Source organism: Grammomys surdaster, unplaced genomic scaffold (genome assembly GCF_004785775.1).
Source record: "Grammomys surdaster isolate TR1022 unplaced genomic scaffold, NIH_TR_1.0 189, whole genome shotgun sequence".
Taxonomy (NCBI): domain Eukaryota; kingdom Metazoa; phylum Chordata; class Mammalia; order Rodentia; family Muridae; genus Grammomys; species Grammomys surdaster.
In genome coordinates, this window is record NW_021604634.1 from 375,495 (window position 1) to 519,673 (window position 144,179).

At 46.0% G+C, this 144,179-nt stretch overlaps 1 protein-coding gene, 1 non-coding gene and 1 pseudogene across 3 annotated transcripts; all 3 read right to left on the reverse strand.

Moving 5' to 3' along the window:
* Positions 1-2,434: 2,434 nt before the first annotated feature.
* On the reverse strand, positions 2,435-62,194 carry Ctdp1 (CTD phosphatase subunit 1). 2 transcript variants are annotated; one of them, XM_028768930.1, is made up of 13 exons: positions 61,881-62,194; positions 52,742-52,825; positions 52,023-52,116; positions 51,481-51,609; positions 48,844-48,994; positions 44,993-45,083; positions 43,008-43,174; positions 40,893-41,936; positions 39,712-39,853; positions 38,121-38,330; positions 26,449-26,611; positions 14,109-14,296; positions 2,435-3,233 (listed from the first exon to the last, which is right to left on the reverse strand). In XM_028768930.1, exons 1-13 carry the CDS (start codon positions 62,192-62,194, stop codon positions 3,092-3,094), a joined length of 2,919 nt encoding a protein of 972 aa, XP_028624763.1. In that variant the 3' UTR covers positions 2,435-3,091. The 2 variants fall into 2 exon arrangements, with proteins under 2 accessions (XP_028624763.1, XP_028624764.1); XM_028768931.1 differs by lacking the exons at positions 2,435-3,233; positions 14,109-14,296 and adding an exon at positions 34,215-34,375 and having other exon boundaries at positions 26,513-26,611.
* Positions 62,195-131,940: 69,746 nt separating this feature from the next.
* LOC114622534 overlaps positions 131,941-144,179 on the reverse strand; it is a 20,285-nt pseudogene continuing 8,046 nt past the window's right edge.
* LOC114622565 lies at positions 133,626-133,789 on the reverse strand. Its single transcript, XR_003711627.1, has one exon. It is a non-coding gene; the product is annotated as a U1 spliceosomal RNA (small nuclear RNA).

Sequence of the window (144,179 nt, forward strand, 5' to 3'; positions counted from 1 at the left end):
GAGACAGAAAGAGTAAGCTATACAGTCATGAAGGACTCAGAAGCCATGACGGTTGGGAAGGCTTTGTAGCCAGGTCTGCATCTTACTACAAAGCAAATGTACTCAAGGGTCAGTGTGTTATGACCATCTTGAAAATTTATAATGAAAATCTCTGGATTATAAAATACACTCAAAACGCCAACACTGTTTCTCAAAAAAGATCAGAAAGTAAACTGAGCACGATGGCATGTGGCTATAATCCACTTGCAACCCTGATCATGAGTCTCTGTGACATTTGGGTTACACAAGTAAGACACTGTCTTGGAAAACAGAAGTGAGAGGAAACATTCAAGTTCAGTTACCGATTTTCAATTTTTTTATATATAAAGATTTCTTCTGGACTTTGATGAGTTCCCTTGCAACCCACACTGACCCTGTATTCACAGTAGTCCTCCTGTCTCAGCTCTGTAAGTGTACTGCATCCTATTCTTGTTAAGCTTTAGTTCATGCATCTCCTCGAAGCTACTTCAGGCAAAAAGCCTGACATCATAGAAAGGACCTCAGCCAGGCATGCCGGTGTTGTCATGACTAGTCCCAGAACCCAGGAGGCAAAGGCAGGTGCATCTCTGGAGTTAGAGGTCAGCCTGGTCTACGGTCTACACAGTGAGTGCTGTGACAGCCAGAGGTACATAGAGACCCTGTCTCTAGTCTGGAAGAAAAAAAAACAAAAACAAAACAGAGAAACAACATCCCTAAGATTTTATTTCAAATAGTGGTACAAACTATTGAGCATACTTTCTTGAATGTGTAAATGTCACTGTCTACATAGCTCTAACCAGAGAGGACCTGGTTTGGTGCCAGGCTTTCCTCGACATTTGACCACCACAGGTGTGCAGCCAGCTCTGGCTAGGTCTCCAAGACGGTTGCAGATCAGGGGACTAGTGGACAGTCAGATAAGCCTAGTTCTGACAGGTAGGAGTCAGTATGGAATCCTTAAAAATCTTTGGAAACCACTTTCCTGATTGATCCAGCCATGGCATTGATGTGCAAAGGCAGCAAAAACTGAGGTGGGCAAAGAAAGTCCATTTTAAGCAATCCCCGCCCTGTGTGTGTGTTGCCCTGGTGTTGGGCCCATCTCAAACAGGACAGTGAAGCCATGGGTCTAGCCGTACACACAGGTGGTGGTGGGCTGGGACGAGCCCTGCCCTGGCTCAGCATCTGCAGCAGGTCCATGCTCCCCGGCTTCAGACAAAGCCTGGCCACCTGCCTGCCGCAGCAGCTGTCCTACTCATTTTCCTGGGCCAGGATGGGTATGGGTCCTATTAAAGGGGGTTTTGGCCATCTGGGGCATGTGGGGAATGGAGGGAAATGCATGGTTAATATCAACATTTATGAGGGAGTATTTACTCAATGGCATATTGTGGCTGTCACATGATGAACAGACTGGACCCCATTTCCTAAAAACAAACAAACAAACAAACAAAGGTTGTAGCTCACTGACATAGTAGCTGCCGATCATACCGAAGGCCCCGAGTTTCACCTTCAGCTCTAGATCCTCGATCAATAGAACATGGTCTAGGGGAGGACCAAGACAGAAAGATACTGTGAGGAGACGCTGCTGTTGACCAACACTGGGCAGAAGGCCAGGAGAGCTGTTCGGCATGTCCCACGATGATCTTAACGGCCTGTTTTCACATCCATCCCAGTGTAGCTCTGCCAAGGAGGCTTCCTGCCCCATCTACTGTTTCCTAGGGATGCTGACTGGAAGACACAGAGATTTTGGTTCTGCTGTGGGAGTAAACAAAGGCACCCAGTGAGCGAGACAGGAGGCTCTGGTGAGAATGAGGCTCTGATTTTGGGTGTTGGCCTGCTCGATGTTCATTTCTGGGCCCACAGCAGTCTTCCCATCACTCCCTTGTCCACATCACTCAGGGCAGAGCATGACCATCTTAGCCGGGTGGGCAACGGAGAAAGCCTAGCAGAGTGGAAAGCTAAACCAGAGCAAGTTCCAATTCTTATGCCGCCTGGAGCTTGCATTCTGCTCTACAAAGACTACGAGCCTCTCACTGTTATAGTCCAGTTGCCATTCCCGCGCGGAGGGTGGGGCAGTTGTCTTGCTGGAAGTGCCGATGCTCACTCACCCTTTGCTGTTTGCTCACTTGACTGTTGGAGCAGACGGTCCACTGCCTCGACAGGTCTGGAGCATCCATGTGACCTCACAGACACAGTGTGCATTTAGACGTCTCCCAGGACCACAGGGTTGCAGAACAAGCTGTAAAGACAGCGACTATGGCTCTTCTGTTCAGACAGCTTAGGAGACAGGGGCACTGTGTAGTTCTATGAACTCTGACAAGCTCAGGCTTGGTCACCCCAGCCCAGCATGGCCCTGGGCTGCTGAGCTAGAGCCAGCGAGAGGGAATCTGAAGAGGGCTGCACACTGCTGTCAAACACCAGAGAACACGACTTACAAAAAGGACTTTATTAAACGGAAGCAGGATCTGGTGGGTGGAGTATGAAATATACAAAACCTTTACATCGGACCTCAGGGCAGTCCAGGCCACGCCTCCTCACACGGCCCACGCTGGCAGGCTGTGGCCCAGCAGCCCAGGCTGCAGACAAAGACCCAACTCAGGAACTCCCAGCCATCTGCAGATCCGCCGAGGGACTGAAGGGTGGCTGGGGCTCTCAGGCCTGCCTGTGAGTCTTGGTGTCCTGTACACACATATGTACATTGAAATTCTGATAGCATCGGCTGTGAAAAAGGCCCAGGATGCCAGCTTTGCTCTATTGCTCTCTAAGTCTTCCTGGGTCCCTGTCCTCACACTAAATATGCTGCTAGAGCATTCAAAGGCAAGCCCCCGAGGCCCTCACTACATGACCAGACATCACATAGCCACATTTGCCGTGAGAGGCCCTGTTGAGCTCTTTGGCATCACACACCAACTCCTCAGAACACTTTGTTGCTTAAAAAAGTAGACTTTCCTATAGTAAAACTTCTTACAAACACTTATTTCTGCAAAATAATGTGTTTCTGTATGTGGAGCTCTGCAAAATATACGTTTTTCTGGAGAAAAAGGACCCAAGCCAAGGGCTGGTATGGGGCGGGTCCAAGTCATATGAGGTCATTAAGCTCCGCCTCCAGAGCAGCGGCCATCTCATCTGCTTCCGAACTGCTGCCCTCTTCATCATCGTTGCTGGACTCCCCACTGGACTCACTGGCAGCATCTTCCTCATTCAGTTTTCTCTTGTGGCCTCTGAAGAGAAAAGAGAAGCAGGACCACTGTGAGATACTGGCAAGCATGCGGCCCCTTAGCCATCCCACCACAAAACCAACGCCATGGTCACTGCCTCAGGAGGATATGTTATGAGGGCACACTGTGCACTTGGCTACATCTAGATGGGTAGGTGAAAACCATCTCCAGCCTCAGGTGTATGCTAAGGAGGCATGAAGCTACGACAAGGGGAATTCTGTAGGTGCTGGCAACAGACGTGTAACAGCAGAGGCCACAACAAGGAGAACAGGCCAGAACACAGGCGGCAGGAGACCTACGTACCTCTCTGGAGCTGGTTCTAACCCAACAAGGCGTAAAGGGATGCCTTCCATGTAATAAGTGGAAAGAGCAGGATGCTTATGAGCGTGGACAACAGGAATGAACACCACAGTGACACGGGATGCCACTGTGCTGCCATGCTGCGTTCTAAGACTTAGTCACAGGAACAGCCAGAGCTGTTAGTCAGGGGCCTTATGACATGAGTACTCCTTTGGTTCAGACACAGGCATAAAGACAAGGTAAGAGCCACAGAGGAACAACCAGATAAAAACTCAAAATGGGAGTCTTTTACAACAACCACTCAAGACTAAGTTACTGGAAAGGAATCCAAAGTCACTTCAGGCAACTAAGTGCAGCCTGGGTCCTTGTTTTAAAACCCATTTCCTCAGGCAGGCAGTCACTCAAACCAGTGACTTTACTACAGAAACAACCACTGGCACGTTATATAACCACCAAACAGTAGTGCATGTTTCTAAGCCCTGAACCCTGTTCCCAGGGAGTCTGCAGACCAGAACTAGTGTGCAGCTACGCTGCTCAGCATGGTCCTCTCCTAGCCCCGAGACTAGAATGACTCTGATCTCATGACCTATACATAGATCACATGTATATGTATATGTATATGTATATATAAACACATACATAGTGCCCTAACTGATCTGACCCTGACAAAGGGTAACTGGGCAACATCAGCTCACAGTTCCAACCCTGGAACAAAACAAAGAGAAAATACAATGTAATTGTGGCCACAGAACAACAGTTTCTTTGGCAAACATACACACATGTATCTAACACATCTACACTATGGCCAGTGGCAGCATATACATAGATTGTAGGTAGCGTAATGACGTGAACTCACTGATGGGGTTAGGAAAGCATTGTGGTTTCCTGTGAGGCAGGTACAGTGTGACACGGTGACTGGAAGGAAGCATTAGACAAGACAATCCCTCACTGTGGCTAAGTAAAGGCGCCCCCTCCAGGTAGCTCATGGGATCGGTGTTACAGTGACTTTAACACTAAGAACCACAACATTTCAGTCAACTGTAAACCTCCATGAGACGCCTGGCCTAGCCAAGGCCATCTGCCAGCTCAGCCGTACCCTGCACCTCTGGTCCCAGGCTATGGATAGCCCATACACATGGAGTACATGCTGACTGAGTGACAGAGAAGCAGGATACATTGGCAGGGGTGGGGTGGGGCCTGTGGAAACTACCTGTGTTCCACATGTGGGGCCCAGCCCAGGAACACTGTGTACTCAGTCCCAGGCTCAAGCCCTCAGGCTCACCCAGGGTGCTCTCAGCTTTCAGGTGGTTTCCATGCAGCAGACACAGAACACAGAGCTGCCAGGTTACACCTCCAACTCTGCACACCTATGGGAGCTGCCTGATGCTCCCCTAAGAAATCCACCAACCACTTCCCATCGTGGTCGAAGCTCTTCTTCCTGCTGACAGACAGGCCTTCTTACCCTTATGGGGCACACAGCTTTGTTTCTGGTCTTTGCGTTCTAACCAGTGTACACCAGGTCTCACTGTGGCTTCACTGTATCCAGTGACTATGGCTGCACTTTCCACCTCAGCAATCATTAGGCTGTGTACAGGTGCTCAGTGCTCAGGGCTGGGGGGAGCCCATCTTGTTGCAAGATGGGAGTCTCTCAGGTCTGCACCTCTGCACCACCCTATCTGGAGGTAGCTACCTTCTTGTTTTTTTACATTTCCTTTTACAAACAAGAGTTACCCATTGATTTATGGCCAGTATTTTCTATATTGCTGCCAAAAACTCAGTGTGTAACACACGATTACAGAGATTGTCTCCTGAGAGTTTCAATTCTCTTCAGGCCCGTGTCTACTCGAGTCAGTGTCCGCATTGGATGTGAGGTACGAGCGGGGTTGCTTTCTTTGCAGTTGCACTGCTCGCTGCTCTAGCACCATCTGTGGAAGTCAGAGGGAATAGAAGGACCCACTATTCAAAGAAACAGTTTGAATTTTGAAGCAAAAGAAGAAACCTCCCCAAAAGTGTATCTGGCTGCGGGAGAGTATCTGTTTAGCCAAACAGATCACAAAGTTGCAAACACTGGATTTACAAGACAGATGGTGTATACTTGGCCACAGTGACGCGGTGTATGAGACATTCTGAAAGTGGCAGGGCAACAACCAATCCAGAGGAGGAACGCTCTGTAAGTGAACACAGTCACCAAAATTCAAAGCAGCAGCAAGCAGCAGATGCTGGGAAATGTAAATCATGGTAACAGGGGCACAGCACACCTCACTCCCTGTGTAGGAGGGTCCTCCTAAAGCTGGGTACAGGAACTCAACGCCAGTGGGCCCAACGGCATGCTTACACACAACATGCAATTGCTTTGATCCATGTGTCCTCTGCTCTGTCCTACCTTCAGGACATCCTGTGACAGGAGCATTAGTCTAAGATGAACATTACTGCCAGAAAGCCAAGGAGGCTGCAGGAGGAGAGGATGGCTCAGTGGGTAAAGTGCAGGAAGGAGGATCTGAGTTTGGACCCCTAACACTCGTGTAAAAGTTGGTCGTGATGGTGCGTATCCATAACCCCAGCTAGGGTTGGGGAGGAGAAAAGCGGATCCTGGGGACGTGCTTGCCAGCTAGCCTAGCTGAAATGGTACATTCCAGATTCAGTGAGACTGACTCTATGTGAAAACAATGTCAAGTGCTAGAGGGAGACACCAGTGTTGATGGCTACACATGCAGACACAGGCGAATGCAGTTCCTGTGCATGTGTGCATGCGCACACACATGAAAACAAGCCGAAGAGGAGGTCACCTCAGCCTTGTGGCAAAAGAGGAGGAGGTTCAGAGCTGGCAGAAGTCAGAACAACTTTCCCCAGATTCTGAAATGCATTTTAAATGAGTTCTTGCCATCCATGCTCCAAGAGCTTTAATAACTTTTATTCATCCTCAAAAGTCCCTTCCAGACTTCCGCCCCTAGACCAAGCAGAGAGGGGCCACCCAGAACCCTTTCTGACCGGCGAGCTGAATTCTTGCTTAGGCTGCGAGGCTAAGCACTGCAAGGGAATATAAATAAAAGTTAAAAATATCTATCTGGGTTCCCTGAGGGACAAGCCTGACTGCATAGGGGTTGATGTCAAAAGTATCCCCTCTCCAGGAAAAAGACATTGGGATGGGTATGGTCCTCGTTCCTAACTGGATAACGACAGGGGGACTGGAGCCATTACAAAGTCCCCTTCAATTACTGGAGGTCAGGCCTCTATACCCGCCTTCACAAGATTAGAATCGCCACAGCCCTTCTATACTTAGAGAAGGGAGGAGATGTCAGGGGCAGCCCTGCTTATACACTGAAGGCCTAAAATCAGCCATAGGCCTAAAATCAACAATAGGCCTGTCATACATGTATGCTAACACCAAGTCTTGGGTCTCAGTGGAAAAACATTGAAACAGATGGCTATAAGGCATCGTAGACGGCAGCTTTTGTGGAAATTTACCAGCCTGAGTAGTCATAGACCTTGTAGATAGGTAGCCTTGGCAGACAATACCAACTTAGATAAGGACAAGTAAATCATAGGCAGAGTCATAGTGACCTGTCCCCTGAACCTTCACCCAGACAATACCCTGTTCTAAAAGGTATCTGCACTCCCATTGAACACCCACGCTCCAGTGTCATCCCCTTCCCCACATCCTGCCTTTTTGTGTTTATAACCCCTGTGTGAATAAGTAAAAATTACAATTTGATTTAATAAATAAGAAGGAAAGAAAGAAAGAGAGAAAGAAAGAAGATTCCGACAGAGAAGGTAGGGGCGCACACCTATTATCTCAGTAGTCAAAAGGCTTGTGAGCTTGAGGCCATCCTACACTGTGCAATAACCAGAGTCTGTAGCAAAATGAGCATATGAAAATAAAGAAATTCACATATACTCTACTAGAAAAAAAAAGTCCCTTTCATTTTCCATGCTTCTTTTTTCAACAGCATCCTCAGATGAGGTGAGCCAAGGACAGGGGCAGCCCCAAACTGTGACTGAGCAGCCAATGGATAACTAGCACAGAACAGCCAGCCTCCCCACTTTGAGGGCCCAGCTGCATCTCATCCTAGCTGCCTGGAAGTCAGTATTCTGCTAGCAGCCTTCAGATGAAGATGTAGAACTCTCAGCTCCTCCTGTACCATGCCTGCCTGGATGCTGCCATGCTCCTGCCTTGATGATAATGGACTGAACCTCTGAACCTGTAAGCCAGCCCCAACTAAATGTTGTCCTTATAAGAGTTGCCTTGGTCATGGTGTCTGTTCACAGCAGGAAAACCCTAACTAAGACAATGAGTAAGTGTGAGGGGGCAGATGCCTGGTAGGATCCAGGAAGGGCAGGAGGAATAAGCTCAGAGAAACACAGCAAAAGGCACAAGAACTGGTTCTCACAACCTCCTTTCTAAAGCCAAGCAGTGAATGCCTCATGGCAGGCCAGCATTTAGTGGTGGCCCACAGAGCACCCAGGAGAACATCCCATGGTCAATACCTTAAATACCTCAACAGTGCAACTTCAGTGAATCCTGACAGACCCAGTGGTGTCTTGACAGCAGGTATGTTCAAAAAAAACAGGAGTGGCTGGGAAGGAGTCTACAGTAAAAAGCTGATGGCCTAACCCTCAGGTGTTTTGAACCTAAGACTGAAAAGTGACTCTGAAGCCATTCCACATGCCGACACCTGCTTCCTATGAACACTGATGCTTAACCAGAACCTATTACAATATAATCATATGAAAAGATATCTTATCACCTAAAACTGAAGACAAAAACATCAAAGATGCCAGGCATGAGGCAACCATGCCTTAATTCCAGCACTTGGAAGACAGACAGGTAGATCTCTGCATTCCAGACAGTGAAGGCTACACAGTGAGACCCTGTCTCCAAAACAAAACCCCAGCCAGCCAACCAAACAAGACTACTACAAAACCCGTATCAAAGACTGACAAAATGATCTAAAGGCTAAAAATGTGGAAGGCACCTTACTCTATTTCCAATGTCACTGTCAGGTCCTGGACAACAGAGCGGGAGGACAGCAGCATCCTGTGCGCCTATGCTGGGGGGAGGAGCCTGGGGGAGGCGGCCAACACTGATGGAGGGAGGCTCTCTCCATGTGATTCGGCTGGCTACTGTCAAATGCTGATGTCACCTGTTGAGTTTTCATTTTCAAACAGCAATGCACACTTCATGACTCCTGGGCTGTCAATCTCAATCACAAAGTGTGGTTCTGGTATGGGAACTAACTCCAAGTGAGTTCAAAGGTCAGCACTGCTAGGCCTCCCTGCTTTCTCTAGTGCCAAGCCCTATTCCCCAGCCCACCCTCCAGAAGGCAAGGAACTTGGTTTAGACTTTGGAGAAATTCTCACTTCCTCCTGGGGTTTGCTGCACAGAGCTCAGCCACACAGAGCCTGGCTTTGCTATGGAGAGTTAATTCCCTCAAGCACATTTTTTCTACATACTTCTTCATGGGGAGAGGTCTTGAGACAGGACATCAAGTAGCCCTTGGCCTCCCAATCCTTTGGCTTTTGCCTCCTTAGAACTACAGCATATGCCATCACAGTAAGCTTTGACTGTTTAAAAACAGTAGGCAGAGTATAAATACCACTTTTTTCTGTTCTTCAAAAAATCCTATGAAGGTCAGTTTGTTCTTCTAAATTTTCATTGTTTTAACCGGCACTTACAATTATGCATATAAGTAAAAGGAAAGTAAAGGTGGAATACTGTTTTGGATCCAGAGCCAAATGATGAACTATTCTAAATTTCAAATAAGAAAGTACAGACATCGGAGCTGCATTTTCAAACAGGCTTCTCATTTGCAGGATACTTTGGCTTGATAGACTCTTTCCATACAGCCTCTGAGCTGCGGAGGGCAGCATAAGCTGTACTACTTACACTATTGGCTCCACAAGGGTGCAGACAGAGCAGTCACCACCCAGCTCTAGTTGGGTGCTATCTCCTTTAAGGCTCACAGGAAGCACATTGGCGGGTGCTATTCTATTTTTTTTGAATCTCAAGGAGTTGACCCTCATAGGCTCTAAACACAGGGGCAGTGTCTGACCCATGGGTAACAGATCAGAGGGACTGCATGACCTTTAGAAGGAAATGACTCTTACTGAAACTCAGGGATCAGGTGGCACACAAGGACACGTGCCTGGGCTGTGACTCCGAGGAAACCAGAGATAGGAAGACCACAGAGGACAGACAGATTGGAGCAGTAAGACCATGAGGAAAAAGGACAGAACAGCAGGTCCATTGAAGAGGGGACAGATGGTGAGCAGTCCACAGTGAGAACTGGGACAGCAGGCCTTCAGGCCTTCAGTGACGATTCCTACCATGGACAGGCAGACTAGGCCAGCCCTTCATGGCTACAACCTGCAACTGACTCAGGCAGAGCTTTAGAGAAAATGATGTACAGGCTCCACTCTTGGCTAAAACAATGTTTACAATACAGTTTAAAATACACACGAGTAAATTTAGGTAATTAAAAATTACCTCAAAAATTAGAAACAGACAGCTGTAGGCCATAGTAATAAGTGCCTACAACTGATCTGCTTCATTTCCTCTTAGTGTAACATGCAATATTTATATTTTGTTCTCACAACCAGCTGCACAACTCTACAGAGAAATATTAGCAGATTTAATTTTGGAACATCTGAAAGCCTGAGAAAAGCATATCAAATTCAATGTGGTAGAAGGATATGAATATGAATAATAGATGTAAATTTCCTCCCCAATATTTCAGCTTTCTGAATTCACTGTTGTCACAGCATACATGGACCAGTGCCAAGGTTTATTATTCAAAAAGATGCAGAACTATTTTAATAAACAGTGCTGTTTTAAACCACATTCAATCCTGTAAGAGTCATCGGCCTGCCAAGTGTGTACTGTTGACACCTTGATTGTCCCTTGTGTGGTTTCTTTGGTAGACAGAAGAGCAGAGGGCAGCAGCATTAATATGTGGGGGCATGTATTAACCTGCTTTATTCCTGTCTTCACTGAGTAGGGACAGGTCTAGGTATGCTGCACATGCAGATGCACGTGTTTCTAACTTCTAACACAAATCAAAAGATTGGTTTGTGCGGCTATGCATACACTAAGGAGTGTGACTTGGCACACAGATAAAACTACATAGAGAACAATGGATGTGGTGGTGGGGGGCGGGTGTTAATGGGAGCTGGACCTGTTCAGAATGTTGCTCTCCTGTCCAATTTCTAGGAGGCTGAGCTGGCTCTGTCAGTCATTATTAGCTATCAGAGACAGCTCGTGCATGATAGTATCAAAGGCCATGGGAACTTGCAGCTCTCCCTGAGAGACCTGCTGTGGATGACATGGGTCTTGGTGGTGAGGAACAAGCAGGGTGAGGAGTGTAATTTTTATTTACTAGCAAGCTCTCCTCCAGCCTGTGAGATATTTGTTCTTCTGCCCTTAAGTTCCAAAATAATTAGTTAAAACCACAGAATAGCAATGATAGGAACAGAGTTCTTACCCAAGGAGCTAGTGAGTGGACAGGCCTGTTCCCTTGCAATCATGTGAGCATATATCAGGCTAATCCATCTTGAATGCTGCACCACTCTGCACAGGCCAGCTACACACAAACTCTTCTTCCTAAATCAGGTGGGTTTTGCATAAATGACTCATCCTGACTCTGGCACAGCCTAGGCTTGAGACCAGGTTGATTTCTCATTAAATAATGTTAAAATGGGGATAGAGTAGATAAAATACAGGCAGGGATGTGCCCAAGAGCCCAATGAACAAGGAACAGAGCAGGGACCAGAACCTTGCCCACCCCACTCCCCCTGGACACATACGGTGGCTCCTACACCCAAGACCGAGAGTCTAGAGTCTTCCTGCATTCCCCTTCCACATGGACTTAAGACTAGAGATGCAGCCTGGATGTGACCTAACCAGAGGTGGCAGCCATGGCCCGATGGGGACAGCTCCAGTGCCTCTCTCTCTGACTGAGAGTGCAACTGAGACTATTAGCAGGATGTAGCCCTCTTACATTCAGGCTCTCAAGGGGGCCTGGGGTCTAATCCTAGGAGTAGACGAATCCTCCATGATTCTCTCCCCAAGGCTGGTCCCAAGCTTCCCTATAGACCCTACTGTCTTCCCAGACATAAAGACATAGCTACCAAAACACATGACTCATGTGCAAAGACTGTGGTTCGTCTTGATCTAGTATAGAAGCTGTACATCTCTCTTAATGTGACACGACTCTGCAGCATTTCACTGAGACCGGAAAGTACTCCTTCCTAACTGCATAATGAAAATCCTGATCCCTGCTCAGCTGTGATCCCCTCTGTCCCGAGCCTAACCGTGGGAATACAGACTATCCCTCTACAAGCAACCATCTCCATTTGCTCCTGGTGTAAGTGGACCTCAGTCACAGACGCTCTGAGTGCTGCCACTCACTAACAATGGTCAAAGGGCAGGCAGATGAGAGAGCACTTGAGCTCTACTGCTGCTATTCTCACGCGGATGCCAGGAAGTTCAGCAACTCTACACATCACAAGCCGCTGCAGAACAGCACCAGGAACTGAGTTCCAGAGGAGACTCTTAGGATGTATCTTGTTTGCATTTCTTTGTAAACAGAGGCTCTGCCAGACTGCTGAGCTGGTGATATTTCTCACAGATGAGCTGTCTAAGGTTCATAGACAAAGCGTGCTTGTGAGGTGCAAGTCAGCAGCACACTCTGAGCGTGAAGACCACAGAAAGGATAGCACTAAGGATAAGGCAAGACCCTGAGCCCTAGAGAGAGGGTATAGGGCAAGGCAGCTTGGATGAGCAAGCTCAAGGACCTACTGTACTGGAATTCTTAGACAAGGACACAGGACAGCACGATACTCTCTGCCAGAAAGTAGCTGTACTCACATGGGCTTAGTGGATTCACATCCAAAGGCTGAGTGCAGTAGGGCTTTGTCTTGTATATATTTTTAGTCTCTTTGTCCCCAGATATGGTAGCATACATTTTCACTGGGTATTTTATGGCCACAGGGCTACATCACCAAGGCTACACAGATGCAGTAAGGTCGCCATGACCTCGAGGCCACAGGAATGCCATACAGCTATGCGTGCACACACCAACACTGACAAAGACCAACACTGATAAAGCCATGTTTTTGTTTGTTCTAAAAGGGCCCCTAGCACACTACTACTGAGCTCTGCATCCTGCCCAAAGCCATGAGAGAGGACAACAGTGACGTGTGACTTTGTACTACACAGACAGGGACAAACACTAAGCAAATAAAAGTGAGAATTATCAGGTCAAGGGGACCAAAGATGATTATGAAATGACTTAGGTCACAATAAATAATGCATAGTCCCACAATTTAAACCCAAAATTACACGGCAGGACTGAGGCAAGGAAAAGGTTAAAGCATGCTCTTTTTCTTTAACAGTGAAAATGCAACTCAGGAGGCAGAAAATGGAGCCAGGGCAAGTGCAGGGCTTGGGGTGGGACCCTTGACTTGGTTATCTTTTATTCTATGTCTTGTAATGTTTTCTGAATTTTACATAAGTTCATGTCAACTTGTTAAAACAAATTTTAAAGGCAAACTAACTTGCTGAGGATATGTCCTACCACTATCCAGTAATGGCATACAAGGTTCAACAGAGCAAAAGAGAAACCCACCATATATCCAGGTACTAATTTCAAATTAGTGGGGAATAAGGGACCTCCTATTAGTAGGTCCCTTATGTGTTCACTAAAATGGGTGAACTTTTACTAAGGTTTATGTTAAAAAGACAGGGCCTAAAGCATCTGGTAGAAACATGTGTTCCTAAGACCACAAAGCCAGGAAACCTAGCTCCACAACTCTGCATGGAAGCTATTCAGCAGCCGTGCAACGGAACACTGAGGCAGAAGCAGATGACAGGTGAAAAGAAACACAGCAGAGATGAGATCATTCTGTCGACTGAAAAAGCACCAACTAGTCATTGAGGGGGTGAAAGCCATGCATGGCTCCCAAACACGTGACAAAGCACCACATGCCATTCTGATAGCAGCAGATGGAGCTGCATGAGTCTTGCTCCACCACTTGACTGCCCACTAGTGACAGGACACCCACTGCCAAGCTGGGAACTCGGCATTACAGTGACCCCCTATATTTAGGAAGAGTTCCCCATGGCAGGATCACTTCATCAGTGTTTATACTTGTACACAGGAGAAGGGACGACAAGGTAGCTTCTCCATGGCTCAAGGGTAGGCTCCTGGAACATAAGGACCATGCTTCTACAAGCAAGGGCAAAGGTGCACCTCAGGCCACTTCCTCATCCTAAGGTGGGGCAGCCAGATCTCTCAGTGCAGAACTGAGAACATACAGTCAGAACCAAGTTCCCATAAATGTCTGACAATCTGACAGTGCTGAGGATGCCCAAACAGCCAAGGTTTCTTTTCTCCCTTCCCACTGTTGTGAAAATGCAGGTGTCAATGAGAGTGACCTACAGGATGTGATGTGTAGAACCTCAAAGACAGTGTGCAGGTTTGGCACTGCCTGCTGTTTGCCCTCCCTTGAATTTCTTCCCTTGCATGGTCTCTCCACTGTCCAGACCCTTGGACACCCTTTTTCCCTGACCACCTTCCTTACCTGGGCCCACGCATGCCAGTGGCACTTCTCTCGCCAGATGAGGGCAACCCTACAGGCTGCTCTCTTCGGATCCCTGGGGCTCTAGGCTTCCTGGGCTTCGGTGCTCTCTCCTGTTCATTGTCTTGGTCTTCTGGCTTCTTCTTCTCGCTGTCGCTGTCATCACTGCCTTCTCCAAGGATGTCATCGACCTGTCAAAAGGTGGAGAGTCAGTGAGTGAGTTGTCTTGCAAGTTGGCTTTCTGTAGGAGTCACATGATCCACACCTGCCCAGGAAGGACTGCAACAGATTCCCACCATCTCCATACAAGAGCAGACTCAGTGCCACTCTGCAGGGGTCCGATATTCAGTTCTGTTTTCTACTTGAATGCTGGGGACTGAAACTAAGCTTAAACAATAGCAGAAGAACAGAGGTGTACTGAGACTCATTCAGAAATGCCCAGGGAGCTTGCCCACTGGAGTCCTGAGGAGGGAAGGTAGCTTCCATTCACGGGCTTAAGTTTTCTTTCTTTCTTTCTTTCTTTTTTTTGTTTTTTTGAGACAGGGTTTCTCTGTATAGTCCTGGCTGTCCTGGAACTCACTCTGTAGACAAGGCTGGCCTCGAACTCAGAAATCCGCCTGCCTCTGCCTCCCAAGTGCTGGGATTAAAGGCGTGCGCCACCACCGCCCAGCCCAGGCTTACGTTTTCACATATTATATTGATGTCATGGTCGGAGAACTTAGGGGGAAGGCACAACAAACAAAAGCCAGATGACAAGCAGGCATTTGGGGAACCTCACTTGGGTCCACCACTACAGTGAACCACCTTGTACCTCAGTACCAGAGAAGAGGCTGGTGTTACCCTGTTGTGCACATGGGGGCTGATGCTATGCAGAGGAGGCACAGAGCCAGCAGCTGGCTTTGGCATCCTGGCCCCAGCTCTTAGCTCTCCTGCGCTGTAGAGATGGACAAAGGAAAGCCACAGAGTAGAGAGGGGGTGCGTCCAGCTGCACGAGTGAACCATTTACTAGATTTCAGCAATGACAGTGTGTTAGAATCCTGCCCGTCAGTCCTGATGAGCAGCTCCCTCGTGGGTTTCTACCCACAGCATAGCTTTGAAAAGCCAAGGGGCAACCTGGGTGAGTTGCATGGCCACCAGTGTTTGTATGGTTGACTGCATCTATATCTTGATCAGAAAGGCATTTCAAACATCTATGCCAGCATTCCTGTGTGGCAGACAGCTAACCTGAGCATTCATTAACTCTGATGGCTGGCTGAAGACCTAGAGAAACACCTTAAAAGCCAAGCCACAACTGAGCATACACCAAGTCTGACCTCATTTCAATCAAGCTTCTATTTGGGAATGACAGGAATTTCCCAAAGGCATTCTTTTACAAATGTGTCAACAGACTTTTGAAAACTATCTGTAATAAACTTAATTTAAAATACGCAACAGGAAAGTTGTTTTAAATGTTAAGGCAAAACTTAAAAGCAAGCACATGACATGGAAAAAAAATCAACAAATAGCCAATTAAGTCCTGAGTCTTCAAAAAATGGCAACAAAGCATATCAAATGTGGTGTCTATCAACACACAGCAGCATGTGGCTCCGCCAGCCACTTTCAGGAGACAGCTCTCTGAGAATCTGTCTTTTTACAACTTGACAGCCAGACAGACAGTGACGCCTGAGCACAAGGGACAGGATCAGCAGCCAGCCCACAAGCCCAGTGGCCTGTGTGGTCCTTCTTCCTCCTCTGCAAGAGACTGACAGATAGCCTCTTCCTATCCTTGTACAGAAATCAGAGGGTGAATATGCAGGGCTTCCCAGAGAATGGCTCCATATCAGCTTTACCAAACAGAACTAGAATGACCTTAAATGTGCCACCATTCACATGACTCTCCAGAGATGACCTCCAAGGATCATGTTTCTACTATTATCAATGGATTTGGAACCCACATAAATGTATTTATTTCTTTGTTCCAAAGAACCAATATTCTGAGTAGTAGAATCTTCTGATAGAAAAACTGAATGTATTGATAGATACATTAAGTCACTCTTTTCTAGAAGTTTCCTGATGATGTTACAAAGGATAGAGGGGACTTCCCACAGTATTTCTGCTGTTGGACAAGGCCTTGTATTTTATTCACAGATGGAGTTGGAACTACTTGAGTGGTGGGCACCTGAAGGTCAGCAGGGAGTCAAGCACTCCACGGTGACAGCAGGAATCTGTAGCTCACTCCAAGGGCAAATGCCATTCCTATCATGGATATTATGACACAAGGCTGTTTTGGCCACCTAGAAGAGACTCTCCCACTGGTGTCCAGTGGCCTAGTGGTCATGCCAAGGAGAGAGTGTCAACCCATGCCCTCCTCAGGACTGCATTCCTACAACAGTGAGAATTAATCTGTACCCAGCAGGAGCAGGGAAGACACTGAGCTTGCTAGCTGATGAGAATGCTGAGGCCCTGCGGAGGGACCCCACTCCCCTGCACTTGACTCCTGACCCTGTGAGTATGCAGAGGAAGATAGAGGCTCCTTCAAGCTTCTGCATCTGCACTACTTGTTATCTACCACAGAAAACTAATACAGTGATAGAATGTATTTTAAGGGGAATGATGTCAACTGAGAAGCTATTTTTATGAACAGAAAATACTTTGAAGGCCAAAGAGAAACTTTAATGACATGTGAAAAACCCCAAACTTGGAAAACACTCAAGGTGCTCTGAAACTGCTCCAGAGAATTTAAAACTGCCACACAAATGCTGTTTGAAAGTAACAGATATGCTCTCAAAGTGACTTATGCAAATCACATTCTAAACCCCACAAAGTTCTTTTTTTTTTTTTTTTTTTTAAGGAAACTCGAGTTGCTTTATTTAGCTTCCAATTTCTGGGAGGCTCAAGAATTGTAAGTATTCTGGACAACAGAAGAAAATAAGGCTGTGCTTACAGATCTCTTTCTGCCATCATCTTTCTTTAGGATCGCTATTTTATTGTTGCCCTTTCTGTTACATGGATGTACACATTAGGTGTTAAAGGTACAATACATTCTACAACTGAGCACCACGTTCTGTAACTCAACAGGCAAAGAAATTACACTGAACGTCAGCATCTGGCAGTATTTTTTTGGGGAAAAAAAAGTGACTAAAATGGGTTTAAATTGATTAACACTATTAAATCACATCTAATATTTGATACTACATGATTCAATACAGCCATACAATACAATTATACAAAATGTGTTAATATCAAATAATACAACCAAAATTAAGATAGCAAACAAAACCTATATAACTTTTTTTTTGTACAGGAAAAATACTTTTGAAGTATGCATGTAACTGCCCATTCTTTTAAAGAAAATCTACCGCAAGCAAAGTTATCAACCTCCAGAAAAATCACACAGCATTACTAAGCATATCCCCAAAAAGTGTACAATATGCACACTCGGAAAATACAAAATTAAAAAAATTGTAAGCAACAGGTGAGCTTCATATTTATAAGAATGTGAAAAGAAGTCCCATTTTTAGCACTGTTGTATAAAGAATTGTCTTTTGATGCGAAGTTCATGAATTGTCCTCCTGTTGGGACCACACTTTACAAAAACACCTTGTTTTTGAAACGAGATTACAGAGCAAGATAGAGCATCTTAGCAATGTCATCTTATTAAAGTATTTTTAAAATTTTTACTACTTTATCAAAACATGTCCCTTAAGTGTGTAGGATTCATTTTTAAAATTCTTCCTAGAAATAATATACAAAGGAGAGGCATATTTATTCCCAATCACATTCCTGAAGAGGCTTCCTCCCCACAAAGTTCTTTACTCCAGGGTGATGGAAACAAATGACAACCTTCAAGTCTCTCACAGGCTTTCACACAACAAGGCCATCTCACTAAAACTCCAGAGACCAACATTTTCAAGAAACAGAGGGCCAAAGACACAGATCATTCTTCCAAACATTTATCACCTTAAAAGAAAAAAAATTAAAACCAAGCATAGACACCTGATGAAGATCTTTTATATCCCCATACCATCAAAGAGCGTCCTATGTAGGACAGGCTGTTACCAAGTGGCTCAACGATCTCTGCTGATGAAATAGCTTTGGTTAACTAGGAAACTGTCTAAGATCCAGTCACAAGCTGACGAGAGGGTAGAGTGACTGCTGTCATGACACTGTTCATCAGAGGTGGACACAGTACATGCTTACAACTGAGGCTCTTTTCAGAGTCTAATTCAGTGTCAATTACTACTGCTGTTGATCTTAGCCACAGGGTAATTAATTATATATATAAATCAACTATAAACATAAACAGTGGTAATTACTGTTATAATGGGAACAGGAGCAGACCTGAGCAGACGAGTGCCGACCGAGTTCAGTGGAACACACCCACTCTCACAGCATCAGGTTTTAGCTTAGGGTGCAAACACTGGTGATCAGGATGTTGTTCTTGGACTGTGGCTAAGCAACACACATGCAGCCCTCACCTAGCAAGCACCGGTCACATGTGCTTAGATTCCCTACCCTGGAGGAGCAAGTCTTGGGAGGTGGGGATTAGCCAAGGAGAACAGTGACCAATGGGAAAGACTAGAAGAGACAAGCGTGGCACTTGGCTGCAGGTGACTCTGCTCCTCTCCACAGCCACTGCAGGCACATGCCCCAGTTCCTTTGGGGTGACTGGTCATCCCCAGAATCAGGCAGGTGCAGAGATACGATAATGAATCTGTCTCTGCTTCAGTATCCCATAGCATCCCTCTATCTTCTCTTCAGGTCTTGTCTCTGCCCACTGTTTTTTAAAGTTATTATTTGTTAATAATCTGAAGATAAACAGATTGTCCACAATAGTAAAGCAGAAAAATGAAATCACTGGAGACACAGAATTCTCTAGCACTGAGAATTATAAGTCATAGTCTCGTCTCCTGGTTTCATGGCTGACCAAATACATCCTGTCCAAGAGAGTATACAACACATGTGGCTATGAGACAGAAAATGGGAGCCATTCCTGATCAAATCACAAGATATAATCACAAACCAGCAAAAAGAAGCTTGGGAGTAATACACAAACATTTTGGCCACCATGAAAACAAGCATTTAAATTTCAACAAATAACTGTGCAAACTTTTTCCTAGTATATAGGAATCCATGGGGGTCAATCAATCCTTGGGATAGTTCCCACCCTCCTCTCTCTCCACAGAACCTACATATCAGATTAAGAAGAAAGGACTACACCTGTCTAGCTAGTGATTATGCGAGAGTACCCCCCACCTCATGCACACAACAAGCCAACACACGTACCCATGATCTCTCTGATCCCAACAAAAAATATTGGGAAGGTCTGGACCTGAAGCAGACATAGTATGGATTGAACCCATCCACCTCCACACCTGGCCAGCTCAACCTGTACAGAGAGACTGCTGTCTGCCTCCTCTTCGGTTCAGATACTCTTAGTCATAATTTCTTCTAGAATTTTCTTGCTCCAGCCCACTTTCCTCAGTCATATTCACTGTTAGCACTACTCTGAGGTTCCCCTATCTCTGTCTATTGCCTTCCACGTATCTTAAGTGATCTTCAGGATGAATCACTCCTGAGACTGTGTCTGCAGAACTGTATTAACACCTCCCTGCACTGATGCCCACCCACACAACCCACCTGCATGGTGCTCACCTTCCACCCAGCCGCAGCTGTGTCTACACGCACTAGTGCCTGCCTTCCACTGCAGAAGCTTAGCATGCTCAGGGACATAGCAGAGGAACTTCCTCTGTGGGGACACAGAACACACAAGAGACTGACTATCCTAGGTATTTTAGGACCCCAGTAACTTCCAGGTGGAAGGTAGAGGATGCAGAGAGACGGCAGGGTGAAGTTAGCTTCACAGATCTTTAGGATCTTTAGTTCAAGAAACTAGACCATATTTAAAGTAGATGTTGCTGGCAAGAAAAAACAAAAAAACAAAAAACAAAACAAAACAAAAACCCACCGAAGAACTTACTGAGGGTGCAGGGGAGAGAAAGGTTTATCTTTTATTGGGATGAAAGGCTGATGATAAATTAAGACAGAATACACATCCTGGGATAGAGCTACGTCACCAGCAGAGGAAGAAGGCAAATGATTCTCATCTTTTTATGGATGACAGCTGTTGCATCTCTCCGGTCTTCTTCCCACATACTGAGAAAGACTGGGTGTTGTACTAGACCAAGCAACCTTCAATAGTTACAAGGACAGGAGGTGAGTCACAGGACAGGAGTCACTGCAGTCAATACAGAGAGGTATACTCAAGCAGCTTAAGGTTATGGAAGTGCCTGTTGCAGCTGCTCCAAGCTTGACTATCCCTACATAATGTGACAAGGGATTGTACATCTCCAGGCTTAAAAGGACACATTGGCATCTTACATGTGCAACTATTCTTTTTAAAGAAATTTGATATTGTCTGGGAAGGATTCAGCAACCACGACCTGTGATCCAAGAGACTATGATGAGCCTTCATGAGATACCTAACACAACATAGTGAGAGCCTTGCTGCACTCGCTGGAAGGCCAGAGGAGAAAAGGCACCTACGTGCTGGGTAGTAGGTCCTCCTGCTGATTGCCTGTGAGGGAGCAACTTGGGGCACAGCCCCATCATGTAGAACCTTTGGGACTCTAGGTTTCTCTGAACTACTTGGCTAGGCCTGGGATGCCCAGGCACTTGGCCTCAATTGTTAGCCATGGTCAAGGAAGGTCAGGGTTGTTGGCAGCATGCTAACAATTACACTACAGGAGTGGGACTGCCAGCACCCACTCTCAAGGGTAAGATCCTGCCCACCAGGCCAGCTACAATGGCCATGGATGGGCTCTGCTCAAATGAGGAATGTGATTTGCTTCACTGTTAGCACATGCCTCTTCTCTCAGGCATGAACTCAGGAGGCTTGAGGCCACATACTGGTGCCTAAAATGTTTTTCCTTTGTGGCTGGCAAACTGAATAAACTAAATTAGGAGTGTAAATCAGAGTGTAAATTCTGACCATGGGCCCGACTGACTGAGGTTGTCAGACTAACAGAATGCACAAAACCCATGTTCTCATAAACACTTAAGCCGTCAAACTCATGCTCTTCTAAGAGAACTGAGAAGTGCCTTTGCCATAACCGTCTTGGATAATGTAATGTACATTACCTTGGTAAAGTGGCGTGTGCTATTTAAGTTCAAGGAGAAGCTGGCTCAGACCCAAGCATGTTGTTCCAAAGTGTCCTCTACAATTTTCCATCTAAGGATTAGCTAGCCCACCTCAACTCTTGACAGGGAGGAAGAGAACAATGAACAGTTCAAGAGTCCTTGAGAACCCCTAGAAGGTGAAGCCCTTCTATCAGTGGCTAACCTTATCTATTCTAGGGTGAAGTAGTGCCTACAGTGGAAATGGGAAACAAAGGTCAGCCACAGGAAGCCCTTCCACAGAGAACAATCCAGAACTCCAGCTGACTGCTTCAACTTCACCTGCATTGCTGCTGGATGATCCAAAGTGCCTGCTTTCATGATAATCTATGTGCTGTTTGCTGCATGTTCTATCATATGAAGTCTTATACAAGGGGACCCTCTGCTCCACCTGAGACCTGGATGAGTAACTCTACCTTACTGCCTCCATGATGCTACTTTTTGTTCACTCTCTTAACTGGGTACTCTAGTCATCTCTGCTAGATGTTTAAGTACCTGGTTTGATGTTCTGTATCGACACACCATCTGCTATTTATTTTTCTACGTTTGCTTGCTGTATACTTAATAAACTCACCCATTCAAAACCAGAAGGATGGCTATCATATATCATTGTCTGGACTGTACAGAACAAATAACTATTATAGTAGTTATACAACAAACAGTGATAAGGTCTGGACAGTCAGTAAATCTGGTGACATACCCAGTGCTACTAGTGATGCAGCAGCTCATATCTTCTAAATCCACTTGTTCTGACACAGAAGAGCAGCCTGCAGGTAGCCCTGCCCCCATCCCAGGCTGGTATTCTACCTTGGGGATGACACTGGATTGCCAAGAATCTTTGGCTTCTACATGTTTCTAGACATATACATAGGATTAAAGCAGCTAAGAAAAAGCAGTGTTGGTTTTTACTAGCTTTGCATGTTTCTGCTGTACTTTTCTTGGCCCACTCCAATCTCTAAGAGTTCTGTAGTTCTTTATGGTTCTGGACAGAGAATGCCATCCTCAGACCTGTGCTTAGAAGAACACTGGCTTTCCCTGCTCATAGAGGTGGCAGTGGAGCCTCCATTAAGTATTTGGACTGGGGGCAATAAGTCGTCAAAACCTTTGTAAATAGAGTCAGGAAGGGGAGGTGACATGGTGAGGATCCTGCCCAGCATGTCAGGGAGAATGGACAGTGGGGAGAAATGGAAAGTAACACTCCCGAGGCTCCTTTCTCCGTAAGCAGGCCCTCACCACAGGTACAGTGACTCTACCACAAGCACCACGCCTCAGCTACCTCTCTATGGCTCCCTCAATCTTGTGTCTTTTATGCCTTCAAGCCAGTACCATGTGAACACTACTCAGACATTGCTAAGTGCTGCTGGAAGCACAAGATGTAGCCTGGCCTCCCTGGCAGCTTCTGTCTGCTGACACTGAGGAAACGTGTTCCTAGTGTCCCAGTGAGACCTGGAACATTTCACCTCAGTGGTGCTGAGCTCTGACAACCCCAGCCACTTCTCAGCCCCAGGCACACAAATTCACAGCAAAAACATCCACAAACAGCCCCAATCCAGTTAAGGGCAAAAATTCCGGTTCCCTTCTCAACAAGTCTCTATTGTTTGCACTACTCTTACCAACTGTATCTTCCAAGCTCCTGCCAGAAAGACCATTAAGCAATTAGCACTCACAAGCTTTTTTGGTCCAAAGTTCCAAAATCTTCCCTAATCTGCCAATAAAACAGTCCAAGGCACAAAAGGGCACCTGGTCAGGTTAACGGCAGCAACAAATCCACTTCTCTAGTAACAATTTCTGTTGCCATGACAAATACCTCCACTAAAGCAAACAAAGGGCTTACTTGGCTTCTGATTCTAGGTCAGTCCATCACTGAGGGAAAATCATGGTGGTAGGACAAAGTAGTTAGTCAAAGCCCACCCAGTAAAGGCAGAGATGACTGACTTCACCTGGGCCACCCGCCCTGCCACTATGCCAGCTGACTTTCTTTACTGTTGGACAATTTAGGGGCCAGCCCGTGAAATGATCCTGCCCACATTCAGGGTGGGTCTTCCTAACTCAATTAACAATCTAGAAAATCGCCCACACACATGCCCACAGGCAACCCAATCAAGGCAATTCCTTGCTAAGATTCACTTTCTGGGTTATGTCCAGTTGACAGGTAAAACCAACTAGCAGAGTTATGGCCATGTGACGTGTATGTTTTGTACCCTGCCATTACACATGGTGCCAGCGCACACTGTCTGAAATGCCTTGGCTCAGACTGGGGACTGAAGCATGTCATGAATTGCAGTGCTGTTGCTGTTCATTCAAGGTTGCTCTTAAAGAAACATAACTGTTTACAGAAAACAAAGAATATTTTCCTATCATTAGGAAACACAAATATGAAATTAATGTATTGCTTTCAATTATATTGTATTAAAATACTGATTTTTAAATTTCTGTTTTGAGTTGCTGACTTGACTTTCATTTAAAAAAAAAAAAAGCATTAAATGAACATTGGTTGGGGATTACCACATAATTTCCCAACAATTTTTGAAATGGCTCTAAGCATATTACTGCCATCTTATATGATTTTTATTTTTTTGTAAAATGGTATCATCAGAATTGATGATTACAAAAAGCAAAAGATCAACTAAAATGAAAAATGTTGAGGATGTTCCATGTTCTGCAGTACCAAATATTTAATCAAGATTTAATTTTTTTTAGGAGAAATTCTGAATTAAATCCCTAGAACTTACATAAAAGAGCCAGGCATAGTGGTACACACTTATAATCCTAGCTCTTTCAGCATACACACTTATAATCCTAGCTCTGTCGGCAGAGAGAGGTGGATCCATTGGGCTTACTGGCCTAGGCAGTCAGCCTTGCCTAGCAGGGGAGACCCTCCCTTTCTCAAAAACCAAGGTGAATAGTACTGTAGGAACAGTGTCCAAGGTTGTCCCCTGGCACCCACATGAATGGCAACATATCTCTTCATGAACACTCATCAAATAAGCACATTCATCTTATTACAGTACAAGTTTGCTTTGACCTTTAGTAAGTGACAAGGTTATATGTATACCAAAGACTTCTCTTAAAATAAATTTCTTCATGACTCACTACAAGTGAATGTGTGGTTTATATACCTAGTTTATAAACCAGGTTAAAATTTCTCAGGAAAAAACTCTGCTCCAGCTCACCCAAGGAAGCACTTGGGTAGCAACATAGTTGGAGGTGACTGTGTACTTCTGGTCAAGTTCCTGTGATATCCTATCAAGCAGATTGATGCCTCTTCCCCAAAACAACCAGCCTCCGTCTCTCTACCCTAAGGCCCTATTATGGTCCTTGTGTCTATGGTTTCATTGGAGATAAGGGGTTTTGTAGATCTGTTAAGCAAGATGAAGTCACCTGGATCAGGGTGGTCCTAGAGTAATGACTACTGTCTGCTGGAAGAGGGACAGACACTGATACAGAAGATAGTTAAACCTAAGTACCCATGCGGTTTATCAGTACTTAATGGATATGGCATGCAGATCCTAAGTGGCCAGAAGCACATGAAAATAGCCTGGTGCTTATATATTGTGAGCCTGCTTACCTACTTCGTCTCTAAGAAAATTAAACAATCTAAGATGATCTGGGACCCATAGAACTCAGAAAGCATCTTCCTTATGCTTAAGCATGGGCAACCCTGGCTATTGTCTGTTGGAGGACAGGGATGTTTTCTTTTAAGGTCCCAGGACACAGGAATGATCAAAGCCTGTGTAGAGATATGAAGCTTCCAGTTGTCTTCCCCCAACTTAACAAGACCCATGCCCATGAGCCAGAGTTCCAGCTCCTCCTCAGGAGTTTCTGTAGAGCTGAGGTTAGGGGGTTAAGGCTGGCTTTTATGGCTGAAAGGATAAGATTTTGAAGTAAAAGTTACTGTTTCACAGCATAATGAGGCCTTTTGATATGAAGGGAATAAAAACCAACAATAAGGCCAAGCAGCATCAAACAGAATGCAAAGGAATTCCTGTGAAGCCAGAAGGGAAAAAGCAACACAGCAGGCCCTGGGGTGAGGAGAGCCAAGTGCAGGCACTGCTTCCCAATCCAAGTCAGCTGAGCCTGAGGACAGGGAAGCAGTGGCCAAGAAAACCTTTCTCATGAAATGACAACAGTTAAAGTGCAAAAAAACACAGGAAAATGGTAGAGTTCAGCAAAGAAGCTATCATCTGAGAGAGGCCTGAGTCACTGATGAGATGTCATCCTTTTCTTGCTTTTGCTAAAAAGTCAGTAAGAAGCATGCTTTCTTCCCTGAGCGCTCTGTCTGCACGATCACTGGAAAGCAAGCTCTGTCCTCACAGCACAGCACTGCCAGGGAGGTGGGTGGGCTCCCCCACAGCTGCAGGAAGCGTGCAGAGGGCAGCTTTTGTTCACGGGGCCTGAAGGTCATCTCTTAAGAGTGGTCCTCTCAAAGCAGTCTGCAGAGCTGTGACTGCACAGACCACAACACAAAAACCCCAGGAGCAAAAGCTTCTGTCAGAGGGCTAGCCTGGGAGCCTAGAGGAAGATGCATAAGGCCAAGGGACACAGAAATACCCAGGGCTGAGCCTAGAGTACAGACAATACTGACCTATGACACAGTTCTGCTTTTAGCTCTAAGGGACAACCTGACCCCTCCACACCCCCGGTATTTAGGCTGTAATTAAAACACATCTGTAGTCAGGGTATTTAATTCTCCAAATTTAGCATCTGAAAAAACCAGCTTCACATTATGTACTTAAAACTATTTAGTGGTGTAAAAATGACAGAAGAAAACTGGTCTTAATTTGTCTGAATTCATGTATTAAAAAAAAAATCTGTTTAACTGAATGCAAACTAATTAAGCACTTCGTATCTTGAATCCTATCAAGCTTTCTGTTGGGACTGTTCCCTTAGCAGGGTATCCTGAAAAGCTGCTGTGGCTCCTGTACCTCAGAATGCCAGAAGCTCCCTCTTGTTATGACAATTTGGAACATCTGCAGACACTACTGTGAATCCCTGGGAGTGGTGGCTGTGTGTTTTTGTTGCCAAACACATGGGTACTTCATTTCACATGGTTACAAATCCTTTTAAATAGGAAAGTAGGTGCTGGCTCACAACACCTGTGCCTGTCCTGCACGGAAGCCCAGCTGAATCTGTGATGTGCTATGCACACCAGCCTCCGGAAACTGGACCTGCATTACCACATTCTCACCTCTTTGTCCATACTCTCTAAGTCCTCCTTACAGAGAGTGTACAGCGGCATTGTCTCTGACATACTGGGTTGTCGCTTTCTTCTAGCAGGGCCAGGCTGCTCTCCATCTTGAGATTCTGGCAGCTCTTCGCCAAACATCTGCTGCTGATGTGGCTGAACAGCTCTGTAAGGAATGTTATAGTCCCGCATGAGGAAAGCAGTTCCATAGCACCTTTCCAGCTCGGTAGCAGACACCTGATTCTCAGATGAGGTGATACACACAGACAACATTTGTATGGAAAGACAAGGTGCCCTGTCCAGTCTACCCACTTGCTATCCCTGCTTGTGTAGCAGACCCAGCATCTCCTCCTAGGACATGTCCTGGCCATTGAGGAGGCCCACACTCACCTCATTTACAGAGAAACTACCTTGTCTACAGGCCATCACCTGACTTGACCTGAGCACAAAACTTAAAGGAAGACAAATGGCTTGTGGTTTGCCTAAAATCATCAGGCACTGTCATTTACCCTTGAGTAAAGCCAAGACTCACTAGAAACAAAAGAAAGCAAGTGACATTTACTTTCTATTCAGAGCACAGAACAGAAGCCAAACAGGAATGGCGAGTTAAGAGGTGGATCTCAATAGAGTGGAATTAATCTGCTTACAAAGGACACAGAAGAAATATTAGGTTTTGTGTGCACAGCTTCACTGAGTACTATAGTAACCAATCAGCTGCAAGGACCAAGTTCAAGCCTCAAAGACACTTCTAACCTGGACCCTCAAGATGCTAACACTAAATTGGTATCTGCAAAATTGCAGCTCTGTTGAAAACGTTTCTGTCTGCAATGTGCATCTACATGTGCCAAACCTCACTGAAGATATTTTATGCACGTTTACGTTTATTTTAAAGTTTAAGGCACACTAGACAAAGTGGCTCCTATACACAATTCTAGGATTTGGAAGGCTGAAGCAGGAAAACTGTGAGTCTGAGGCCAGCCTGTGCTAGAGAGTAAAACAGTTGTTTCTAGAATAGGTCCTTCCTCAGGTTAATGAGTGGGACGAGAAGCTGAGCACCACTGGCCACGCGGTCCCAGGTTGGCCGTCACAGACACTAGCATAAAGTGACAAGACCTCACTATCACAAGGAGAAATGTGGGACCCGTTATGATGATGCAGCCAAGTGGCGCGCTTGAACTGGCTCCCCAGGATCCACAAGGATGCAATAGCATATGCATACCCACATGTGCACATGCATTCAAGTACACACACATACACAACAATTAAAATGTAGTAACAAAGAATAATGGGACATTAATTCTAAGTCAAAAAATTTAAAAGAAACTGTTTTAGGCTAACTGAATATTATCTATCGAGGGCAAACAACTTTCTGCCCAGAAATCTAAAAAGTGCACTCTCTGCTTTTCCAAATGTTTTCTCCATGTTCCTATCTTTAGGAAAACTCAGTCTGACCACAGTCAGATAGTTCAGCAGAAAGTATGATGAGGATGTGTGTGGCCAAGGCCCAATACTGCCTTTATGAGACAGAGGAGGGGACTCATGAACAGTAAAACACCACGATTAGTATTAAATTTGCTGCAGTAAAACTCCTGATGTTATTTTCTTGTAAATAAGTAATTTGAGGATGAAGCAAGCACACTCTTACTGGCAACTGTCAGACTCTATCCTGCTTGGTTGCTTCAAATAGTCAGTTGAACTATCTCTAGCACTGGCCATTCCTGAACACTCCATGACACTGTAAGAAAGCTACACAGCAACCTCAGCTCTTACCCCAGGGCTGTTTCAAAGCCATTGTAGCAAGTTTTTGCTATCATGAGACAAGCTTTGGTAAGCTCTAGATGACCCTAAAACAATACCAGGTAGACTCAAGGGACAACACTTCCTCTAGAGGCCTGCCAGAGACTTTACTGACTGGTACTAAAGGGCAGTGCTTTGAGTACTGTGAAACCCTGTCCTCTGGCTACAGAACAGCCTGACTAGACGGGCAAAGCTCTCCGGATGCAACATCAGGCTTCTCTTTAATATTTATTTGCTTACTTTTAGTAGAGTGGGCTAAGAGACACCAGAGGTACAGTCATGTTGGAGGCAGCAGAGTGGCAGTGACCACTCAGTAGTCTGCATAAAGTTGTCAAAGTAGCAAGGCTGTTGTTAGCTGAAGAGGAAGCTCAAGAGCTCAGAGTGGCCAGGGCAGAACAGAAGCTGAAGAACAGAAGGCTGTAGAGAGCTAGAGAAGAGAAACCATGGGCCATAGTGGCTGGAAGACTTCTAGAGTGTTGCTTAGCCCTTGGAGACTAAGCCATCCCAGGCTTGGACACTGAGAAACTAACTAGAGTCAAGAGGTAGGGAATCCTCCAACGACAACTCCTGCCAACATCTAAGGGATTCCAGATCTCCTAGGCCTGCAGGGAGCTTTTCACTTGTAGAACCTCTATAAACATTTAAGAGATGGAAGGGCCCAGACATCTGAGGCTTTCAGGAGAACTACAACATCAGAGGGTTCCACCTCCTGCCACAGTTGCTCCTGTCCAGTGCTGAGTAACAAGCCCTGGAAAGAGCCCTTCTCTCCCTCCTTTCCTCCCTCCCTCCCTGCCCCCTCCCATGCTTTCTATCCAGGTTCAGCGACAGGACCTAAAACATCTGACTGACCACATTTCCAGCTGCTCAAACCACCACCTTTGCGCCCAATACCCACAGCTCCATAGAGAACAGGGGGAAGCTCGTGTAACTTTTCCTTTTACTAAAAGTAGACACATTATGCTCCTCTTTAAGGTTGTTGTCTAATGGTTTCATCCAAACTTGAAGTGTAAGAACAAGACCTCTCTACTGGAAGCTTAGTGTTAATCTTTAAAGGTCAGCACTGCCAAGGCACGCCCAGTTCATAGCCACCCTGGTCTGACAGCACCAGTAGAGTTCTGCAAAGGGTGACGGGCTTGAGGTGCATGAAAAATGCAAACCCACCTTCTCTGACCTGTAAGGCATTACAGATCAGTCACTATCTGGAAGCTCTTCAGGTGCCTCCTGAAATACCCATGAGCTCCTGCTCTTCCAGGCTGGCCTAGTGCAAGGCTGTTACTCTAAGAAGCACTACAAAGGAGGAAGTATGGCAGAGCCATAACAGTGGAAAGCACTCCCACTACACTCCTCAATTTGAAGTAACTTTAAAATAAAACGTGTTAACAAATGAGCTGATAGATCAATGTTTAGACGATACCAATTCTACTCTAACCAAACAAACCCAGTGTTGCCTGGCTCGGGACATCTTAATGACAGCCCCAGAAACAGCACAGGGGAGAGTGAGACCTGGTACCATTTCCTAGTAATACTGCCACCCCTCCCCCACCTCAATATCAGTTGTCAGTTAAGACACAGGACCTACCAGACCCAGATTCTTAACGTGATGGGATGGCCAGACTTCAGCCAGAATTACTTGTATAAGAACGGAAAACCTCTAACTGTTGGAAAGGACAATCAACAGAGGGTTGTTAACTACAAGGTGGCCTTTTATCATACAAAGATTTTAAACCATCCACGGACTTTAACCATCAATTACAAATATATCTGGAAGAGGTGGGGGAAGCCGGGGAGAAACTCTTGGCAAAGAAGAAGATGCAAAGGACCGAGGGAAGTCTAAGGGATGAAAAGCACAATGAAAACACACACATGAAGCTGGCAGCAGCAGGTTGCCAGTACACTCGTATGTGTAAACACAACAGAAACCACCTTGTCTGCACAGAGAGAAAGCACAACTGGAGAGGAAAAGATGAAGGCAGCTTCAAGAACTCACAAGGCAACAAAAGGTCCAGACTCCTAAAAGAGGCAGAGATGAACCCAAACAGCAATGGCTGGAAATGTCCCTAACCTAGTTATAAGTTATAAACTTCTGATCTAAGAGGCTAGGCAAATCCTTTACTCCATAGCCTCAAAATCCATACAACCACACACAGTGGTGGAACTTCTAAGTAAAGACAAAAGCAAACAAAAAAGCACCAAGGAAGCAGTGTGAGGAAAGGTGCCTCCCTACTCCTGTAGGAGAAAGAAAGACAACAGTAAAGCCTGCCTGTCAAATTTAGAGACCAGGAGAGATCAGATGCTTTCAAGGTGTTGAAATGGAGCTATTAGGGAACAGAGTCCATCATGGATCTCCCTTACGGGAAGGAATGGAGTCTGAAGCACACAAAGGACAGAAGCCTGACCTAACCCTCCCCAGGAAGGACGTAGCAGGTTAAGGGCACCACAGAAGACCTTGTTCTGAGGGAGTCCCTTGAACTACACGCAACTGCTGGGATAAATATAAGAAAGCAAGCAAACAGGAGGAAGAGGATAAAGAACAGAAATCATGGAGCTTTAACAAGGATACAATCACAAGTCAATAAACTAAATTACTGGTTTTTGTTTTGTTCTGGACACAGCATCATGCTGTCTAGACTGGCCTGAGGATCATCTTGAACTTCTGGTCCTCTTGCCTCTACTTCCCAAGTATAAATAACTGGATTTTAGAAGAGATCTCCAGCAGAACTGATTTGCAAAAAAGATAGGATTCCCGCTATCAGGGCCAGTCAGAATCAGTGAAACATCCACCAGACATTCCAAAGTGTGGTACCAGCTCTCCTCAGGCTCAGTGAAGCAAGGGGAGGGGAAAGGACACTACTCAACCCATACTGTGAAGCAAGTCACATTGGGCATACAGAGGGAAATCGCAGACTCACGGCTACGGCTACTGTGCCTGCCAACATATATAAGCCAATAGAAATAGGTCCATTCCAAGACTTCAAAGATGTTTTCTGTTTTGTTTTTAAACCAACCAATGAGGCAGGGAGACACTCTGAACAAAGGAGCTAGCTGCCAAGCTTGCTGGCCTGAGCGCTGAGTTTGGACCTACACGGTGGGAGGAGAGAAATACTCCTGTAAGTTGCCCTGTGACCTTCACAGTCACTCTGTGGCATGCATCACAAGTCCACACACCTTCCCTCCAAAAAAATAAGTATATAAATGTAGTAAAATTCAAACAAGATAACTACCCATGTAGAAACAGGTTCAAGAAAAAAAAAGTTTATAAAAGTTCATAACACATACAACCACTGAAAACACAGTTAGTTACCAGTAACAAAGCTTCATATGTAAGGGAGGAAGATGGGACAATCTTCAGGGTGACAAGGAAGATGCCACAAACCCCATAAACTCTCAACAACCTATCCAAAGACAATATTTCACCTAATACTGAAAGAAAAGGTGTCACACAAGTCCTCTGATGGAACAGACAGAGCCAGGAAACAGATCCAGAAAAACGTACTTGTTTGACTTGGTAACAACTGAAATGAAGATCAAGGGCATCTGTGGAGCTTGGCGAACCTCACATCACAGTGACACACACCTGTGACCCAGCAGTGGGGACAGCAGGTTTCATGCCACACTGAGCTAAAGTAAAAGACTGTCTCACAGGGCTAACCAATCCATTCCCCCATCCACCACCTTTGTGGTGGGACACAGGGTTGAAAAAGACCTCTTATAACTGCTACAAAAAGTGACTCAGGTTCGAAAGGTGACTCGGTAAAACTGTCATGTACACATGACTACCGGAACTGAGAACCTCTATAAAAACCCTGGCATGGCCACATGTGCTCCTTTAATCCCAGTACAGCAGAGGCAAACAGACATGTCTTTACAATTCATTGGTCAGCCTGCTTACTAAATTGGTGAGCTCCAACTGTCTTAAACTGTAAGGTTAAGAACAAAAGAGGCTGCTAGGGGGGTACTAACCTCTGGCCTCCACATGCACCCCTTCCTGTGCACACACACCCATACCCCCTTCATACCACCCTCCTCCTAAAAAAACCAAACCTGACAGAAAGCAGATCTTATTTAAGTATATGTAAATCTTAAGAATACAATATGTTTAGAGAAACAGAATAATGGTTAGAAAAATCTGAATGCTAGGCTGTCAGTAATATACTCAACAATGAAAACACAATTCACAACAAAAAGCTTGTAAAGAGAACTTCACAAAACTCATGAAGTAAAAACTCCTATCAGAGGTCCAGTTAAAAGGTAAAAAGACAAACTATAGTAGACTGAGAAAATGTTTGTTTAAGTGGAAAATATACAAAGACATGTTAACAGTAATAACCAAAAAACTCAGAGAATGGGCAAACCCACAGTTATTTCACCAGAGTGACCACATCCAGTGAATGCTCATAGCTCAGTGAACCCTTGAGAGAGTCATGTTTGGCCTCTCTCTGGCTCTACTTTCCAGTTGGGACCTTCATCACCTTAGCAAGTTCAGTCAGGCCAAGGGGTCCACCCCTGAATTCATGAAACCAGGGCATACCTGTATCTCACCCTGCTTCAGACACCAAGTTAAGAATGAGACCAAATGACATCACCCACCAACTGGACACAGTTGGCTCAAGCTACACGTTAACTGTGCCTGAGTCTCACTAAGGAATACCTACAGGTGTCCCTGATCTCGCTTAGTGACAAGGCTAGGGGTCCCTGGGTCTCACTAAGGAGTGCCTGGAGGTGTCCCTGACCTCACTCGGTGACAAGGCTAGGGGTCCCTAAGTCTCACTAAGGAGTGCTTGCAGGTATCCCTGACCTCACTCAGTGACAACGCTAGAGGACTCCACTGTACTAGACACCAAGTACAAAGCAAAACTTACAACTCCACAGCCAGGGCAACAATGCTGATCAAGGATAGTGCTCGGGGCTGTTGCCAAGCACCCTGTCACAATGGCTCTGCAGAGTTCCAGGCCCAGGATGGGCTGGCTGTCACTCTCGTGAAGGTACAAGGCTGAACTCCCAAAAGTATAGCAGGCACAGGAGCCCTGTGACAGGCAAGCAGGAGCCACACAAGTTGTAGGACAGCTGAAAGAGCCGTCCATGCTACTATGCTGGGAGTCTTGCCTGGCCTGAGGAGACTACAGCCAACAATGCAGACTGGCTTCCAAGGCCACTATGGATGTCGGAATTGTGGTATGACTATAGACTATTCCACATGGTGGTCTTAAGAAAAACACTCTAGATTTCCTCACCCAGCAAAGAAGGCATTCTGGTAGAGTAGATCTGACCACAGTAGGTAAGAGTTCTCAGGCACATTCCTTGGTGTACACAAACACACACAAGGAGTATATTTCTCTGGCATTTGGATGCTCTTGGCTCCCCAGACATCAAGTTCCCTATTTAGACATAGGCAGTGAGGAGGAAGGAGCAGGGCTTCCATTTTTCCTTATGTAGACTGGTCAGTTCATCAGTTGTGAAATCAGGGTCATGACTACATACTTCTCACACCTGTCGACTTTGCAGCTTCTAAGTTTCCTGTGCATTCAAGCAGGAACAGCAGGAGTACGGTTTCCTGACATGTTCCCTGGCAGCCTCCAAAATGTGAACTAGGCTAAGATGACATATTGGTGTATAAAGCCCCTTTCCATTATAAAGCTGATTTAGTTGATGACTACCATCCTCTTATGTACCAAGGCAGGTTGGCAACCTGGATGCACAAGACACTTGCAGGTTTAAAAGAAAACATCACCTCCCCAGAATGTACCACCAGAGACTGGCTTCTGCAGCTGCATGAGGCAGCTCCACATTTCAGACATGGCTTCCTCTGCTGTCGTATTAAAAGCTTTTTTAAGCTCAGCCTTCCAGACACAAATTATTTTCGGACAACACTTACTTTTCACTTGTCTTAGATAGAAATCCCTAGTCTACTGACACACACTTCAAACAAAGTTGAATAATTAAAAAAACAATATTGTACCTAACACTGTACTCACCTTAAGACAAGGTGGCTTTGCTTTTTATTTAAGTTAAAATAAATGAGAAGCTGAGTTGGTTTCCGCAGCGTGGAAAGCAGACTGCACAGGTGTTGCGCAGGTGCACACCAGCACATACTGACTTTGCGGCTGCTTTAAATTCTGGAGGCACTGCTGTCCAACTGCAATTTAGAAACTGAATTTCAGAAATAGCCTTCAATGCACAGCTCCTTCTTGCCCCTTATCAGATTATATAACACTGCAAAACAGCCAGCAACAGAAACATGAACCCCTTGACTACTGGGACTGTGTGCTCAAAGGGAAAATCTTAGGATGTTGCTGGTTCCTGACACAAAAGTCAAACCTTGCTGTCTCCTCATGTGTGAGATAGCTTCAGAACAGGGCTGCTTCCTACAAAGACCCAGACCTGGAACTTCAAAACCCAACCCCAACCTCTGACCTCCAGAAAGCCAATCACTTAGGACTAGTGATTTAACCTAGTACACTCATGTAAAGAGACTGCCACAACACCTCCAGAGAGTGGGCTCAGAGCTTCAGAGTGAGTGTGTCTCAACTTCACAGGTGCCGAGGCTCTTCTGACAACCTCCACTACCCCAAGAAAGGCCCACACCTTCCCAGACTCCTGCCTTGAGTGCTCTATTTTTTCACCCTTTTCCCATACCCATCTGCCCTTCTGGGCTGACCAAAGAACACTCCTTCCACAGCTATTGCTGGCTGAGACAATGTGGAAGGACTCAAAATCCAGAATAAAAAGTAAGTCTGTAGTCCTCCCAACTCTTGGTTTTGATTCTCAAATCCTGGATGCTATGGTAGCCTCAACTCCCCCATTGTGTCTCTTGAGATCAGAAGATACAGACTTTATGGCCTCATAGACTATCAGCCCAAACCCCACCACTCGGGTGGCCAGGAGCCACAGCCCAGCTGGTCACTGGGGCTGTTCCCAACACTGTCCATTATTGTCTCAAGGGACAGCTTTATGACTGTGTTCAGCAAGAAAGAAATGGAAGAATTCCAAAGCTTGCATCTCACTTCACTGCCCTCAGACTATTGCTTTTACATCTAGGTCACAGCTCCTAAAGCAAAACCTGGGTCAAAGAGCATGCACTCTCAGTAAATATTGACGGAGTTTACCCAAATGCTGAACCCACTTAGACGCCCCTCAGCAAAACCCAAGCACATGTCACCTTTGAATGTAGGCAGCCCTGGGATGAAACCTTTGTACTTGGCAATTGTGTGGAGACTAGTGGTCATCACACACCTCTAATTCCTACAACCTGAGCACTTCATCTCTCTCCACTGCCAGTCTCCTCTTGAGATCACCTAATACCACACCTGACCACATGGGCCCCAGGAATCTAGCTCAGTCCAGACACCACACTTGCCCTGACTTCCATGTGTGCATCCATATCGCACATGAAGGATGTGCACACACTTGCCCTGACTTCCATGTGTGCATCCATGTCCCACATGAAGGATGTGCACAGACTTACAGCCTCCCCTGGTTCTGAGCTCTTTGGTACCGTGTGGTTTTACTTTTGCTATGGGGATTTCCCAGAGACTTTAAACCATTCCCACTCCACCTCCCATTCTGTCCCACACCCTGTCCCTTCTGGCTTTCATGTCAGAGAAGCAGAGAGCAGAGAGATGGCAGGGGGAGTGGCAAGCAGAGGTCTCAACACTGCTGCTCACCTGGGTCATCATGTTTTTGCTTTTTGATATAATGTATGTAGCATGAACATGTTCATATAAGCTACATGCATGTAAGAGTAGAGGCTTGAAGCTAACATCATGTGTCTTCTCAATCACCCTCCACTTTAAATGTCTAAGGCATCTATCTCCCTGATTGAGGTGAGCTGGCCCGCCGGTCCCTGAACTTCAGCCATCTGCCTGGCTCCGCCTGCCCTGATCAGTGAGACTGCAGATGCGCTCCACTGTGGCCGGCATTTATGTGTGTCCTAGGTGTATAACACACCCGCCCACCTGTGTCCCTGCACACTCATCCTCTTTATTTGCAATCCAAAACCTCGGAAATGAGGACAGCTTTACCATTTTAAAAGACACTTTGACAAAAAAGTAGATGTTTACCTGAGATATTTTAGGATAGTAAAACACATACAGTGCTCTGAACCAAACTCAGACTTCTCATACTATAACAGATGAGTTACTTGGGATCCTGTGTGTGACTGTTAGCTCATACCTGTTCTGACTAGGCTCTGCACAGCAGCCAAGCTTGGCTGTGGCTACAACAGGAAGTGCCAAAACTTCTGTCCTTGTGTTCTGGGATCAGGTTACACATGATAAGAGTATGTAGAATTTGCCAAACAGTATTGATCACAACAGAATCTGAAAGGAGGCTCAGTCTGAATTGTGAAAAATTTCAAGAAAAAAAATGTCTAGTGAATCTATACCGAATGTAACTTCATAGACACTGAATGAATAAATGTCTATCATAGGAATCTGCTACAGAGGAAAGCAGCTAGTACTGCACACCCTGGACACCTGATGATGTGTGCAGAGCCAGGGAAAGCTCTGGCAGCATGGTGCTCACCAAGGCATCTCTCCTGTAGGCACGTAGGAGGATTCCATTATATTTTTTACATGACAAACTTCGTAAGACAAGCCAACCAACATCCCCTCCCCAAAGAAGTCAGTAGAGGAAGGACCAGAAGGACCTGAGAAGGCAGTTTGCTGCAGTGTACTCTAATAGTGAGCCACAGCACAGAGAGGCTGTCTTCACAAACCTCTTGCTACCCATTAGCTTCCCAGAACAGCTCAGGGGCTGTGACCAGCACACACACCTCACCAGGCAGTACAGGTCTACTCTTCTAGGTATCTGGGCAAACTGCGGCAAGGTTTGCCAAGTTGGCTGCTATACTACACCACAGTTAAAAATATTCACAACCTTTAACTCAGTGATCCCACTGTGGCAGCAGCATGTGGACACAGTCCAGCACGTAAGGGACTAACTGGAAGAAACCACGTTGCAGTAATGATGACCCTTTTTGTTTCAAACTGCAAAGCAGCAGGTGCATTCCAAGGTGCATCAAGGAAGCAGAGAGCCACTTCATACTAGTCCTGAACAAACATCTGGGCTTTCTGTTTGTGGCAATCCTGCTTCCCATTGCTTGTGTGTCACTGAGGATGGGCACAAGTGTGGACAGAGGACTAAATTGTTGCTCGGCTCTAAAACTACTCTGCTGAACGCATATAAACTGCTCCGGCCTGCCAGAGAGCACTTATAATCAGAGCAAAACTGACAGCACTACAGCTCTGGGCTGTTAACCCCCCAGGTGACTACCAGGGATGATCTTGGGTGCCTTTGAGGAGCACAGAGAATTTGTATGCTGACTGCAAGCTGAACATGGTATCTACAGCCCCAAACCTCTAAGCTCATTATTTAAACAAGCAGATGGTCTGAGGGTTCAAAGGAATGGTGGTGACTAAGACTGCAGAGAGTGTAGGTATTAACAAGGGTCTATCACTTGTGGGCATCACTAACCCCACCATCAAATGACTTTTCATCAGTCATTCTCACATACCTTTCTGACAAAACATCTCTTCTCAGTATATGGAAGAGTCCAGGTGGCTAAGATTAGAGTGCCTGCTGAGGACAGACCTAGGAGGGAGGTCAGAGCACCCTGTGGGATCCTCCTCTGCTGGGCATCCCAGGATTCTCTTGGGTACCCTGCCTGCACTGAGCATCCTGTAGACACATGACTCATGGAAATCACCACTGTCGGGCAGGCAGCCCAGCACTAACTCAGGGCTGAGGAGAACCTCAAATATTACTTGTCTATACTGTAGCCCAACAAAACCATCTTAATAGGTTCAGAAAACTAAAGTTTAACATTTTAGGTGCCCATTTTTTCAGCAAAGCAAAGGAGGCTTATATGTGCTACAACATACCTGAAGGAGGAAGGCTCTCCGTGGATAAGTGGGGCACTGGAGGGAGCTGGTGTAGAACCCTGGGAACCCATCCGGATGAGCTTGCCTGTGTTTGAGTCATAGATTCGAACCTCGGGACCAGGATGGGCCTTGGAATGGATGGGTGTTGGGTGGAACAAGGCTGCTGGAAGCACACTGTGTCTGTCTGGAAAGGCTGCAGGGCTGTTACCCCTGTGAGATGAGAGCAAGGGACATGAATCTCGTTATTAGTAACACATGGCCCAGGGACACAAGATGAAAGAGAGGCACAGCAATATCAACAGCATGGATACAGGAATGGGGGCACAGGGCATCAGGGACAACAGACACTACTGGCTAGGAATCAAAGGAAATGCTCTTTCAAATTTTTAACCGAATGCTTCAGATGGAAGATTTGCAACTCTGAATTCTAGAACATGATGATGTATAAAACCAGCATCATGCTTAACCACTGGCATCACCAGTAGGACCTGCCTGGAGGCACCTCTGCCTTGGCAGGACAACTTCTTTGTATTTTGTGGGCTTCTGTAATATCTGCTTGAACTGAAAATGACCAGAGCTACTCTCAGAAACTGGCATTTGTACTGATTGCCACTTGTCCCCAACAACCAAAAGTGTCTCATGGCAAACACACAAAAGATGAGAAAGTCCATTTTCCAGTATGCCTCCCTCTTTGAGTAATTTTGTATACCTGCTCCACGGTCTTCATCCCATGCCCTTTCTTTGGTTCTGAGATCTAAACTAGCCTTTTATATAATGTGTGTGATAATATCCACCCTGAAGAAATACATGCAAACTAGAATTTACTACTGAGTACCACAACTGAATTTTACTATGAGAAAGCCCAGCTCTACCTGGATGTTAACAATTGCTCATCTTTGGGCCCATGGAGGACCTACAGTATCACTCTGCAAAGGCCAAGACCAGGGTGGACAAAACAGACTCCCTCTCAGGAGCACTGCAGCCTTGGGAGTTGGGTAGCATTTGTAATGGTTAATAACAATTCACATAAGAGATCTACCATCATCTAGAGACAAGCCTCTGGCCATGCCTGTGAGGATTATTCTGATTAAATTTATTGAGGAGAGAAGACTCATCCTAAAAGTAGATAGGATACCATTCTCTGGGCTGGGGTGGGGGTGGGGTCTTACACTACACAGAAAGGAGAAAGCTGAGCACCAATATTAATCATTCCTTCTTCCTAAACCCTGCTACAATCTGACTAGCTATCCCAAGCTCCATGACCATAACTTTCCTACCAGGATAGAAAATAAACTCTCTCCTCCCTTAAGTTGTTGTCAGGGTATTGTGTCATAGCACCAGGACAAGTAACTGATGGATCTTGGATGGAAAACCCTCAGCAATAAGGTTCTCAGCACTGTATCCAGCCAGAACTCGTCGTCCTCCTGAAAGCACTGCCGGATATAAAGAAGAACTGTTTACAGAAGCTCCTGGCCCAGCTTGGGAAGATGGGGATGATGGTGGCTCACAGGGGAGTAGAGACTACATTAGATGCCTGGTTGTGGAAGGAAGAAAGGCAGTGGTGGAATAGGATGGATGGGAGGGAACCTACCTGTGTGTCTGGGCATCGTCATCTACCAGTGGGAAGAGCTGCTCTTCTACCTTGTCCCAGCGCTCCAGGCAGCTCCACAGCCAATCAGGGTTGACCACATGCAGGTGTTTGCACTCCTGTGCCTGGCGCACCTTCTCTGTACCTGCAGAGACAACATGTCAGCCTGACTGCCATGTGGTACCAGAGTGGAGTCTTATGTTCCTCTTAGGACAGAGCTGCATGCCAAACTTACAGACAAGCATCCTGCTCACCACTGAGGACAAACCTCTGGTCAACAGGATTTCTGTTCTTTTTTTTTTTTTTTAAAGATTGTTATATTTATTTATTATATGTAAGTACACTGTAGCTGTCTTCAGACACCCATATGAGGGCATCAGATCTCATTGCAGATGGTTGTGAGCCACCATGTGGTTGCTGGGATTTGAACTCATGACCTCTAGGAGAGCAGTCAGTCTTCTTCACCACTGAGCCATCTCACCAGCCCCAGGATTTCTGTTCTTAAACTACTTCCTAATCCTAAAGTTATCCCTGCAGACAGCCCGAGGCCCTGCCCTCCAGGCTTGCCTATTACCTGGGCTCTGGCACCAGCCATGGCAAGAGATCCATCAGGAGTCCCTGTTAATTCTTCCTGCGTGGAGGCACCCTACCACTTTTGAACTCCAGGGCTTCCTTACACAGTCTGGCACCTGGCCTTGTCCCCTGCCTCACATACTCTTCTCTTTTTGTCCTTCTATGTCCCAAGAACCCCTGGAGTGCTAGTGATCACCCACTGAGTGACTCCTCACCCATCTTCAGCTGATCCTGCCCTGTTCTAGTGTCATATGGCTATTTTGCATACAGCTCAGTAACCTCATGCTGTAGGATGGTCAACTGAGTCACAGACTAGCTATGTTTTCAAGGAAGGAAAAAGTAGGATTATGACAGGAATCTCTGTACCTGGCTTTACATGGGTTCTGGAGATGCCGACTCAGGTCCTAACACCTCTGTGACAAGCACTCTCACTCACTGATCTATTTCCCTAGAAAGCCAACTTGTTTTTAAACTATCATGATTATAAAGATGCAGAGCATTATGACCTAGCCTTGAAAAGAGGGACCAAGCTGAAGCACAGGTATATGCCCACCCAGGAGCACTACCGGGTGGATGTCCCCACCCAAAGGAGCAGGGACAGTAGCACATACCAGCCCGGGCTGCAATGAGGTGAGTGGCCCTGTCTGGAGCATCAGGGCTCAGCACCAGCTGGGTGAGGACCTTGGCTCCCAGGGCCGTGGCATGGTAGTGCTCACGAGTCTTTTCCACAGGAAAGTTTGTTGGGTGCAGCCCACTGAATATCACAGCCACGTCTGCGAGCACCTTGCTCTTGAGCTCTGGTACAATTTTCCGAATATCTGGAGCTTCCTCAAGCTCCTTGTTGAGGTATCTGTCATATTTCGTGTAATAGTCAGTGTGTACTCGGACTAGGATCTCCTCGAGGTGTATCAAGTGGTCATCATCATCTGTGTCCTCTTCCTCTTCCTCGCCGACACTCTGGTCTAGGGACTCGCCTGCAGTGACACCTGACTGCTCACTGTTCTGCGATTCTGTTTCAGCCTCCTTCCGGTCCACACTGCCATTGCCCAGGCCACAGAGGCTGTCCCGTTCACCCTCCTCCTGAGTATCCAGGTCTGATCCTTTGTCATGTGGGTAGATGCTAGACTCTCCCAAAGGGCTTGCCGCAGATCTCCCCCCACTGGTGTCCTGGGGCCCACTGTGCTGTGGAACTTTTGTCCTATCCTGGGTGGCTGGAGACTTCCTTCTGCGTCTCCTCTCCTCGCTCTCCCCATCGGAAGCAGAGCAGGACTTCTGACCTTCTGACCTGCTGCTCTCGCTGGTCTCACTGTCGCTGGACAGATCAAAGTCCAAGTCCTGGGTGGCGTCTCCCTGAGCAGGCTGCACCCCTGGTGTTGTCCCACTGTCCCATTCACAAGACACAGGGAGCTCTGGAGCTTCTGTCAGCTTGTGGCCACTGGAGCTGCTGGCAGGAGAGGGCCGGGTAAGGGAGGTCTCCTTCTCATCTGTTTTACTGGGAAAAGCTCCTGGCACAGCCTCACCACCATTGAGCTCCCGGGAGGCCTTCCCAAGGCCGTTGCTCTGCTCCGTCCCAGGAGTAGGTCTGTGTTCCTCAGGATCCTTCACTGACAGAGCTTGCTCCAAGACGTCCGTTCCTTTAGAAGAATGATGATTCACTGAATATACACATAAAAGGAAAACTGACTGTTATTTAATGGTAAGTAACTTTCAAAACTAAACCCCACCCCTCTCCAGGACAGTCTGAATTGTCTGTTCTCTCTGGCTCAGGCCTACAGAAGTTTCTGATCTAAGAGCCAGACAATAAATAGCTCATGTCAGTGGCCATGCACAGACCTTCTGCCTTTACAGCCTATGTGGGCATGGTGTTCTAGGTCAACATCCTCGTCTACAAGGTTCTACATCTGCAAGACCCAACATCTATGAAAAGGAGTTTGCCTTCATTTTCTACTTTAGTGCCTACAGAAGCAATAACATGCCTCTAAACATTCTACTTCAAAACGAAAATTCACCATAAAAACTTAAAACCAAAACTTTTAAACTGAATTTGGTAATGCACACCTGTATCACCATAGTTGGGAGGCTGAAGGAGGGGGCCGCTTGTGCTACATTGAAAGACTATATCTTAAATAAATAAATAAATAAATAAATAAATAAATAAATAATTTATATATATAATACATATATAAAAATCTATCTATCTATCTATCTATCTATCTATCTATCTATCTATCAATCAACTACAGAAATGTGAATTTCCTTCAGACAGACTCTGGCTCCCATGTGCCTCAGACTTGATTCCCTGCAGGGAATAGATCGAGTCCCTGTTCTGCTGCGGGCTGGTTCTTACAAGGGGAACAACTCTCTCTCACACTTTACTCCCTCTATGGGGTGTATGATCCAAGCTCATAGGATGGAGTGCAGCAGCAGCAGCACTTAGACACTCAGACAGCAAGCACTCAGAACAATGTGACATCCCTCACCACTTCCCCTCCAGTACCAGGGACTGAAGGCAATAGACCACAGATCTATAGCACTAGCCCTTAATATTATTTTTAAATATCCCACTTCTCATTACATAAACCCAACTGTTTTAGGAAAACTGAAACACAAATAAAAAACAAAACAGAATAAAGTGAATATTCGACTTGAAACCATCATTACAGAGATAATAAATAAGAGACAGACATTTATCAAAATGCTATTTTCACTCTGAGACGATCACCCACCTTTTTTCCTTGTCTGAGATTCCCGGGCCCCAGGGGGTGCATTCACATCACCTGTGCCTGGGAAGTAGACATACTTCTTCACAGTTATAAGGTTAGGGGCAAATTTCCACACATCTTCTCGGTCATCAATGATGCAGACCATCGAGTCTCCACAGGGAAAGAGATTTCTATAAGCAAACACATGCAGTTTACACAGACAGTGATTTGTCAGTTGCAATAATCTTTCATTCTGCTAAAAAGAATAGTCTAGGACTTTCAACTATCTATAAAGAGCAAAGAGCGGATTCCTTAAAAAGAAGCAAGCTATAACAAGGACTTTCATTTAGTTCATAATTTATATTTTTTCCAGAGAAAGTAAAATTAAAATATTTTTCTCCATTGTTTGGTTCTCCTTAAGAAAACTTTTAAAAATGAGTAAATACTTCACTCACAGGTCAGAACACAATCCTGAAAATTCAGTTCTTGTAAACAAATGGGTCAGACCACATTTATAAACATAGCTACTCAGCCCAAAGGCCAAGTGTTCATCAGGTACCCTTAGAGTGGACCCCCAGCTGTTCCTGAGCACACCACAGGGGGCAGCCTACACTTGTCCAGAGTGGTTCCATTAGAGTCTAGCACCCACCCCTTCAGACAGCCCTGTACTCTGACAAATCACCAATGTCATTCCATGCTTTCTTCTGCCCTCAGTTTGCTCCCTCTATACTATCCAGGAAAAGCAAGGTCTTACTTCAAATAAAGACCTCACATTCTCTTCTAGTTAATAATAACTTGCACAGTTTTCAAGTCTCCATGGATCTCTTAATGTAAAAATGAAATTTCAAAAGAGGATGCCTGTACAGCCATACCTGCCACACAGAATTGCTATGGTCCAGGTCTTAAGAGAAACAGACTATAGAAACAAATGCCACTTGATACATAAGAATGGTGGACACAGCTCTCTTGGTAGCAATGGGAAACATTTTGTGCAAAGTGACAAATTTCAGATATGACACTACTTTCCAAGCAGGAAAGAAAGCAGGAAGAGCTTAGAAAAGACAGGAAACAGATGAGAAAAAAGAAAGATGTGAAAGAGGAAAGATAAATCACTTCAGCTGTTTGATGGGTGTATACACACTAGTGGAATGAACACTAGGCAAATGTCTAAGAAGCTCTAACTCTGAGAGGCTGGTACTGGTGTCCTTATCCTTCAACTCAGAAAGCTGTGTGAAACAAAACTGTGACCTGGCAGCTGTTGTGCTCGCACTGCTGCGTGCATCTGGCAGTCCCTGCGCCTTCTCTAGGCTACTTTGCCTTATGAGCACTGACCTTTGTTTGCCTCGATGGTCAATGCTTCCCGCCTCTGCGGCAGTGAGTTCTAGACAAGCCTTAAAGTAGCCCTGAAATTCAAGGCCTAATCTCTGAGGCCAGCTGGTGAAGAAAGACATGGAAGGCAATGGCTGAGAGGTGAAGAGCAAGCTAACATCCAGCCCATGTGGGGAAGATGACCACTGCACCTCTTCTGACAGAAACAAAGAGCCATGGAAAAGCAGTTTCACAACTATAGTAGGGTCCAGAGTAGGGTATAGGACAGGAAGACACAGAAAGGACTGGGTACTCTCAGGGCCTGTGGTGGTCTGAATGAGAACGGACCCCAGAGGCTCACGTTTCTATATGCTCCCTACAGTGATGGTGGAGTCACCCTCTGAAACTGTAAGCAAGCCCCCAATTAAATGCTTTCTTTTATAAGTTGCTTTAGTCATGGTATCTTATCACAGCAGTAGAACATTAGCACAGACAGGGCCCATGCATCCAGAGCAGGAACAGGACCTATGTAGGAGGAAAGCAGCACTAAGTACTCTATGGGCTATGCTGAAAGTTGAAGAAGGAAGGTTAAATTCCTGGAACATGTTAAACACAGAATTATTACTCTAATTCTCAATATTCAATTTATAAGAGGGAACTGAGTAGTAAGTTGTCCCACGTTAATTCAACTAAGTACATACCTAAGGTTTCCTGTTTTAGAAAATGGGTCAATACATTCATCTCTAGACAATATTCGATGAGAAAAAAGCTTCTTTTCAGGGTCCAAAAAGCCTGTAGGAAGAAGAGACAAAGGTCATGCTGTGTACCCAGCACTCTACACTGTGCAGTTGAGACTGGCTCACTTGGGTCTGCTCTTTTAACACACCAGAATTTCTACAACAAAACTACATTTGCTGCCTATAGTAAGACCCGTGAAGCAATCTGTAAGACACAACTGGGATTCGTAAGCTACATAGTTTTGTATAAAGCAAGTAAATTATCACTGTACATTAAACAACGGGTGTGGGTCTGTCCACACATTGGTTTGCACTTAGAGCAGAACATCACTCTGACGTGTAATCCAGGCCATTTAATAAGGGGAAGAAAACATCCTCCATGTGTTTTCTAATTACATCAGTAGAACCACACAGCCATCTCCTCCACAAAGCCAAGAGGAAGTCTGACACTTTGGATGGTACCTAACTCATGTCAATGATACAGGATGAAGCCATTGTGAAAAAGGTAGCTTCATTACAGTGTGGCAGGATATGCACCTCTTCCAAGGTGGTCACCACATTTGGGGCACTCCCAATAGTGTATTAAGGTTTCTGTTATTGTGTGGTTAATACTTGAAAAAAGCAGCATGCAAGGAGGAAAGATTCATGACCAACATCTAGAAGTTTCAATCCATGGTTACTGGACCCTTTGTTTGAGGCCTATAACATGGTACATCAAAACAGGAACATGATACTCTGGGGAAACTGCCCACTCCACAGCAACCAGAAAGTAAACAGGAGGAGCATAGCCCTAGTATTCCCTTTAAGGACACTCCCCTAAAGACCTAACATCTTCCCACCAGACCCCACTTCCTAAAGGCTGAACTAATCTCCACCCCCACTAACTGGTGTCCACAGTCACTGTGATGTGTCTTGTGCAACACACTTAGGACTTAGTTCTGTAGGTATAACTACCATTGGAGTTCACACCCTGTCCATAGCTGTCCTCACACTCTGGTCTGGGAGAATTTACATTTATGTTCTTAAAGATAAGTCTAGAGTTCTATTGGATATTGCTGTCCCATTCTGTCCAACATTCTTTGGATGAACTACAGACTAGAATTCTTCCATAAAGCCACAGCTAGAAATCGAATAGGCACCTAAGGCTTAAAGTGTTTGACCAGTCCAGGAAGACACACAGCAGCAGGACTTGCTTTTGGCAGCCCCACAAGGCCAGGGCAGTTAGCAGGCTCTTGCAGTGTGGCACTGTCGATGACATCATCAGTACAGACACTATGAAAGCAGCAGGCAACAACATGTTCTCTCCTGCTTCATTCAGGTCGGAAAGCAGCCTGACATTCTTTCTTTTCCTCTTACTTTACCCTTATCACTGGGGCCTCTCTGACATGAACACGATGCAGTATCTCATTGACTGAGTGTCAAAATGACTAACGAGGGTATGACCTACATGAAACTCAGGGATGTATGTGGCTCTGCTCAAGCAAATGTCCTCTTACTCAGTACTGAGGCAGTCCCTACACCTCCTTCATTCTGGTCCTTGCTGTGTTGACATGGTCAGATCAACAAAACACAGCTTCTACAAGGAAGAGTAAGTGACTCTAGAGCAGTGGCTCTCGGACTTCCTAAGGCTTTGACCCTTTATTAATACAGGTCCTCATGTTGTGCTGACCCCGATCCCAAGATGATTTTTATGGCTACCTACCTCATAACTGTAATTCTGCTATGTTGTGAATTGTAATGTAAACATTTGATATGTATAATATCTGATATGCAGCCCCTGTAAAGGGTTGTTCAAGCCACAGGGTGAGGTCTACTGCTTTAGGATGTCCAGCAACTGTCCCAAACACCTATGGTTAGGATCTGAAAGACCCAAATAAGAAGTACTGGCACTGCCACTAGAGGGACAAGATGCACAGGTGTCAGGATGTCCACCCAGAAGCCAATCCAAATCAAGAAAAGTCTATTCATGTGTAATCTCAGTGGGTGTTTACCTTATGTTGAAAGAAGAAAATGAGTACAACTGTTCAAAAACAAGTAGTTACTTTGTGGTTTTGTGACACACATGATGTACAAATCCTACGTGACAAGAACACTGCTCAGATGTGCATGGACACTTAGACAAGCTATGTAGACTATGCGAACAAACACACCGAGGAAGTGGAGGGAATACACGTGCACATGACAGTGAGGAGTATTTTCTAATTTTTAACTTTCTTATACTTTTAACTTAAAAAGTACCAAAGTACTCATTAACTGGGATGTTTCCTCCATTAGACTCTGCTGGTGTCTCTCCTAGTCACCTGCCTAAAGCTTGCCCCATTATCACTATTAGCCCATGCATCACTAATGGGCACCTAGAGAGGCAAGGCTCCAATGGGAAGAAAGCCACAAGCTTGGGTGTGGAGATACCTTTATATAGAGATGCCTCAGCTGTTGGGACTGGGTAATTTACAACCCACAGGGAGCTATACATCATAGCTCTGCAGGCTGTTTAAGTCCAAGATGAAGGCATCAGCAGCTTCCCTGACAGGGGGTGGCTGTGCTGCTGAAGGTACCTCCCAAGGTCACCTCCCTCGTAATAATCGCCTTGCTGATTAAAGGTTAGAATATTAAGTCAGCACACAGGGTTCCTCTTTATTGGTCTGAGATGCCTTACCTTCCTATTATACAATTACACACCTTCAAATCCTGTGTCGCACCCAGGAACACAGGAGTGACAATCTTAAAACACTGAATCTCAGACAAAGTGAATCAGCTTTAACATGTGGTATCAATGTTCATGACAAATAGCATGAGCGTAGGTTCACAAATTATAAAAAGAACACATTCTGGTGGGAGCCACTGACAGTGGGGGAGGTAGGGAGCTTTGTGTGGGGTGTGTAGCAGGCCAGAGTCTATGGAGGGAAGACTATATATGGGAAACCTCTGTAATTCTGCTGTGAACTTAAAGCTGACCTAAAACACAAAGCCTGGTTTAGAAAATAGGCTATAGAGATTCTAAACAACCAATTCCATCAACAAAGACAGAGACCAATGTATATTTTCATGTGTGTGTGTAAAATGTGGCTGTATTCACTCATGCATGCATGCGTGAAGGCCAGAGGTCAACAACAGGTTTCCTCCTCTATTACTTTTTGCATTGTTTCTTTTGTTGTTTTCTTTTCTTTCTTTTTCTTTTTTTTTTTTTAAAAAAAAAAAACAGGGTTATCTGATCTCACTGATTCAGAAATTGGCTGGCCATTTTGATTTTTAGTGGGTACTGAGGATCTAAACTCTGGTCTTCATGTTTGCACAGAAAGGGCTGTACTGATCCATCTCTCCAGCTCCAAGACCTTTGAATTTTAAACTGCTCAGATAAGCAAGTTCTGCAGCTGCTACTCAGATGCCACAGCCTGCTGGGATAGAATGTGTCCTCCCTTATTCAGGCAGTGACCATAATGTACTCAGAGGTAATTTCTCATCTGGCTATAGCCAGTACTCATTACCCAGCTAATGCCGCCACCTGGTGGCCATTGGACACTAAGAGCACATGGAAGTGATTGCCAGCCCAGCAGTTCATGTCCAACCAAGATAAGCAAGGGTCACTCAGTCTTAAGGGACTCACTTTGGCCATTAAAGCGTTTGGGAAACACACGTGGACAACAGAGCTCCAAAGCCATCTTTAGTCAGCTAAAGGAACTACCTTTGAAAACACACCACATAAGTTTTCTCTTTCCATCTATCTATGGTCCCAGTCAACTTTCCCTCTGCAATTGCTGATCCTAACCCTGAGGGAGTTTCTTTCTGCACCACTCCTCATACTGTGCTGGACTGACCTGCGATGGTGTGGGCATACAGACGGCTGCCAAAAGTGAAAACATGCAGCTCATACAGCTTGGCAATCTTCTCCAGGAAGTCCTTGCAGTGAGGCCTCAGGCGGGTGTGCAGCATCGGCTCCCCTCGGCCCAGCTGGAAGTGAAAGATGCCCTGTGAACAACAGTCAAGCGTGAGAAGAGGATGCAGGGAGAACTGCCCAGGCAGTACCTGAGCTATGCGCCCAGCAAGGGTTTGCAGACATACAAGCCAGATGTGGAACTGCATGAGTGAGGCACAGGAAGGTCATGAGTATGGATGTTAACTACCATGCCAACTATGCCAACTAGCCACTGTAATAAGAGGCTGCAATAACTACCTCTCATAATTATAACTGTCCATGACACCATTTCCTATAAACTACCTGGTAACTATCAATCACTACAACCACCTGTAACTACTGAAGATCAATCATCTCGATAACTGTCTTTGACAACCACAACCAAGATAACCTGATAATGGCTGTAGCAACTGTCCAGTCACTTGACACCTCAGAATAGTGGATGGAGCCTTGAGATCGGTGCTAGATCACACATCCCATCTGTGCTGGGTATCTTGGTGACATCACTGTTCTGAGCATACCCATGGTGACTCCTGGGCTTCTAATGAGGGGAACAATTGTTAATGGTGAGACAGCTTCATTTCGCACACATGAGTTTGGAAACAGTGTTCTAGGTCACCTTGCAGACAGGTGAAATTGGTTTTACTTTCATTATTATTTTTCAGATATGCTTGTTTTCCATAGGAAACTAAGCTATGATCCTTTTACTTCTATTTCCCATTATTTTCTCAGTAAAAATACTGATTTCTTTAACAATTAACTACTTAGGCCAGATACTGATTAACTCTAAAAACAAAACAACCAAAAAATCAACCAACCAAACAAACAGACCAGCAGGATGGTGAAACTGAGCCATCACGGACAGAACAGGAAACTCTAATATCACTTTTCCCCTTCTCAAAGTGAAGTCCAACTGCTGTCATGTCCACTTCCATAATGGTATAGGCATAGGTGATGCTCAGAGAGGAATTAAATACCTCTTTGCTAAGTGTCCAGACATCAGAAACTCAACTCAAAGGCTGAGTGAGCCCCAAGGCCTGCAATTATGTTTCAGTGGTGGCTCAAGCCCAGGCCAAAGGTACCCTTAGAATAGACTAGAGGCTTCCTAGGAGTACTGATATTAGGAGATGACTAGTTCTACCTAAATCATCCTATACCAGTGCTTCTCAGCCTTCTTAACACTGTGACCCTGTAATATAGCTCCTCATGGTGTGGTGACCCCAACCATAGTTACTCTTGTTGCTACTTGATCACTTTGCTACCCTCATGAGTCCTAGTGTAAGTATCTGTGTTCTCCTATGGTCTTAGGTGGCCTCTGTGAAGAGGTCAAGAACCACAGGTTGAACCACTGCCCTACACTAAATGGGCAAACCCTAGCTCCTTGGATCCTTTACAAGTGAGAACCATTTCTAATTGTATAAATTGAACTAGTTTAAAATGTGCAACTCCAAAGACATAAGAAAAGAATCAACCCCAGCTCACACACACTGAGTGCAGAGATCCAGAGCCCCTTCTATCTATGTACCCTTCAACATGCTCACTCTACAGGAAGGGGAGAGACTGAAACAATAAAGGATTCCTGACACCAAATACAGTAGACTCTTCTGTCCCATAATACACAGACACCTAAATTAACTGTAAGTATAAGCTGTACCATGGAGGCAGAATTCTAGTCATTTTAGGTTAATCTTCACAAAGTTCTACCAACACTGGTCATTACCCATATCACCATCATATCCACAGCAGTTTACTCAAAGCAAAGGAATTTGGTTCTATGGCGAACCATACCCTAGGCTGTGATCAGCTTCTAGCACCTTGCCATCCATAGACTTGGGCACAGCAGGACACATGCGGACCTGTAGTGGTACCCAAAATCTAAACTAATAGTCTATGTGTCATCTGCTCAACAGCTAATATTTTAAACATGGCAGTGCGACACTATCCAGGCCTTCCTTGTTAGAGGTCTGCATCACTACAGGCTTTAGATCATTTTTCTCTAATAGGCACTAAAAGCTTTTTGCTCCTGAACCTCAACTTCCTAGCATGTGGCTCCTTTCCCATTCAGGTTTAATTTGCATGAGATTCCACACCTGGCCACTTCCCATGTCACCCTGGAGAATTCAATTTCTTCATGGTGACTCCTAGGTTCTCTTTAACACAGACCCAGATATCGTCTTGTTCTAGACATCTAAATATAGGGCACTCTTCACACTACCTCTTCCCAAGACCATGTCCCCAGCAACATTCCTTGTGTTCCCAGTAGCTGTTTTTTACAGGTCTCTCAACTCTTCTATCTTGTATGACCCTAACAAGTGTGAACCTCACACAGAAGCTCAATGCTAACAGAGAGCACTTCCAGTGCCGCCTGGAGCAGCCCAGACACAGACCTGTGAGATCATGCCCCAGCAGCTGACTGATCTGTTTCCCACATCCACTTGACCACAGGAGCTCACTTAACACAAGACAATGTACAGTGGAATGGAATCCTGGGTCTAACACTGTTGTGAGAGCAACCAAGGGAAAGGCTGGAGTCACGCACTTTGTTGGACATCTGGGGACAGTGATGCTCAGTCGTATGAATCAGAGTCTGGTCCAAGTCAACCATGAGAACCAGTTTTCTGTTTCGATGTAGTCGCTGCTGATCTTCTCTTCCTAATTTTTCAGCTTGCTAAAGTCAAAAAGGAAAAGAGAAAAATGACAAAGTATGTATGTTTGGATTCAAAATTAAATTCAATTTTATTAAGAAAGAGCGCACAGACAAGTTCCTAGACATGCCACTGATTCAGTGTCAGGAGCCTACAGTGGCATTTCTAAGGCAAGTCTGGCTCCAGGGAATCCAGGCCACCCCTGCTACTGTATCGGCAGTACCAAGAAGGTGGCTGACAGACAAAACTAAGAGCTGTGGGGCTTCAAAGCATCCATGAAGAGACAGTTGTTTATGAATGGAAAAAAGGAAAATGGTAGCCAGTAGAGCCACACCTTAGAGAGTGGTATTCCAGATGGAAGGTGCCTATCCATTGATGCCTACCAATCCATGCTCCAGAGTTCCCCAGAGAGCCCAGGAGCTGCAGCTCTGCTCACCTCAGAGCTCACCATCAACTCCGGCACACTGTGTACCATGGAAACAGTCGCTGTAGAAAGGGGGACCTGCTGCTTTCCATTCTGACTCTGCAACCTGTAAGTGTGGAAAGTGTTTGGTTAGTCAGGTGTGAAAAGGCACATCTGTCTAACTGTGAATGTAGTAGTATGCTTTCAGCAAGTGGCAACCAACACTGCTATCCTAGCACACAACTCTCTTGTGCAGTCAGCTATGTGGATGCTGTCTTTCTTTTAAAAAGAAAACATGAGAAACCAGGCTCTAGGTCACACCCCAGTCAGATATGGCAGTCATGTAGTCAGTGCAAGAGTCAATTCTCCATGCTGCAGTTACATGGAAACAAACAAAAAATAGCAACAGCCACCCACCATTTACACTGCAGAATGAACAGAGATCATTTAAGTATCAGTGGTCATCTACATAGAGCATTAGAAAAACAGATTCACTGTCAACAAGGCAGGTGATTTGCTGTCTTTACATAGTGAAGACAAAAAGCACTATGTCCTCCAGAAATATTGGAGAATACTCAGCATAATCTAGGCGTGAGGAAAGGACAGCCTGAAAACAAAAAGGATTCTTTCCTTGGGAAACTGCTCAAGTGCTGCCCAAGGCAAAGGCAGCGGGACCGTGTCGTGCCTCAGCACCCATAGGCTCAACCACTGGAGCAAGAGCCAAAGATACAGCCCCACTCCCATGTACTCACTGGGTCAGGTCCTGGCCACACTCGGCACACAGGCCCTTCATGACAACAGGGTGGCTGCATCCTTCCAACCTCACCAGAAGTGCTCTGCAGAAACAAAAGCAAACATTAACAAACGGACTGCATGTAAAATCTCTCGGTGGACCATATGGTATGAGAAAGGGCACCCAAATGGGAACAGAATCTCAGAGGAGTCTTCAGGCTGGCTCTATCTGACTCTCAAATTACTTTAGCCAGGACAGCCATGTACTGCATAAGATAAAGAAAGAACTGCAAATGTCTATACAGATGGTCTCAATGAATATGTGCATATGATTCTCTCACACTTCTGATAAGGAACACATGAAAGCCAACGTTTTACCTATGAATACTGTAAGCAGATGTTGGTATAATTCCAAAATATATTTTTGTTCCCTCCCACAGATGATTCCCAGTCTAGACTGGTTCATATTCATCCAATATTTCTCTGACAGAACTATCATAATACCGCTAGTTGTTTGTTTTTCCCTTTAAAACACTATTTGACCAGGTAGCCCATGCTGCCCTCAAACTCACCAGACTCTGGCCTCAGCCTCTAAGTACTGGGATCACCGGTGTGTGCCTCCAGGCCCACTTTCTAATTTTTAAATAAACAGAAACTATTTTTCTTGTTATGTCCACAAAAAGCACTGCCTCAAGGATTTTATATATATATATATATATATAATATCAAGATCATAAAATCACCCAGCAGAGATTCACATGTCTCTTCTATGGCTCAGTAGGGTACTACTTCTCAGGTCCATGTCTGTTGCTGGGACCTAGTGACATAAAATTAGCAGAGTCTCCAGAAGCAGGGTCATCCAGAAAGCAGAACTGGTTCTGTCCTGCTGTACACTCAAGAACACTGCTTCTCCATCTAGCCTGGCCCCAGCAGAAGCTCCCAAAGGCTTTCCTATCATACTGTGATCCAGTGCACTCTGCTCTCCCAGAGACCTGGTTAGAGGAGACTTTCCATGGCTCCCCTCACAGCACTCGGAAAGAGATGAAGGACAGCAGGACAAAAACTGGACCAAAGCACGGCCTTGCAGGAACAACAAAGGGCACTTCCCCAGTACGTCACAGAACTAGAAAGCTGAGACCTAAGACACATGCACATAGTCCCATGTCCAGCCTCAGTGGACAGGGTCTTGAGTTTAGGGTGCTCTGTTCTGCACCCATCTCTTCCCTTCTTATGCATGAGGTTTCAAAGGGACTCAGCTGACCTGGGCTTGTGCCCAAGGCTTACACTACAATCCAGTAAAGCCAGGAGAGACTTCCGCTGGCGCTGTGAGATACCACAGCCAAGAAAAAAGTAACACAAGGAAAGGGACCTTTAAGGCTCATACCTTATACAAAAACTGTCTTAAAACAGGTAACAACTAAACATAAAGGCCAGTGCTAGCAAGATCTCTCTGAGTTTTTAGTCAGGGAGGCCCAGGAGTTAACCACAGTCCTAACAAAAAGATACTATCTAGCATGAAGAGTTCTCATAACTCAACTGTAAAACTGAGATCTTGATTAAAATAAATCTAAACCAGTTAATAAAAGCTCATCTCTATTCTTTGTTTTCAGGTGGCTGTTATAGGTTCCCTGTGTTTTTGTACAAACACCAGGACCGGTCCAGCAATTTCCACAAGCATAGCTGCTAAGCTCTGCTTGAGTAGCAAGTTAGCATCTTCCACACGCCCAGTGACTACACCAGCCACACAGGCTGCACAAGGAAGCATGTGAAGTGGATCACCCATGCCCTACCTTACTAATTAAGTCTGACAGAGGACAAGTTCCTTTAAGTACCCCTGCTCAGAAGCCTGTGTAGAGTCAGCCTGGTTTTCTACTTCCTGTCCCCATCTAGAAACTATGTGCCATTTTACATGGTAGCACTGAGCTGCCATCAAGGTAAAGTTATGAAGGAAGTCTGTTGTGAGGGCAGAACTAGTAACAAAGCTTACTGCTTCAGTGGGTTACCTGCCCAGTTTGGTCTTCCCTAAAGCATGGGCCCAACATCAATTTTGCCGTGGGTAAAAATTTCTCTGAGAATAAGCACAGCATTACACACAGAAGAAACATGGCCATAATCTAAGCAGTGGGCTACACAACCTTGCTCTCGAAGACTTGATGAGAAGGAAAGCTCACGGTCAAACTCCTGAGTTAAATAAAGAGAAGCATGGGAAGCAAGAATTCCATCACACAGATGGTGAGTTCTTGGCAAGAACAGAGAAAGACAAGGGAAGGAACCAAATCGTCCAAAGCAGGGCTGAGACTGGAGTGAGGACACAGTACATGTATGTAGCACACTCTGACCTCTGCACTCTGACACTGAATGCAACAGCCTCGCTGTATGAACAAATTATGGTTTTGTACTAGAATCTAAGGCTTTTTTTGTGCATCTTATTCTACAAGGCAGATTTTGCCCTGGAACACATGACCATGTTTATAGACGCTCTAGATATTGCTCAATTACCTCCCAGGGCACAGAATAGCTGTAGCACAGTCACACGACCCAGAATGTCCATTTGCTTAGATTGGAAACCAAGGCACAGACACGAGACCAACAGCACATCAGAGTATTTACTGTCTGGGTTCATCCAGTTTACTGGTGCGCTCTCTCAGTGTTCTAGAGACTCCATCCTTGATGAATAGTTGCCAGCTAATAAGATAATCTACATGAAGAGCTAATATATGTGACAGCTTACATCACCAAACCAACCTGGGACCATACTCAGGTGTCAGCTATCTTTGCATCATTCCTCATAGCATCTGCTGCCATACTCTTGCTCCTGTGTCCACTTGATGAACCCCAACCCCATTTCTGTTTCTGGAACCTGGGAGATGCAGGTGTTTGGGGTTGGACCTATGCTTCATAAACACAGAGACAGGTAAAATATGTACTGTGATGGCCCAGAGAGAACACACCCTCCACACTTCAAAAAAAAAACTCAGAGCTGTAGCAGGAGCTGTAGCAAACGGTTTAAATGTTTGCAGCTGTGTAAAGCCATCACCGATCCTTAAGCTCCAGAGCTGCAGGGTGCACCTCTTACCTGATCACAGCCAACATACACAAGCACACACACTGGCACACAGTCCACAATTAACGTTATCCACAATTTCAGTGCCACATGAAAACTGGGACTTTTAAAAAACTACTATGAAACATAAAATATTTAATAAAATTAAAAATAAGTCTAGTTTTTAAAATTAAATGTAACTATGTGTATAAATAGCATTTAAAAACCTATTAAAATCTTGTTCTTTAAACTTTAAGACGTGTATCTTTAAAGTATTTTCTAAACATTTCAATATCAATTTGTTGTTCTATTTTCTCTTCAATATAAAATGTTCTTTTCCTGAAAGATGAACATTCATCACTTGTTGTATGTGGCAATGACATCAGGATTTATGCATGACTTAAGAAATATATATGAAATTAACTTATCTATTCCTCTACATCAATGAGTTATTTCTTTTAAGCTTTTTTTTAAAAAGACTTATTTAATATGTTTGAGTATTTTGCCTGCATGTCTGTCTGTCTGTGTACTACATACATGGCTGGTGCTGGCAGAGGCCAGAGAGGGTGTTAGATCATCTTGCACTGGAATTACATACAGATGGCTGTGAGCCACTATGCTGGTGCTGAGATTTGAATTCAGATCCTCCTAAAGAGCAAGCAGCCAGTGCTCTTAACCTCTGAACCCTCTCTGCAGAACCCCTCATTTAATCTATTTTAAGATGAAATAAAGGATACATAAAGCGAGAGAAACATTTCACAATACACATACAATTCTTACAGCCTATATGCTGTTCCTAAGCAGACACACTTCAAAGCCCACCTACCTCAGAGGCCTCTTAAAAGCTACTTAAAATCTACACACGTACATTAAATAAATAAATAAATAAATAAATAAATAAATCTTTAAACTGTGTACACACCAAACTCAGGAACCAAAGAGGCCAGATGCGTTCCTTCCAAACTAGGAGCACACCACGGTATAGCCCAACTCCATCTGAAGACAGATCACCTGTACTCAACAGGCTCCCTTAAAGTTACAGTTCTCCTATTTCAGGAAAGACTGACTGTATTCTAACCACGCAATGGTTCAGACAGAGCAGATGCCAACAATCAGTACTTAGCCAAAGAATGCTCATTCATAAACATTCTGGATACGGGAGTGTAAACGAAGCGTAAGCCACACTGTGTAGGCAGCAGCTTCCCTCTGGGGCACCTGTCAAGGGCCGTGACTTGAGCCTCTCTCCCCATCTCACTTCCCACACTGAACAGGGAGGTGAGCACAGGAGCAAAGCTGAGCTACTTGTTACAGTCGCTCTTCTCCCCGTAAGGCACAGCAGCCCAGCGTCCCCCAAACGCAGGTCTGCCTCCACTGGCTCATCATGTTTGTTTTATAGGTTACATATTTTTAAAAAGGTATTTCTTTAAAATTTTTTTAAAGATTGTAATATGTCGTTTCTCCCTTCCAAACCTTCCTTCTCAAAAATTGTTATATATACATACATTTGCATAGTTATGTAAGTACAACCTGCTCAGTCTGTATGATGTTACTGGTATGCATGTTTCCAGAGCTGACCATCTGATACTGGATAGTCAAATGGTGAGCTCTTCCCTGGGGAAGACGGTTCTGCCATTGTCAGCATCCCTTAGTTGCCTGTAGTATTTTTAGGACTCCCTTATCTATTAGTTACTTTAAAAATATGTTGCAGTTTTCTTCTTTACTCAGCTAGTGCCCAAATAATTGAGTCTCGACTATTATATTTATTTAACAAGCTTTAAGGGCACAATGACTGAGCAGTACTACTCTGTTTTAATCCTCCAAACTAATCTGGTTACCTCCTGGCCAAAATCCCAGTGATATCTACATTTTAGTACTGATCTGGCACTCTGGGATCCAGATGTGTTCTCATGGTGTCTCCTGGACTCTCTCTGCCAGTGGTTAATCCTCACTTCTTCCTTCCCTTCCTTCTTTTCCCTCTTCCCTGTTCAGTCACTGGTTGATCAGCTACTTTATTGATTAATTATGAAATAATTGAGGGGCAATGTTTATACACACACAACGCTGAGACAGGAGAGTCCTAGAGTAAGGACTGCAACTAGATATGGGGACATAGAAATCAGAATTTGAATAATACAGATATGAGGCATAGAAATCAGCATTTGAATAATACAAGGCTATTCTTTACACACGGTATAAGAATATTATGCCTACACTCGTTCATGTTAGTGTGCTTATTGTTATTGCCCTTGTTCAGCTCAAATGTAGGTAGTCAGGATCTTATGAGTATAGTTTCTGACATCACTAGGAGGCACAACCTTACAGCAAACTCTTGCTCTTAAAACCATCCTACCCTCTCTTCCACAATGACTCTGAACCTTAGGTACTGGAGATGTATTGTAAATGTAGCCATTGGACTGTGCGCTACAATTCTGCATTTTGATTGGTTGTGGTTTTCTGTAATGGTCTCTACTGCAAAGCAAAGTCTCCTTGATGTAGAGTGAGCCTCTCTACTAACTCTTATCACGTCCTTCCACCCCACTCTACCAGTAATTACATGTTCAAACCCCTCTGGGAACTTAAACCCCTGCAGAGGATCAGGGCCATATGACAAACCAATCCAGGGGGTTGTTTCTAACAGATGGTGAAAGACTAGTGTTTTCAACCTCAGAAACTGTGACCTAGGAAAACATTACAAACAGGCAGACAGTGTATCACTCTCCCTATAAGACAATATATACAGTATCACTCTCCCTATAAGCCAGTACCGAGTATCATTCTCCCGGTTTGCTACTGAGCTCTAGCTTGTGATAAGCTCTGAAGAGCACACTAAGTGGCATCTCACCCACAATACCTCACATACCACAGCCTACCAAGCAGTGTGTCACTATGCACCTTCCACTCTGTGGCAGTTCCTTCTTTCATCCAATAGAATGAAGTGCTGTGGAAACAGTCCTATGACAGCTCAAAATCAATCGGTATTTCAGCTTCAACCTGACACAATTCTTTGGTAACAAACACAGATGTGGCAAGACTAGATGTTGCTAATGACCAGACAACAGTGACAACTACAACTGCAGGGTCTCATTTTTGTTAGCACACAAGCTTCATGGTCTCAGTAAAACCAAGTTAGTGTCAAGCAACCTGTCAATGAAGTCTGCTGTCACCAAGTGTACACATCTGGGCTCAGCTGTGCTACAGCACACAGGCTGTGGGTGATCATCCTTCATTCTTCAAAAACACAGTGCAGTCAACCCTGGGAACAATCAGGAGGAACGATAAAGGGCAGAAAACCCCAAAAGTTGTCAGGTTTAGGAGTGGCCTGATCAGACTCAGAAGAGATAGCACTAAGGACCAAATAGTGTGGCACATATATGAAGACTCAGGTCCAGTTTGCCTCAGAAGCAAGTTTTAGGTCTTGGTAGACTAGCTCAGCTGTGAATTGTTTAGACAGCTGTATACAACTGCCATAGGCTTCTCAGCAGTGTAATGGGCTTGCTGCTGCTCCCTAGAGCAGAGCAGCAGATTCCACAGCTGTGTGTGTGTGTGTGTGTCTGAACGCTCATGAACAGATACATCCTCTGCCTACAGGCAATCTAAAGGTGGGCAAGAGCCTCTCAAAACAGTTCTGAGTTCACCAATCATAAGTGCATATAAGTGGGTAGGACTAAAGTGTGTGTTGTGGATGGGAGTTAAGAACCACCATACAATAATCACTCTACAAAGGTTTAATGCAAATGTCAGTAAATGTTGGCTCTCCTATGTGATCTTAAGACTATGTCTCTGTAATCCAGCACTGAGAAAAACAGAGGTGATGATGCTAGATGAACAGAACTTAGATCATGAGCAAACGTCCAGGGCTGCTCAGATAAGCTCATTATAGAGTACTCTTAAGTGTGATTCGGAGACATGCTCAGATAGAAATAAACTTCTAGAGCTATCAGGCATGGCTGCTCCTTCCTGATACCCTCTCTTCCAGCAGTAAAGCAGTCCTGTGATAGAACAGATACTGGATGAGGCTGCACCAAAACCAGACACAGAAATCCTTCTAAAAAAGGGAAGGCTTTGGCCTGGTATGAACCAGACAGGTCTTTACTGACCAAGGTCTAAGAGTCTAATGGCAAGTACCATTCAATACCAGGATCCAATGATATCTACTACTCTGTTTTCTCAACTAGGAAAATGCACATGCCTGTAGAGAGACTTCCTAATATTCGAATCCTTCGTTCAAAATGCTGGAGGCCAGAGGTGCTGCAGTTCCGGGACCACTGGAGCTTGCATGCTTGCACAGGCCACACAGGCTGAGCACCGGAAAACATAAAAGCATCTATGCCCTAGTTTTAGATCTTGGAATATTTTAGATTTTGAATTTTAAAATTAAGGATACTTGGTCTGTGTAACTAAATTATGGGGGAAAGACCTACTTAGGTATAATCTGTGTGCTACCAAAACCCTGTAGGGACTATGAATGAGGAGCTCTGCTGACCACTCCCTGCAGCATCCTCTGCACAGATCTGCTCAGTGAGCTGCTGCTTCTTCACCCTTATGCCTTGTGGAAATAATTCTCTGCTGAGCTGTCTTTGTATAAAGTGACTTACTTCAGTGATTTCTTTTTAAACTTTGTCCCACAAAAGTATGACAGGTATTTTGGGGGAGGCCTAATTGGTGTCTGAAAGAGCTAGTAGTTGGTTAAAAAAGTACTGCCCTTCTTATCAGCCCTGGGTCCATGCCCAAACACCCATGAATGAATTCAACCCGGAAAGGCAAGCCATACCCTTGACATTTATTCCAGAGGACTATTAGGACTGACAGGGAATACAAACGGAGCTTTCTTTAAACCGAGGCCTTGGTACCTGCTTCCTCCTGTCACCCATGTACCTGCAGGAATACAGGAACACTATGGGAAACACTCATGCCTTCTCACCACACTCCTCCCCAGAATGCTGACAAGATGCTGCCCCCAAATGCACATGATAGGAAAAGGGAAGGAAGCGTTTTAAATCAAGGTAATGTTGCTAGTGACTTTCTCAGAAGCAGGAACTCACTTGACACCACTGGACTGGCAGCCACTGTGAGTGGCCTAGGTTTCCAAGAATCATTTCCAGAGGAAGCCAAACCGACAGCTCCCTCAGCCCCAAAGAAGCAAGTTTTCCTGGTGGTTGGGCAAGCCAGCATACAGCGGGAAGAGATAGGGACAGGGTTCACAAACCAAAAATCCAGGCAGGATCTCCAAAGATGCACTACAGGGAGTGACCAGGAAGATGGCCAGGCAGGGTTCTCTGTCTATGACAAGATCAGTGGAAAATGGAAAATTTTCCTTGGACAATGGTGGGCAGGAAATGCTCAACAAAGGGAAGATTTGACCAGTCCAAGAAGTGCGCAGAGGCCATCAGAAGAGGATCAGAAAGAATGTTTTCAAAGGAAAGCTCTCAGCCCAACCCACAGTAGGCAGGAGCATGCATCGCTCCCAGTAGTTTCTGTTCTTTACAATCAAAACAATCACAGCCATGTGACCCACATGCCCACGTGTTAATTTAGGTTCAAAACACAACACTGGCAAAACTCAGACATAAAACTGGACAGTGGCAGACCAAACCAAGTCAAGATCCTACAGAGTTAGGACCCAAGTCTGACAGCTAAAGAGTCCTCACAGGAATTTGAGAACCAAATACATCATCCGACACAGTCTGGGTTCTGCCCTTTCCGTGGCTATGATGCAGAACCACCTAGTTTTTACAACAGCGTTTCACAAAGTTTTATAAGCGTTTGAAGAAACATACACGCCCGACAGCTTCTACTTCAGTAACGAGCCTGGAACCTGCCTGAGTAGTCCTGCGGCCACAGCCACCCAAGTTGCCTTCACTTACAAAGGTGGAGTCCACCAATTATAGAAGAGGGACAAATGCAAAAGATATCCCAAAGGGGTAACCTTGGGTCACCGGGATCTTTTCAAACTCAAAAATATCTCAGGGCTGGTAAAACCACAAATGGTGACAATTCTTTCTACAGTCTCACCCCGCAGTCCCTTAGGGCGACCCGCACGCCCAGACTGTAACCGTAGCCAGAGACAGCCCCCCGACATCCTGAGAGCCCGAGAGTCCTAGCCTCTGCACACTCACCCGGGGACCACCACCTGGCCTGGCTGCGCACACAGTTCACGGACCACGCCGGCGCGCTCCGACCTGAGCCTGCGCTCGGCCCGCGCGGCGCGCACGCAGCCCCCAGAGGCCGCGCGAGCCGGGGCTGGCCCTGCGGGCTGCGCGGAGACTGCGGGTTCGCATACTGCCAGCACCGAGCCGATGCGCACGGTCGCGCCCGCCGCCACCTTCCACTCCAGCAGACGCAGCGGCGTGGGGCCCGGGCAGCGCACCTCTGTCCCGGCCACCGCCGGAGTGCACTCGGTGGGAACACCGGCCGAGGGCGGCGCTTCCATCGTGACCCAGCGAGCGGCACGGACGGTCACAAGAGAGAAACGAAAACACAAGGCGCTCAGGGCGCGGCGCCCACCGCGGGCGGCGGCGACACTGCTGTTCCCGCTCCGACACCGGCTTCACCCGCCGCTCGCTGCGCACTCACTTCCGGGGGGCGTGCTGCGTCACGGAGGGCGGGGTAGACGACGTGCAGCCTCGTGACTCCGTGCTCTCAAGCTGCGGGTAAACACTTGGCTCTCGCGGAGCCGAGAGGCCCAGATCCACACCCATGGGGCACCGGTCCGTGGTATTGAGACTACAGCCATGTCACGCGGATCGTTGTCACAAGACTTCTGTCACACACTACTAGTCCTTACGCATCAAGACTACCAGTTCCGACATGCAGTGCGAGTCTATGTTAACTCCCGTCGTACACTGCGAGTTCCGACTACGGGAGACTTCTGACGCCGGCATTCGGCGCGGACCGCTGTAGTGGATAGTACGCTGTAGTCCTGACGTTGAGAGAGACTACCAGTCCCAGCATGCATCGCGAACCGCGGTCCCACCAGTCCCGTCATGCACTGGGAGATTTACAAGCCCAAACTATGGGTCCCACTCCGCAGTGCGGGCTATGCGCCTCGAGATTGTGGATCCAGGTCCAGCACACTACTCCTGTCAAACACTGCGAATGCTGGACTCAAGAGACTGAGTTCCAGCGCACATAGTGGCGGCGGGCCTAGACTCTGTTTCTTCTCTAGTCAGCTGCGCGGCGGAGGAGCGTGCGCAGTGGCCGCTCGTAGCGGCGGCTTTTTTCAGTGCTGAGTTTATAGCATCAACTGTAGATTAAGGATGTGCTCGCTCCTCCTGGGGCTGCTGTGCTCTAATTACTCATCAGGTCCTGCTTGATGCGCATATCAGGCCTACAAATGGGAGCCAAGAAGCACTCTGGGGATTTCGCAGTTCCTGAATCCTATAAAAATAGCGTTCTCAGAAAGCTTGAGTGAGTGAACCGAGCCGTGAACACACTTGTCTCAAGATGCGTACACTTGTTACCTCATCTTCTGCAAATCCACCAGGCCTTCGTTGCTACGGATGGTTTCAATTAATTGCCTAAACTATAGCCTGTAGCGCCTGATGTGTCTTTTTCTAGATTAAAACCAAGAAAAAAAATCCTTAAAAATTTCTTGTTATGATTGTACAGGTTTTCAAGGGATAGCACTGTTCATTGATAGGTTTTCTAACATTTATATACTGCAGGTATAAATTACAGTTATTAGGGAAGAAGGATTCTTCAATTGAGAAAATGGCCCCATAAGATAGGTTTGTAGGCAAGCCTATAGGGCATTTTCTTATGTGACCGATGGGAGAGGGCCCAGTCCATTATGTGTGGTGCCACCCCTGGGCTTCTATCTTACAGAAGACAGAAGATAGAACCCAGGGGTGGCACCTGTGTTCTATAAGATAGCCAAATGAGTTAGCCAGGAGGAAAAAGCCAGTAGGCCACACCTTTCCATGGCCTCTGCATCAGCTCCTGCCTCCAGGTTCTGGCCCTGGTTCCTATCCCGACTTCCTTAAATGTGGAAGTATAAGCCAAATAAACCCTTAACCCCCAATCGTTCTGTTTCATCATATCAATAGCTACCCTAACTAAGACAGGCAATGATGTGGAAGTGTAAGCAAAAAAGACCCTTTCCCTCCCAAGTTGCTTTTGGGCTTAGTGTTTTATCCCTAACTGTCCCTAAGACACCAGGTAAGGGTTGCAGTTTGCAGAAGCAAAGAGTTCTTCAAGTTACTTCTTACTAGTCTACCAGTAAATATATGAGGAACTGAATTGTGCAACTAGATCATGAGACTTAAGGTCCAGAGGATGTGACTGCTGTCCTTAAGGCCCAAATCCACCAGGCAGTTATTTCGTTTGTAGGAGTTTGAGGCCAGACATGAGCATCAGGCAGATTGTAAGAATTGTAACTCATTGGAAAGAAAGGTAGCTGGTTTGCATACGGTAGGGCCATAGCCTAGAGAGTTTATCATAAGCTACAACCCTTTATCTTAAAACCTTAGGAATGGATGGGTTTCTGAGTCTTCAATTTTCCAGGTTTTAAGAAAGTGTTGTGTGCGTATATCATATGCAAGTAGAGACAGTGGCTTCCCGAAGCATCACAGGAAAATGTAGGTGAAATGAAACCATTCTATGTCATATCACATCAGATTTTGCTGTCAAAGAAGTTACACAAAAGTTTCTTTGCTTTAAACTATGGCTTTGGGATCTATGGAGAAAGACATGACTACTACCACTACTACTAATAATAATAATGGAAATAAAAGGAGAACATCACAGCTCCTGGGTATGGTGGAGAAGGTTTATTGCAGGTACAGAGAAGGCATAGCCAGAGGCATCTTGTAAGGGTCCAGATACAACATGACTGGCTAACTGAACTGGGCCATGTGAAGAGAGGATAAAAGGAAGAGGAAAAAGGGCAAGCCAGGAGCAGCAACCAAGAGACCAAAAAAAAAAAAAAACCCAACAAAAAAAAAAAAAAAACAAAAAAAAAAAAAAAACAAGGGACCTGCATAGTCAAAATGGCTGTGCTATATAGGGAAGAGCAGCTAGAGGAAGGGCAGCCCAGCCTAGTGCCTGGGCTGCCGGGTCAAGGGTGGGATATGCCAGTCAGGAGGACCTTATAACAGGGAGAGACTCAGGGATAGTGTGAGAACATGGCAGCCACTATTAGCTTTGCTATGCTGAAAGGCACCTGAGTTTGAGACTTTAGGAACCTTATACGTGATGTAGTAATCTTTATGACCAAGGGGAAGAAGGCCCCGCTTTTCTCTTGAATTGCAGCCTGATTTACTTTACTGTTTTTCAAAAGCTAGAACATTACCTCATCCATTTTCCTGGCTGAGATATGCTCCTTTCAGACTCAACTTTGTTCTCTGATGAGCAGACTCTGGTCAATGCTAGTGAGGCTAAAACTAAGAGGCAGTTAAGAGGAGAGATAAGAGGACTGCCAGGGCAAGGGTAACCCCTCAGGAAGAGCCCTCAGGAAGGTGAGATTTCCCACACTTGCAGACCTTTATCTGCAGGTTTGTATACCATTGCCTTTAAGAAATACTGTGAGTACACATTCCCAAAAGGTAAGTGAACATCAGCTTGGACTGTGTTGTGGTAGATGTAAAACTACATTTCTTTTTTTTTAAACATTTCTAAAATAGGAAAAGCTTCATGACATTGGGCTTGGCATTGATTTCTTAATATGACACAGATTCACAGGCAACAAGAGTAAAGACAGATAAAATTACATCAAGCTTTAAAAATGTCTGCTATTGGGGGACACAACAATGAAAATACAGTCTGCAAAATATGAAACCATTTGCAAGGTGATTGGGGGTTAATATCCAGAACATGCAAAGGATTTCTACAACTCAAGGGAAATCAAAGCAAAAATCAAAGAACCTAATTTTAAAATGGGCAGGTGGGGTTTGATCTTCAGAACTAAGTGCGAAAAGAGGCAACATAGGCATTTTCTTGAAGGTAGTGTATTTTAAAATGACCAAAAGTCACATGGACTGGGGTTGTAGCTGATTTGTAGACTTCTTAGCTAGGATGATTAAAGGCCCCACCTTTGCCCCTTTGAACCACAGAGGAAGAGAGAAAAGGATTCATTATTTTGATGTGCCTGGTGGCGTATCCCATGCTCTAAGTACCCTGGTGGATGTAAGATGATTACAAGTTCAAGGACAGAAAGACACATATAACCCATCTCAAAAAACCAAGATAGAAAAAAAACAAACAAACAAAAAACCCAAAAAGGTGCTTATGGTGACTAATTATGCCACAGCGAGTTGCCTTGACTGGGTGGTACCAGGTTCTTGGAATCTTATTCAAAAGCACACACAAAGAGGAAAGCAAGGAGTTTTTTATTAAAAAACAAAACAAAGGAACAGAGCAGATGAACCACGAGGGAGCAGGGAGCTACTTGTCCTAGAATTAGAGTGCTCAGGACCAGGCCACATCTGAACCTTTCTTTTATAGAGCCTAAAAGGAGGCGGAGGTGGTTACTAGGGATAGAATGTAGAGGGGTTTCTGTTTTGATTGACACACTGGAATTGTGGGAGCCTCTTCGAAGCGCATGACCTTTGCTTCAATGTAGCTGATTCTAATCAAATTAACGCCTAATCATGCCGAGGTGTAAGAGAGCAAGTAAGGGATTTTTTCCCCCAAAAGTTAATTTTGAAGACACAGTTTGTCTTACCCATACCAAAAAAGCAGTCTAAGCTGGATTAGCCACTATTCTTAGATTCAAGAGCAGAGTTTATGGCAGTTCTGGCTTTAGAGTCATGAAGGATGAAGGAGAAAAGGGGTTGTGGAATCTTCCTTTGCAGTTAAGGAAAGCACCTGAGGCCAGGCGTGTGGCAAGGGAGGCCATCATTGCAGACCCTGAGAGGCCATGAGTGATGCTATGAAACTGAAGTCTGAATTATGTTGTAGACCCCAAGGTGTGTGATTCCTGACAAAGAGAGCTGCATTTGGGATGTGGGACCAGCTCAAGAGAAGTGTCCTGCAGTCAGTAAAGATGGAGGGATGAAGCCATCTGAGTACTTTGGCATGAGACACAGAGTTACAGGATTTTGTCCTACTGGGGTTTCAGTCTTTCTTTGGTCCAGTATTTCCTCAGCATGTCCTAATTCTTCCATTTTGGAATGGCAATATATATTCTATGCCTTGAACATTAGGAGGATGGAATTCACTTTTTGATTTGCAGTGGGGTATAGCTAAGTATTGCTTTGAGACTTTAAACTTTTAAACAGGGGGAGCTGGGGGGTAGCAATCAGAAAGTCCCAGTTGCCAGGAAAGCAAGAGCCTCCCAGGACCCCACAGGGATGACATTAGCTGAAATACCCCACAAAGGGGAGGGAGAACCTGTTGAGACCATATCCAGAGGTTAGGCATGGCCCCCTGGTTGAAGGATGGGGCCACCCACCCATCTCCGAAATTTTAACCCAGAATTGCTCCTGACAAAAGGAATTGCAGGGACAAAGAGTGGAGCAGAGACTGAAGGAAAGGCCATCCAGAAACTGCCCCATCCAGGGATCAATCCCACATACAGACACCAAACCTAGACACTATTGCTGATGTCAAGTAGTGTATGCTGACAGGATCCTGATACAGCTGTCTCCTGAGAGGCTCTGCCAGATCCTGACCAATACAAATGTGAATGTTTGAAGCCAACCATCAGACTTAGCACAGGGATCCCAGTGGAGGAGTTAGGGGAAGGACTGGAGGAGCTGAAGGGGCCTTATCTGGCATCAGTAGGACAGGAGACCCTTGGTCCTATGAAGGCTTGATGCTCCAGTGTAGAAGAATGCTAGGGTGGTGAGGCAGAAGTGGGTAAGTGGGTGGGGGAGCACCCTCATAGTAGCAGGGTAAGGGGGGATGGGACAGGGGGCGTTGCAGAGAGGAAACAGGAAAAGGGGATAACATTTGAAATGTAAATAAATAAAATATCCAATTAAAAAAAACCTTTTAGACAGTCTTGAGACTGAACGACTGTAGACCCTTTTGAAATTGAACTAAATGAATTTTGCATTATGATATAGCCATAAGCCTGTGGAGGTCAGGGAGTGGAATATCATAGTTTCAATGAAAATGGCCTCCATAAGCTCATATATTTGAATATTTGGTCCAAAGTTGGTAGAACTGAGAAGGGTTAGCAGGTATAGCCTTGTTGGGAGAGGTATGTCATGGGAGGCAGGCTCTGTGATGTCAGAAGCACCATTCCAAGTTCGCTCCCTCTCTTTACGCCTCATATTTGTTGTCTCAACACGTGAGTTCTCAGCTGCTGTTTGCCATGTCTGCCTCCCTGCCTCCATGTCCTCTGTCACGATGGCCACGGCCTCAGTCTCTGGAGCTATAAGCCCAATAAATTCCTTCTTTCACTGTGACCTGCGTAATCGTCTCACCAGCAAGAACGCACACGGACACCAGGACCCTTCTGCAGCAAGCGTTTATTGTGATGAAAGGAGGAAGACCCCGGGCCCCGAAAAGGCACTGCTTATATACCCCTGGAGCGGCGTGTTCATATCTGATTGGCTGCTTGCTCAGGAACGCATATTACGCCCCGGGATGGGCCGTGACTTGGTGCGCTTTCACCACTTGCACATGCACAGTCTGCCTGATGCCAGCGCCATCTTGTAATGGCGAGTGCCGTCACCGCTCACCGCGGCTCTCTGAATTTCACAAGTCACTTTGCTCATGGTGTCTCTTCACAGCAATAAAGACGCAGCTAAGACAGAGAGTTATTAAAGGTGTCCAGGGAGCTATGTGTCAGAATGTGGATTAATTATTCTTTGTTTCTGTGATAAAATACCATAACCCAAAGCAGTTGGTTGAAGAAAAAGTTAATTTTGTTTTGTAGTTACAGAAAGAGACTCCACAATGGTAGGAACAGTATGGCAGCAGATACCAGAGCAGGAGAGAGAGAACTCCTCTCTGACCTCAAACGGGAAGCAGAAAGTCCACTGGAAGTGACTAGGCGATAAACTGTCAAGGCCTGCCTGCAGGGGCATAGATCCTCAGCAAGGCTCCACATGCTAAGGGTTCCATATCTTCTCCAAATAGCACCAACATCGAGGAACCACATTCAAACACCCGAGCCTATAGTGTACATTTCTCATTCAAAACACAGTTAACACATAGTGACACAATTGCTTTTGTTTGGAGAGGGGTGTGTACCCAGCCAAATGAAGAAGTCTTTGGTTTCCAAGTGTGTTGTTAAGAAAGGTAGGGGTGTGTTCTTTAGCTCAAGCCAAACAGGGCCATAGGTAGCTAACTTTTCTCTATGCTTGCAAGCCTCAATTAGAGGAATGCAAATGCTTTATTGGAATATCTCCCATACTCATTAGGACAGCTATTATCAAAACAAAATCAGTGTTGAGAAAGGTGTGAGGACTTGAAAGCCACTTACCATTAGCAGGTATATAAAATGTCACCACTATGGAGGCCCCTTGGGATTCCTGTGGACCCAAATAATCCTGAAAATGGTCAGGGTATGTTCTCATCCAGGGGAATTAGAAGCAGTGTTTAGAAGAGATACTGTCATGCTCAGATTCATAAAACCGTTGTCTACAATAGCCAAACAGAAGCAACCGAAGAGCCTGTGTTTGCAGTGATAATGAACAAAGGGGTTGTATATACACGCAGTGGGATGCTATTCAGCCTTACCGTGAAGGCCTGGCTGATATCGTAATGTGCTGAGTGCTGAAGATAGATTAGATGAAATAAGTTACTCACAAAAGGACACATACTGCATAAATCCACCTATGATGTGCCTAACATAATCAGTTCCTGAGGAAAAGGTTGACTAGTTAGTTAATGGTTGCAATAAGGGACATAGGCACAGTATACTAGATACAGAGTTCTGGAAATCTGTGGTATCATAGTAAGCAGGCTGATGCACTATAGTATTTGGAGAATTATCATGGATGTATGGTAAGTTCTATGTGAACTTTTTTTATAACAACAATGAAAATTTCAAAAGAGAAGAGTATGAGAACCCTTACAAGATGGAATGTGATGATCATTTCTTAGACTGTTTAAAAAAACCCCTTTGCATGGTTTCAGTTCATTTTTGGCATAATAGAATAGATACTGTATGGATATTTTTGGAAGTACTGGGAATTCAATCTAGGGCCTTGTACATGCAAAGCAAGTGATCTACCATTGAGATATATTCCATAAGTTAATACTGATTTTTGTGAGTCAAATATTGTAGTAATGAACTGGGTTTATTATTATTATTATTATTATTATTATTATTATTAATCAAAGGCTTTATATGTTTGGTAAAGCTCAATAACAATATGTCCATACAATTAGAGTTGTTTCTCAATTAGCTAACCTAAATATAAGTTGTTACTAGCAACTGCTTTCCATACCTGCGTGGCTCTTCATCCTTCTATCTCTGCCCTCTCTAGCTCCTCCTCTTTTCCTATTCCTCTCCTTACTCCTCCCACCTTAGCTCCTCCTACATATCACCCTTCCTGTTAAAACAAAACAAAACAAAACAAAAAACAAAAAAAAAAAAACCTTTTTCTCAAAATACAATTAGAGCATAACTATACCAATTTGTATCAGTAAGGTACAAGATAGACCTAATACCCAGTCCATCAATTTTAACAACTAAACAGAACCTCTGTCATCTCTCCTAACTAAAAGACTTAGTTCTGAACCTGGCTTTTTTCCTGGCTTTAGAATGAATGTCAGTTGAAAACCATTCTCTCAAATCTGTTCTCTCAAAGTAAATAGCTGGGATTGGCTATGAGACTGTAAGTCTTCAACCCCATCAGAAATCCAGAATGACTGAATTAACTGAAATTATGGTAAGCACAAAGCATAACTTCTAAAACTTAGCCAATTTATAGAGACCGCTGAACACCTGGACAGTCCCTATACTTCAAAACATTGGAGCATCTGATCTTCAGCCTTCTGGCCCAGGATCACCTGACAGACCTAGAAATGCAGAAATATTAAGGGCTGATTACTCTGTCTTGGCATATATAATTAGTTGACTATTCCGCAAGTGTGTCCTTTTCTGGACAGTAATTTGTCTGTAGATGAAAAGAGGCAGTTCTTGCCTAGTGACTGTCTCACCACAACTGGAGTAACTCCAAAGATGCTCAATTTCTTCTTAGAATTCAAGACAGGGAAGCTGTCAGGAGCAGACAGGTCTCTAATCAAAATGAACATTAATACAGAAGTGTTAGTAATGTCACTTCTGTGGACTTCTTATGTTTTTGAAAACCAACTATCCATGTAAGGCAATCTGGACTATTGTCTGTTTACTCCTCTCCACTATTTCTAATTAAAATCTAGAAAAAAAAAACCCTAACAATAAACTCAGAGCCATGCAATTGCTTTAGGCCCTTAACTCACAGGCTAACCATCTCAAATCAGTTAAAAAAAAAGTTGAAGAAGGACTGGATCTAAGCCTTGTATTCCTAAATGTGTTATATAGGCACAATGCCTATGAGAGTAACAATATTAATCTCACTTTTATATCAATAAGAAACTCATACCAATGAAAACCTTAAATTTGAAATCAAAATAAATTTTGTACCATTTAAGAAATATATATTTAGCTTAATAATAATTATACATATTTCTACCAAATAGGTTATGGCTAAATAATCAATTCTAACTATTCCTCCCTGTTCCAATAAAACCATTACTTTTCTCTAGAAGGACAGCCTAATATTAACCACCTCAGTCCCCAAGCCCAGGGAATAGGGGCACCAACTCTTTATTAACTTCTTCAAGCTGAATTTGGGTGTTGAGATATTAGAAGAAGGGTGGGGGGAAAGGTAAATTGATAAGCCTCTGACGTCTGTGTCTTCACTGCATCCAGCTGAAATTCCAGGACATCAGAGGTTCAAGCAGGTCTGTTCAGCTTGCTTGATGAGTAGATACACCAAGGTTGTGTATTCTGCAATATACAATTCTCAAAACAAATTTTAGTATCAAGATAATTTTTGTTTGAATTCTAGAATCTAGTCTTCTGGTGGCCTGCCTCTGTCATGTCTTATCCATATAATTCTGGGAAGTAGAAATATCTTAATCAGCCCTTCTGAAAACACACAGACAAAACCTTTTTCCATAAACAGAATTTCCTTGAGCCAGTAACCAGAAAAACCTTTATCTTGACCTCTTTTCCACAGAAAAAATATAACCACAAAACTGAAACTCATACCCATCTTGAAAATAAAATCAATTTAATAACTAAAATACTGTATGTGCCTATTCTTTAGGCCTTCCCTATTTTGCCAAGCAGGAAATGAACTCAGAATTCCTGTGAGGCCCATGTTAGACAGAACCCGAGTCTCCTGTGAGGAAATATAACTTAATATCATCTGAATATACCTGATTTACATTATCTTTCTGTTCAGCCCTCTGCCTAGAACAGTTTTTTATTTATACCATCTATCTGTTTGGCTCTGTACTCCAGAGTAGCTTCCACTTGTACACTGTACTCTTTACTCTAGAGCCAGTGACAATTTTCCCTATCTAAGTTCCAAACCGTGGGTGATAATCCCATGTGATTCAGACAAATCTGTTTATGAAAATTTTTCCTAAAAGCAAATAATCCTCATTTATAAATTCACAGTTAAATCAGTAACGTCTCCAAAACTTTCGAGGCTTATTTATTTGGCTGCAGCAGCCTGCCATTTCTCTCAGCAGAGGACCTGCCTGCCAGCAGTTTCTTTGTTCACAGTTCCTGTGCTGGAATCACATGACTCCTATCAGGGCTAATCACTCAGTCACTTTCTTTTTTTTTTTTAAAAAAAAAAAAAAACAACTTTTACTCTCAGGTGAATAGACTTACATTTCTAGTGAATTTGTGCCTGAGGTTGGTGAGCCACTTTGTTGATGTAATCATTTAAAATGGCCACTAGTCAAGTGGACTATGCTATAGCGGCTTTGCCTAGCTCAGCTGCCATGTTCCTCGGCCAGAGGCCACGTGTGCCACAGCTAGAAATGGCCAGCCAGAAACACCAACCCTGTCACCCACGAGACACCAGCGTGAGAGATGGCTCTGCCAATCTTCCATGCTATCTTTACAAGGCTGGGCATTGCCCAGACCATCCCACCATCCACACGGGCCCGGTAGAAAAATGAGACTCTAATGCTTAAAGATTATTCAAAGGCTTTATATGTTTGGTAATGCTCAATAACAATATGCCCATACAATTAGAGTTGTTTCCTAATTAGCTAACCTAAATGTAAGTTGTTACCCGTGACTGCCCTCCATATCTGCGTGGCTCTTCCTCCTCCTACATCTCTGCTCTCTCATGCACTTGTTTTTGTTTCATAATATAAGCTAGAATTGCTTGAAAAGCATGAAAATAGATCAGGGGAGTTAGTTTCACAGAATCAGGAAATCCCCATTCTATTTAGATCCTCTATCAATTAAAAACAAAACAGAAAGCTTTATTTATTTAGTGTGTGATGTGTGGATGTATAGAAGCATGTGTACACAGCACTCATACGGTGGTCGGTGGACAACGTGAAGGGAGCAGGTTTCCTCCTTCTACCATTTAGGTCTTGGGGAGTGGACTGGAAGCATCAGTCTTGGCAGCAAGCATCTTTACATGTTGAGCCATCTTTCTGGTCCTCAATGCTCCTTAAAGATTACTTCTCGTCTACTTCTAAGAAATCAGTATTTTCTAAGCAAGAAAGTAAGACAATGAATGTTCCTTGCTGCTGTACTAGATTGCTTTTCTTCTTTCTTAAAAATATCTTATTTTTTCTTCTCCCGAGTAATAAATGTCCTTGGATTTTAGTTACGTGATGGGAGCACTAATCTTAATTGCTAACTTGTTGGGACCTGGAGTCCAGTAAGAAGGCACTTCTGGGAATGATTGACAGACGGAGAATACCCTCCTCCAGAGTAGGTGCCACCTTCCTGTAGACATCCTAAATATAAAGAGGCCTGGACAAAAGAAGCAGTCTTCCTTGCCTATCTGACTGTGCTTCTTAATGGCGTGTCTATGTCTGTATCTATTCTGTAGCTGTTGTGGCCATGCTTCACTGACATCAGATTCCAGCTTTGTTGACCTTCCAATGTGGGCTGAACACCAGAGACTTTCCAGGAATCTTCTAGACCATCAGCTAGCTTTGGACTGCCCAGGCATCCAGCCTCACAAACTGAGCAGCTACTGGGCTCTCAGGCTCTGGCGCATGGGGGCAGCCACTGTTGGACTATGTAGTCTTTCTGCTGTTGCAGACTGTATCCCTCACTAAATTCTGAGCCAAAATAAATCTTTAAATTGCTTCTGTCAGATATTTTCTTACAGTGACAAGAGAAGTAAGTGAGAGAGGAAACTGGTGTTGAGGAGTGGAGCTGATGCCGTGATCACAGAACTGCATGGGTTACAGGACTTTAGAACTGGTTTGTAGGAGAAATTTGGGATAGTTTGGTCCTGTGGAGTAGAAGCTCCCAGAATGTTTGGTGGGTCATTGTGATGAGAATGTAAAGATAGAAAAAAAGCAAGTAGTTAAGACTGCCACAGAGTTTCATAGGAGAACAAAGGCCGTGCTAGGAATGGAACTAGAGGCCATTCATATACTCTTGGGGCGGGGGGGTATCTGGTTACATTCTGCCTGTGTCGTAAAATTTGAATGAGGCTGAATTCAAAAGGAAGAGGCCAAGTTATTTTGGCAGAGGAACATTTGAGACCGAGCACCATTAAGACTGTGCAATGGACAATAACCATTGCACAGACTCATTGTGAGAATTTAAAGCATATGAAAACTGACAAGGAAAGATATACGAGAGAGCTTAAAGTTGCAAACAAGGTAGAGGAGGGGGAAACAGCTATGGTTGTTAAGGACATTAGTATCATTAAAGTGGAGACCTTGGGCTCTGTGCTCACCCACTGAAGGTTCCACTTGTGTGCAAACACAAATTCATTGGAAGGAAGAGAGGCTGTGTTGACAGTGCCACAGGGGGGCTGTTTGGTCCCCAAACACTGCATAGGGAAGTGTTCTCCCAGGTTCAGAAACAAAATCGTGCAGAAGTGGTGGCAGAAGCTTGCCGACTACATCATGAGCCACCAACTGAACTTGCCAGTATCAGCCACATAAGTGATGGCTTTGTAGGCATTCAGAATACAAACGTAGACTGGTGAGATGGCTCAGAGGTCAGGAGCACAGGTGATTGCTCTTCCGGAAGACCAGGGATCAGTTCTCAGTAACCACATGGTGCCTAAAAACTGTCTGTAACTCCAGTTCTAGGGGGATCTGACATCCTCTTCTTGCCTGCAGGCATGTGATACTGAGACACATGTGCAGACAAAACATTCATGCATATAACATAAAAGTAAAACTCAAAGTGCAAAAACAAGAGGGCTGTGGAGGCTCACGACAAGGCTTCACAGTGGCGCTGGTGGCAGGCAGTGCTGAGAGGGTCAGAGTCCCCACAAGGAGGCAGTGAGAAACCATTATGGGAAACACGCAAGGTGAAGCCTAAACTGCAGTGGAGACCCAGTGGAATGTTGGAGATGCCTGAAGCATAGTACATCCACATGTAAAGCTACAGGCATGGAATCAAGCTGGCTCAAAAGAGAGGCCGCATGTGCTATAGGTGGTAAAGGTGTAGGGTGGGCTACCCAGAGGTCACTGGAAATGAAATGATTTTATTACAAATTCCAGATTCTGACAATGGAGATGAAAGTGTGGTGTTTTCCTTGCAGGGTTTCAGCTTGCTCTGGGCTCCACTTTCTTCGCTATTCCTCCATTCCTTCCTTCGGGAATAACAGTGTTTATTTTGTCCCATTGTATATTAGAAGGTATGTAATTTAAAAAATTTAAATGGGTTCATAATTAAGAGATTGCCTTGAGTCTCAGAAGATACATTGAACTTTTGAAAGGTTTTGAAACTGGTTAAGACTTTGTTGACTTTTGAAGATGAAACTAAATGCCTTTTGTAACTTGAGATGGCCACACGCATTTTGGAGGACCTAGGGTAGAAAGCTAAAATGAAGTGCTTGGGTGTCAAGTTGACAAGGGGTGGACCTGTGATGAATAACCTTTATTGTTAACCTGACAGGCTTAGGAATCACCTCATGGATATAGCTCTAGGACTTTTCAGAGAGGGTTAAATTAGGGTGGATAGTCTACCTGGAATGTGTGCTGCACTGTCCCATGGGCTAGGGAAAAAGGAATAATCCCAGCTGAACACCAGGATGTTATCTGTCTCCATTTCCTGACTGTGTGCCAGTCTGTGTACTGGGGAGCAGCCAGCCAGGAATCCTTAGCCTGGCTTGTGGGAATGAAAGGTTTCTTTGGGATCAGGAATTATAGCTTTCCTAGGGGAAGCTGGATCAAGGCAGGCTAGGAGCCAGAGTCAAGCAGGAAGTGGCTGCAGTCAAGCATGGGGTTGAGGTCCAGCAATGAAAGCTTCAAGAGAGAAAACTCTTCCCTGGAGTGTTACAGTCAAGTAAGACAGGCACTCTCAAACTATCTTTGGTGAAATAACTCATGCACTTTATTCATTGTGGATGGGACCTTATAAACATTTTTGGGGTGGGATCTAGGGGTAAATCTTCCCACTGGTTCAGTCTGAGAAGTTAAGGATCCCCCCATTTGTATGGGGAAGGACTTCAAGTGTTGTCCCTACATGACTGATTGTTATGGCGCGGTCACATGCTCTGTGACAGGACTCTGGTTGAGAGCTAGTCTGAACTCCTGCAGTTCTCAATTAGGAGTTTTATCGGGGTTCTGAACTTTGCTAGTACCTTACTAGTTCTTCTGTCTGGTGGCACAGTCCACTGCCCCACAATTGTGGACAACAGTGTGACCAGCCACCTCATGGTCCTGCCCATGCCTTCCCAACATGATGGCTTATATCCCTTCTTAAACTATGATACTGAGTAAATACTCTTTTCCTTAAGTTGCTTCTGTCATTTTTTTTTTTTTTACAGTAACTGGAAAAGCAACCAATACAGAGACAGAAATGGCTCCTGCTTGGAAATTGTTAGGACTTTGGGGACTTTTGAAGTCTCTCTCCTGGTGCCCTCTCTATAGCCGATTTTTAGGTCCTTTGCTATAGACTGTGGCCAACGGCTTGGCAAGGCTGCCTCTGAGCTTCCTGTGTGTGGCCCTCCAGTCTGACAGTCTCCAAATGCCAGTGTGTTAGTTACTTTTCTTACTGATGTCACCAAATACCTAACAAGAAGCAATGTAAGGGAGGAAAGGTTTATTTTGACTTACTGTGTGAAGGGATGAAATCTATGATGGTCAGGAAGATTCTTATGGCATCCAATCACATTGCAGTTTTAGTCGGGAAGCAGGGCAGGAAGTAGGCTGGGCTATTAAAAGCTCAAGACTCCCTCACTCCCAGTGATCCACTTTCTCTAGTGAGGCTGCTCTATTCTCTCTCTCTCTCTCTCTCTCTCTCTCTCTCTCTCTCTCTCTCTCTCTCTCAAATTGGCTATTTTATTTATTTCCATTTCAAATGTTATCCACCTTTTCAGTTTCCCCTCTACAAACTCCCTATCCCCTCCCTCTCCCCCTGCCTCTGTGAGGGTGCTCCCCCACCCACTCCCTAGCATTCCCTTATGCTGGCTTCCACAGGACCAAGGAGCTCCTCTCCCGTTAATGGCGGACAAGGCCATCCTCTTCTACATATCCAGCTGGAGCCATGGGTCCCCACCATGTATACTCTTTGGTTGGTGGTTTAGTCCCTGGGAGCTTTGGCGGGGGAGGTTGGTTGGTTGGTTGGTCGATATTGTTGTTCTTCCTATGGGGTTGCAAACCCCTTCAGCTCCTTCAGTCCTTGTCCTAACTTCTCCATTGGGGTCCTTGCACATATCCAAAAGATGCTCCAACATATGACAAAGACACATGCTCCACTATGTTTATAGCAACCTTATCTATAACAGCTGGAAGCTGGAAAGAACCCCGATGTCCTTCAACAGAGGAATGGATGCAGAAAATGTGGTACATTTACACAATGGAGCACTGCTCAGCTATTTAAAACAATGACTTCATAAAATTCACAGGGAAATGGATGGAACTGGAAAATATCATCCTGAGTGAGGTAACCCAGTCACAAAGGACACACATGGTATGTACTCACTGATAAGTAGATATTAGCCAAAAAGAAGCACAAAATACCCAAGATATAACTCATGGACCATATGATACCCAAGAAGAAGGAAGACCACACCAAAGTGTGGATACTACAGTCCTACTCAGAAGGGGGAAGAAAATAATCTTAGGAAGTAGAGGGAGAGAAGAATCTAGGAGGGAGAAAGGAGGGGGAGGGTAAAGGGGGGCGGTTCAGATACTGGAAGAGATGGAGGAGAAGTACAGAAATTTGAAGAGGAGAGTAGCAGTGGGGGAGGGGGAACTGGGAGTAGCCACTAGAAAGCCCCAGATGCCAGAGAACAAAAGGTTCCCAGGATCCAACAGGGAGGACATTAGCAGAAAAGAGGCTTCACTTTCCGAAGGCTCCATAACCACGGAATACAGCACCACCAGCCAGGAACCAAGTATGCAAATCGGTGAGCCTTTTTACATTTTACATTCATTCACACTCTGCCCTTGCTCCCCTAACCCACAAGTCGTCTCATAAAGCAAACTGCACTTACTCCACGCTCAGGAGTTCCTAGGCTTTAACAGACCCAACATGATGGAAAGTCTGGCCCTAAGTTTTCCAACGCAGATCCAGCTTGATTATCATAGCTTTGGGTATTGCACTCTTTGGGTCTAACTCTGGTCCTGTTGCACGCTGCCTGGCATCTATGCCTTTCCTTTGAAATCTGGATGGAAGCTTCAATGAGTCTAAATGTTATCTGCTGTATACCTGAAAAACTAACATCATATTATAGTTTAGTTTAATTTTTGTTGTTGTTGTTGTTGTGACAAATACTTGTCAGAAACAACCTTAAAAGCTTCTTTTGGCTCCTCCTTTCAGGGTTATCGGTGTCCTTAGTGGGGAAAGTGTGGTAGCCAGTGTGGGTCAGACCAGGGCAGCTGGTCACATCTTGGCAACTGGAAAGCAAAGATCTTGGGTTGGAATAAGGGCCAGGATATAACCTTAATGACACACACTTAGTGATACACTTTTGCCAGCCATTCACAACCTCCCCAAACTGTTCTATTGGTGGGGACCACGACTTTAAAGGTAACTTTCTGGGAAGTGCTTTACTCTCAAGCCATAAAATCCTACCAAGCTGCCACATGCTCATGGTCAATCACCGAGTAATGCAAAATGTACTCACCTTCTTTTGTTTGTTTTGTTTTTCAAGACTGGGTTTCTCTGTGTTGCCCTGGCTGCGCTGGAACTTGCTTTGTATACCAGTCTGGCCTTGAACTCACAGAGACCCATCTGGCCCTGCTTCCCAACTAATGGGATTAAAGGCATGTGCCACTGTGTCCAGTGAAAGCCCCCACATTCTTAACAGTTCCAGCATTGCTCAAAAGTCTAACATCCTTTCTGAGACTCAAGAATCTTAACTATGAGCTTCCGTAAAACTAAAGCCAAGCTACATACTTCCAGTATTCAATAGCATAGAAGAAAATTTCAGTATTAGTTAATTTGCCCACCACGGTGACAGAATACCTACAAAAGCAGTTGAAGCAGGAAAGGGTCTATTCTGGGTCACGCGTAGGGAATAAAGTTCACCGTGATGGGAGAGGAGTGGTGGCAGCAATATAGGACAGCTCTTCAGGTGGTGTCTAGAGTCTTGAGGCAGAGCCAGGATGGGGGTGGGGCAGAGGTAGGGATGCTGGAACTCATCTCACTGCTTGCTTTATTCTGTCTAGAACCCCAGCCTACAGTGATGATGCGATGGTGGTGTCCACGGTCCATCTGGGTTTTCATATTTAGTTAAACATTGTGGAAACACCCTCATAGGCACACCCAGAGGTGTGTTTCCATGGAGATTTTAAATCCAGTTTAGTTGACAATTAAACTTACCATCACTTACTCCTATTTTTTAAAAAGAAGACAAAGAAGAAAAGGAGGAGAAAAAAGAAAAGGAGGAAGGGAAGAAGAAGAAGAAGAAGAGGAAGAGGAGGAGGAGGAGGAGGAGGAGGAGGGGGAGAAGAAGAAGAAGAAGAAGAAGTAGAAGAAGAAGAAGAAGAAGAAGAAGAAGAAGAAGAAGAAGAAGAAGAAGAAGAAGAAGAAGAAGAACCACCAGAGGATAGGAAGGAAAAACAAGACCAAAACCATGAAAAAATTCCATCAAACAAACATTAAACCCTGCAGCTCTAGGTCTGACTTCTTGGACATGTGGTGGCATCACCTAGGCTCTAATGACCTTGGATAGTTGTAGGTGTGTTGGGGACCAGTTGTGGTTCCATGTCCTCTGTTTTCTCCCTCGAGTATCCTGCTGCACACCAGGCTGCAAGGATGAAGTAGAGTCCAGGACAGACGTGGTCTGCGGAATCCCAGTCTGGCTGGGAGTGAGTGCAGGGGGGAGGGGGGAGGCCTTCCCTAAAGATTTTAGTGTTACAGCTGCTTTAGAAGATACTCAATGGGACAGCCCTCTTAGACAGTCTTCAGTGAAACAGCTGGTGTACAATATACTTTATTCGAGGTGACCAAGGGTTATATATCAACCTTGGAGAGTGGGAAGGAATTTTCAGGGTGATTATAAAATCATTGGCTGGAGCTTAAACATACTGTGAATGCCTCATTTGCATGGAGGGGCATTCCAGGAATCCCAGGTACTTGCTGGGTGGGTTCTTACTGGGAAAGAGGATGTTGAGCTTACAGGTTGTCCAGGGATTACATGACATTTCTCAGGGGTCGGGGCTCACCAGATCAGGCAGAGAAGAGGAAGCCCAGCTATGAAAGAGGAGTCCTCTATTTTGCACGGAACTCAGAGGAGAGATCTAGACATGGTAGACTTCGACCTTAAGTATCGACCTGCAACAGATAGTCACTCGGACTCTGTTGCCTGCAGCACCAGGGATCTTTCCTGAGCTGGTTCCACTCAGTGTCTACAGCTTTCCTGCAGATGGGCCACATTCCAGGCATCGCCAAGATCTTGCGATTCCCATTACAACTTGAGTTAAACCTTCACTGCTTCAGTTCTTGCCTCCAGGTCCCTATCTTAGTTCCTGCCTTGGCTTCCTTTGACGATGGACTAAGATGTGGAACTGTAAACTGAGATAAACCTTTTCCTCCCAAAGTTGCTCTGGATCATGGTGTTTAGCGCAGCAATAGGAGCTGTAGGCTTTTCACCGTTGCTGGTATATGAAACTTCAATGAAGTTTTGTGACTGAACATCACCACACTAAGATCTTTCCTTTCAACACGGGTAAGACTCGGTGGTAAAGTACTTGCCTAGTGAGGCCTGGGCTCAGTCGTTAGGACTGTGAAGACAAAGACCTTTTATTTCTAGTGGCATCAGTAGAGTCTGTGGCATTTTCTATGAAAAGTCGTATCATTTACAAACAGTAACGCGTCTTCCCAACTTCATCCCTTGGCCTGCTATCTTAGTCTATTCTCTAGACAGAAATGACCAGGGTTAGCTGTGGTGGGGTCCACACTTCATTCTAGATGTTAAAAGAAGGGTTCTAACATGTTCTTACTACGGAGGGTGTCTGCTAAGGCAGATGTTATTTTTCAAGTGAGCGAAACTAGAATCCTGTGTTAGTTACTTTTCTATTGCCGTGAAGAGACACATTGACCAAGGCAACTTATTAAAAAAAAACCCACTTAATTGGGGACTCTATTACAGTCTCATAGCGTGAATCTTTGACCACCATAGTGGAGAACATGGCAGCAGGCAGGCAAACGATGCTGGAACAGTAGCTGAGAGTTTGCATCTGATCCACAAGCCCAAGGCAGGGAGAGAGCTAAGTGGAATGGTGTGGGCTTCTGAAACTTCAAAGCTCTCCCTTCACCATTGAGATACCTTCCCCAATAAGGTCACACCTCCTAATCTGTACCAAACAGCTAAGGACCAAACATTCAAACATATGCCCCTATGGGGGGCCATTCTCACTCAAACCACCACAAACCTAGTCCTCATCTTCTGAAATACTCTTATGGCTATTTCAGAATATTATCAAATATCAGCCTTCATCAGCTGATATAGTAGCTTACATACTATATGCATATAGTAGCTTATATGCACATAGTAGCCACCACGGCTAACCCTGGTCACTTCTGTCTAGAGAATAGACTAAGATAGCAGGCCAAGGGACGAAGTTTGGAAGATGTGTTACTGTTTGTAAATGATACGACTTGAATATATACATGTATGTGATTCTATCTATATCTAAATAAAATTGTGTTCCTGAGATAAGCTCACTTAGTTCCGGATAGTATTTTCCCTGGAATCCCATGTATCTGAGTGAGATTACCTCTGATGTTGCCTCTCTGGTTTATCCAGGCTTAATTTGGCACCACAGCTTCACCCATCTTGTGGAACAGCTTGGGGAAGTTTCCTTATCTTCTGTTTCTGATTCTGCTTTGGAAGATTTCTAGTAAGTTTTGAAAGTTTGGTGTAATAAATCTTTAAACGCCATGCGTAGTGTTTTGAGGCGTCATCTAGCTTAGATCAGGGCCCCCAGGCTCTTATGTCTCTAACAAGCTTTAAACAAGGGGTTTGATTTCCTCACCTCCCCCTCAACCCCCGTGAGTTTCTGCTTTTAAATATAGTCATTGTCAGATCAGTGACAGAGGCTGGGAATAGATGCTGGGTCCCCTGAAAGAGCAGCTCCTGCCCCTAACTGCTGAACTGTCTCTCCAGTGCCCATTCTTTTATTTGTGACATGAGGGTGGCTGTCTTCCCATCTACTCAGCATGGAATATAATATTGTGGATTCATTGATTATGTCCGTTCTTGAAAGCCTTCAAGCCAGAAGTCACAGGCAGTTCTCCTTTCCTTGTAGTCTCTGAACAAGCTGTTGGTTAGCACTTCTGGGTCATGAGTCATGTTTCCTTTCCTGACTTGTATATAAACAGACACCCAGTCTCCTCAGGCCCACACTCCCTGTGTTAGTCTGTGCCCATCAGTCTGTTGTCTCCTACTTTGAGATTTTAATTCAACAGTTGATATTTGCATTTATAAACCTCTTCAGATTTTTTTCTTAGGTGCTTCTTCGTTTGTGCTCAGTTTTTAGTCCCCATTTTGGTGACTCTATCTGTTTTGGTAATGACTCACATTCAACTTTTAAAGTTGTGTGCTTTACATTTTGAGCAGTTGGTGTTCTGTGATCCACCTGCTTTGTGTCCATTAGCCCTGATCCCAGGAGTGTGCCGTATGTGTCTGTGCTCTTTATGAGTGCTGTTTGTTTGATGTTATTTCACGGAAACTTGGTACCATTTGCTGCTGGCAAGTGCCACGGGCCAAAGGGGAGCATTCTCGAATCCTTTCAGGACAGGCTGTACCCTGTGGTCTTCTGGGTGGTTCCAGGAGAGAGATTCTCCTGGGCAACTTCTCTCATATTATAGTCTTGCATTTCCTTCCTTGATGGTCAGGTGACAATGGTTTTCTTGGCTGAGAGTTTTAAAGATATCACTTTTTTTCTACAAGCCCAATGCTGACACGAGAAACTGAATCCTAACTTGGAGTTTAGATATTTTTCTGCATGAGGCCTTCAGAGTGTCCAGGGTGCATTCTTGTCAGAAGTGGGCATTCCATCTCATTCTCCTCCTACTCTGTTGAAACGGGCTTGCAAGGATTCAAAGGGACACTGGCTCCCCCATCCTGTCTTCTGAGTTTTCTATGCCCTTTGACCTGATTTTTTTGTTTGTTTCTTTCTTTGTTCCTTCCGTCCTCCATCCTCTCCCCCCCCCCCTCCCCCCCCCCCCCCCCCCCTCCCCCCCTCCTTCCTTCCCCCCTTTTTTTTGTTCAGTACCTGGATTGTGTGTCTTTTTTTTTAAGGGATTATTTATTTTTATGTATGAGTGCTCTATCTGCATGTACACCTGCAGGCCAGGAGAGGGCATCTGATCCCATTACAGATGCTGTGAGCCACCACGTGGTGGCTGGGAATTGAACGCAGGACCTCTGGAAGAGCAGTCAATGCCTTTAACCACTGAGCCATCTTCTAGCCCCCTGGCCAGATTACTAAGACATAGCCCTAGCCTCAAAGGCAGTGGGTAATCATAGCCCTCTTATTTTGAGGAATGGATTGGAGGAAGAAGGAGGACCTTGAGAAGGTTCCTGCTAGGAAGGAGGTCTGGAGGAAGAGATACTTTTGGAGTAGGCTTCAGAGAGAGAGACATGAGAACTGTAAGATGTCTATAAACACAGCAGGCTGCTGTCCCGGCCTGTTCGGGTCAGTCAACAGGGTCTAGCAAGAGAGAGCGTGGGGATGGAGAAACAAAAGATGCGAAGAATAGAGACAAGACAGAGAGTCTGATCAAGTCTCCTTTATTGAAAGGAAATCCTGGGTATTTATACCCTTTACCACATGCCTTGCCCTCGTGGACAAGCACAGCTCAAGACACTATGCCATGTGCCTTGCAGCGTGGATACCACGTGCCCCTTGCAGCTGGGGGCACTAAACAGCAAAACAAGATATGTGTGCAAAACAAGATGTTTATCAGAGTGTGCTCAGCTGTTGTGGGCTGCTGAAAACAAGTCTCTTGTCAGGGTATACGTCCTGAGATGGCTGCAAAGATGATAGCCGCTTTCTGCTAAGAGTCAGCTCCCAACAGGATGCGTCTCAGGTGTTGTTACCTGATGCATTAACCTCAGGATGGCTGTGCTCTGAGACACAATGACACAGGCTTTCTAGACCTTTCCATTTGCCTGTGGCCCACTGTGTCCTCATCTGTAGGTTAGGTCACACAACACTGAATTTTCAAGGGAAGTGTCATCTTGCAAAGATGTATTTTTTGCTAAAACGGATACACCACATTTTCTATTTTGCTTTTGTTTTTAAAGGAGGCAGTAGTACATGCCGTGTGAAGCCGGGGAAGCTGGGATAGCTCCCTTCTGCTCCTTGGAGAAGGTGGAGACACGAGGTGAGGGGACAACAGTTGGGGTTTGTCACATTGAGAGTAGCTGCCGTGCTGTGTAGGCAGATGTGAGTGGAGGGGAGAAAATGATGCTTTCTGTCACTTCTCTGGTGTGGTGCACAGGAGTCATCAGGGCGGATGGGGCAGGTTTTACTACTCACCCATGCTCTTCTGGATCCTCTAAGTTGCAATCTTTTCACAATTAGGATTCCAGTGTCATTCCATGGTGAGGAGGGTTTGATATCAGCACAGAGCCTTCACCGTGTGTATATTAATACTACCAGAGATGGGGGTGTGGCCAAATCCAGCACTCTGAGCATTTGCACTCAGCCTGAGTCTAATTTCCTATTGTTATTACAAGTCAGGCACTTAGAAAACAAGGAATTTTGGTGACTCTGATTCACACTTGCAGCCCACAGACTTTCATTTGGTGCTTCACCCTACCAGGTGTGGAACTGGGCTTCCAGGGAGAGCCCTTTGGGGCTGAAGGGAGGCCCTGAGCCACTTTGAGCTTCTCCAGCACTGTCTCCCCCAGAAACCCTCAGCACAGGGCACAAGAAGAGTAAGTGGTCAGATCCTAACACTGTGTATTCTGGCAGCTAAACTGCCACAGGTTGCCAGCCACTGCCTATGATAATGTGTGCTTTCCAGCAGGGATGGGTGCAATTTTGGACAATGGTCTAAAACTTACTTGCTTGGTCTAAAAAAAAACAAAAAACAAAAAAACCCCTATGGGTCTGTGAGGCCCTGTGGGATACCTCTGGCATGAATGTAGGCAATCCATGCAGCCCTGGGAAGGTGTCTGTTTATAGGAAGAAACCAACAGGAGCTTAATGGTGGCTTAAACCTTGGTTTAAGAGCCTTTATCACTAAGAGGTGCGTGCCAGAATCCTTAAAGATGGAAAGAGCTGCCATCTGTGGTTTGCCTGGATTAGAGAGCTGTCAGGTAACTGGAACAAGGTGGGATTGCTGGAGGAGGGTAGGACTGTCAACATTTTTGCATGTGTTTGAAATTTTTCATAATGAACAATTTTTTTTAAATTTATTTATTTATTATTTGTAAGTAAACTGTAGCTGTCTTCAGATACCTCACAAGAGGGCATCAGATATCATTACAGATGGTTGTGAGCCACCATGTGGTTTCTGGGATTTGAACTCATGACTTCTGGAAAAGCAGTCAGTGCTCTTAACCACTGAGCCATCTCACCAGCCCCATAATGAACAATTTTAAAGGTCAGAGGGAATAGTCTCAATAAATTTGCTTAGGACTTATATGCAAATCACCACCCAATTTGCTTCTCATCTTATTGTTTCTCCATTCACTGGAGGGAGTTTATAAAAAAAGTAGGTCTCAAAATGGACCATTGTAGTGTAATTCAAAACAGAATGGGCTAGAATCCTAGACAAGTACTGCAGGGCAAATACAAGGATAAACTTCCGATGGAGAGGTCCTCTCCCATCCTGACCTCCATCCAGTGGTTCTGCATCACCATGCTGTACCATTGAGACCAGCATCCACTACTTGGAGTTATGTTCTAAGATCCTTAGGTCTGTTCTACATTACTGCCACATAACCATGACACTATAGCTTTACAGAGAGTTTGAAATTTAGTAGTGTGTGTTCTCCAAGTTCTTTCTCTCTCATGCTGTTCTGATTGTTCTAGACTCTCTTCATATCCATATAAATGAACAGCTTGGCCTTACCTATTTCCACAAAAGCATACAGACATTTTAACAGTGACTGCGTTGAATCTGTAGCAGTTTGTAGAGAGTTGACATTTAAGTGTGAATAAGTCTTTTAATCTGTGGGTGTGGGTTGTCTCTATATATTTAGGGTTACGTTTGTCATGTGATGCAGCTGTACCAGTGCTCATGTTTCTGAGACATTCAGAGAATAAATGTTACATGTTTTTGTTACATTTAATAAAAAGCGTTTCCTTTTAAAAATTACTTTCTAGACCAGATCTTGTTCTGTAGCCCTGACAGGACTGGAACTCATTGCCCAGATGCAGCTGGCCTCGAATCTCACAGAGATCTTCCTGCTTTGGAGTCCTGAGTGCTGAGATTGAAGGCATTTGCTCACTGTGCTAGGCATTCTCTTCTTGTTGGTGCTGTTTTTAGTGAAGTTGTTTTCTTAATTGGATGCTTAGGTTGCTTGCTGATAGCATACAAAATACTATAGATTTTGTGTCCCATAATCCTGATAAAGTTATCATATCAAGTAGGCCTTTTCTTTAGTAGTTTCCATCTATCTATCTATCTATCTATCTATCTATCTATCCATCCATCCATCCATCCATCTATCCATCCTCCTAATACCTAATATAGATGAGGTTGGTTGTTAACTGAAATTTTTCTTTCAGTATCTATGGCTCTGATCCACTTTCTTTTTTCCCTTCCTTCCCTCTAGAAGTCTAAAACTTGGAGCACAGTGTTGAGCTGAAGGATTAGAATAGACTTCTTGCTTTATATCTTCAGGGGAGGGGCTCGGCCTTTACCATCGTTTCCAATGCTGTGGGCTTTGTACATCGCTATTAGTAGATTGAGAACAACTCCTTCTTCTCAGACTCTGTAGAAAGATTTTTTAAAAAATCACAAACAGATGTTGAAATTTATTATTCTTTCCCCACAGTTTCTACGAATCGGTGGATTTGCAGATGTAAAAACAAACTTGCATTCTCTTGCAGTTGGCCATGGCTCACAATTCTATTTTGTGTCACTGGAACTTCAGCATCAGGGTGACATTTGCTTTGTAGAATGAGCTCAGAAGTGTTATCTGTCTAATCCATTTCCAGAAAGAGTTGTGTAGGATTGGTGTGACATTGTCTGTAGCATCTTGAGAGACATGAGCTGAGTCTGAGTTTTCTTCTGTGGATATGTTTTTAGTCGCAATTAAATTCCTTTACTTGCTATAGGCTGTTCAGGTATTTTATTTCTTCCCAAGACACTTCTGATTATTTGCATCTTTCTAGTTTTTCCATGTTAAGTTGTGTACAGGGGTTGGTGTGTTCACCATAGTAATTTCATTGTTGGTACAGTCGGCAGTGAGGTCCCTTTCCCTTATGACTCCTGCCTTTTTTGCTTTCAGTCTCTTTCCTTGGTCAATCTGTCTCAGGGTTCTCATGGGTTCTATGATCCTGATGCCCTGGCTGGGTGATTCTTTGCCTCCTAGGCTGCCCTTTGCATCATTCATTGGGTCTGGTTTGCAGGTGGACTTCTGGGTGGGATCCATTTAGGGTTCACAGCTCTGAAGGGCAAGGCAAGCAAGCAGGGCCAGACAAGAAGGAGGAGCATTAGAGGGGAGGCAGGCAAAGCATCCCAGAGTCTGGTTTAGGGCTCCACGTGGATGCAGCTCTACAGTTCATCCCCAGCGGCTGCTTGCATTTTGCATTCTAGCCCTGCTCAGTGCCGGAGCTGGTACCCTGGAGGCAGCACCGTATGCCTCTTGTTTTGGGAAATACTTCAGGTTTGTAGGTGAAGAGACTTCCTGATCTGACAGAGGAGGACCCATTAGGTGTGGGTAACATGTACTTACCAAGCCTGAGGGTAACCCTGGGTCCTCAGAGACCCCTGTAGCAACATCTTCAACACTTGCACAGGCAGCTTGTTCTTGTACGTAGAGCTGCAAGGAGCTGTTCTCAGGATTCCTTCTGAAGAGATGAAGCTACGCTCCGTGCAGACAACTTTGTTTTCCTCCTGATCCACACCTGTAGCTGTGTGTGGCTGAAGCTGCATCTCAGCTGGAAAATTAACACTTGAATCCTAAATAATAATAATTACTGTTTCTGGTTATTTTGAATCCACTGACAAAGACCTTTACAGAATAATTGCACTGATCAATCCCATGGAGGTGCAGGGGAAGATCCTCGAGTTGGTGTGTGATGAGAACATTAGTGGGAATTCTTCGTCGGTATTCTGTGTGGCGAGTCTAATTGCGAGGAATATATCGTGTTAAAATGCCTGACGTAGGGTCTTGTAATAACACACGGCTCCCATCAAGAAGCAGATGTTTTTTACTCCCCTAGAATAAAACATCATAATTTAACCACACCCACAAGCCCAGTGGAGCAGGAGTGAAGGCCTGTGTGCACGGCTCAGATTTGTAATTGCAGCCCTGGAGTCTCAGTGGGGGAAGGTGGCCTTAAAAAGAAACAACTTAGTCAATCTCAGAGAAGGGGTCCCGGGTGGCGGCCTTCCCAGAAACTGAGATAAGGTTTCCAAACACGCATGAAACAACTGTTTCTGTTTTTCAGACCTGGGGTCCCTTATTTCACATTCCCACTACCATATGAGGACAACAACCTCGCTAGGCCTCGTAAGTCTACCATAGATATGGACCATTCCTCTCTGCTCATGAGACACTTGTCACACTATTCTTTTTAAAACTCGGAAAACAAACTTTCCATATTAATTTCCTTAATATGCTCATTTAAATGATTCACATCATATTCGGAAGGTTATGAAACCATCACCTTCATTTAATTTCATTAAAGACTCCAGGAAAACCCATCTCACCGACTCATGGGGTCAGAAGGAACTTGCTTCTCCGAAGTAATGAGAGAAGTGACCACTAGATGGAGACCGCTCTCCATAGCCTTGTGGGCTGTAGGGCCTGGGCTGTGGTCCTACAATAGGGAAATACACAGAGGCAAGCTTTGTCTTCTCAAGTGCCCAAAACACACCACACCTGCAGCCGTGGCCCTGGAATGGCATTTTAGGAAGTGTGTGAACCACACTGTTTGTTAGGTTACAAATCTGTTATGTTTGACTGATTATGTATATTTCTTTGAATGTGTGCTAGAGAGAATCATTTAGCTAGTGGTGTTACCCGTTCTTAAGGATAAGACTAAATTCCTTTAAAGAAAAAACTGTTAAACGCTAATGTAATGAAGGATGGGTTGGGTGGTGACCTTTAATCCTAGCATTTAGGAGGCAGAGGCTGGGGAAATCTCTGAGTTTAAGGCCAGCCTGGTCAACATACTTAGTTCCTGGCCAGCTACAGTTACATTGTAAGACATTGTTTCAAAACAACAACAAACTAATTAAGGGGCATGATATCTGATGGACAGCTTTCCGGTAGTATGAGGGCTAAGGTTGTGAGGGGGAGATGCAGGTGTCTGTGGTGGACAATGCAGGAGGGCGCTGCAGAAGCCTCTTAACTCAGAGTGGGTGGGAATTCAGTTTCTGGAAACAAGTAGCAACTGTATCTAACGAGGTGTTTGGGGCTCTTTCACCACTGAGGGACGGATAATTTGCTGCTCTCAGGCTTCTGAAGCAGGCGGCCTTTGATTTACTTCACGCCATCAGATAAGCAAAAGGAAGGTCCGCCTAAGGATGAGATGGAACTTCATCATGTAGATAATGCAATCAGGAAGCCGCTCTTTATGGAATTAGGGACCCATCCATGTGAGCTAGGAGTTATAGGTGTCACTAGGCGCTCAGTGGGAGTGGAGGAGGAGAGATTCAGGATCTTCGGGTCACACAGCCATCCGTGAGGCTTAGCTAGCTTCCCTGAAACTTGACAATCAAGTTAGTGAACCGTTTGGGTTTTCTGGCTTCATTCTACAGAGATATATCTCAGGGCTAGGAATAGTGGGGAGGTCTCTCTTTTTCCCCAAGTTCCTCCCCTTTCCATGCAATGTTGCATAGATATGAGAGTGTGCACCCATACACTCGTATGTATGCATGCATGGGCTCCCAAGGCTTCTTGGACTATTTGATTTTAGTGACTAGAGGTCCAACTATTATCTTCATGTCTTGAAGATATCCTACAATCTGAGTAGTCGATGTAACTGGTTACCAAAGAGGTTGCCAAAGGCACTCAGCTTTGGGTCATCTATAGATTTTCTTTGGGTCTGTTACTGGAATTACTGCCCTTGCTCACACACATCTGTGTGCGGCTGCCTTCAGGCGGGCCAGCCGCAGCTTTCTCCTAGAGAAGCATGATGGAAGGAATGTGAGCTTGCTAGGGATGCTCGTCAGCACAGTTGCAGGCACTGGGGTAGGAGTGCCCACACTTCCTCTCATGTTCATGTGGACAAGCACAGCACTGCACAATGCTGTTTCATGGAAGGCGTTTGTCCTATTATTAAGCATCTGCTTGCAGTGCTTGGGGGCGAATAGAAAAGACATTTTAGAAACATTTACCGAGGAACCGAGTCGATGGCTAAATAAGTGTAGCATCTGGTCCCGGTGCATCTTGTCTTAGGCACCACACAAGCCACAGCCTGCAGGGAGCTGGAGGAGGGGGATGGCTCTGTCACCCACTTACCAAACGTGGCACGATTCGAGTTTGTCACACCCACACTGACGGGTGCTCTCGGGTCTGCATTCTTAACTGTCACCACACCGGGGCACAATTGGATCTTCAGATACTACGAGTGCAAAGTGGAGCTTATTTTTCTGTACTTACCACGTCCTCCAACCGAACCTGGGCCCTCCTGCTTAGTGAACGTGGTGAGGATTGGCCTTGGGAGGGGTGGCATCATGTCCAGGTGACAGTGGACAGTTTTAGAGGAGCAAAGGATCCCAAGGTTGACTGGAAGGCAGAAAGACTTGGTGTGTCCTAAAAGGGACACAGAAGAATGGGAAGGAAGAGAGCTATAGATGGTAGAGGAAGAGGAGAGGACACAGCAGAACAACCCCCGACACAGCTCAGTCCTGGGTGTGGGTCAGGGCTTTACAACTTCCCCTCCTCCCTTACCTGCTCTGCCTTTTCTTTCCCTGTGTCTCTCCTCCCTTCCTTTCCATATCTCTTAACTCCTGGAGTATTTATTAGCAGAACTCTTATTTAGCGGTAGCTGTAGTTACAATCTGAAAATATTTATCATAAATACATCTCAATTAAATAAATGTAAGATTTCTACAAATGAAGATGGCTTAAGAAAAGACAAGACCATTTCTCAAGATACAGTGATGCCTGGGTTGTACAGAGTTGCGTGCTCGTTACAGCAGTACCGTTCACAGCCGTCAGGAGGGAAACAACCTGTGTCCACTGGGTGACTGATGAGTGGGCAGCAGCCAACACAGAATAGCCCTCATTTCTAAAAAGGAAGACATCCCACATAGGCAATGAACGGTTGAGCCTTGAGAACGCTGGGATGAGCCTCCCAAAAAAGGGGGCACACATATGTGACTCCTCCAAACTCACAGAGGTGGAGTAGGATGGTGGGTGCTGGCTGGAGAGGCCAGAGCCAGAGTTCAGTGAGGGCGATGTCTCATTTGTATATGGTGGAAAAGTTCCCTGGGTGACAGAGATGGCTATAGTCACGGGAATGCACGCCTACTGCTGAGCTGTGTGCCTAGAGCTGTTAGGATGGTAAACTGGACCGTCCATTTTACCATGGGTTCCAAAGTGCAATGAAGGTGTGTCTTTTCATGTCAGGAAAGATTAGTCCTACATAGCTTTGTTTTGGAATTCTGGGTGTTTTATGCTACCTAATTGTTTTTAGTCGAAAAAGAACCTTTATTCCTTTTTAAAACCTCCCGTGCTTTCTTGTCAGATATGTCTGGAACATATGCTTTCTGGGCTGGAATATTCTGACACTTCTGAGCTTTTGGAAGGGGCACTGCCTTCTGGCCTGGGGCCTTCTTGCTTGGCCATGTTGCCCTTATTGTTTGGTAGTTTACTTCATTTTTTCTTCCTCCTCTTCCTCTTCCTCTTCCTCTTCCTCTTCTTCTTCTTCTTCCTCTTCTTCTTCTTCTCCTCCTCCTCCTCTTCCTTCTCCTCCTCCTCCTCTTCTTCCTCCTCCTCCTCCTCCTTCTCCTCCTCCTCCTCCTTCTCCTCCTCCTCCAGCACCAGCAACAGGAGCTGTTGCTACAGCCATAACAGCAAGTAACACTTTTTGTGGGGAGTGGGGGTGCAGTGTGGCGAGAAGCTTCCAGCATGGCCTCTTTTTGATGTTTCTTAGCCTCATTCTTTATTAATCTGTTCATGGTTTTCTCTTCCTTCATGACTTTAAACAATCATAATTCATCATCTTGGCTCTCCTCTCTCTTCTGTCAGTCCTCTTGATCCTTCCTGTGGCATCCATTTTGCATTGTTACCTTCCTTCTCCTAAGCCTTTCCTATGTGCTTCTGGGAGGGGATGGACACTGTGTAGGAACTTGGAGATAAAGTCAGTGGGCAGCTAGCATTTGAAGGGGGTGGCCTGTCTCCTTAGCCCACCAAAGCCATGTTCTGACCCACAGCATCTACAGTAATGACCAGCTTTCCAGAATGAAGCTCAGAGGAGAAGCTCACAGGCCAGTGGACCGAACTCCACCAAGTACCTAAATATCATATCGGTGGCCAGAAGGATTTATTTATTTCTGGTTGAGACAGAGTCTCACTCTGTAGCCCAGGATAGCCTGAAACCTACTATACAGCTCAGGTTTGTCTTGATCTCTCAGTAATCCTCTTGCCTTTGCCTCACAAGGGCTAGGCACAAGTCACTGTGCCCATCTCTGGCTATTATTCAAATGATAAAATCCTGGTGGGTAGGGAATGAGGGAGAGAGATTGTCCATAAGCTCTGCTTGTTCCACAGACTGTCTGATGAGCAGAAGCTCAGAGAATCTCCTGAGCATTGACTCTCAGCTTCTACCACACTGCACATCCTGCAGAAGGGAACAGAGTCTGAACATGTAGAATGATGTCCTCGTTTTCCTTAAACTAAAATAAATGCTTAAAGAAACTACACAGCAAACTTCTCAAGAAATAGTACTTTAAAAGTATTTTAACTGAGATTTTAAAGATTTTATAAAAGAAAATTTTAAGCTGGGCTTGGTGGCTCATGCCTGTAAACTCAGAGATTGGGAGACAAGCAGGAATATTGCCCTGGGTTCTAGGCCAGCCAGGGTTACATTCTGATGTGTTCCTCAAACAATCAAAATCCAAACTTTAAGCCAAAATCCCCTTGACAGTGACAAAGTTTGCCTTTGTTTGGATGCTAGACAAAGAGAGAAGTCGGCAGAACTTTCTCAGTTCGTCATAAAGACTGGCATGTGACATTGTTCACACCCTGGGGAGACACCTGCCTGCCCTCCCTCGACATCATTTTATTGTTTTGTTGTTGTTTTTTTCCTAAACCTAATGAGAGACCCTCCCCACTTCCAAGAAATTTAGAGCCTTTAAAACAGTGGTTCTCAACCTGTAGGTCACGACCCACCCTTTGGGGTCCCATCAGATATCCCACATATAGTGTATATTATATTGCCTTTCATAACAGCAACAAAATTACAGTTATGAAGTAGCAACAAAATGTTGTTATGATTGGGGTCACCACAACACAGGGGACTGTATTAAAGAATTGCAGCCATAAGGTTGAGAATCGCTGCTTTAAAGACTTGGGTCACTAGGAACCAGTTGGCCGAGAGCCTGGCAGTGTCTCACTGCTTCTGCAGGTCTGACATAGACGCTGGTCCATTTGGACGCTGTAGGGTCATTTAGGAAGCCCTTCCTGGGGTTCTGCTGGACATCAATATGAGACCACCACCACCTTGTTGAAACCCTCTTGCCCCTGTTTCCAGAAGAGGTGGCCCCTCTGCCCAGGCTCAACCCACAGGGCTCAGAAGAAGAGCAGCTCTTCCCATGGGTGCTTAGAGCCCTTCCAGAACATGAACCTCCTCCAGCAGTGGAAACCCGCTCTCGGCTCCTGTTCCGCTGTCGCCCACAGGATGGCAGCCCGAGCGCTGGAGGAGAGCGAGAGTGTCGGTTAATTTCACAGAAAATTAGAGCCAGTAATGCTGTTTCCAATTTGAAAACAGAAGTCTGAGGTTTTCTCTAGAGACGACTTGTCTTCACCATCCCGATTGCCACAGGAAAAGAAAGTGTGGCTGACAGTGGGCGGCTCCAGAACTGGTGTGGACTGGAACTTTTGTTGGCCTGTCAACATTCTGTTTCTGTAGGGCCCTGCCTTGGGAGTCTGGACCCACACTGTTCAAATTCATGTCCTGGAGGCAGCACCCTTCCTAAAGATGTCTTTGGAATTCTGCTTCAGGTACCCAGAGAGTTGCCTCTTGACCTGATGAAGTCTCGCTGTCCCAGCTTCTGCTGGCCGAAGGTTGTGGCCTGGGGCTCTCTTTCCGGCAGCACAAGTTTGGAACAAGCCTCCAACAGCTGCTTACTATTCTGTTCCTGAAGAGGAGCAATGAACCCCATCATGGCCACCTTTGTTCACAAGCACCCCGAGCAGTGCTTTAACCTCAGCCTTTTGCATTTCAGAACACCAAGAATGGTACCCACATCCCCAGCCCATTGAAAACAGAGGCCCTCCAGGATTGAGTGGGCACCACCCAGTGGGGAGCACTTATGATTTTCTACCAGTGCCTAGGACAGGGGACAGAGTCAGCTTCCTTAAGAGCACAGGCTGCCATTGCTTTTGTAGGTCAGAAGTGCCTGGTAGCATTGTCCAGTGGCCAGTCCCCAACAGGGACTAAAACCATTGAAGTTCAGCTGATCACAGAAAGGCATCAAGGTGATTGCTGAGGTGGTGAGGGACTGTAATGGCTGCCTCTGTGCCACAATTTTAACCATACACAGCCTGGGACTCTGCATGCAGCAGAACTAACAGACCTGGCTTCTGGGGCTGTGGGCTTACTCCTTAGAACTACCAGGGTCTATGTTGGTGCGTGTAAGCTTTAGGCTGTGAAGTTGATTGCTGTGTGCCTAATGGGGTGAGCCCAGTGACGTCTTTAGCTTTGAAAGCCACAGGCAGTGGAGCATTCCAAACTTGCTGTTAGACAGAAAGATGCTTGGCTGCCCGGATGCAAGTCTGCTGGGCAGTAAGGACACGTCTCTTGTCTCTGCTATGGGAGGGGTAGTAAACAGAGCCCTGTGTGTGGGGCTATCTTCTGACCCTGACACCACAGGAGACTCAGGAAGTCCTCTGTCCTTTCTAGGAGAGGAAGTGGTTGCACGGGCAATGGCCTTAGGGCACAGTGGTTTCTTTAGCTATTCTCTTCCCTTCCTGGGGCCCGCCTTCTCACTCTGCAGAGGAGAGGCCATTTGTAAAGGCACTGAGAGCTTAGAGGGAGAGCCAAAGGCCGGCTAGTCTCATTCTCTCAGGGCCCAGCCTTTGAGTAGGATTTGGCCTAGGACTAGAGACAAGAGATTGTTAACTTTTGAAGGCTGTCATCCTCAACTACTCTGTTTGGTTTTGGGGGTGGTAAGGGTACTTGTACCCCTATTAAAAGGAAAAATGTAGGAACATGGTATGCTATGGGTACCCAGGAAGGCATGTGTTAAATAATCTAGTTCCCTGAAGAATACTGGAATGAGGCAGCCTGTGAGGGAGGCTTAGAGCCCTCATTCCCTGGGGCTCCACCATTCCACCTGGCTGTTGCTTCTCTGTTCATCCCTCCACCGACCCTTCCCTGCCACTTGTCCCTGGAGTGGCAAAGGCAAACAACAAGATCACAGTCACCCTTTTCCTGGATAGAGTGTGGTTCCTTCTTCACAAGGACACTGAGAAGTTGAGGTTAGTGTCTGTCTTCCCCAGCCTGTGATCAGATGTCCAGCTAGCCCGCTCTACAGATTCAGTTTCCTCAGCAGAGCACACTGTGGAAGTTTTATCATAATGGTCCTGAGAAAGGTCATCGAGAAGGAAAGATTGGAGAGTGTGCCTGAGATTGACCTCAGCATCATTCATAACCATCACCCTTATTTATTCATAGAGGGTCTGTGTGTTGGTTGATTCTCAATTTGAATCACATAAGAAACAGGCTCCAGCAGCCCTTTGAGGGATTACATAGATTGGCTTAGTGGAGATGGGAAGACTCCTCATTATGGGAGCCACCAGACCATGGGATGGCACCCTGAACTAGAAACAAAGAGGGATGGGAGTTCAGCGGCTCTGTGCTTAGACATAATGTGACTAGCTGCCTCATGGAGCCACCACCACAGTCCCTATCAGGATATACTCCACCCTTCGACACCTGCCCTCAGATAAACCCTTCCTTAAGAGGCTCTTATCAGATGTTTGTCTCTGCAATGAGGCAAATCACTAATACTATCCACATATCAGGCACTGGGATGCCTAGCTCCGTCACAGCCAGGGTTACAGCTGTCAGGGTTACAACTGTCGGGGTTACAACTGTCAGGGAAACAACTGTCAGATTACAACTGTCAGGGTTACACTGTCAGGGAAACAACTGTCAGATTACAACTATCAGGGTTACAATTGTCAGGTTACAACTGTCAGGATTACAGCTGTCAGGGTTACAGCTGTCAGGTTATAACTGTCAGGTTATAACTGTCATGGTTACAACTGTCAGGGTTACAATTGTCAGGGTTACAACTGTCAGGGTTACAACTGTCAAGTTACAACTGTCAGAGTTACAACTGTCAGGGTTACAGCTGTAAGGTTATAACTGTCAGGTTATAACTGTCAGGGTTACAATTGTCAGGTTATAACTATCAGGGTTTCAACTGTCAGGTTATAACTGTCATGGTTACAACTGTTAGGGTTATAACTGTCAGGCTACAACTGTCAGGGTTACAACTGTCAGGTTATAACTGTCAGGGTTACAACATTCAGGTTATAACTGTCAGGGTTACAACTGTCAGGTTATAACTGTCAGGGTTACAACTGTCAGGTTACAACTGTCAGGATTATAACTGTCAGGGTTACAGCTGTCAGGTTATAACTGTCAGGGTTACAACTGTCAAGTTATAACTGTCAGGGTTACAACTGTCAGGGTTACTGCTGTCAGGTTATAACTGTCAGGTTATAACTGTCAGGGTTACAATTGTCAGCTTATAACTTTCAGGGTTACAACTGTCAGGGTTACAAATGTCATGGTTACAACTGTTAGGGTTATAACTGTCAGGCTACAACTGTCATGGTTACAACTCTCAGGTTATAACTGTCAGAGTTACAACTTTCAGGTTATAACTGTTAGGGTTACAACTGTCAGGTTATAACTGTCAGGGTTACAACTGTCAAGTTACATCTGTCAGGGTTACAACTGTCAGGGTTACAACTGTCAGGTTACAACTGTCAGGTTACAACTGTCAGGGTTACAACTGTCAGAGTTACAACTGTCAGGTTACAACTGTCAGGGTTACAACTGTCAGAGTTACAACTGTCAGGGTTACAACTGTCAGGGTTACAACTGTCAGGGTTATAATTGTCAGGGATACAGCTGTCAGGGTTACAATTGTAGGGGTTACAATTGTCATGGTTACAACTGTCAGGTTATAACTGTCAGTTTATAACTGTCATGGTTACAACCTTCAGGGTTACAACTGTCAGAGTTACAACTGTCAAGTTACAACTGTCAGGGTTACTACTGTTAGGGTTATAACTGTCAGGGTTACAACTGCCATGTTACAACTGTCAAGGTTACAACTGTAAGGCTTACAACTGTCAGGTTACAACTGTCAGGGTTACAACTGTCAAGGTCACAATTGTCAGGGTTACAACTGTCAGGATCACAACTTTTAGGGTTAGAGAATTCTCATCCCTTGACAAGCAATCACTCACAGCTCTTGGCCACTCACAGTGACTGAGGCCTGAAGTTTCTTTGCTGTAGCTCCTCACAGCTCTGTGTGGCTCTGTTTCCTCTGCTCTCATCGTTTCTGCCCCAGCCACTTTCCAGAGCTTTTCATCTGTGCCCTCACCTTTTTACTGCCTGTTGCTACTGCTGCTGACACTGGGCCAGAGACCACTGTCACCTCAGCCCTGCTGCTGGTAGGCTGCTGTTGTGTAGTCCTCCCTTGGTGTTCCTGGTTCTGTTTTTTTTATAAATGATAAAGGCCAAAGGCAGTGGAGGAAAGACCACTCTAGACAACCCTTTTATTGGGCCTAAAGTTGCTATATCAGGGTAAGTACAAGAGAATGTTTCCTGGCTGGCTAGAAGAGTGAGCAGAATGGCCTGCTTTTAGAGCCAGAAGTGGGTGTGGCAAGGCATGTGTGCCAATCATAGCACATGCAATCCCTCATGCAAATGAAGGACTGTGTTTGCACCAGTCACAGGCCTTTGCTGGGTCACTAGGGAAAGTGCCCCTCCTCTGGCCAGAATCAAATGGCCATTTAGAGTTTTCTCAGGCCCATCTGGCTTTGAATGCTGTTTCCAAGGCCGGTATGTCTGAAGTGTGTCTTCAGCAGAAGGAGCAGTGGTCCTCTGCTGCTGGAGAAATGACCACAAAGTGACTATAGAGTGTCCACAGCAGCCTGGGTGTCACAAGGGCAATCTGGCTGGCAGTCAATATAGGGTGTGCTTGGTTGATGACTCCCCACTGGTGGCTGCCAGGTATAAGGGAAGGACCTGTCAAAGAATTAGCTCTTGCCAGCTATCTTATCTATTGCTGCAATGAAACACCATGACCAAAGAGAAAGTTGTGGAGGAAAGGGTTTATTTGGCTTACACATCCATATCATAACCCATCATTGGAGAAAGTCAGGACAGGAACTCAAGCATGGCTGGAACCTAGAGGGAGGAGCTGATGCAGAGGCTGTGGAAGAGTGCTGCTTACAGGCTTGCTTCACGTGGATTGCTCAGACTGCTTTCTAAAAGGACCCAGGACTACCAGCCTAGGGAAGGCACCACCCACAATGGGCTTGTCCCCATTGATCACTAATTGAGAAAATGCCTTAGAGCTGGATCTCATGGAGGCATTTCCTCAAGGGAAGCTCCTTTCTCTGTGATAACTCTAGCTTGTGTCAAGTTGACACAAAACCAGCCAGTAGGACAGTTTCATCATTCACAAAAAAGCATTAAGAAGATGCTTACAAATAAAAACTTACTATTGACATAAACAGTGCTCCAGCCATATTTAATAGTGCTCTGATAGATAATCCATGCTCCCAGAAATCCAGAAAGAGGCCCGTCCCTCTAACCTACCTCCTAACACTCATCTACCGGCTAGATAACCAACATTTTGAGGACAAGTGACTTTTTTTTTTAATTTTAAAATTTTCATTTGCCAGACCCAGTTTAAATAATACACGGTCTTCTGTAGTTGTTAAGTGACTGGTTGGGTGAAGGCTGAGTGGAGCAAGAAGAAAACACATACAGGTAATTGCACATACTACCTGCATGTAATTGAGTTCTTATAGAAAGAAAACCTACTCTAAACACGGGGAGAGGCAATGTTCCATATCAGCATTTGAAGAGACCTAACATTTTACCAAGGCTGCTTTGCAGGTGTGACTTTTTTGGGCTGCTCTATTGGGTTTTTATATCTATCACCTACCCAAACCTTATCACACCCTAATCCCTTCCAACCCCCCAATACTAGGTAGGAGAGAAAGAAGGGAAAGGGGGTGTTGACCTCTTTAGACTATTTCCTGTTCACTTAGGGTGTTGAGTTCCTGGGGCAAGTCCAGTCTTTGTCATCAGGATTTCTTCCTCTCATCTCTTTGCTCACAACCCCTTGACAAACCACGGCAACAGGAACCAGTAGCAGCAGGAGGAGCAGCAGCCTCCTTGGAGGGTGCACATGATCTCTCTCATGGTTCAGGCATGTATAACCTCTGAAAAGTTCCCAGAATTCTAAATTTCACATACTCGCACAACTGCAGAAACTTTATGCAGCTGGTAAAACCCCCCTGCTCGAGCATAAGACAAATCATAGTCACCTGCTGTGAAGCAGCCTCTTATCTCATACCTGGGATTAAAGCAAAAAACATTCACATAATATAACTGGGTTTTTAAAGAAACCATAATTCTCAATACCCTGCTCCTCATGCATTATTGGAATGCAGTGTGAAATTCCTTCTCCTGTAGTAGGGCTTGTGTTCTTGGTGAACTGAGCTGTGTTCTTAGGTAGAAGCATGAAGAAGTTGGGTTCCATCTCCTCATCCTGCAGTGTCCAATTGTGTGACAGTCACACTGGCAGAGAGCAGGTCACTTAGAGAGGGCTGTGGTCAACTGGACCATATTAGCTTTCGTTTTTAGAACTGGGTTTCTTGTGATGAATTCTTATGCAACTTATTACACTCTTTATTTTAGATAGTTCATGCTTTATGAAGCTTATAAGTTGATTTAGATTTTATTATAATGTTTACTTTAAAAAAGATTTGAAGTCTAAGTAGAAACTTGGAACATAGTAGCTTTAGCTTCCTACCAAGTTCCAAGATAATTCTGTCAACATCTGGTGTTCCCTTGAACTCTATGAGGGTGACAGCCTATGGTTCAGCAGCTCTTATGATGTAGCTGTGCCATGGAAAGAGGAATAAGTGTAGTGATGTCCCATGTCCCATGCCTAGGACCTCAGTGTATTCATGAAGCATAGTCATCAACTTCCCAGCCCAGCCCCCCTTAGCTGTCCCTGGACCTTCAGGTATCTCCTGCTACAGCTGATTGGGGGCCACTACATGTCATTTCCTTTGTCCTTCTGTGTTACGATGTATACCTTTCCTGAGTCCAAAACAGACAAGGAATTTACAATGCTAAGTCAGACGTGAGACAGCATAGGTAAAAACCCAGTTAGCAGTAAGCATGAGGAAAAGCTGGCAGAAGACAGAGGTTTGCACAGTGGTTTGACTTGGGTACATGTGTACCCTTTGAGTTCCTGAGGCACAGTGAAGGTTGTCATGCTGTACTCTTGCCCCAACAGCACTAGGACTGTTGTCTGAGAAGGGAGGGCTCCCTGAAGACTTCTGGAAAGAAGGCTGTGGCTCCAGAACATGACGAGTGCCAACACAGGAGACGTCTCCAAGGAGTGTAAGCAACATTCTCCCTCCATTTTCTCCTTGGTCTCCAACCTGCTGCCTACCAGTTACTTCTGCTTTTGAATGTGGAACTGCACTAACCTCAGGAGCTGGCAGGTGGCAAGATCGGAGAGGGGGTGCTCCAGGGATGCTCCTCAGGGGTTCACGTGGCTGGTTTACACAACCAAGTGTGTCTGCATACTATATCTACAATGGTACTTCTATACTCTTCCTAAGGAAGTGAGTGCAGATGCTCTCACCTGACCTCACACACGAGGCTCCTGCCATAGTGGTATTATAATCAGAAGCAGCACTGACTTCTAGCAATAAAAAGCACTTTGGATGGTGTACTGGCTGGTTTTGTGTCAACTTGACACTGTAGGAGTTATCACAGAGAAAGGAGCTTCACTTGAGGAAATGCCTCCATAAGATCCAGCTGTCAGGCATTTTCTCAATTAGTGATCAAGGGGGGAGGGACCATTGTGGGTGGTGCCATCCCTGGGGTGGTAGTCTTGGGTTCTTCTATAAGAAAGCAAGCTGAGCAAGCCAGGGGAAGCAAGCCAGTAAGTAACATCCTTCCATGGCCTCTGCATCAGCTCCTGCTTCCTGACCTGCTTGAGTTCCAGTCCTGACTTCCTTTGGTGATGAACAGCAATGTGGAAGTGTAAGCTGAATAAACCCTTTCCTCCCCAACTTGCTTCTTGGTCGTGATGTTTGTGCAGGAATAGAAACCCTGACTATGACAGACGGAAATCATGTTTTCAGGTTGAGAAGATGGGTGAGTTGGTAAAGCACTTGCTGTCTAAGCATGATGACTTGAGTTCAAATGCCCAGCACATACATGTAGAGTGAGATAAACTTTGTCTCTGCAACCCCAGCACGGAAGGATGGAGTCAGATGGATCCCCTTAGCTTGCTGACCACCCTGTCCAGCTCAGTGAGTTCTGGGTTCTGTGGGAGACACTGTCTCAAAAATGAAGGTGGAGACCGACTGAAAAAAGATGCATGATATTGACCTCTGGCCTCCATATGGCGCAAAACACACATATATGTGTACTCACATACACATGAGAATGTGTACATATTCACACACCAAGGCATGCTCACACAGTCAGACTGTACTGCCATGGGGTTTGATGGGACTGTGTGTAAAGGGCAGGCCCAGTGTGCATATGGTGTGTGCAGTGGCTCTACAATCAACTGCTAGACACTTGCCAGGCGCTGAGCCCTGTTGTAAGCACCTATGTGTAGAATCTACACGGACCTCAGAGACAGGTTCCCTTATTTCTCTGCGTGATGCTCAGGAGACCAGTATTTTGAGAGAAACCATCTCACCTAAGTCTCTTCAGGCCCTGGCTGATCTGATTTCAACACACACACACATACACACACACACACACACACACACATACACACACACCCCTTCAGGCTCACACAATCGGAAGGGCATATATAAAGTGTCAACATTAGCTACATTTCCATGGACAACACCCAGTTTTTCTTTCTTTTATTTTTCAAGTGCTTTCCAAAAGTTGGATAATGTCCCTGCCCTATTTTTCTGAGGAAAAGAAAAAGTGCTCTAATGGGAACGCACATGGGATGCTTATGGCTATGCAGAGTCTTCAGCTGGGTGCCTTTCCACCACCAAAGCCACACTAGTACATGATTTAAGTGGCCTTGATTCTCTATGGGTCAGCCCTTGGGTGAAAATAGTCGCTGGCCACTGCCGGGTTTCCTGAGAGCAAAGGAGCGTGCCTGATGGAGGCAAAGGCCTCACATCTACAGCTTGCCACAGCCATCAGACCAGACCAGTGGTTACCATACCACATCCGATGCCCTGCAGACACCAGCCCCTTCAAGAACTGAGAACTCGGGCTTCCCATAAGCATGTAGGGCACCCGTGAGGGGATGTGGTTTGAGTTCAACTCATTCAAAAGCCTGCAACAGGTCATTCTATTAAAAAATGACTTCTTGATTTTGTTTTCAGTTTTTAAGGTCAGGGACACTTAAGGAAACCCTTTCTTCTTTTCCAATGATCTTAGCTTAGTGTCCTCTGATGTGAAAGGTCACAGCCAGGGGCTTTACCTGTGGCTTATAAAGGGACTCTTGCTCACGGAATGGCCTGGCCAGGTGCTTCTGAGCTTGCTGCTCGAAGCATGCACAATAGCACATTTGCCTGTGCAGGCATGCTCACACACACAAACACACACCACGGTACCATCCACTGCTTGTGACTGGCTGTTCTCAGACCCAGTGAGTTTACTGAGTGAAAATCACCCCTCAAAGCGTCACAAACGCTGAGCAGATACCAACTGCATCTGGACTCAGTTCCCAGGTTTCCTGAGTGAAGGGTGAGTCACAGCTGGAACAGGGAGTCAAGAGTCTCAGACTCAGCTCCACAGGGTTAGAGCCACATAGCCTTTGTTTCTACAACTCCTTTCATTTCCCGTTGGCTTAAAGCAACTGTTCTCACACCTTACGCTAGGACACTGAGGTACTGCCCAGTGAATGTTCTGTGATTTGGAGGCTCTGGATGAGTGCCAGACCTGAGCTTCAGTTAGGATGATGCTCAAACGGCTGATGCCGTGGGTACAATGAGCCAAGGAATCACTTCTACTTTCTCCACATCGAAGGACCTCAAGAAAGGATCTTCCTGCTCACAAATGTCACTGGTGGATGGCTATCTGGTTTTCTGCGAAGACCTCTTGGGATTCCTCCTTAAAACCCTTTGATGAAAAGGAAGGTGGCTTTAGAAGGCTTGCTGAGCTCACAAAATCTACCTCAGGCTTTTTCTAAACCAAGTCGGTGGCTGAGCGGGACTTGAAACCAAAGTTAAATTTCCACAAGTGAGGCAACCCCTCCCATTGCCGGGGCCATGTGAGAAAACAGCGGGGGCAACCATCGTTTCCACGAAGGCCCTGCAACTGGCATGAGAAACAACTTGTAGTTACCAGTACTGGGCACTGCCAATGCCTACGATGGTCTAGGGACACACCTTACCTTGGGCCCACACCCTCTGCTGGGACAGGCCCTCAGAAGGACACTGTTGGGTGTTGTGATTCATTTTTATTATGGAACATTCTGCAAACTGCAGCCTAGGCTCTCTCATTCTTTAGGATGTTCTCCCTGAGTCTTAAGGCTGTTTTGTTTTTTCGAATTTGAGGTCTCTAATCACTGGCCACAAAGCCAAGTGCTGTGTTTTCAGCTACTTCAGAGGCTGAAATAGGAGGATTTTAAGTTCAAGACCAGCTTGGGCAGTACAGAGAGACTCTGAATAAAAATCGAACAAAAATAACCCAACTACTGATGCTAATGGACCTCAGGGTCCAAAACCCTCCATGTCTTTTCGTATATGTCCTGCCAGCTTTATCTCCCTAGGGATCCCCCCATGACTCCTTGACTTCTCATGCCTCAAATCTCAATACTCCAATTCCCCAACATCTTGACTTATGGACTCACCTCACACTTTGGCTTCCTGTGTGTCAGCTTTGTAACCTCACGTCTGTGATGCAGCTTCTTAGGCTCGTTGGCTGTAGTTCAGGATTCTTCTCTCATGGTTTTCTCCATGAGATGTGGCCATGTGAACTGTCTTACCCTGCAGTGAGCTACATAGATTTCTTGGACAGGTGAATGTGTCTGGGATGTGAGGTAATACTGTCTTGCTAGCTTCCCGGAATGATCTGGAAATGTCACAAGCCATCCTGTGTTCCTGGAGACCTGATGGTTTCTCTTTCTAATGAGGTGTGGGACTAAGAAGAATATGTGTGTGGTCTTGGTTTGCCCAAGGAGGTCTTCCTGCCAAGGGAGGAGTCTTTCAGTTCCATGAGATTTCTCTTCACTTCTTTGTTGGTGGTGTCCTTCTCCATCTTTGGCCTTTTCTGGGATGTCCATCTGAACCATCCCTGGCCCCTCCCTCGTGACTTCTCTCCTATTGATCATGATGTCTTTTACCTATACTTTCTCCATGTGCCAGCTCTTATGACTTCTCCCATCACTAGGGGCTTCTTGTGTTTGTTTTGTGTCTTCTGAATTGTTTTCTCCATGCCTCATGGCTGTGGTGCCTCTCTGGTGCCAGCAAGGCGAAGGCTTCTTCCCACACATCTCCTGCTTCCTTCAGTCACTTCAAGTTCATGCTTCTCACATCTGGTTGTATTTGCATTTCCTCTGCTCAGGAGTTGTCTGTATTTCAGGACTCCATTTAGACTGGCCAGCTTCCTTGATGAAGTTGTATTTGGACGTCTTTCGTAGCCTCTGGATAGACAGGCAAGAGGCTGGGGCTGTTATCTGTGTTTATGCTGCTCCGACTTGGCTGGACTGCCTGGGCCAGTCTTCTCAGAGACTCAAGCTTCTTGGGGCACAGATTACAAGCTACAGGACTGGGGAACAGCCTGGTCACTTGATGGTCTTGACCATGACTTCTCAGTTTGAATGCATCTCACCCCTGTCAAGGTTTTCAGGGATCTGGGTGTCTGGGTTTGTAGTGGGGCATTTCCTGATTCCCCTCTGCTTCTCAGTTCCTCTTTATTCCTTAGTTTTAGGAGAAAACAAAATAGATCTCTCTCTCTCTCTTTCTCTCTCTCTGCTATTTTTATATATGTTAGTTCCAACAACATTAAAAAAATACATTAGGGCCTGCAAGATATCACAGTGAGCAAAATCACTTGCTGACAAACCAGATGACCTGAATTCAATCCTAGGAAGGACATGGTAGAAGAAGAGAATCACCTCCTGAAAATTGCCTTTGGTACTCTCCCATGCCACACGAAACCTTCTCACCCAGCCAGATATATCCCCACACTCTAGACCTGGACAGGACTTACATTTTCCATCCCAGCACGACCCTCGACATCTACCAGACTTCATTCTACTTAAGCTATTTCCAAAGTTTAGGCCCAACCTGCCCACATGTACTCTCTTCACCTCAACCTGCTTTGTCTATATCACAAACAGAACTAAAAGAAGAAATCTACATGCCAAGATCACATCACAAAAATACAAACGACATATAAATAAAGTGAGATCACATGTACCCATGCATGTGGACACACAGTATATAAAAGAGGTGAGAATATATAACATTTTTATTAATTCTTTGAGAATTTCATCCATGTTTATAGTTTCTCTTGATCTTATTCATCCTCCACTCCTTCCCTACGTATTCTTGGGTTTATTCCCCCTCCTCTCCCAACTTCATATCCTTTTTAAAATAAATGATCAGACAGAGTCCAATTTGTCCTGTCCATTTACTAAAGGACATGGGACCACTAGCTGGATCATGGTTGGCCTACCTGGGGCTACACCCTTGGAGAAAACTGGCTCTCCCTCCCTCAGAGCCCATGCACTGTTGATAGCTTCTTAGTTAGAGGCAGGGGCTCCAGAGTCCTGACTGACTCCATGGTGGAATGCTGGCCAGCTTGGTCTTGCTCAGGCCTTATGCAGACAACCACAGCTGCTGTGGTTGGTGACTGCAGTGGTCCTGTTGAGTCCGGAAGTCACAGTTTTGCTCTGGTCTGATTCAACCACTGACTCTTGCAATCTTCCCATCTGGTCATCCATGACGGCCTCTGAGTGTTGTGAGGAGAAATGTGGTACAGATATCCCAGGTGAGACAGAGAACTCCTCAGACATTTGCTTCTGCATCAGTTGTGAGTTTTTTGCATCTAATACCACTTCTAGGACTTTACTCAACCTAGGACTAGATATTTATAAAAGTCAGTTGGCTCTGCTTTGTGCCATCTTCTACAAGGCCACAGGCCTTTTGGTTTTGCCCATGCATGTCTTCCTTGGTTTCCTCTAGCTCCTGGGTCTAAAGGCCCAGCAAGGCCACTGTCTAAGAAGCCTCTCTTGGCTATACTCACTTTACCCTGGGTGCCTGGCCATCTTCCAGCTTCCATTCATGGTGATGCACTTATGCCAGGCTGGTTGTAGTTTGGGTCGCCACAGCAGGTGGCCAGTTAATACTCGTTAAATGAACTCGTTATGAAGAACTTTAGGCATGGAGGTAAATTAAGGACAGCCTCAGCCAGGAGCTTCAGGAGACCAACCACAGATGTTAATGCCCACAGAGATGTTCCTCAGGTACAGAAACCCTTGGTTAGATTCAGGTAAGAACACTGAGCCTTGCATGGACCCTTATATTCGTTATATTTGTATATCCTTATATTTGGAGCCAAAGGTAGCCCTTTGGGCTCTGATGGTGTGGCTCATGGCCGGATGTTGAAAACATGTTGGGGAAGCAGCAGAACTCTGCTGGATCCAGGCTTTGTGCATCTTCATCCGTGTCCCCCCTTCAGGAACAGCTGGGTAGCAGCCTTCAGCCTGTGCCTCTCAGGTGGCCAGCCTCCCTTAATCAATGGCACAGAGAAGGAAACTGCACCTGAGTCTCCTGCTTATCTGTATTGGCAGCTATTCTCAAGGTCTGGGGCTCTCCTGTGGTAACAGTCCTGTGTCAAATGGCCCTGATTTAGCATTGGATGTTCATTAGGAGGTTGGGTTGTCTGCTACTGAAGCATCACCCCCTTAGTTGCCCCACAGATGCTGTGTGAGCCTCTAGTGCTGGTTCCTGGTGTCACTAGTCTTTCACTTGTGCCCCAGTCTCTTGAACTGCTCTCTAAGAGTCCCTTCCGCCTTCTGTGGGCTGACCCTCCTTCTCCCGTGGATGGCATAACCTCACAGAGATTCCACAGGCCCACTCTGCTGTCAGGGATCAGACAGGAGAGAGATGTGAAGAAAGACTGTGATTTAGGGTTCTACTGGGAAGAGTGACACCTGCTTATTTGGATGTGACAAATGAGCGCCCCCTCTGCATGGTCACTGCACTTGCCACCTCGCAAATCGAGCATCCCTTAGTTCCCTCTCTTGCCTCCGCATGACCAGCTGAGCAAGCAGACACTGCAACTGGCAGGCAGTTTCAATAGCAGCAGGCCTAGGCACCTCAGGGACAGCCAGCTGCCACCTGCCTGTTAGGGTCTCTAAACACAGGGCTTCTCTCAACCATAGACCCGGAAGTGGGTGGAAAGCTCTAGACTCTCTGACAGCTGTGGCCATGGGATGTGATAGGTTATACTTAGCTTTCAGATGGCAGCTCCCAACGCAGGGTACATGGCATGGACACTGCTGGGGAGCTGCAGTAGCTGCCTCTGCTGTGGCTGTGGGGCTGACTCTGCCCCTGTGGCTGCCACTGCATCTCTGTGACCTCCTGTGAGCAAGAGCACAAAGAAGCCACTGCTCCTGAAGTATGTGTCAGTATCTGTCCCCAGACCCATATACAGGACCAGGAAGCCTGAAGTGACAGCCTTGAGGAGGGAATGACCAGGATGCATGTGAACTTGCTAATTGATTTAAAACTGGACGAACTCCAGAAAGGATGAGAGATAGGGTCACATTAGGTGGAATACACAAAGCAAACAAAACCCAGTAAATGATGAACAGAAGAAACAGGGTGAGATGAGGCTCAAACCCACAGGAATTGCAGAGCAGGAGAGCAGACTGCAGTGTGGATGTCCATGGGTGAAACAGACTGAAACCTGAGAGGTGAGGCAGCCGTCCAGCCATGGTGTGTTCTGGAGGAGGACTCTGCTTCATTCCTAGGGCATATGGGACTCCAGGCTTTGAAGGTCTGTCTCTAAAGCTCTGGCAGACTGATGTGGGCCACCTGCCAAGTTGAGGAAGCCGTGGAGCGGTGGCACCTGCATGCATTGTTCTGGCTGCAGGTTTCCTAGAGCTGACTGTGTTGGCTGGCATGCAAGTTCATGGGGCAGGTGACAAGACTCTTCGGGGAAGCCTAGTGATTACTAAAAGATTTAGCGTGGACCCTTCTCTGTGTTCTGTGCTGTGGCTGCTGCGGAGATCTGCCTGAAGACAGTGACAATTACCTCTGTATCATAGGCTCTGGGTCTATGCTAAGAACAGTGGAGATGCAATGGAACTGCGTGACTACATTGGGAACGAGCCTCCAAAGACTCAATGATCTTTGGAGATCCTGAAGTGAGCTGGTTCAGGAAGCCCGGTTACTCCAAGTCTTAGCTTCTTGGCATGTGTGTAATCTCATGAGCTTGTAAACAAACTTTCAAATGGCCCTGGTGTTGCTTGCTGGAGAACTCCACCCACCCCAACACACACTGTGTTTGCATATGTGTGAGTGGGTGCACATTGTGTGGGGGCCAGAGGTCGACATCGAACGTCTTCAGTGTCTCTCCACCTTGAGACAAGGTCTTTCACTGAACCTGGTACTCACCTGATTCCATTAGACTACCTGGCCAGCAAGCCCTAAGAATGCTTTTGTCTCTGCTTCCTCAGTGATGGGATGATGGTCATATTCTCCTTTGCTCGGCTTCTCAGCTGGGACTCTGAATCCAGAACCGCATGTTTGTATATCAAGCACTTTACTGTCGGGACACATCTTCAGCCCTAGAGTCCTTAAAAAATAATGTTACTTGAGTAACATCCTACCCACTATAGATGTTTGAATTGGGGCTTACAGACTCTCTTCTTCCTGATTTTATCTTGTTTTTCTTGCTATTTGTTGAAGAAAAAGATTGCCCACCCCCAACCTCAGTTCCAATGGGAAGGAAGAGCCCACTGCAGCTTTAACCACTGTCTCCTAGTACTGGACAGTCAGGGCTCACGCTGTGACTCTGGGGATTATTCATCAGCAGACTGGCTACCCCTGTCACCACCAGGAGGGTTCTTCTTTAGACACTGGCCACACATCCCTGCACCTGCATTGGTTCCCATAAGAACAGGAAGAGGAAGCCTCTGTTCTCTCTCTGAAAGGGGAAGCATGGATGGATCCTGGGTGTTTTTAGAGAATCGATTGTTTCTGCTTTCCCAGAAATAGCTCTCTGCGGGCGAGACAGTCAGCGTTGCTCAGGGACATTCACAACAGGAAAGTCCCACTGCTCCACCCTCAGAATAGGCCTAGGGTCCCAGGTCCCTCACATGTAGGGATAAGTCATTGCCTACCTCTTGTATTAGAGATGAACAGGGAACGATGCTTTTATTACTGTATAAACATTCTTGTTAAAGAGAAGTAAGCTATGAGAAGGACCCAGTTTTATAAAACTGATTTCTGGTGAAGAATCTATAGCCCCGAAGGTAGTCAGCTTCATCCACAGAAAACTGAAAATGGGCTGTGGAAGCCATAGACAGCCACCAGTAAGAGTCTATAAACTAGGAAACCTATACTACAGGCAGGGCTGGCATCCCTTGAGGGTACCATTTAGTGCTTTATTTGCCCTAGGCAGGGTTTTCAAGACTACATGAAACAGAACAGTAATTTCAACACATATCTAGCAAGGGCTGTTGTTAATTTAAACTGATAGAGACACCTAATAATTGTGCTGACTAAGCACACAGGTTCATGGGGTCAGGATTCAGGAATGATTTGACCCAGCAGCAACCGCTTGATCTCGTTTTGAATCTTGTAGTCTCACCCATCCCGAGTCGGGTTCTACTAGTCACTAACTTGGGGTTCCTGACATAGCGTGGGTCATGAACATGAAGGTACTGTACCAGCGGCCAGAGCTGAGGGGCGGTCTTGCTGAACTAACCTGTGACAGATGGCCATCAAAGGCAAGCAGATACAGTATTGCTGGGCAGTACCTTAGGTGTCAGGGCTGGGGTCAGCTACCGTGTAACACCAAGGCTACAGTGGAGGGCAACCTGGGTATTTGCAGGGTAAAGGGAAAAGCTGGTGGGATGGAACAGCCAGTCTTACATGTTGCACGGACAAACACAGCTTAGGAAGCATCTTCTATGAAAAAATGTCACATATGCAGAAAGACTGAGATACTCTTTCAGTATGTCCATACTGAACACCAACGTGCTGACTAGCAGGAACTAGTAGTCAGCATTTCTGTTTCCATGAATCTTCCCCTCCCATCCCTCTTACCCAGGATCCACCTTGTCCTTTGATTTCTATGTCAGGTTCACATCTTGGAAGTCTAGATGTGTTTTAATCTTTTAAAATAAAGGCGCATACACAGTGAGATTCGTATGTCCTAAGAATGCCATTCAACAGGTTCCATGTATCTGTGTGTGTGGGAGGCACATCACTCCAGGGGGCCCCATCTCTATCTCCCTGGATACCCTTGTGTTTTCTTCTCTTGATCACCACCAGTGGTGAACCTCACAGGAGGGAATCACAAGAGCACAAGCTCTGCATGTGCCTTCCTCACAGCATGGCCTCCCTGACTTCTCCATGTCCTTGTGAATTACAAGTCATTCTTTGTGACTCAGCAGGTATGCAGTAAGTCAACTGAGGTCCCAGCTCTGTTTCCAGAAACCTGCATTCACAATGTGACAGCTAGCCACTCTCCCAACTCAACTCTTATCTCTTCTATTTTTGGTTGTGAGCCTAGCCTTTAACGGCTGAGCCATCTCTCCAGCCCTCAACTCTTATCTCAAAGGCTAAGGAATCACAGGACAGTCCAGACCCACCAGAGGGTCAGGGACAGGGAATCAAACCCAAGGGGGCTTAGTGAGAGAAAAAGACATTTTCAGAAAGGTGAAAATGTTGTTCAAATTCATTTACTCTGTTAGGTCAAGACTTTTACAATGCATAGAAGATGTAGAGAAAGAGACTAAATAAGTAAGGGTTGCTGTATGAAATGAAAATTATTCATGTATAATGCCATGTGAGTGTTTCTGAGATGTTTTATGTTTAGCCCATATGCAACTTTTTATTTAGGAAACAGCCAGGACGGCAAGCAAGCGAGGTTGAATTCTTTGGAGGAACTTCTGAGTTTAACCATCGCCTTTGGGTCTAGGATAGCACCAAGTGGCAGTGACCCCCCTCTAGCTAAAGGATTTGAGCTCCAAGATAGCAGAACTTGGGCTCATCCTGAAAGCCCAAGTTAATGAAGGCATATCCTCATGTCAGTTTTCTGGGGCTCACAGGGATGAGCCAGACATCTGAGGCCTTTCAGATAGAGCCTATGGAATTTGAACCATGATTTTCCACAAGAAGCTGGCTCAGTCCAGTTTAGACAGAAGGTATTGATCAGCAGCACATTATTTACGAGCCTCAGCTGAAAGCCCTGCCACATGGCTCTGCCTCGTGGAGACAGTGGTTAGTTCTGCATACCAAACCATGCTTGAGACTTAACACCCTTCACATGTACCGACACACTCGGGCAGACACCCAGAGACAGAGCCCTCACTGCCCAGCACCACATGTCCCTGTGTGACATTTGCATACACAAGCATGATTAACACAGTGTGTACACAAACACACATATATACATACATTTCACATGCCTGTTGATGACACATACAGAAATACTAACACACAATGCACACATGTGCACACATACATATAATCATAGGCATGCAGACACTTATATACCTACTTTCACACACTCTCACTGAAGTATACACGTCAGTCTGCACCATAAAACCACACTTATATCACACACAGACATACACATATGCAGTCATACATATACAATCCCTAATCTCTAAGGTGGGCCTGGAACCAAGACTTTGGCAGATGATTCCACAAAGAGACTTGGCAATGCACTCCTGGTTCGCCTTCCCTACCTCATACAGTTCCTAGAGGCCAGCAAGATGGGGCTGCATCCTCTGGGGCCAGTAGATGTGACACCAGGACAGACCTTGGCAGCCTCTGAATTCCAGTCAACAGCTGCAGAAAACAAAAACAAAAAGGGGATTGGGAACCTCAGCTCATCAGACATGAGACCAAAGTGCAACACTCTTTCTGCCCCTGGGATGTCTGGTCTCCACTACCTGTCGTTGGGAAGGGCGTGCAGATATACCAGGCAGACGGGTGTTGCTGAGAGTGCCCCAAACATACCATTCCCTCACATTCACAGCAAGGTGGCTCAGCCACCCGGAGACTTCCCTTCCCAGTTCTGACCAGCTCCAGATGCTCTGACAGCAGGACCCAAGGCCTGACCACTGTACACTTCTATCAGGGCAGAGCTTCCTCTACACCCCGGGGCCCAGACTCAGAACTGAGTTGAGACATGTGCAAACACAGTGCCAGTGGCATGTTAGTTATAAGGATAACAACAGCAGATGACACCAGCATTGAAGATGCTGATGCTGACAGTGGTGACCTTGACAACCACAACAGAGATGCTGATGATGACAACAGTGGTAATGACGGTGATGAGGACAGAGCAGGATGATGTTGACTATAGCGATGAAAGTGATAACCATGATGCTGGTACTGATGCTGTGAATGATACCTACGATGCCAGCATCATGCAGTTGTCTCTGCAGGCATGTACCAAGCTCACATTATGTGTGATGATTAATATTGATTAAGATGGGTTAGGCTTACCATGGAAACAAACTTTTGAGTGTGTCTGTGAAGGGGTCTCTAGATTGGTTAGGTTAATAGAAGTTGGCAGATTCATCCTAAATTTGGACAATAAAATACACGGGCTGGCATCCCGGACTGAATAAAAAGCATGGCAGGAGCTGGGCACCAGCATCTGTCTCTGCTTTCTGTCTGTGGATACGATGTGCCCCACTGCTATACATTTCTGCCATTGTGACTCCCCTGCCGTTGTGAATGTACTCTCAGACTGTGGGTGTAAACAAACTCTTCCTTCTTTAAACTGAGTCTGCCAAGTAGCATCCCACACCATGGAGAAAAACAACTAATTCAGTTATATTTACTTGTCTTTCCCACTTGCCATTTCGAAGTCTAGAAACCACATGTCAGGTGCCTACTTTCTTTCGTAATACCCTTGGTAAGTCACGACTTCCATCCCTGGGACACCATATCCACCTCTGAGTATTGGCCAGAGGCTGAAAACTTGTTCAAGACCCAGCCTGGAGTCAGGCCATTGCATAGTGCCTTTCTGGAGTTCACCTGAGGTGGTGAACTACCTAGAGAGGTTGTACTAGGCCCCCATAAATGCCTCTGATAGAGCATTAGGTCTCTGATAGGAGTCACAGGACAGGCATCCATACTGCTGAACAGGTATCCATACTGCTGCCTGCCTGACACCACAGGCCCCATCTTAGAACAGGTGGGATAAAGGGCTGGGCCCTATACATGATGGTGTGGCTTGTCAAATGGCTATTGATGGTAGAAATACATGCTGTATTAACGGAGACCAGTGTGTGTCTCCTGTCTCTTCTTTTTACTAAATTAACATATGAAGAGGCATAGAACCAAAGCAAGGTGACCCAGGCAAGACACCTCTAGATGACTGAGCTCAGAGATGGAATGTGACAGTGGCCCATAGAGTGGTTCTCAAAGCTGGCTGCCAACCCCTACCGTATCTTTATATCCTCAGGCCTCTGCTGCACACCCCTCGGTCCTGGTGCTGTGGAAGGGCCCTGCATCTGTGCTGAGCCAGCCCTCCTGGCTGTTCCTCCCTTATCCCTCCAGGCTCAATTGTCTTTAACGTCTCCGTTGTCCTCAGCACTGCTGGATTTTTGCCCCTTGCTCTTCTCGTTAACAAATTAGAGGGTGCTGGAGCAGCTCCCTAAGAAAACAACTCTCAGCCAGACGGTGACAGCACCAGCACTCCAGAGACAGAGTAGGTGGGTCTCTGACTTTGAGGCCAGCCAGGTCTACAGAGCAAATTCCAGGACAGCCAGGGGCTACACAGAGAGACCCTATCTCAAGAAAAAAAAGAAAGAAAGAATGAACCAATGAGAGAGAGAGAGAGAGAAGCACTCATTAAGTCCTGGCAAAGAGGTGGGTTTGATTCTCAAACTAAGGTTTAAACAAAGTGGGAACCATGGGGTAGGGGCTGCATGGTCATTAGGCCCCCTTGTGTAGATCATGGCAAAATATGATATGAACCTATAGTCTACACACACACCTATGCTAGAAGTCTATGAAACCATAGGGATACACACACAGACACGTACAGACACACACAGACACACAGACACACACACACTTTAGTGTGTTGAAGTTCTCTATGGTTTCTTGACTTAAGAGCACCAAAGAGAGAATTATAAAATTAGAAATATTTGTTATCTAAATAAAAACTTTGGTTACTAATTTTTGCCTAAAAAGTGCCTTTTAATTTAAGCTGTGGAAATGTCCTCATTAGAGATTAAAAAGCAGTTTTGGGAGCAGTTTTGTCATTTGCAGATGGTCTCCAGTTTACATTGGTTCAAGTAGAGGGGCTTTGACTACACAATGCTGAGGAGACACTATGCATCCATTGAGGCCCTCTGTGACAGTAAGCAGTCACTACTTTCTGGTGGTGCCAAGAGGCAGCAGAGAACCCTAGCCCCCATCACCCACACGTCTGTGAGGAAAAAGCTGACCACCATGTTGGATGGATGTGGTGTACTGAATCTATTTTCAGCTTATGGCAACTTTAATTGACAAGGGGTTTCTTAGGGCGTGGCCCCAAGCTTCAGCTGGTAAGAAATACTAATCCAGTGTCACCTTTGCTCTCATATGTACTTCTGTTCGTCAGGTCTTTAGGGCCTCTCTTAGAACTATTTTGAGACTTTCCACAGGGCAATAGTCACCCTGGCTCGGTCAGCAGTCCTGAATATGTATCTCAAGTACAGGCTCTGACTTGAGCCCTCTTTCTGTTTGCTGCACACGGGGCAAAGCCACAGCATATCTCAGGCTACCTTGCTCCCCTCAGCAGCATGTACTTTTTTTTTCTGCCCCTGAGGGTCTGTCTGGAATGCTTGGTCTAGTAGTCTGTGAGCTCTGATCATGGGAAGTGCAGCAGATTCGTCCATCATGGTAGAGGCCAACGGACCTGTTAGCATGTTACCTACACGGCCAACCTATCCCCCACCTCTCCTCAGAGGGCCACACAAAGTAAGGTGAAGGTTCTCCCATGGGGTCTCATTGCCCTTGTTTGAGGATTCAGACGTCTGAAGTCATTCTAATCCAAAGGTCTTTTGGTTTTGGAAACAAGTCAGCCATCCTGTGCCATCCTGTGTCACCCTCTTCTGTGTCTGTAGTGTGAAGAGTCAAGACTGGGGAGGTTTGCTGAGCCATGATTTGTTCAAACGTAGACACTGAGGGACCAGACACAGAGATTGATGACTGCATTGGGGGTAACGAGGCTGGAACATCTGGAGAGAGTTCTATCTTCCTGTGTGGGAAGAGGTTGGTAGAAATATGTAAGAAGATGCTGATGAGGGCTAAGGGCTTGGTAGTCACCACATGAACCAAAGGACCACAGAGTATGTGGGACTGGGGGCTCAGACCTGGTTTTAAGTCTGCTCCTACATACTCCAGGGCACACGGGGCAGAGGCTGAATCCAGCTGATTTGGTGGGAAACTGATCTGTGCTTAGCCTCTATCCCCAGCAGGTCTTCATCTGTCTGAAGTCAAGATGTCTGTGCTCTTTAAAGCTGTCGAAGGCCCCAAGCATGTCCTTACCTGGTGGGGTATGTCATGTTAGGACGAAAACCGAGAAACAGAGCATGGGCTGCGTCACTTGAAAACCACTCTGCCAAGTGTTAGCTTGAACACAGTTTTCATGTCACACAGCCAACACTAGCAAGGGCAGCAGCAAAGTGAGCAAGCATCTCTCATCCGGCATAGGGCACGCTGGATTCTCTGCAGACTGTGCACCCTGCTTCTTTGGTTGGGGTAGGGAAGCATGTGTATCTAACTTCATAGATTGAGCTGAAAGAGAGGGATAGACTACAGTGTTGTCTTCTTTTCTATCACATGGGCACTAACAAGGGCAACTTCCTCAAGGCTGGCTGCCTGTGGACTCAGAAGCCACATGGAATCCCTGTGCTGTCTGTATTGGTTAACCCTACTTGGCCTGACTCATGCACCCAAAGGATCTGCATCCACGTGTGGCTGTGACACAGTGGCCGCTTTGTTGGAGTTTCCAGACGGTGATGCATATCTTTATGAAGTGTCAGTCACATTTGGAATCACCTTCAACTTCCTCAGGAAGTATTGAACTTTTGGGAAGCAAACAGTCGCAGATACAGATACACAATTTTCAAAACTTCATGTTTCACTTGAAAGCTCTTGTCTTTACATTTTTTTTAATTAAATGTTTTTGCTGTCAGTTCATATAGATATAGGAGCATTGTAATCATTTTTACTCCTGTTAGATTCTTTCTCATCCTTCCCCCAGTCTTCACAGAACCCTTTCTTTCTAACAAATCTACTTCCTACATTGATTGATTGATTGGTTGGTGGATTGGTTGATTGTGCTAGTCTTTCTCCCACCACTGCTGTGTGTTCCTGATTGCAGCAGCCACGTCCTGTCTGGAGGCCAGTGCTTTGCAGCATGCTTCTCTGTCAGCATCAGCCAGCTTCCTCAGGCTGTCTGTCCCTCTTACGTTACATTCCCTGGGCCCTAGAGGTATGTTACAGACATCTGTTTAGGGCTAAGGACTCAGCAGTCACTTCTAAGCACTTGGACCAGTTATGAGTCTCTGCCGTAGCTGTTGCTCTCTGCACCGAGCTGCATCTCCATCGAGGCCGAGAGCAGCGCTAGTACAGTCTACGGAACCTCCAGATTTCTTATAGATGGTCACTGTAGTTTACCTGTTATCATCGAGGATACAGAAGACACATCTGCCCGGTATGTCTGAGTGGCCAGCTCATTGTTTGTTGGATTGGACCACACCATGCCATACTCAAGTGTGACCACTTAGTTAGTCACTGCATCTCTGGACCTCTCAGCCATTTACTTCATATGAAGAGGCACCATCTTCTTTGGCAGCCCATTAGAGTTGCCAGGAGAGGTCCTAGATGTAAACTTGCATGATCACCATTCTTGGGCTGTGGTCCATCAGCACGGTCCAATTCCCCAGTGAGTGTCACCAAATAAGGGAGTAGAGAAAACACCACGACATCAGGTGTCATGGACAATGTCAGTCTCTGTGGCTCTACTCTGTGGAGTCACCTATGGCTCTAATCCGGGCCCTGTCTCCAGACCAGGAGAGGACCTGGGTAACAGTCAGGGAGACCTCATGGACAGTCACACAAAGGAGCAGCTCACACTTGCTTGTTTATAACACAGTTATTAGACAGCATACTCATCAGAAAACAAGCTGGGTCCCCAGCCCACACCTTTGTCTGTGGCCTGCTGAATATGTCTATCAAGGTGATAGCATTACTCAAATAGTTCTGACTACACAGAGCATTTGCTCTCTCAGAAATGAACGTTACATTTTGCCAAATCATATGGCCACATCATTCCTCCTGCGGTGGGTTCTCAGTACCACAGGCAACCATGGTGTCCAGGGAGGAGAGACAATGAGATCTGCAGCTCCCTGGAGAGGGGCAGAAAGCACTTCAGAGCCCAGGAAGCTGCAGGAAGTGCAGGTCCCCCAAAGCTGGGACACTGTTGTCCAGAATCTAGAATATGTTCTCATAATATGTTTTCCTAAGTTTCTCCTCAACAGAAAATAAATGAATGGCTACTTTGAAAAAAACTATGAATGGCGACTTTGGCCCTTTTGCAACGTGAAGATCCTCTTGGATGGGGATGACCACACATTCACAGACTGTATGAGGATGGTATAGATAAGCCAGGCCTGAACTTGTCTAAGTTAGAAGCAGATTCCTCTGGAATCCGATTTGAACACCAAGCAAAAGAAATGGGCACTGTTTCCTGGGATGCCAGACTCTAATGACCAAGGACACTGCTGCTTTGGTAGCTTAGCCATAGCACATGGTGTCCTTATCCCATAGCTCATGATGTGTTTGATTAACAAGGCACCTGGACAGATAGAACTCCACCTTGAAGCTAGGCCTGGCCATCTGAGTGCACACAGACACATGGAAGAATCCCCCAGGAGGCCCAGGCACAGCAACTGAGGCCTCTTACTGAATACAGGATACTGGCTTGTGTCAGGTCACTAGCCAGAGCTAGAGAGGTATGTCCTGAGGATATGGGTTGTAAAGCCTAGCTCGGAGATCTGCATGAAAGGACAGGAAGTTAGAGACAGACAGGAGGACAGCGGGGTCATTGTGAGCCATTCTTCCTCCCTGGACTCCTCTCATCTTTCTTGGGAACAGCAGAAGTGGAACCCAGACTATTTCTGGAACCACGCATGAAGCATGGCATTTCCTTTCAAAGCACGTTTAAATCTTCAGTAAGCAGTGCCGTAGATAATCAGGCGCACATTTCTTTCATGGATATTGTCATTGCTCCTCTGCTCAGAGCATTCTAAGTGCCATCGTGTCTTTTGGAGTGTCAACGGCATTGCACGTTGACAAGGTACCTATGATGTGGCAGATTCCTGAACCCTTTCGGGCTGAGGTTTGTCTCAGTCACCTCAAGGATTCTTCTTGTCACTCTTGTGTCTCTCTTCTTCCTTTGTGACATTTGTGCAGTGTTTCACGTTAAGCTCATTATGACTGAGTGCTGCCTCTCAGCTTGTGGCTATGTGCAAGCTTTTGTCCCAGGGGAGTGGTAACTTGCTTGTGTTGGACACAGGTATTTAGAAGGGCTCTAAACGAGCAAGTCACGACAGTGAGCGGTGACTAGCTTTCCTCTTATCTTTTTGAGAACGGTGTAACTGCATTTGCTGTCTTGTTCCCCCTAAGCACTGTCTTCCTCAAGTTGAGTTAGTTGCCTGTCTTTTGTTTTTCTGTCTCTATTGGGTAAGTGAGGAGGCTCAGTACCCTGTATTCAGTGGGAGGCTGTCCCTGGGCCTCTTGGGGGCTTCTTCCCTATCTCAGTGTGCACTCAGATGGCCAGGCCTAGCTTCAAGGTGGAGTACTGTCAGTCCAGGTGGGCATGTTAGTTAAACACACCATGAGCTATGGGCTAAGGACTGACCAGCTCTCTTAAACAGGCCTTGCTAAGTCATGTGGGGCTTGATTTTTGTAAATAGAGCCCGTTTCCTTTCTTTGAAATTTCTCTGGGGATGGAGAGATGGCTCAGAGGTTTAAGATCACTTGCTAGTTTTGCAGAGGACCTGAGTTCAGTTCTCAGCATTTACATGGCAACTTACAACCATCCGTATCTCTGGTTGGGAGGGGTGTGGTCCATCCTGGTTCCCTCTCCTGGCCTTTGTGAGCACTGCACCCATAAGCCACAATGCACTTACCATAAATGAAGGCAAACGCTCATCCTCGTAAAACAAGAAGAAATCATTTTTTTAAAAAAATAGAATTCCATTCTTTGAAAAATATTTCCTCTTGCTTTTTGAACCAAAAGCACGTATGTCAGACAGATCCCTTGTGTCGCTTTACCAAATGTGTAGTCAGCCTTGACATGGTTCTAGAGTATAGGATGGGCTTTGAAGAGAGACATGCTTGGGTGGGAAGCCCAGCTTCCTAGCTGGCCTCTAGGGAGGAACATCACTTGAGATCCCCAGTGCCTTCTGAATGCCACGCAGTGGATGGGGTGATGGCTGTTTAGTGCCCAGGAAGAGTTAGACACTTGCTCTAGCTTTAATAAATGTTGGCTCCCTTTGAAGCAAATAAAGAACCTGGCAAATTTGTTGTACAGCTGACTGTAAGTTAATTAATGCCACCCTCCCTCTCTTATCATTCTTAAATACAGAGCTAATTTGGAAAGATACATGTCTCTTTGAACGTTGCGTGGTTAAAAGCATTTGGAGCTGAGCTTAATTAAGAGAGAGTAGCTCTTAGCGTGCGATCACTGTGGCCAGAGACGGGAAACTTCATTAGATTATGGACTTTGCTCCCTCCCTCGGCTCGGCTGCTCCTGGACCAACGTGGTGGATTGACCCTGTGTGAACTTCTTACAGCTCCCTGTGGGGCCTGAGGTCGAGAGGTAAACTTCCACCAGGCACAGGAGGTGAGGGGTAGGCAGCGATATGGCTCAGTTCCCCAATGGGATAGTCTAGGGGAGGTGACTCAGGACCCTGTAGGACAGAGTAATTACACAGTGGCCACCATCCCCCTAGCCTGAGACTTCTGGCATCCTTGGCTACAGGCTATTCCGTGAATATGCAGTGTTTCAAACCCTCAGTGAGAGAAATCTGTGAATGTTTATTCTGACTCCTAGGGCCAGGGTGGGGACATGTAATCCCTAGTTGTGGGCTGGATGGCCCCTCTAGAGGCCACTGTGTGTGGGAGAGGGCAGGCATCCAATTTGGGTGCTGTGAGATTCTGCTTGAGAAGGGAATGCTTGGCTTCCTTCCAAGCATGCATGGTCTTCATGCTAGAGAGCCATAGAAGGCCGTGCAGAGGCACACTCTCCTCTGTTCTGGACTTGTCATGTGATATGGCCTGCTGTGGGGTCTGGGGACCCGAGTAGGAGGCTATATGGACACCCTGACTGTAGACATGTCAACCTAAGGCAGAGCTCCCCGGGCCTTGGGTCTCTGATGGAGCTGCTTGTGGGAGGCTCAAGTGGGCTGGAGTGAGGAATCCAGTCTACACCTGCCTGTCTATACCTGCCATGGCTCTAGGGAAGGGAAGCCGGGGTTCCTATCTCCTTACCATTATCTCCTACGGTTGCTGGCCTGTTACTGACAGGTAGCAAGTATTGTAGCACAGGTGAAGGAGGCGGGCCGGTTTGTGGGTATGGGACCCGAGGCTTTGTAAACCCATGACCCAGCTTGCATCTGTACTGTCTCCTGGCTCTCTTACAAGATGGAACTTGCAGAATAGGCCTCAGTGTTCCTGGGTCAACAGCTCCTGGCATCTGATACAGGCCACTAGGGAATCAAGAGATCTCTAGTAGAGTGACCATGTTTGGACAAACCAGCTGGATGGATCTACCATCTCCACACACAGTTTCCATCTGTGACACAGATCTACCATCTGCCATCTACGTCCTGCACAGCCTGGTCCTGAAGAAGGAATAAGGAAACGGCAGACATATAGATACAGGCCTGGGAAAGCTGGGGTCACATGGGGTGGCTGTGCTTGCTCAGATGGAGCGGCATATACTACAACAGCCTTAGCAAGTTTAGAATGGTACAGCACAGGGAGGAGTTAGTGGGTCTCTTTAGGAGGTCTGTGTAGGGGAGCAGTCTCAGAATACAGCATCAGGAGGAAAGAGCTACAGTTGTTACTTTTTGCATGCACTGGCCAATCATTTGTAAACCCTGATACTTAGGTCAGAGGAAGGCTTTGCGTACCTCTGAGCCTCATTCTGAGGAAGGCTTTGCCATTTCCCACGGCTCTGAGGCACTGGGTCCTTGTCAATCATACACATTCACTCAGGGCTTCCTGTGCTCCCCACAATCATCCATAGCAGACTGTCCCTGTGAGACTGTTTATCCGAGACTGTTTATCCCCGTGGAGACCGACTACCCACAGAGAGACCTGGGTAGGCTGTGGGTGGGCTATGCCCTCCCCCGTGTGCTATGCCCCCCCCCCCCCACAGGCTAGTCTCATATACTGGGTGACACTTGGCTCCGGTGGGTTAGTCCTCTAGTCACACTAGGGGATCCAGTGATGCCATGAGTCACACTAGGGGGGTCCAGGGATGCCATGAGTCCCATGCTGACAAGCTGCCTCCTGGCGTCCTGTTTTGTTTACTTAGAGTGGCTTCACAGAGCTGACTTTGAGGTGTGGAATGTGAGCATGTTGCTGTGCGTTTAGCAGAAGATTAATAGGTGATTTGTAACTCCTGTAATGAAAACATCACGCAGGCCCAGCAATGGGCTCCGTGTTGCTAATTTTCCGGCTGCTAATTGCTGGGGCATACAGGTTCTGTTGTGAAATGAAGTGCCATCTGTAATCACAGCCACATTTATTAAAATATAATTGCTTTTCAAAAAAATTTTTCTTTACAGAATAAGGCACAGCTCAAACAAAGCATTGCCTTTGTGTGTGCTGATTTTCCTGGCTGATTACCGGAATGCCAGCGGAGCCTTCAGCTTCAAACCAGCCGGACCTTGCTATGAATTCACTGGTGATGGTGTGAGGGTGGAGTGGGGGAGGGTTTTGGGGTTCTGAGCTCTTCTGCCTCCTCCTGGGCTGTTGAACTCTCCAAAGATGTAGACTCCCAAGGTTTTAGCAAGCACAAAGAGCAAGCCCCAAATTTTGTGGCTATGCATCCTAGAGGCTTGCCTGTTTGGTGGTAGGGGGAGAAATCAAGGAGCAGACAGGGCAGTCCTTAATTAAACATTCTTTGTCCAACAGACACCTTCCTAGGCTACACCTAGGAAAGCCAGCCGCAGTTGGCTTAGCTCGTGACATGGTGTCCAGATAGTGTGGACACAGGGAGGCTAGGGAGCCACTGCCTTCTCTCTGAAGGCAGATTTAAAGGCAGATTAAGAAAGAAACAGGCAGGATGGCTGGGTGGTCCTCAGAGACCCAGTTTCCCCCTAGAGAGACCTCCCCTGGGCAAACTAGGGGTGTTTTTGATGTTGTAATTAAATCATTAAAAAATGGTGTTTACTTCAACTGTCTTCTCCTTTCCCTACTTCTCAAAAAAGAAAAAAGTATGGGTCAAGCTTTTATAGGATTTTTAGTTTAAAATTCTGAATATATATTAATTTAAAACACAAGTGTTGTATGTGCATGCACATACAACCATACCCAATCCACTGGGACATTTTAATATGGCCCATGCGTACATGTGTTAGGGCTGACCACTTGGAATCGGATAACACATCCCGGAGCCTATCCCTGGAGGAAGCTGATCTTTCTCTCTCAGCAGCTATTAGTTGCCCGTGGGTCTTCATCTAGAGGTGGAGCGTGCTCACGTTGGCGTGTCAGCCAGAGCCGTGCTCGCCCAGAACTTGGTTAGGTGTCTGGATGCTGAGAGTGCATGGCTGTGACATCTTGGTTCCTGGCTCTTTACAGTCTTTGTCTCCTCGCTTGGCTGTCCGATTTGCTGTGTAGATTTATCAGTTGGGGCTAGACACCCCGTGGACACAGCTCCAAAGGGTTGCCCCCTAGGGCCCGTGTCTAGTTTTTGTTTGTTTTAAATTAGGACTTATGGTGGAAACTAGATAATGCTGAATCATTTCTGCTGCCACTGGTTTATACTCTGAGCAGTCACAAACCAAACCAACTGGCAAGTCCCACACTCCACGTGTTCACCTGGCCCCGCTGTAGAGATGACCATGTTAACATACGGCCCTCTTATCTGGTCAGTTTGCCTCTCTCATATCCAGCTGTCCATCATTTTATTTCACATCCTCAGTGTTCTGAGAGACTTTTGTGTTTAACCCTAACACTCTTTTCAGCCCAACACCTGTTATCACTGAAACATCTTCATTTGCCCTGGTCTCCATTAGTGGTGCACACATGCCCCCCATGGGTAGCTCAGACCAACTGCAGCAGGGGTGAGCTTTTGTTTCCTCTTTCCACAGTTCAGCACCCTGCCCATTCTAGTGTGCTCTTCCCAGATGAAGACTTAGTGCTCCCTGTCCATTCTGGGGTGCTCTCCAGGTGAGGACTTAGTGCTCCCTGCCCATTCTGGAGTGCTCTCCCCAGGTGAGGATTTAGTGCTCTCTGCCTATTCTGGGATGCTCTCTCCAGGTGAGCACTCAGTGCTCCCTGCTCATTCTGGAGTGCTCTCCCCAGGTGAAGACTCAGTGCTAGCTCCTAGGGTACAGATAAGGGTTGGGACTCAACAAAATGAGGACAGGTTATGTTCAGGGAAGCCTAGACTCCAAGCTAGTCACTGACTGACCTGCTTCTCTCTGTCTGCATCAGCAGAGAAGGAAGCAGGCTGTGCCACTCAGTCAAGGGGCTCTCTAGAGGCCATGCAGCCAGGAGCAGGAGGAAGAACTCTTGGCCTTGTGTGTGGATGGGGTAGACAGAGGCTGTGGTGATCATGGCCTTGGCAAGAACATCTTCCTAAATAACAGGGAACTGGGCAATGTTGTGGTGTTTTGTGTCATATGTGTTTTGGTAAACTCAGCTAATCTAAGCTCAGAGAGAGGGATATGTAGATCCCCTTTCTCTTCCAAGTTTTTCCACACAACATTGCTTCTGGCTCTGCAGACCTCTAGGTATCTTTCCTGACCATCCCAGATGCTTCCTGTGTGCCCTCCCCTCAACCCCTGGTACTATGAGTTCTTCCCAGTCCTATGAAACTTCCCTCTTAGCACTTAGGCAGGTCCAGCTATGCCAAGCAGGGCTCACTCAGCCAAGAGGGACTGTACTTCTCCATGGGCTTCATAATGAACCTGTCTCCTGACTTTGGAGCCAACAGGAAGGCATTACCTAGATTAAAAACAATGTAACAGTAACAACACGACACAAAACAAACCTCTCTCAGTGTGTAAGCATGTGGGTAATGCTTCTGGCTTGTGTCTTAGAGCTGTCTGTTGCTCTCCTCTGCAATTCAACAGAGGGCAGGAACTCCTGGCTCCATATAAGACCGACACTGTTCTCAGAAGGAAAAATGGCAGCTGCTGTTATTATCACTGAACAGTTACCAATGGCATTTATAACACCACAGATTTTGGAATTAAAAAAAAAAGAGCACATGTAGAATCTCAGAGAGCTACAACCAGAGGCAGTGGGTTCACATTCCACAGGATCTACCCCAGTGGGACTCTGCGGTCCTACCATGACAGAGGACAGAGTCCTGTCACTCCAACTGCCTATACTCAGTCTCTTTAAGTGTCTTATACAACAGCCTGAAGTTTGTGCAAGGTCATTATACACAAATGCTGGATTTATATAAACTCTTATGTAGGTCTTGTAGAAACACACAGCTCGATAACACCGAACCCTATCCCCGGGGTTCCTTCAATTCCTCATCACCCACTTCTTACAGGGATGCTCAAGCGAGCTGCAGCACTTATGAGGCCAGTGCTGCCGTGTTCATGTTCCCTGGGAAAGAGTGAGTCTGTACCTGCTGGTGCCAGCTTGGATGTGACACAGAGGAAGGACTGTGACTGAAAGCAGGCCTTGGCTCCTTGGCTCTGAGTGTGACTAAAGCAGTCTGTCTCACATACCAGACTCAGGTAGATCGGAACTGTGGCTTTTGTTTGGTCATGCTGGGTACTGTGGACAGACAGACTTCCATCAGCCCTTTTTTCTACTTGACCTTCTCCTGCACTCTAGGACGCACCCAGGGTGGATGGGCCACAGGATGACTGTCCCATCAACTTAACTCTTGGACCAGATACACGTCTGTATTCAAATCCTGGCTTGGACACTTGAATTCTGGGTCATCTTGGACAAAACACTTAGCTATTTTCAGTGCCCCTGGCAGACCCCGACTCACGGAACATCCCGTCTTTTTAGATTGGCTGCTCACACTTGATAATGGGCATTTCTTCCAAGTTGTCCATGGCTTAGTTCCCATGTGTTCCTAAGGCTGACCAATATTCCACCATGTAGATGTACCACATGACATCTGTTGGCTTCCAGGTTTGAGAAGTTGTGAATAAAGCTGCTACAAACAAAACAGCCACACTTCCTCTCTTCTGTCCCTGTGTCACTGATGAAATTCATTTTACTTACATATGGATGATTCTTTTAAAAGGTTTATTTTATTTAATAGACTTTTTCAAAGTTTTTTTTTAAATTTATACATGAGTGCTGAATTTATATAAACTCTTCCTGAGCACTCTCAAATTTGTGACCTCTTCGTCTTTAATTGTTATTGTTTTACACACACACACACACACACACACACACACACACAAACACACACCCTACCACCACTACCACCACAACCACAACAACAAAATCACCCCAAATCCATCTGGTGTCCCTTGTAAGTACATAAGCTTACTGCTCCACACTTGAGACTGAATAGCCTATGGGAGAATTAGTGTCTAGAAAAAAACTGGTTCTCTCTCTCTCAGTAGCCACTGGTTGCCTGTAGCTCTTCATCCATGAGTGGGGCCTTCTAAAATTTCCCCTATCCATGTTGGAATGTCAAGAGGTATTGTCATTGTGTCAGTTCTGTTCAGATAGCTGTGCTGTTGAGAGTTCACGGATGCAGCTCCCCTGTCATGCCTTGAAGACACAATCTGAGGCAGGCTTCCTAGTCTGCTGGCTCTTACAGTCTTCCCACCCCTCAGGGAAATTCTACATTGCAGAGGTATCAGTTGGGGATGGGAATCTTGTGGCCAGTCATTCTCTGCATTTTGACTAGTGTGGATCTCTACGATTGTCTCCATCTGATGTGGAAAGAGGCTTGTTTGATGAGGGGCGAGAGCCACATTTATCTGTGGGGATGAGGGTAAGTATTGAGAGCGCAATTAGAAAGTATATTATTTCAGTACAATGGCTGTAGTCAGTTCTCCTTTAAGGTTTATGACCTTGCTAGCTACACAGAGTTGGCTAGGCTTACAGTTCCAGGTATGAATTCTCTCCTACTGAGGTACCTTAAGTCCAATTAGATATGAATTCTCTCCTATTGAGGGACCTTAAGTCCAATTAGATAGCTGCTGATTATCCACAAGATAAAAGCTCCACTATTACACCACTAGGGATACCTTGCAGAGGAACATCATTGTGGTTGGTAAGCATCACAGCTGGGTAGGACTGTTGTTGCCTCACTCCCTTGGCAGCTTGTAGACCTCCTAACACTGTGAGAGTTAGTCCTCATGTGAGACAGGCTTCCAGATCAGTCCCCTCTCCCCTTTTCCAAGTCCTGTGTCCAAAGGTGTGGTCCTAAGGAGCAGATCTGTGAGTGGATCTGTTTCTTGGTTGCTCAGTTCCGGAGCAACCAAGGGCAGTGGCGATAGCCTGTATTGTTCTGAGAGTCTCTTGGACCCTTCCAACAAGACTTGGAATGGAGAGTTTTCCATGTTGGGCAGTTGGGTTTCTGTTAGATAGTTTATGGCTATCAAGGGGTCAATTATCACTATGGTGTAACATCATTAAATATGTATATGTTTATAAAATAATGTACTTTCCCAAACATCCTCAAATCTCTCTCTCTCTCTCTCTCTCTCTCTCTCTCTCTCTCTCCCTCTCCCTCTCCCTCTCTCTCTCTCTCTCTCTCTCTCCCAATAATACCCTTCTCAGTTAATGTTCCTCCCCATTTCACCTTTCACAGTACCTGTATTTTATTTTCACTTACTTGTATAAATGTGCATCTGTGTATAGATATGTATTCAGGCATGCAGGTGTCTGTGAGGCCAGAAGAGGGCATCTGATCCCCTGGAGCTGGACTTAAGGCAGTTATGAACCATCTGACATGGGAGCTGGGTTCTGAACTCAGGTCCTCAGCAAGAGCAGTATACTCTCCTCACTACTGAGCAAGCCCTCTGGTTCCAGTATTGTCTTTCCCTTTGACCTTCTGCAGTTTGGCAGTGATACTTTAATGTAGGTTTTAGATGTAGGTTTTTGTTTGTATTTATCTTGCATGGGGCTCTCTGTGCCTGACATCTGATTTGAGGGATTTCTCAGTCATTTTTGTTTTCAACATTTTGTATATTCCGTCTTTTCTTTTCCTCCTGGGATTCCCTTCATACATATCCTTTCACAACTCTTGGATCTTCCTCTCTGAACCTTTCAATTTATTCTTTTTGCTTCTTGGTTGGAAGGTTTCTTCTACTCTGTACTCAAGCTCAGCGCTTTCCTACCTAGTCCTCTGGGGAGTCCGTTAGGGGCATTCCCCATTCCTGCTACAGTGTTTGTACGTCTAACACTTATTTTTGGTTCTTCCTAGAATTTCTACCTCGTTGCTTACCTTGCTCATCCCTCCGTACACGCCATCCATCTTATCTGTCAGTGCCTTTAGCTTCTTAGTCATTGTTGTTTACACTCTCTATTTGGCTTCCCCAACACTCCCGAGGTAGCTCAGACTTGCTCAGCCTCTGCAAACTATGCTCCTTCCTTTATGGCTCTCCACATCTCTTTTGAGATAGAGTCTGATGTAGTCTACGCTGGCCTTTAGTTCAAGGCCAAGGATGGTCTTGGAGTCCCGATCCTCCTGACTCTTTCGTCTGAGTGCTGGGATTATAGGCATGTACCACACACTCAGTCTCTGCAGTGCTGGGGATTGAACTCAGAGCTCTGTTCATGCTAGGCAAGTGCTCTACCAACTTAACAATACTTTCAGTCCCACTTTGAGAACTTTGATATATATATATATGGAAGAACTTTATACACAGGAAAAAGGAGCTGTCACAAAGAGACTCAGCAGTTCTAATCCTGCTGATCCCGTGATGGGGCCAGTGCACCTCACAAATGTGTGGTGGGAAAGAATGGCTAAAGAGAACTCCAGCCGTGCACTTCCTTTCCTCCCAGTGGGTTGACTCTCCCAGAACCCCGGCAGCCTGGGCTCTGGTCAGTTTCCTCTGAAGGCTGTCTTGTTAGAGCGGAGAGCTGGTGTACTCCAGCGTGGCTTTCCCCCACCCCTTGCCAGAACATTAGGGGATTTTCCGCTGATGCTCCCCACAGGACTTGGAGTCCTGAGAGGGATTCACAAGTGTGTCCCTAGCGCTGGAAGCTCTACAGTTTTCTCTCTAAGGCTGTGTTTCCATTGAGGTGCCGATCACAGTCCAGGCTCCTGACTTAGCTCTGGCTTGTGCAGAGTTCAACTTGGGGGAGCTGTGACTTCCTGCTTGTCTCTTCATTACCAGGACAGCCGTTTCTCTGTGACCTCATCTGTTTCTCTGTTCTAAGAAGAGCTGTTGACTCTTTAGTTTGTTCAACTTCTTTCTTTGTGTTGGACTGAAGAGTGGCAACTTCCAAATGGCTGGCACATGGAGCAGGATGCCAGAAGGCTCACAACATTTTTTTCTTTTTCTTTTTGTATTTACTATTATAGTTCAAACTCAATATGCCCCATTTCTTGCATTATATTTTGAGCACTTGCCCTCAGCCAGTGATACTATTGGTGGGGGTGTGGTCTGTGACCTCTTGAAGGTAAAACCTACTTAGAAGAACTTGGGTCACTGGTGGCAGGCATTTGAAAGTTATAGCATTGCTCCTGCCTCTAGTCTCCCCTCTGCTCCTTGGTCATCTGTGATCTGTGGAGTCCCCAGCGTAGTGGCTGCCATGAGCCATTGGTTCTTTTCTCACCCCAGCAGACCTAAAGTATTGGAAACCATGAGCCAAAATAAATCTTTCCTCTGCCCCAGGCTGTTTCTGTCAGGAGTTTTGGTTAAAGTCGTGGAAAAATAACTAATAGAAAAAATTGGTCCCAGAAAGGTGGGGTTGTGGCTATGACTAAATCTGACCCCACGTGGTTCTTAGGCCTTTTGAGCCGGTTTGCAGGAGCATGTAGAGGAATTCGGAGATGTGGATTTGAGTGCTGCTCTGTTCTGTCTCTCTTCTTCAAACTCCCCTTCCTTCTATTCACAGTGAGATGTGTCATTTACATTCTGATTTTGTGGGAGCTCACAGATAAGATTCTGACCCACATCTCAAGAAACTTTGGAATTCTTAACAGTATAGGAACTGTTAAGGCCACAGGGACTCCTTAAAAATATTTTTTAAATATTGGATTTAATAGAAAAATATCAAACCATAAACAAGTATATTGATCTATCAGCTTGCTACAGAATGGTAGCACAGTCATGTTTAAAAGCTATGGGCAACGTACTAGCAAATACTTTGCTAGTACTAAGCATAGTACTTACAAAGAGGCCAGAGCCAAGGTCTGAAACACCATTGCCCAGAGGAGGCAGAAGTAGCTTCAAACTGGCACAGAAGCAGAGGGAAAGATGACCACTCCATGGAGGTTAGAGAATGGAAAGGCAGGCTGAGTCTAGCAGCCTAGCAGGAAGGAGGCCTGGAAGACAGATGGGAAAGACTGTATTTCTGAGAGCATCGGAGAATACCTGACAACCTGAGGGGTAGGGTTATCAGGGTGTTTAAGTGGGGAGACAGTCTAGAAGCATGTGCTGTGTAGTGAGACAGGAGCGAGAGCATGCCCTGTATGTGTAGACACCCCTCTCCTTGAGTAAGCAACACGGAAATCATGGTGGTTTCTATCACGGCATAAATCTTCTCTTTTCTGAAGAGTATGCAAGAGTCCTTGACAAAACACAAAAGTCTGGTGGGGAAATTTTTTTTCTTTCTTTCCTTGGATTCCTGAGAGAGAAGACTATGATGAAATGGCTAGGCCCTTGGAGGCTTTGAGTTTATCTACTGAAGCCATCATTTTAGCCCCTATACCCAGCCCTACCCATGGAGGCTTCCAAGTTCATGGGAAGGCAGGGAGACACACTGGGTGAGAGGGAGATCGGTTTCCTCCCTGGGTGTGTGGTATTGACAGAGGACTGGTTTCCTTGTGTGGATAATTTAGGTTCAGAAAGCTTGTTTCTTTATCTGCAATAGTGACTCTCAGTGGGCAAGTCCACTCAGAGGACTGGCAGGGCTGAAAACGTCTAAGCTCTAAGTCCCGCCCACCTGAGATACATGCACAGTGGAAAACAGTTCTCCATGGGAGTATGTGGTACTCTCGGACTGAGGTAGAGGCAGAGAGAAAGCTGTGACCGACTCTTGGGCATATCAGAAAAAAAGGCTGCAGTGTATTTTTCAGAGAGCTTTTTTCTGATTAAGCTACAAAGATAAGTGGAAGTTTGGTGATATAGTTCACTGATAAAACTTGCTTGGTATGTGCAAGGCCCTGGGTTCAATCCTTCATACTGAAAAAGAAGGAGAAAGTTGTAAAGAAGCTATTTTCCCTACAGCTAAACTTCATGGCTAGTGGGTACCTAGTCTCATAGCCCAAACCAGTTCAGTTCAAAGCACTTGTAGTATCCATGGTATATTAAAGAAATATAATTTTACTCTCCTAAATTGAACTTTTAACAAGACCTACCTGTCCTTCTGAAGTACTGGATCCAGATCCCACCCCTGGTTACTTACTGTACCGCTCCCCAGAGGACTGGTGTTTCTAAAAACCCTTCTCCCTGACATGGTAATTGTTATGGACAAGCATCAAACATTGAAATGCCAGAGATTCTTCACCATCAGTGCTGAACTAGCATCCTTATCACATGCACACATGGAAGCTGGAAGGTAGGTGTGGTCCACATACAGTTTACCCTCTCCTCAATGGTCTTGTACAGAGCCGAGGCCTGTGAGAACCTGTGATGAGGATCCTTACATCTCTGGCATCCATGACAGTGCCCATGCCCACCATCAGCATCACAGTGGGCACCTTAGTGAGGCTGAGATCATAAAATGTAGCATTAGCCAAGATGGCGTCCATGGCTAGAGCCTTCACACAGGTCCCAGATCACAGACGGAGCCTGGCTTATATTGCTGGCAATGAGAATGTCAGAGTCACTGCTCCCAGAAAATAGCTCAGTCCTTCACTAGCAGCCTGGATCTTCTCTTCAAAGATGTCACATTAGGCCTGCACATCAACTGTATCCCCCTCCAGAATGTGAGTATTTTCCAGGTAGATAGATGCCCATGTGCTTGAGGAAGTTATTCCATGTGAAGGATTGGTATGGTAGGTCTCCAGTGGTCGCAAGGAAGACACATACCCATCCACAGTGAAGGTTCTCATGTATTTAAAGGGCAGATCCTCTTTCTTATAATACCATCGTGCTTCTGATAGCAGCCAATTATGGCGCTTCTCAGAGAGAGGCAAGGTACAATGCTGTATTACTTGTTGTACCTGGATTAAACTGGATAATGTGGTTTCTAGTGCACCTTTGAATAGTGTTCCCGGATGATGGGCTTCATCTCCTTGTGGGCACTCTCTATGGCTGCAGTCATGAACGTGCTAGAGGCTCAGCCAAGACCATGGGTCCTCTTGACTTTAGCATTATCATGTGGCCTACAAAACTGGAATCAGTGCAATATGAAATGATCCCTCTAGCATGGGTATCTGGATCCATTGGCCTGCCTAGCTACCCATGTGTGGTGGTGTCAGCTTCCACAGCTGAGTTGACTAGATGCCCATTAAATGAGCCACTGGCTGAGGAGCAAGAAGCCATGGCATTTTTAGAAGGTGGGCCCATCCAGTGGAAGTGGGTCACTAGAACTGAGCCCTTGAAGACTTTGACTCTTGGTTCTGATACTATATTTGCTGCTTTCTGTTGTTGTGATAAAATACCCTGGCCAAAAGCAACTCAACCAGGAAAGGGTTTGTTTTAACTTACAGTTCGGGAGGGAGAGTCCGTGTTGACAGAGAAGGCGTTGGCTTGGTGGCAAGAGGCAGAAGCAGGAACAAGACAGAGGAAGCAGGAAGTGAGATGAAGCTATAAGCCCTCAAAGCCCACCTCCAGTGACATACTTCCTTTCTTAAGAACATTTCCTAAATGTTTCGTAACTTCCTCACACAGTATCAGCAACTAGTGACCAAATATGTGAGCCTATGGGGGACATTTCTCATTCAAGCCACCACAGGTACACTGTCTGCCTCCTGGTCCACTGTGATGTGAGCAATCTGTTACAGCTTCATGCCACCAAGTCTTTCCTGACACAGTGGACCGAGGCCTCTAAATACATGAAGTCAATCTCTCCTCACTTCAGCTGTTCCTGTTGGGCATTTTGGTCACAGGAGTGCTGCCACTAGCATATTTACCTTATTTATTTATTTATTTATTTATTTGTTTATTTATTTTTCAGGGGACAGCGCGAATGCAGTCCCCCACTACCACAAATTATGCAGTCGAGTTTACCGCATTTGGGGAAATCGCAGGGGTCAGCACACCCCAAGTGCAATGGGTGAGCCTCGCCCTGGGAAAACCACCTTCATGATCATGGTATCTCCCCTGCCAGGTAAGTATACATATTTATTTACCTTTTAACCTAAAGGCAACATGAAATGCTTTGGTGTCAGAAGCGCCTGTACCCACTCAGAGGCTGAAAATTCCATCCTGGTTTGACAGGCTGTCCTTGGCTTGGGGAGGACGGACTGGCTTCTCCCCAGGAGCTCCATTTCTGGGGTACTCCTCATGAAGATTGCCTCACTCTATCCTGATTCCTCGTGCATTTACCTCCCCGTCACCTGTCCAGGGACTGCTTATGGAACTCTCCCCTCAGCCCACCCACCTTCAGTTCTCAGGAAATAGAATTCAGTAGAAAAGGACCCACAGGTAGACCATTTGCATAGCACGCATAAAGCCTTCTGCTGAGATGGAAACAAAACAAAACAAGACCCATTGCACCAGGAATGAATGGGATTCACCAGGCCAGGAACATGGTGTCTGCCTAGCTACCCATGTGTGGTGGTGTCAGCTCACACACCTCTTCCCAGGGTTGACCTGAGTAGATGCATAGGACTGGATCTTTGCTGAGGATCGTGACTCTGGCACTGGCCCCAGCCGCTCAGTGATCCACACCATGGCTTCCTGGGCAGAAAGAGGACAGATCAAGGTCTTGGTAGTTGCTACCGATAGCTGGTATACAGATAGCTGTGAACAGGTCCTGTTCTCACTGGGCCTGAATTTGCTCATCTCTGTGATTCCTCCATATTTTACAGATCTTGCAAGCTCACATGGAGGAGACATGCACTGGTGTGGAGAAAATAATACATGTAGGGATGTGTCTGAGCCTTTGTTCTGACCTGAGTTAGTAGTGGTGTCTGAGGTCAGGTACTGAAGCAGTTACCTTTCCAGGAAAGCAATAGGGTTGGACAGGGTAATCTATAGCATTCACCCTATGCGCTTATCTGATTCTGTGTGAAAAGGACAGTGAGTTCATAGCATCCAAATACTGTTCTTAAATGGACCTCAGCATGCATGTGGCAGCTTGCAGGACTTTTTCCACTTTAGCGAGCAAGAATTTCTAATTTCTTTCTCACTGAGTCCACAGTGCTGACCTGAGAGGCAGAGGATAAAGGCTGGAGAAATGGGGAGGATGACTCTGAACCCTCAAACAAGCTTCTGAGAATAGAACATAATCCATGAATGGCTCTGGAATTGGGAGATGCATATTAGCTTTTCATTAGTTCCTCTGTGCAAACAGAAAGTGACACCCTTCCACCCTCCTGGAGAGCCAGTGTGTCTGGGAGTCAGCTTACTGGGATTCCACAGAGAGGGCATTGTGCTAAGGACATCACATCACCAGGGTGCTTCCTCTGATGACGTGCACAAAGATGCTATCCATGGGGGTTGGGAAAAGCGAGTCTATAGGACACAGGACTAGGTATGCGGGGCTCAGCTGTGATCAGGGGTCATCACTGATGGTGAGCCCTGAGCTCAGGGCTGGTTATTGAAGGTGGGTTCTGAGCTCAGGGGCAGATATTGATGGTGTGAGCTCTGAGCTCGGGGTGGTCATTGAAGGTGAGCTCTGAGCTTTTAAGGACACTTCCTTGTCACACATCACATCTATGGCTTTGTTATGGTTACGAACAAAAGGCAAATTTTAGTGACCACATGGGTACGGAGAGCTCTGGGTCTGGCAGATGGTGGCTGAGGACCAGTGCTCGCCACCTCTTATCTCCATGCTTTAGTAGGGTTTGCATTCTGCCTTCTCCTAGCCCTTGGAGGAACTGACTCTGTTCTGGATGCAGCCAGCAACTCAAGATGGCAGCTAATGTGGGGCGTGAGGTCTCTTAGACCACCTTGATCCCACGAACCTGGATCAAAAGATCCTGTGTTCCCCAGCAGTGCCAGGTGGGGGCTACCTTTGCAATGTGCAGCCCTGTGAACACCCCGCCCCCTCTTCACTTTGTTCTTCGGTCATTTGATAAGTCAGATCCCCCACCCATCTCCTTGGCGTCTCTATTAATCATTCCCACTCTCTACGGACAAGGGAAGCAAGGTTCAGGGGAGTTGCCTAAGGTCACCTGCTAATTAGTGGCAGAGACATGGGGCAAGTTCCATTACGACACTGCGCCCACACAGCAAGAGTAGCGAGCACAGAACCGTGGCCGTAATTGGGATGTACATGCCAAGGGCCTGTGCCTGTTGCTGGAGCAGATCAAATATCTCTCAGATGTTTACAATCTCACCCACCAGCTTCTCCCTCCCCAGAAAGGCTCAGGTTCCCTGTGAGGCTTGTGCTTACTTATTTTATAGGGGCTCAGCTCCGCCCCTGGACTTCTGAAGCACTGCTGCTGTTGCTGCTGAGGCTGCTGCTGGTGGTAGTGGTGGTGGTGAGTATATTTCAGGCCTTTCAGCAAATCATGGGCACTCCCTCCTTTGGCTGCTAGGCCACGGGGTTTTTAGAGAATCTCAGTTCCTGACTGAGGCTGCTTGCGCCCTCAGTGATCCCTCTGGTACCTGAGGCTGCCAGTGATTTCCTGCCAATGCTGGTCTGGGCCAGACCCCTCTGGAGCCAGCTGGGGCCTCCGCCCTCGGCTCCACCAACAGAGCTCCTTTGTGCCCTGAGCCAGCTCTGGGCCTGTAGATGGAGGCCTCTGGCAGCTTGCCAAGACATGGGAAACCCAAACCACCAGGTTCTGAGAGGCACGAGATGAAAGAAGGGCCTGTGGCTGTTGAGAGGAAGAGAGGAGCCCAGCTCATGGTGAGCCCGAGTGTGCCTCCTCACACAGGTCCTTCCTCCGCCTGAAGCACCCTCCCCAGTCCTTCATGCCATGCTGTGGAATGTGAGCCTTTATTGCCCTCCTGCTTAGCTAGCCATAGCCTTGGAGGCACTTGACGGAAACACTCTGAGTACCCTAGATTCTTCACGAGCAAGTGAACCGATGAAGGTGTGTGGGGACCAGGTGCTGAGAACAGAGGTGACAGCTACGTAGAAGGAATGCCAGCAAGCCACTGGTCCTCCAGCTGACCAAAACCCAAACCAGGAGCTCATCTGCTTCCCAAGCAGTGACTGTGTCCCACTCCACACCTCCAGTCCCCTGTATTTCCACGGATTCACTATTATTGATAAAGCTGGCAGCCGTGCTGGTATTGCCTAGGACCATAAGGGGAGCACAGTAGACAAACAGACCCCTTTCTCTTTGTCCACTTGTCAGTAAATGTAATTTTCCTTGTCTGGCTGATCCTTCCCAGAGAAGGATTAAATATGCAGATTTATTAGGGAAACATCTGTGAGATAGACAAGGTTGGGCACAAGTCCTCATCAAATCCCACAGAGAGGAAGCACGGGAACCATGGAGACACCACGTCCTGTCCTGAAGGACTCATTCAGACCCCAGTTACCTGCTCTGTTCAAAAACAGGTGGACTACAGGGCCTGCTGCAGTCCTGAGCCTGGGGCTTCCCTCTCATATTTACTGGATCTTAGCCTGGGTGTATTTATTCTACTTTCTCCAAACAGGACTGAAATAAGGTTCCAGTGTTCTCTTTCCTGCTTTTTGTTGGTTTTAGAGACAACACATCCACACTATATTCCGAGGTAACCTAGAATTCTTGGAGATCCTCCTGCTTCACACCTGCTGGGATTATAGGTCTGGGCCATTCCTTGTGGCAGATAGGTTTTTTAGAAGCAACAACTTAACTTGATTTACCAGCCAGCAGGTTGCCATGCATTCTAGAAGCAAGCGAAACATAAGGGGAAAAAAATGATCACACATCTTCCAACATCTGTCAAATAAAACAAGCCGGCAGTCAGATTGAGCGTCGCCTCCCTAGACTTCAGCCTGGTGGAAATGCCCTCCTTGAGGGCTCTGGAAGAGGTCCCCATGGTGAGAGCTGAGAGGAAGCAGTTCCTTCCTGCACGCTGTGTGTTGGCTGACCATGCGATACAGGCAGAGATGTGCACTCATGCTCAGCTCTGTAGCCACTGGAGACCCAGGAGCAGGAAGATCCACAGGCATCGTATCCTAGTCTCTGTGGTTCTGGAGACTATGAAAGCTCAAGGCCTTGAGATCACGGATTTGGTTACTTGTCTGGACAGCAGGCCAGACTAGAGCTCCTAGGGAAGAAAGGATGTCAACTGGCATGTGGCAGAAAAAGGCCAATTGGCTTAGGGATGTGCTCACAGGAAGAAGTAAGGCAGAGCTCTGAGGGTGAGTCACTCGAGAGGCCAAAACAGTGCCAACTGAGCTTGGCAGGAATTCAGGGCACATCAGCATACAATGACTACCTACCTGCTTGCCAGTCACTGTGTCACAACGATGGCTCCTGCTGTGTGGTAAGAGAAGGGAGGCAGGAGCCAGAGGGACACAACACTCATTAGGATCAGGCAGCAATGGGAAACAAGAATGTCAGCCAGATGTCCTTGTTTTCTTGGGGCTTAGGGGCTTCCCTGGCAGGCTCTCAGGATACTCTACGACAAATGTAAATGGATGCTCACCATAACTGGTGTCTAGCTCCTGGAATGACAAGAGAAGGAAAAGCTGAGGATTGCCTGAAGAACTTGGATCTACCAGCTCGGAATGGCCAAGAGGGAGCACCCATGGTGATGGAAAAGCGGTACTGAGGCTGTACCCCAGCCAGAGGGTCTCAGGACTCAGAACAGACTCAGCGCCTCAGGCCAGAGCCTACCCTGTGGCCACTGTGCTACAATCTGCTTTGATGCTCTGTGTCAGCAAACATCAGCAGTTGATATGAGAAGCACCCACATCTTGGGGAGGCTGAACAGTGGTATCCCCCAGGGCAATATTGCACCCAGGTCCATCTTATCCCACCTAGGGACACAAGGATAGCTTTAACTAACAGATGTTTCCTTCCATCCACCGAGCAGGGTGTGTCCTGGAATTGCTGGCCAGGTATGAGTCACACAGAAGAACTGATCCACACATGCCCAAGGGACACTAACAGATCCCCCCCTCCCCGAATGCCAGGAACTCCTGGGCCAAAATTGCCCTTCCAGACAGAACCCACATGCTGCTTAGCCAGCTGAGGTCCAGGGCCTGAGCTGGCATGAGTATTCTTCTAAAAACACCCCCAAAACCTAAAGGTCCTTTTTCCTTTTACAGGTTCAACAGCTCTGAACTGAGACTGACATTGCAGCTTCAGACAGGCCCTTCAGTCTTCCAGGAAAGCCTGGAGTTCATCTCAGATGCACCTTCTACTGGGTTACCTCCTACATTCAAGAGGAAAGACATGAAACGGTCTTAGAAACAGCAAATTCCCACTGTTCTGGGGGAACAGTTTGGAAAAGCTCACAGCATCTGCCTCTCCCTCCCTCCCAACCCCATTGGTCTTCTCCATCAACACAATGCCACACCCCCTGCCCTTAGCTCCCGTTTCCAACTTCTTGTTTCTAAACCATGTTCCCAGCTCCCTATTTCCAGAACCCTGTCCCCAGTTTTCCATCCACAGATGCTTTCTCTCCTCTTCTGCTCCAGGCCTGTGACCAGCTGGCTGTATGCACTACGGCAGGTGAATTTCCCCCTATACCTCACTCGCACTGTATTCTTCTGCCTGCATTTTTGCAGAGGCCAGATAACAGCTTCTTCCCTATCTCCTCTGTGCCCGGCTTTACCTTATCCACACCTCTGGGCCTTAAGAGCTAGAGTGTCTTAGGTAGCCTAGCAGTGGTGGCACACACCTTTAATTCCAGCACCTGGGAGGCAGAGGCAGGCTGATCTCTGTGAGTTCGAGGCCAGGCTGGTCTACAGGATGAGTTTCAGGAAATCTAGGGCTATACAGAGAAACTCTGTCTTTGGGTGTGGGGGGGAACATATGGTGAGCTGTGGTGAGCAGGGTCTGGCCTGCCCCTCATGCATTGTCTCTGGCTCCTTGACTGTTACAGAGGCTTATTTGCTTGTTCAAGACTTTCTTACATATCTTTAGGTGTCCAAAGTGAAGGCTGTGTCTCATTGTCCTCCTTTGAGAGGTCTGCAGAGGGAGGCTTAGAACCTTGGCCTGGACATAAACCTAGGTGATGGCCAGGGCAGGTGGGGCTAGGTGCTGGACCCAACTTGATTTGTCCTGAATTTCCTGGTACAGTAGATCTAATGGGGTTCGGGGGGGTCCACCTGGCTTATACTCTTCAACTAGATAGATGTCATCTAGACTTGGCTATGAACAATCCCGCTCTCAGCCCAGAGGTCTACATTTATGTTTTGCTGGAATTCAATCCCTGATGTCCTGTGTTACACTGAATGGGCACTTAGATGAAATCAAGCAATCCCCGTGGACAGAAGAAAGGATACTTCAGAAGGCATAGCTGAACATGCCGCTTCAGATGCACTTAGAGGAGAAAGGTTTATCAGGAGAGCACAGTTTAGATAGGGTAGCTGCCAAGTTTGCTGTCAGGGAGTTAGTCTGTAGTTGTTGGTGACTGTTCTTTTATGCTGTGTGGTTTGGGCCTATGATGAGTTCAGGGTTCTTTGGTGACATCTGCAATGTCCTATATTAATGATCACCACAGGGAAGAGGTTGCTTTGTCTCATAAGTGGAGGTCAGGGATGCTGAGAGAGTGATAGGGTTTTCCTATAGATAGTCTTAGTGGTTCTATAGAATCAGTCTGGTGGGCACAGGGACACCTGGGTGACACCTCAGCAGGTGACTATGCCAGCTTCCTGGTTCAGTGTTAGCAGAACTAGTCAAAGACACTCAGGCTTGAGGTTGTGGCCTTAGGCATGCTACCGCCCAGCCATAAATTAGCTTTAACCCCAGGAGGGGAGCAGCAAACGCCATGGCTTTGTGGACATGCACCTGTACGTGTGGACACACACACACATGCACACACATATGTGCACATATGCAGAACATTCTGAACTGGCTTTCTTCCTTTCTTTGTTTCTTTCAGTTATTATTCTACTCAGTTATTATTGTTTCTCTGGATAGTACATAGGTTCACATCATTGTCACAGCATTCTCTTCTGTCATGCAGGTCCTCCCCAGGCCCCATGCTTCCCCTCTCATTTAAGGCAAGGCCTTGCTGTGGATACCTGAATGGTCTGAAACTTGCAGTGATCTTGCTGCCTGTTCAGCATTGGGGTACCAAGTATGGGGCGCTGCACGCAGCTAGCACCTGTGTCGTCTACTACACTCCCGTTCCCATTTCCATCTCCTCCTCTTCCTCCCCTCCCCTCTTCCTCCTTCTCCCCCCTCCCCTCCCCTCCCACTCCCCTCCCTGTTCCCCTCCCTCTCCTCTTTCTCCTTTTAAAGATTGTTTTCAAAACAAGTGAGTGTTTTTCCTGCATGTACATCTGTGTACCACCTGTGTGCCTAGCTCTGGGTACTGCGGAGGTCAGACGAGGGCATCAGATCCCATGGATCTGTAACTGGAGTTAAAGACAGTTGTAAGCTGCCATGCAGGTACTGAGAACCAAACCCTGGTCCTCTGGAAGAGCAGCCAGTTCTCTTAACTGCTGAACCATCTCTCTAGCACCCAGGCACCTTCTTGAATGGAACCTCTATCTTGCTGTGTTCCTTCCAGGTTCTGCTGTTTGTATGTGCCATTTCCGTTAACCTTTCTGGCTACTTCTGCCCATTACAGACCTGTGCCCATAGTGCAGGGCTGCCTGGTTTGGGGTTGGCAGAAGTCGGTGGCTCACTGGAGCTTGGACTATAACTCCCATGTGGGTGGTCCAGAGCTGACAGGGCATGAACTAACCTGAGTAGGTGGCGGACAGAAAAGAACAGGAGCTACCATAGAAGTAAACCATGTTTCAGGATTTTTGCTGGCCAAGTCCCCCCCCCCCCTTTTTTTCTTTACTTGGTTGTCTCTCAGGGTCAGGCCTCCTCACCCTCAGCATGCCCACCATCAAAAAACTCTCTGTGGGGCCAACTGGGGTACTGTAGGATAAGGAACCGCTTTCTGCATTCCACACACAGTACCCAGCCATGACGACCACCTATGTCCTCCACATGGCCGCATGACCCCCAGACTCAGAACCCTGGTGATAAGTCCTGTGAAACCCCATGTTCTCAAGCAGGAGGCCACTCTCCCATCTTCCTTTATCTCTCCACGCTCCTTTGGGCCATTCGGTGTAGGAAGGACTTGCACTTCAAAGTCACATGGGTGGTTGTCAAGGATGCTTCTCCTCAGCCCTCAGAGAACCCTCTGTGGAACTCGTGAGGGATGACAAGGACTATGATAAACCAGGCTTACCCTCAGGTCCCGAGGGAACACAACCACTTCTACTTTTTGGCATGCTGGCCACAGACCCAGAGCTTCCTGCGTGCCTGGCTTACCCTGAAAAGCCCTTGCCTCTCCAGGAGCATGACTCTGGCAGGGCTCAGAAGGACTAACCTTTGGGTCCCTGTTGTCTCTAAATAGAGGAACTTGGGGACACTGTAGAAACACATAAACTGGAAGTGGTGCTTGTCACTTGGAGTGGTCTCTCTGACTGTAGAAGTGAACGAAGCTCTTTATGACACTGCTAAAAAATCAGTGTTTGCAAAGGTTGCTAAAGAAACACAAGGAGTGTCGAATCTGAAATAGCCCGTCTAGACTCACTCCCACTGTCTGACCTTTGATGTATTTCCTAATCCACCAACCTCGCCAGCAAATTGGTGAGTAAGCAGCGACTCACTTTACACGCTGTCATGAGGCTGACGAGGCCCAGGTCACTGTTATAAATTTCATTCTGGCTGCTTCGAGGCGCGGCGGCCTCGGCAGCACAGCTCCCGTGTGGTTTCTGAGCTGTGATGTGTGTCTGGGTCGCTATGAACTAATTTCAAGTCTGTTGAGTCCAAAAGCCACAGGGCTGCCGAAAAAACAGAACTCATTCTCAGCCAGCAGGGCCCCAGAGTTTACATAAAACGAGGAGAGGAAGGCTGGAGACCCGCTCTGGCGAAAACAAAACAAAAGCCCGGTGATGCTCATGTCCAGGCTGAGCCTCACCCTGGAGAAGAGGCCAGGGGCGCCTGCGCAGGTTTGTTCAGCAAATAAAACCCTGGCTGCACTTGCCGAGCCCTGGAGCCCAGTCGTGGGGCCCGCCTGCTTTCCTCTCGCACCTCTTTGGAAGGCTGTCTGAGTGGCTTAGCTGCAGCCTATATGCAGCGGGGCTCAGTGGCAGGAGACCAGCTTGGCTCCAAACAAACTCAATAAACATTGACTTCATAGAACTGAAGACAGGTTTACTGTGTTCTGGGCCGTATGCTTTGGGTTTTTGGGAACTTGGGGGTTGGGCTTCTTCCTTGCTGGAGAGGTTGAACTGGGTGGTTCGTCAGGTACCCTGCGACCACATCAAATGCAGGCAGTGGGGATCATGGTATCGGGAGGTTGTATTACGCAGAAAGGGTGGAGGTGACAATTTGGAGGGAACAGGATCCACAGGAGGCCAGAGGCTTCTGGCATGATTGGAAAGAGAAACAGTGACCAATGGAGCCTCATTCATATGACTCCTGTGGTCAGGTTCCATGGGGCAAACTCTGGCTTTGCAGTGGAAGCCAAATATGAGCCCAGCTACCTACTGGAAAGGACACAGCTTTGCTGAAGGGTGCTGGGAGAGCTGGACCTTCTTCCCACATCAGTGGTAAAGGCTTCAAGACATCTATCCACAAGGGAGAGAGTCCATCACTACTAGTATACATAGCCCTTGGAACAAATGAGGAAGTGAAAGCCACACTATAGACCTGCTGTAGGGGGACCTGGCATTCGATGCCCCAAATCCAGTATGCCATACTGTTCCAGGTTTCTCAGAGGACCCTCTTCCTAGCATATAGTATTTTGTAAATATCAGAAATGAAAGTTTTCTTCGTTTTGTCCACTGGAGGGGACCTTCAAAGACCAATAATATCAAGAGTTCTTTAGCAAGTGCTATGCTACAGAGTAACAGGAAATCTGGAGTATGACATGGAGTTTCTTGTCAACTGCTCTTGGCTAGACTATGGAACTCTGGATGACCCCCATCTTCCATATATGTCAGTCCCTTGGGATTTGGTATATATTATACCTCTACCTTTCACACTGTGGTTACTTAAGGTCTACCTCCCTTGCCACCCATGTGCCATATGCATTATCCCCTCAGAATCCCTGGTCCTATCTACGCTATCAGTGCCAGCTCGGCGTGCTCTAGAACCTTTCAAATGGATACATCCAGCACCTCTGTCTCTCAGGCCCCCACAGAGGAGCCTGTGCCATCAGAAGAATATGAAAACTCCTTGCCTGTATTTCTGACCACTTCTCCCAGAGTGTTCTGAACCCTTGCGGGGCAGGGGTCTGCTTTTGTGGAGTGAGATGCTCTGAAGCTGTTCATGGCTCATAATCCCCACAAAGTTGTTCTGAACATGAAGGCGCCTAAGGAATAAGGTACATTTCTTCAGGAAGGAGACATGATCTCATAGTGTCTCACTCTCGTGATGCTGTCTTACCTAAGGGTAGAAGTGTCTGAAGTGGCCCTGAATTTGCTTGCCATAGGACC

What these genes read in the sequence shown, in the direction of transcription:
- Ctdp1 (XM_028768930.1), bottom strand. Translation starts at nt 62,194, where the DNA reads ATGGAAGCGCCGCCCTCGGCCGGTGTTCCCACCGAGTGCACTCCGGCG. An exon ending in ATCTCAGACAAGGAAAAAAG is followed by an intron (nt 41,937 to 43,007) that starts GTGGGTGATCGT and finishes GTGTATATTCAG; the next exon opens with TGAATCATCATTCTTCTAAA. An exon ending in ACTGGCATGCGTGGGCCCAG is followed by an intron (nt 3,234 to 14,108) that starts GTAAGGAAGGTG and finishes TTTTCTCTTCAG; the next exon opens with AGGCCACAAGAGAAAACTGA.